The following is a 121,896-nucleotide window of genomic DNA, read 5'->3' as shown; positions in this document are numbered from 1 at the left end:
AACAGTGTGATTTATTTTTAGTTATGTAATGAAAAAAATAGTTGGGTGTAGATTTTTCAAAAATGATAACCTTGACATTATGAAATGGTCATTAAAATATTTCTAGATTTTGCTTTTTTATAAAAATCAATATTTAGAATTTCACAGTGAAGAGGTCCTAAATTCTTCATACAACATGAAATTATATAAAAATAGAAGACATAGACATCTTTAACTCTTTAATCCTTTGATTAAGCAGCAAGCATATCACTCTTCCAGGCCAAACACTGCTTAAACAAAAAAGAAAATTAATGACGTGCAAAATATTTACAAAATATGCAAAGCACACAATAAGACATCTCACTATATACATGTGTCATATTACTAATGAAGCTCAGATTTTTCTGTGTGCTCTGGTGTACGTAAATCAAATCACAGCACATCCCTCAGATACAGCATCTTGGCCCACGGCTGGGATAGAACAGATTTTTAAACGAATCGTAATATACTTAACAGCTGGACAGATGCTGGCACTGACCAACTTGACTGACATGTCCCACACACTGTATACTGAAGGTCTACTGACAAGAGACAAGACAATAAAAGCCGTATAGTATGCACATATGCAAGACAATCTAAGTACTTTAAAAAAATGCTTTAGATATTTTCTTTTAAGATATATAACTGCCTGCCCCCACCCCCTGTGGCTTTTAAAGTAAAAATAAGTATAAATTCTTGGATATTAAGAATTTTAAATCAGATTTTTATCTAGTTACAATCCAGGGGCAGGAACTATTTAAGATGATCCAATGAGAAAGACAAGACACGCCCTGGAAAAAGTTTGTGCCAGAACTTAAGGTCCTTATGAAGAGAAGTGGTCTAAACTTCCAAATTAAAACTAATCAATGAATTTAAATCTAATAGCTCCTTAAGGCTCTAGAGCCAGTGGTAGGGACTATTTTTCCAATATTGGGAATACAGGATTTCTCAAAACATAAATCAAGGGCCTTAGATGTTGACTATTTCGTGAAGTAGTTCCAGATATGATGAGAATATAAATGTGCAAACATTTAGCCTTAAGTTCCACTAGTATAGTTATCTAAGTGATCTGTCCCTTTGCACAAGTCATGATTCCAATATGAAATCACCGTATCAAAAATATTAGTAACACATTGTTGAAATACTATTACTTGTAAAATATTCTTTGTAGGTGCTTAATGATTTATGTGTTCAATTAAGACTTGAAATGTTTTTGCTTCTTTATAAAAAGGGGGTCTCAGCATTTTAAGTTAACAGCACAATTGTGACAATATACTGATACATCTTTAGGTAACACAGAACAAATTCTTAAATTTATTTTATGAAATAATGTTGATTTAACCCTAAACCAAACCCACAAGCACTGGTCAGCTGCAAGGAATACACAAATGTATCCAAATAGTACAATAGAGATTTATCAAGAAAACATCCTTTATATTAAATGCAGACCATATTAATAAGTGTGAGGGCAATTTTAAGTCAGAACCTAAACACATAAAGGGTATTGTAAATAAATGCTTCCATAACCACTATCTCCACATAACTGACAAAATATAATTCTCTTCTAAAGTCCCCAAATATAGGCAACTACTAGTTAAAAGCAGATAGCATTTAGAAACATTTTTTAAAAAAATCAAAATTAACTCTATTTTCAAGGAACTTAAAGACACTGTACTTCAACAAATTCTCATTTGTATGTAAAATTATTATTCCGATCCTCTTATTACTGGTAGATGACAGGTCAATGACCTTTAAGCAAGGACTTTGCATTAGGACCCTAAAGTGTATGTTAAAGGGTTAGTAGGTTCAGTACATTCTTTGTGGTTTCATATAATTGCTTTGCAATTGATTCAATTGCTTTCTTTTAAAGGAATATATTAAAATTCCTTTAGAAAAAAAAGCAAGATTTTTTGAAAAAAGGGATATGCACTATAATTCTTAAATATGCATTAAATGAACATATGTCAAAATCTGAAATGCAGGCTATTTATTCTTGCACTCCTAACATAGGAAAATGTTGTTAAGAATTAAATTAAGGAAGAAAGAAAAAAAGTCAAACATCCTTAAGAAACTTAAGGAGTTTTCAAAATTCCTAAGTCAGTATTTCTGTACTAAGAGCCTTGACTACGAAGAGGCAGAAATATAAAGAATCTCAATAAAATAAATACAGTAAAAACAAAACAAAAAAAAACATTGGTATATAGAATACTTAATCTTTTTTTTTTCCTTTTATGAGATGTCGCTGAACGTATACTCTAGAAAGGAGGCTAACTGTAGGCTTTTTGTCGTGTAACATTTAGTTCGGTTGCACGAACCAAAAAATCTCCTAGACATCCACTTATGCTAGCCCACTGCCACAGAACTAGTTCGCAGCCTCAGCATCTAGGAGGGACTGTTCTCTCCTCTTTTGCATCAGTCTGAGGAGCACTGGTATAATGATGGGGTGAAGAGTTACTGTAGCTCTGTCCAATTTAATTTTAGTGCAGTGAGGACTGTGAATCTGTCTGAATTCCGATAAGTGATGGTGGCTGTTGACCACCAACCGTGGACAACACTGGTCTTGGGTTTAGACGGGGCGGCATAGAATTAGCAGGGCGAATGAGAGGTGGTGGAGGCTGATTTAAAGTTGGCCGGGGCTGGATGAACCGAGCCTGCTGCTGGAGTGGAGGAGGCTGCCGGTGAAGAGCAGGGGCAGCAGGCAGTGTTGGACGAAGAAGTGGTGGAGGCTGGTTCAGAGTGGCAATGGGGGCTGTTGGTGTTGGAGTGGATGATGGGGCAGGAGGTGATGGACCCAGAGTCCGAGGAGCCTGTGGGGTCTGTGCCTAGAGGTGAGGAAACAAAAATACATGTATGAGATGAGAGTTCCTAATGAACTGAATACAATATAGTTTGGGATGTCACAGGAAAAACAAAACAAATCAAAACAAAACAAAAACGTAACACCAGTGTTTTTTGGAAGCACAAGCTTCTTTTATTTTAAACAAAACAAAACAAAAAACCAAAAACCGAAAAAGCAACGAAGCTACCAAACAGGCATCTTTATTAGTAAACAGCTTAACACTGGAAATAAAAATAAGACTATGAAAGAACAATACACTCTCCATTCTTCTAGGACAGAACTTAGCATGTCATTAGGACTTGAGAGTCACGAGAGAGGCACCACTGAGTAAGTGTATTGTCAACCTTTCATGCTCATTTAGCTAGTCCTCTGACAAATTAACCTTATAGAACACCACACAAAATGATGATTCCTCAACTCATATTAGCTCAAATTCCATACACAAACACACCTCCTCTTCTTCATCAGTGCTCTTCCCTGATGGCACATTAGAAGCACTTTTTGTCTCCTCCCCTAAAGTAGAAGCATCACCATTAGAAGCCTGGGTTCCTTGTTCTGCTTCCCACTCCTGCAATACCTCCTCTAAGTTAAACCGACGCCTGTAGTTTACAAAGAAGTTCTTCACTTGGCCAACAGTCTTGTTGCCAATTACATCTGCAATAGCTTGAAAATCTTTACCATATTTGCGGACACCTGGAAGGCAAAGTAAATAATACACCTGTGAAGGATCAATAAGGAGAGCTGTGTGTACTATACATCATGCACACACAAAAGATACCAGCAATGAAAATCCTTTCTCATAAACTCTGCTCATTTCTCAATTCTGAGATAGAGACTAAGATATCAGGGTCACAGATGAAAACTATTAATTATGTCATTTCAGTGAGCCAGCCACTTGCCTTCAACTGAACAATCAGAAACTTACCATTTTTTACATACTCAGTTATTTTCTCCAATCCTCTCTTGAACTCTCAAATATAGTCCATTTATTGTAAAGCATTGAATTCTTTGTTCCATCCTCAATTCCACATTCATTTATTTCCCTAGTAGCCAGTCACCTAAATTTGAGCAACACCGTTTGTAAACAAAACTGGATGGGAATGAGCCATCTCTTTTATCCCCTCAATGGACTGAGTGAGTAGTCTTAGAGTTCCCCCATTAAGAAAAGCATCATAATTTTGGTCTTAATACCAGCTTCAAGAGGATTACTTGCCTAATCTCACCAGGGTACCAATGAATAGAAATAAGAATTGAAACATAAAAAAGTGAATCATCACAATATGTGATGGGCAAAAAAAGGGAAGCTATATTTCAGAGTTAGTTGGATTTCAACTCATCTAATAGTTCCAAAGACTGTGTATGTGGAGGATTCCAACTATACTTTATAGCCTAAAGAATGAGGTTACAGTAGTGACTATGTGTAGAGTACTTGTGCTTATCATCACTACCTTAAATTTAAGAACATTCAGTTATTTGAGAACCTAACTTTTTGTAATGGAAATTTTATTATAATGAAAGATAGTATTTGATTTATGAACTTGAGATAGTCATTTATACTACAGAATTTGGAATGACTTTATATAATCAGAGGGATAATAAACTGCTCTTAAGGGAATTCTAAAAGGACGTTCACTGACTCATCATTTAACTCAAAATAAAAGGTGTCAAAAATTTTGATTTTATAATTTCGTAACTACTGTTTAAAATACCAGAAAACACTCATTAATTACAAAGACGAGAAAGGAGAAAAAAATGATACTTATGATATTAAAATCTATAATGTAACCTAAGCCATCAGAATCATGGGAATTTAAATAAATTCAACGTGTATATAATCATAGATGAGAGCATAATATAAGGATATGTTAACACCTCAGGAGAAATGCTAGATTCATTCTTACAGATACCTATTGGTATGATCTACCCAATTACCTTAAAGCACCACCACGATACGACAAAATTCTTGTTTTTAATTTCTGCCTTTATTTTATATGGAGAACTTGGGAATGAGTATCTCTTGCTTATATTCAACTAGCCAGGCTTGACTCTAGGGGGAGTGCCTTTATCTTAAAGAGTATTTTGGGCAGGAAGTTTGACATTATTAAGCTATAATGATTTTTAATACAAAGTTTGGGGTCTGTAAACTGTGCTAATTTGCTCTGTTCTCAAAGGGAAAGACATATGCATGACAATAAATTATGACACTTAACATTATTTACAGTATTTAGCAACATAAGTTCTCTTTAAATCCATGAGCTGATTTCCAGTTCAAACTCTGTAACTGAGTAAAAATTGTAAGGGTGACTAGGTTCCACTGAGGGTTTATTTGGCAATAAAAATCCAAGTTTATTTAATATTAGGAATTATTGCTACACACTCAAGTACTTCTCTACTACTTATACTTTGGAAAATAACGACTCATTTGAGATTGATGCACTGAAAAATAACTCCTAATTAGATATCAGACACAGAGTTCTAGCAATACAGTAATTTTTACAAGGGATATTTAATTTACATTCCAGAAATGACCAAATCTACTGAATACATGAGTTTGGAAATGAAAACTTTAAATAAATTTAAGATTAGCTCTTCTGTATCGTAGCAAGAAGTCACATTAAGACTATCTGACTCCAAGTATGAAGATATTACAATCCTCAGAACACCTATTTAGCAAAATATATTCCAAAACCTACCAGTAAGTTGTCCCCATGTCTGATTCCATTTTATAACTGTCCCCTCTTTTTTGATCTTCCATTTTATTTTCTCTCCTCCAGGGACTTAACCTTGTCACCAACATTGTTGCAGACAGAATTACAGACCCCCAAACCAAAACTACTTCTTATAGGAGCCTTAGTTTTCCCAGACACTCTGGATGTCAAGGACTTTTTCCAAGTTGCCTAGGTTCTGAGTCACCCAGGTATGTTTATCATTAACTCATGTATGCCATATAAACTACTTTGTAAAATCTTAAGGCTCAGACCATACTGCAGACTTTTGTAATCTGGCTGAGGATCCCACTCGTGTCCTGAGAACAAGTGGGCCTTCAGGGATGTTAATGCGCTCAGCCTGCAGGATGGCTGGGCAGGGTCTGGAACTGCTAGTGCTCCTTGGCAGTCCTTTCTGGACAACAGCAGTCTCATCCGTTTGCCCCAGTGTGTTGTGACAAATTTTGTAATTTTTTCTGTATGCCACAATGTGAGAAAAGTTGGGAAGTACTGTCCTATGAAATATAATGCTCAGTACACAGGAAGTGCTCAGGAAATAGAGATTTTTCTTCCTCAAACCACAAGAGTCACATATAGCTAACTTCTTTATCACCTTCACACTTCCCATGATGCTGGTTCAACAGCATATTTTGGTTAGAAGGTGGAATTCTTATGTCTTTACTGTGGCTGATAACTAGGTAAAATCTAGTGAAACACCAACTGCAGACTTACTGGAACAGCTCCTTCAGAGGAATCCCCAGCTAGGCTTCTGGAGGAAAATTTAGCAGGGGTAGCAATGCAGAGCAACTAACTTTAACAACCCAGGACATCAGAGCTACTTTACTTCCAATTTGTACGTGGAAGAAGGGTGGTCCATTCTTTTTTCACAATTTATAATAAATAAGGTCATCTGATTGCTTTATCAGCAAGGGAATCAAACACAGTGATTAAATCTCTGTATCTTCCTGAAGATGTAAAAGGGTTAGGTCCATCTGAACCATGGTTTTAAATTAAACTTCTCACCTTGGGGCAAAAGGTCAGTTTTTAAAGGTTAGTAGAATGAAACTTTAGAAAATCCTGGAAGAGGTAAATTGTAAATTTCCCAGGAAGAGGAAAAAAGTGTTTTCAAATTTTGAAAGTTACAAACAACTTGCCTTCCTATGCTGGTAGATGATACCTTATAATCTTTAACATACACTTTTGAAGTTTTGTTTGGGAATTAACATAAAAAAATAACTACCATCACATTTTATAAAAGCCCACATTTTCCAAACAGTATTCTTCATTCTGCCCAACAACAACAACAACAACAAAATACATTTGTATTTTTTAAAATTGGGCTATTCAGGAGCATTTGTAGTGTGGTGTTTTCCAACTCTAGACATGAAACTATAGACTTTTTTTTTTTTTCCTCCTCCCGAGACAGAAGGGATATCATGAGTCTGCTTTTGGTATATTTAAAAAGTTATTTTTAAAATCTGATTTTGGGCTACCCCCCCCCCAAAAAAAGTCAAAACATTACAGTGGCAAGCTGCTTCTAGGCAGTAAAATTTGGGGGGATATTGTTTCCTGCTTCTTATAACAATATTTCTTAAAGTGAGCATGTACTTAGTATAACCAGGAAATCTATTTTTGAATTAAGAACATAGTGACATCTAGAAACTCTAGGGATGTGGTTCTTTCCTATCAGTAAGAGATTAACTTTAAACTCAAACCATTTGGGAACATGCATTTCTTTCTGCCTCCTGTGAATCTCTTCAAGAATTCATATTAAAGTAAAAAAAAAAAAAAAAGATATCAACAGCAATGGGACAGTGAATGGTGCATCTAGGTGAGGGCTAGAAGTCAAAATCATATATTCTCTTTTTAATATCTAGCCTTTCTCTTCTGAGTCTTGTGTTCCCATCATCTTTGTTATAAGTTAAGTTCCATCACGAAGATGCTGGAAATTTTGAATCATGAATTATCTGAAGTGAGTGCATCAGAGGGCTGACAATTATGCTTTTGGGTGTCCATTCTTATGATAACTGTTTTAATAGCAGAAACTCTCTAAAGGAAATGAGTGTCTTTTAAATGGAAAAATATGAATCTCCTGATCTCCATTTACTTTTGATCATTCATGTACTGGGTTACAATCCCTATGTTTTAATCAAGTGCCGAATCTCTTTCTCCCTCCCTTAGGAACCATTCTAGCTTTTTCCTTAATGTATGAGATAAAATTTTAAGGCTTGCAACCTAAAAATGAATTTTTCTAGGCTTGCAACCTAAAAACGAATGAAATGTATAAACTACAGGAAGAGAAGGTAACATTTAACTGTGAAAGCATAACTGACTTGAACGTAGTTCTGTCATTTCCTGTTTTATAAGAGAAGGCAGACAATATGAAAAAAAAAAAAAGACAACTTAAACTAAAAATTAAAGCTGATATCTTGATAAAACTGGAAAAGTTTCTTGTTGTTTACCGTAAAATAGCACTAATATTTTAGTTGGGGAGTGTATTGTTTTTTAGCACTAATGATTTTGAAATAAATGCATTTAAGAGAAGGCCTAAAATAAATACTGTATACCAGGCTTCTGCCCCTCTACACTTTGAAGAGTCAATGTTTTGTACTATCATTTAAGTGTATTATTATTTTTTTAAAACAGCTAATAATTGTTCCATTTTACATGAAAAACAATACACCCAGGATCTAATTCTTGCTAAGTAAGAAATGTTTGTCACATATGAATATCAAGTTTGATTTTAGGATAATTTCTAAAAGCACTACAAATTAGAAAAAATATTTATACATGTAGGACACAAACTATAAACAGGGATATTTCCATTCACACAAATTGTGAAGACTATAATTAATCTCCTGTTAACTAATCTGTTACAATAGAAAACTCAGATACTTAAGGCTGGCACAGATTACTGAAAGTATAGAAATACCATTCTTAACAAGTACTTTTTAGAGAGAGGTTTAAATTAGCCACATTTATAACATCCTACCTGGGGACTCTTGAAGAATGTTAATGAAGTTATAACATAGCTAGAACTACAATTTAGAACTAAAATTAACATAATAAAGTGATAGATTACACAAGTATAAACATTCTTGTTTGGTCTGAACATGATTTCCCCCCTTCCAAATAAGGGAGAAAGAAGGAAAAATAGTTCATTATTTATTTAAATAGTTATTATTTAAGTGGTAGTAGTATTAAGTAGATGGGGAAAAAAAATGGGAAATATATATTTAAGCCCTAGGAAATGATCCTAATATACATATGTGGTTTTAAAGGAGTTATAATAAAAAAGTTTATTTAACAGTATAAGTCTCACTAATGACACTAGAGTTTATAGTTCTCTCTTCAGGTCACTCTAATAGTCAACTATGAGCAAGATTTAAAAAGGCATTTAACAAATGAGTGTTAAATCAGAATATATATACAAAATGTCTTAAAAAGAAAGTGCTTATAAACTAAAATGTTAATATCAAAACTTATATGATATACTGTTTTGTAAAACTGAAACAGTCATAATAATATCATATAAAGGTTTATCACAAATAAAGATTAAAGAGAAGAAAAACAAAACAACTGCCTGCTAAGACAGGTCTTTCTGGATAGCAAACTACATGTTCAAATAAAAACTGCAGTTATGTACCTTAACCACACTGAGATTCAGGTACATATGATATTACTATAAGATTATACTGTTTATAAGACACACTTCTGAGCATCATATAAACATGTGGGCTCATTAGCAAAAATGGCACTTTTTAGTTTTCCCTAAAATAACTATTTTGGACACAAATAGCTATACATTGTTTTATTTTAAGTAATGAACCCCCCTCCCAGAAGAAAAAAACAAAAAACCCTAAAAAACTCGAAGTGAAACAAAAATTCCACATACAGAGTTAAAGACATGAACATATCAAGAAAGCGGTTTCAAAGCCCTAAGAACATGCATATTTTTGTACAAACTGCTGCATTAGTATAATTAAGAATTACTTTTTAAATGTGTGTAAGAATACTGAATATATCTCAGCAGAGAGGAAATGTTTGATTATATCCATAAATATTGTTTTAGTATTTATAAACTGAGATAACGTCCATACATATAGCTCAAACTATACATGTAAATCTTGCCATTGTCCCCTCCTTTGAATGCAGCTCAGCGTAATATTCAACCCAGGCGTAAGATTCCCAGGTAGTGCTGCAGAACAATATCAAAACCTGAATGCTCTAGAAACATTAGCCCAGATTTTCCTAAGTGAGTCTCTCCAGAAAAATCCTTTCACTGGGATAATTTTCATATTAGAGTACAGGATTAATATACTAATCTTGAAACAACTGAAATACTGGAAATCAGGGTTAAATTCTACAAGCTACACACACACACACACACACACACTAGGATGGACAGAAACACAGGCTACACACACACCACACACACTAGGATGGACAGAAACACAAGCTTTACATCAATAAAAGCAATGCTTCCCCAAATAACTATGTTAGAGCTGTAAGTCACAGATCTAAATCAATATGAAACAGCCCCTGAAAATACTAGTTGTTTTTTTGTTTTTGTTTTGGTTTTAGTAATATGGAGCTTGAACTCATGACCCTAAGATCTAGTAGCATGCTCTACCAACTAGGCCAGCCAGGCGCCCCTACTCATTTTTTAATCTAAATTTTAAACAGTTTCTAATTTAAAAATAGCTATTACTGAACATTATAAACTCATTAAACTTTGTTCTGACTCATTCAGAAACTTGGTTCCACAATTACATATGTGCTCAATGCACATCCAGCACCCTGCCTCCATAGGATCAAGTATTTATTCTGTTTATGAAATGACTGTTTTGTGCTATATAGGCCAAAGAGAAGGCTGACATCATCCTGATGGCCCGTCCTGTGACATTTTCTAATCACACTGGCAGCGTAATTCTTACTCACTCTAGTCCAAACTGCAGAGTCATCTATTAATCAATCTTTAATTACATTATTCTCACATCCAAATGATACCTGCACATCCTTTTTGAGTTAAATATGTTCTCTGTGTTTGAATAATTAGAAATATTTTCCAAAGTATACTTATATGTTTTGCAGGGGTCCAACTCTCTTATAGTAACTAACTTAGATAAAAAAGCTATTAGTACTCAACACAAAGAGAGCTCAGCCAGGAAAAACCAAATTGTAGACCAAACTTATAATTACACAATCAGTCCTGCAGATAGTTTATCTTGAACAGAAAAGAAAAAAAAGAAAACTACACCACTGAATAAAAAAATATACAGTTTGCCCTTTCTTAAGTAATTCAAACATGAGAAAATCCAAGTTTATAACACTACCAATCTGCCCACAGGCATTCATAATACAAAAAGTAAGTGCTCTGCCATATAATTCAACAAAGCATTCTTATAAATAATGCATTTAAAATGCTATATGTATATTTTTCAATGTATCTCTTAACTTTCTCTTTTATTATTTACATATAATATATAAATACATATGTATTTTTAAAGTCAGGTTTCTAAGCATTCAGTGGCACATCTCTTAAGTTATAATACACTGAAAGTTAAATAATCATTAATATTTTCAGTAACTAACATTTGTCAAATAGAGAAACACTATTATACAGAGGAATTGGAAAAACCAGAAACATACAATAGTTTATGCTTTTAATGATGAGTTATCAATGACTAATATAGTAAGAATGAACCCAACTGCAGGAAAACTAAAGCAAAGGCACAGAGAGACCATATGACTTGTTCAAGCTTCTCATCACCATCACTGTTAAGGCTGAGAACGTGTTACGTGCTGTACGGGACCCAAAATGCATATAGGCTCAGTAAAGTCACATCCACAAGAACAAAACAATTCCTGGTTTTCAGGACTTTGTGGTAAACACAAGAGCCCTCTCTTGATCCATTTCTAAAGGAAGGGAAGGACTATGGTAGTCACCTTTCATGACAAATTAAATAATTAACAACAATAACTGCTTATCTTTAATATACCTTGCACTGCTAGAAGCTGCTCCTCTGTGGTCCAACGGGCATTAATTTTCTGATTTGACTACAAAATTAAAGAGAAGTTTCCTAATGAGGATATGAAGACAGACATTTTTCCAAAGTGCTTATTTTCGTTTTTCACCAAATCATAGACACGAGATTACTAAAACTCTGATTTATGAAGATTCTGCTTTTATAAGGATTAAAAAATATATTGAGTTACCTTTTACCCACACAAAAAGATAATGAAAGGGAAATGTACCAATCTGGGAGAATGAACAACATTCACATTTATACTCTAGTCAGAGGCATTAAAACTGAGAAAATCTATTAGTCATCCATTTTCCAACTACAATGTTCCTGTGACACATGGCAAGTGTTAATTTTAGCCTAGTTTTAAACATTTAAGAGACTTTATCTTCCTTAGAGAGGATCTGTGACTCGCTCTAAAATTCTTTCTCTTCACATTTCGATTAAACCTAACCTTACTCCACCAAAACCAGTGTTATAAATTAATACAGAACTGGAGATCAGGCCTAATTCCTAAAATATTTCTTTAAATTTCTGAAGCAGAAAGTGACCCACTATAAGAATAGATTTTTCCCCCTAAGGCCTCCCCACGTTTCTCCCAATATTTTTGTTCAAAAAAAATCCTAAATTTAGGACTTTCATTATGGCAAAACTACCATATTAAACACTAAATCAAATTTCATTCGTGTATACCCACTGATAGTGCAAGGACCATTGGCAGTAGAAGGACGGGCAGAGAAATAAGTACACCAGCCTACAGAGGTTTACAGAAGAAACTGCCCAGATAAATTGGCCTGGTGTAATACAGGATAAGCTGGGCAAAACAGAAAGAAAGGCTTCCTCTGAGAACAAGTGTTTAGGTTTTATCTCACTCATGGTCTTAGCAATAAAAATTTCTACAGTACACAGAGGTTCTGGGGAACATCTACTTTCTCACCACAAGTGAAGAGGTATAGAAAGTTAAGCATTCAGAAGAAAGAATAAAACAAAAATTCAAAATTAGAAAAAAATTATTAGAGAAGAAAGGAAAAAGTTTAAAAAAAAAGACTGAGTAAAGGAGGAAAAAACCTAGAGCAGAAAGCACTGAACACCAGATGATGAGATTAAGAAGAGAGCAAGGCAAGGCCAGGCAGAGTGTGGATAAGCCTCAAGGTGAGCATACTGGCAATGAAGCAAAAGAACATTAAAAAGGTAAAGAAAGGACGCCTGGGTGGCTCAGTCATTAAGCATCTGCCTTCGGCTCAGGTCATGATCCCAGGGTCCTAGGATCGAGTCCCACATCGGGCTCCTTGCTCAGTGAGGAGCCTGCTTCTCTCTCTCCCTCTGCTGCTCCCCCTGCTTGTGCTCTCTCTCTCTCTGACAAATAAAGAAAAATCTTTAAAAAAAAAAAAAAAAAGGTAAAGAAAAAGAGGGGGCTATCGGCTATAAAGAAGCAGTAACAAGAGAAGGGTGAACCAAGGTTTAAAAAGTGAAAAAAGGAAAGAAAAAGAAAAAGGAGATAACAGAAGAAAAACCTGAAATTCTAAACATATGTTCCCCCAAAAGAGGATGAACAAGAATGGAATAGGAGCTAATATTTGAGTTAATACCCAGGCAGTCTGATGCCACCTTCACTGTGAAAGGTAGATAAAAGAGGTCCTTGGTACCCAAGGATAATTGGTACTAGAACCTTATTAAAACAGGTCCAAATATTTCAGAATAAATGGTAAAAAATAAAGGGTTGAGTGCAACCTAACCTGAAATATGAAACTAAAACTTATGAAAATTATTTTAATAGTTAATGACTTTGCTTATATGCTTTAATTTTATTTTTGGCATATCTTTGCTGACCATACAATGGTGTAATATTCACTGGCTTTGAAATTTACAACACGAGCACAGAGTGGGTCATTTTTGTTTTGAAGACCTCAACAATTTTTTCAAGGGCCTCCCTTAATTCTTTGTTATTCAAATTCTTTTTTGAGGTTCGTCTGAGTCAATACGCTCTTTTCTTCAATTGTTAACTCTGCTAAATACCCATTTGTCAACAATTTTGCAAGAGATTAAAGCCATTCTCTTGTACTTTCATAGACTTCAGGAAGTTTTGCACCTTTTGCAAGGTTTAAAATTTCATTTTGGTTTATGCTGTATTTGCATTACAAGAAAGTAAGAGAAGGATATTGATATGATGGATGGGAAAGATAACAGCTAGAGTTAATTAGGGATAGCTCATGAGCAGAGCCTAATTTTATAAGTGCTTAGTTCATCTGTGAATATTCTCTTGTTTGGCAACTTCCGCTTCTCTATGAATCCTTTAGACTAATGAGCATTTGGATACTGAGGATCTCCTACAATACTACAGTGCAAGTTGTTCTGAGGATTAAATTTAGAATAAATGTTAAATATATATAAAGCTATGTTTAGGATATAGGTAAAAAACACCTGGCACAGTGCCTGAGCAAGCAGAAGTTGAAGTTGATCAACTGATGTTTGTTAAACCTGAAAGGCAGAAACTAGAAGAAAAGGTATCATTAATGGAAAGGGAACAAAAAATAAAGAGAAATACCATGCACTATGAAAGCTTATTTCGGCTTATAGACAAATCAGGAGATAGGATAAATTAAAAGTTCAGAGTATACTGTGGATTCAAAGATGAGAGGAAAGTGCTCGCTTCGGCAGCACATACACAAAGATGAGAGGAAAAAGTCACAATGACTAGAACAGGGAAGAAGGCCAGCTGGAGGGGCTAGACACCGAGGTGGGTTAAACAACAGGATAAGTTTCTGAAAGATAAAGATCAGCAGAAGACACACCATGTACAGGCAACAAAAGGAGCAACAATTAGGAAGAAGTGATAAATACACCTGGAAAGTTGGTGATATTTAACTAAACTAGAATATGGTAAGGACCACTTTTGCAAGGGCAGTAAATAATCAAGGTTAATGAGTTCACACCAAATTTAATAAGCAATAGATTTCTGGGGGGAGAGAACAGAGGGAGAGGAGCAGGATTCTAATCAGAATAAAACTTCAAGCCTGGAGAGCTGGGAGAAGGGTGGTGCTGTTAAGGACCTAAGAAGTTATGAAATGCTGATTGGGGAGGTGCAGGAAGGCAAGACTAAGATGACTGTAACTTGGGATTCACTGACAATGAGGTCACTCAGGTGGAGCTCAGGATCCACTTGAGGTTAAAATAGGTTCATCTATGCAAACACAGCTTTTAAGGGTCTGGAAAATTGTATGAGGGAAAACACTGGAGTCATATCTTACTCAGATGTAGGGTTCTAAAATCTGCCTATGAATTAAAAAAAAAAGATTTTTGTTTTAAATTCCAAATTACTGGGCGTCTGGGTGGCTCAGTTGGTTAAGCGACTGCCTTCGGCTCAGGTCATGATCCCGGAGTCCCGGGATCGAGTCCCACGTAGGACTCCCTGCTCGGCGGGAAGTCTGCTTCTCCCTCTAACCCTACCCCCTCTTGCGCTCTCTCTCTCACTCTCTCAAATACATAAATTAAAAAAATCTTTAAAAAAAAAATGTTTAAAAAAAAATAATAAATTCCAAATTACTATTGAAATGTTCTTACAAAGGTGGTCATGGAAACAGGCACACAATCTCTCAATAAGTCCACATGGCCAGATATTCCTCCAGCACTGAAATGGACCACTAGTTTTTCAGTTAATCCTAGATGAAGCTTTGGTTGAAATTTAGGGTAGTACTGAATGAAAAACATAAATACATTCTTAAATACTAGAATTTCAAGTCAAGGAGACTGCTCACACAGGAGGCCTGTGGAAGCTAAAGCCGCCTTCTTTTTTTTTTTTAGATTTTCATTTATTTATTTGACAGAGAGAGAGAGAGAGACAGAGAGGCAGGATGTGGGAGAGGGAGAAGCAGGCTCCCCGCTGAGCAGAAGGCCCGACGTGGGGCCTGATCCTGGGGCCTGGGATCATGACCCGAGCTGAAGGCAGATGCCCAACAGACCGAGCCACCCAGGTGCCCCAAGCTAAAGCCTTCTAAAGAAATAGTGGATTCACAGTTCTAGCCCCTAACTGCTTACTTTGTAGGAGACACTTGATAAATGGGAGTTTAGGCAGGGTTGCCAGCTCTCCTCTACTTGCTATTACTAAACATACTCCTTTTTACTTGGCTGAATATCTGTGGTTGAGTTTGTGTCATATGATGCAATTTTAGTATAGTGAAGTGATGAGCTTGTATGATGTTTCCAAAGAGAAGAGAAGTGAATTTTGAGGATAAAAACTTGGAGAATGCTTATATTTACATATAGAAAGGAAAATTACAGCTGAAAAGGGAACATAATAGTTACAAATGATATCACCTCTCAAAAATTAAAGGAAGAGAGAGAGGTTGTCATCTATGTCAAGGCTCAGGAAAAGGCAAGAAAAATGAGTTAGACTGAGGAATTTGATCAGCAGCAGCAGTGTTAGCCTTTAAACAGCAGCTTCAGTGGAAATATGCAGGGAGGAGGGTTGAAACTGCACTGAATTAAGAGTCTGTATGACAAAACAGAAGCAGTGGAAGAAAGGGAAGACTGAAGGAGAAACAGGGTCAAAATTTTTTAAATACATAAGATTCCTTCAAGTTATTGATTTTTTTATTCTCTTTTAAACCCAAGAAACTTTGGCAGAGATTTGTTTAACTTACAGAAAGGACAACTAGAATATATCTAGGAATCTAAAATTGTGTAGTAGTTATGGTTAGGTAGGTAGTACCACTGAGAACATTCTTCTACAGCAAACCCCAGTCGGAAATACTGCTGTTTTTAAAATAATAAAATATTAATCTAAACTAAAATAATCCAATATATAATAGTTATAAAACTAATAATATGAAAGGCCCCAAAGAGCCTTCTAGAACAATCTATGACATCCTTTGTTAATTCGGCATCTTTACTGCATTCTTTCCCTGCTAAATTAGTTCTTGCATCTTTCCCATTTTTGTCAGTAGTAGATTCATACTATCTTTGAGTTGAAAGAATTAGAAGAGGACACCAAGTTAAACCTTCCATCCAGTGCTGAAAATTCCATCCAACATCCATAATGAAGAATGTCACCCACCTATGCATGAAAACACCAATAGATGGGGAAATTTCTAGCTTCAAAAAGCACTCCTAGTTTCTTCCTTCCTGGTTTCATTAATCTCCTTGTCCCACCTTCCTACCTCCAACCGAAACAAATCAAAGCATAACCCCACAGACCACCACTCTCCCCAACACTCTTACATACCTTCAAATAGATATATTATTTTCTATTTTGCAATGTTCTTTGGATTTATCACTTGCTGTCCACTCCTACAACTAATACCTGACCATACCCAAAATCCCTTTTACCATTTACTTTATCACTCACATCGTTGGTATTTTAGCAGCTATAAAGTTTTCAATTTAGCCTGTGTAACCAGGATAACCTTCCTAAAATTAAAAATTCCCATTATATCCTTCTTATATTGAAGAAACTACAGGGTCTTCCCATTTGACCTAATTTAAAAGGCAAACTTCTCTTCCTAGCTCTCAAACTTTTATACTCTAGCCCTTGTCCACTGACCTCTATCATAAAGAAGTCCCTGTTGAACTCAATTCTGTTAACATCCCTCTCATACACCACGTTCACTTGTCCTCTGCATCCAACTTTGCCTTCCTACGTAGACAATATGCTTCATGAGAGAAAACTGTTTTACACTTTCACTAAATTCTCAATAGTAATCAGCACCACAATGAGGACATAAGTGCTCAGGGAATGCCTGTTGACTGTTTTTTTCCCCTCACAGGATTTATACTTTTTTTTTTTTTTTAAAGATTTTATGTATTTATTTGACAGAGACACAGCGAGAGAGGAATCACAAGCAGGGGGAGAGGGAGAGGGAGAAGCAGGCTTCCCGCCGAGCAGGGAGCCCGATGCGGGGCTCGATGCGGGGCTCGATCCCAGGACCCTGGGACCATGACCTGAGCCGAAGGCAGACGCTTAACGACTGAGCCACCCAGGCGCCCCATACGTAAGTATTTTGAATGTACTGTTCCATACCAAGCCACTGTTTATCCTGCCCTTTTTTGTATGTGCAAAACTCCTACTCATCCTTCAAACCTCAGCTGAAACATCCCTCATTAAGAAGACTTCCCTGATTATCCTAGCAAGAATGAGTAATTACCACTTGTTTTCTTGTAGCTTTTTACTTATAAATCACACAACTTTAATCAGTTTGTCTTATAACATCTAGACTGTGTTTTTTTTTTTTTTAAGGCAGATGGAAAAATCCATCACACATTTCCCACAGTGCCTAAAACAGTGCCTTCCATGAAATAAGTGATCAATAAATACTTATGGGAGTGAATAAACTTTCTTCACCAAATTTTTTCCTAAGTGAAAATAACAAATACAATCAAATGAGTAAGTAAAGCATCTTAGTAACTGTTTACTTCCAGTTGAGTTACATCACTTAGTAGCCTATTGTTCTAATGGTTAATGAAATTCTTTTATTACGTATTAGATAGAAATTCTTTTTTTTTTTAAAGGGACTTTTTTTTTTTTTTTAAGATTTTATTTATTTATTTGAGAGAGAGAGAATGAGAGAGAGCACATGAGAGGGGGGAGGGTCAGAGGGAGAAGCAGACTCCCTGCCGAGCAGGGAGCCCGATGCGGGACTCGATCCAGGGACTCCAGGATCATGACCTGAGCCGAGGCAGTCGCTTAACCAACTGAGCCACCCAGGCACCCCTAGATAGAAATTCTATTATCTAAAGAAAAGGTGATAGATTACATGATTTTTCAAGGTCTTTACGAAGACTGTTAATCTAGTATTTTGAAATAGATCTATTCAGGCTGTTCTTCCCTACAAAGGAACAGAAATAATACGATAAATATAAATATATCCTGAGTATTTTCTAGATAATAAACCCTACATACATTTTTAAGTCAGAGGAGTTCAATAAATCAACCTCAAAGTAATATTCAAACTTCACTGTATGATTGGTAGAGTGTTAAGATTTTGGTTGTTTCATTTTGATCATTATTTTTACAAAAATCCAAAAGATGTAATAAATGTCTGATAACTTCTAACCCCCGAACTGCATTTAAATGTGAGAATCAATATATAATTTTGTTATTAAATGAAAACTTTCAAAAGTAAGGGGGAGCAGGATATCAATCTAGGACTCCAACTGGATTCTAAGATTGTGAAATATAGCCAAAATTTCACTATTTACTAGCTGTGACGTTTATCAAGCCAGTTAACCTCACTGAGGCCCAGATTTGTCATGTAAAATAGTATTAGCTTCATCTACTTCTTGGGATTTATGTGAGCATCAAATGAGATAGCATAAAGTTACAAATGCTATTGCACTTTCATGTCTTACTTTATGTAATGTTAATGAGTGAAGCTATTCTTCCATTTTCTGGAAAATTTGAGGTTAGAATCATTGTTTCCTTGAAAATTTGGTAGACGTTTTCTGTAAAACTGTCTGGGCTTGGTATTTTCTTATGAAAAAAATGTTAACTGTTCCTTCATTTTACTTAATGACTATAAATTTATCAGGTTTTCCTTCTTCTTAAGACAAGTTTGGTAAGATATATTTTCCTATAAATTTCTAAGTTTTATTTAAATTTTTGAATTTATTGACATAAAGTTCTTTATGGTATTCCCCTATTTTTAATATCTGCTATAATTTTTTTAATTTTTTAAGTTATGAAATTATAGGCATTTAAAGCTTTTGGCTTTTATGCATTTTAATGTATAATTAAATATGAAATTAAAATAATTTTAATATAAGATTTGAAATAATTTTTTTAAATATTTTATTTATTTATTTGAGACAGAGAGAATGAGAGAGACAGAGAGCACATGAGAGGGGGGAGGGTCAGAGAGAGAAGCAGGCTCCCTGCCGAGCAGGGAGCCCGATGCGGGACTCGATCCCGGGACTCCAGGATCATGACCCGAGCCGAAGGCAGTCGCCCAACCAACTGAGCCACCCAGGCGCCCTTGAAATAATTTTTTTCAAAGTAATATAAAGCAGTATGCTTTGTATTACTATCTTTAAATAAACAGAAATGTCACTCAAATGTTTGTCAGTTTACCTGTGGGTTTGGAATGAGATGTTATATTGGTCTATGTAGATTTCATTTTTTCCCATTATCTACCTTTCTTGAAAGAGACTATTCAAAACAAACAAACAAACAAAACCAAGAACACTTTTATTCCTAATGATTCTTCCTTTCTGAAAGATTCTAATGAGTCAGACAGAATATGGTGCATTTGGTCTGAAGCGCTCCCCCCAACTCTTCTGCCCTCCCCCCCAGACCCTCATGCATATTTCATTTGTAGATATTTCAGGCATCTTGTGATGGGGGGGCATCCCTTTAGGACCAAATAAGGATTATCTGATTATTAAATACATAGAAAGGCAAGTCCAGGGTATGAAGCACAGCATAGGAGTCTTAAAAAAGAGAGAGAGACAAGAGAAAAGATTTATAATAGAAGCTTCTGTGAAAAGACTTGATTGGACTTTATGGGCATTTAAGTACTCCTATAATTATCATAAATATTAAATATATATTAGGTTTCAGAGGAAATAGAAGGAAGACTTGAGAAAATGGTTAATCTACATCTTGCTTTTAGATTTCACATTTTCAGGGATAGGAGTACAAGAATGTTCATTAAGTCTACACACTAAAATCCTAATTAAAAATCTGAGCCAAAAGACAAATACCTTAAAATAAAAAATTGCTAAAATTGCTAAAAGAGCTCCTTTTCTTATTCTTTTTCTTGTTGTGTTACCAATTCACACAGGCAGGAAAAGGCTTTGAACAAACACTGCTGCAGACCCAGAAATGTACTGGCTTGCTCATCAATTACCTTCTATTTTCACATGCACTGGGCCTATCTGTATAGTTGTGTTTCCCTACTTACTTTGCTTGATATGAACTGCTAACGGCAGGAAAGAACTGACTTCACTTAAATCGTTAGCCAAGTCTCAAAAGACTATCTAAATGACAAAATAGAGACATGACAAATTACCCACGCTATGACATCTTCAAAGTACTAACAACACATGCAACCAAAATAGTAAATACTGGATAGATAATTCACAGAATAAGGTTTCACCATACTTAGTCATATATATTCTTCAATAACATACCTCAGGAGGTTTGAATTCTTCAATTCCACCTTCCATTTTCTGTTTAAGTGCACTGTTCACTTGCTTAGCATTCTGAACCTTCAACAAAATAGCCCAAAGTATGAATCAGATCACATACTTAGGTAAATGTATGAGTACTCAACAAATGAAAAGGATATATACCAAAACCTTCATAAATTTTATTTCAGGAGGACAGACACTTAATTACATTTTATCACACTTGGGGCCATTCAACTAATATCCACATCAATTACTATATATATCCACTAATCAACTAATTATATATATAACTAATATATCTCTAGTAGGCTAATAAACAGTTTACAAATCATAGTATCTGAGTATCTTTTAACAATGTCTAAGACATATGGTATATAGAGGAAAATTCCATCAATATTGCTTATTACCATAATGTTTTAATAAAAATAAGTTATTCCAATAAGAATAATAATGATGAGATTGGATGATATTAGGTTTTTATTAGGTTAAGCATCATTGTTGGTGCTTCACGTGTAATAAATCACTTAATTCTCACAACTACTTTGTTAAGAGTTCTGCTATAAGCTGACATATGCATTCTCAAAAATCACCCTACTAGGCAAAATCGCACAACAAAAAACCACAGGACTTATGGGGAAACAGAGCTAGGGATCCAACACTGAAACACTTCATCAATGACACACAAAAAAAATAAAAACCTCATAAAAATGACAGCAGATTTATGCATTTTAAATAATAAAGAAATTTAGAAATGCTACAATAAAGATGGTACTTAACCTTGGAAAAGACCTGAGGTTGCTTACAGAAGTGTCAAATAGTTGCAGCTTGTGAGTTACTGGGAAGTGGTAGAAGTAGAAGGAGGGTTATTTGAAAATCAGATGAAAAATTTTAACACCAGATACGATATGTGTGGTTCATAACATACAGTGAATTGAGGAAGCTGGTACACATCTGAAGTGTTTGTATATGTACTTAACTAGGTCAGTTTTCCACTGATAAAAATCAAACATAAGCAAATGCAAAATTCACATTATACTCAAATTGTTCCCCAGTATACCAATCGTGTTGGAACAAATTCATGTTATCAAAATAAGCATTATAGCAGAACTGACTCTACTTTTACTATAATCATTTTATAGATGAGGAAGGCTGGGCACAGAGAAGTCAAGAAACTTTCCCTACGCTATAGATAGAAGCGGCAGAACCTGAATCTGAACCATGCCAAGTTTTTAACTACTACTCTACTAGCAATATTATTAATCTTTACCTAGAATATTAAGGGTTAGGATTTTTGTTTGTTCATTTGTTTACGTTTTTTTCTCGGTTTGCTTTTTTTTTTCCAGTATGGACAATCAAATATTTATAAAGTGATTTGTGAAATTTTTTCCTCAGAGATCTTTTTTTTTTTTTTTAAAGATTTTATTTATTTATTTATTTGACAGAGAGACAGTGAGAGAGGGAACACAAGCAGGGGGGGTGGGAGAGGGAGAAGCAGGCTTCCCGCTGAGCAGGGAGCCCAATGCCGGGTTCGATCCCACATAACCTGAGCCGAAGGCAGACGCTTAACGACTGAGCCACCCAGGCGCCCCGCCTCAGAGATCTTTTTTTTTTTTTTTTAAAGATTTTATTTATTTATTTGACACAGAGAGAGACAGCGAGAGAGGGAACACAAGCAGGGGGAGTGGGAGAGGGAGAAGCAGGCTCCCCACCGAGCAGGGAGCCCGATGCAGGGCTCGATCCCAGAACCCTGGGATCATGACCCGAGCCAAAGGCAGACGCTTAACGACTGAGCCACCCAGCGCCCCCTCCTCAGAGATCTTAACACAGCTAAAATGTAAAAATTTAGGTTGATTCAAATGTAGTTAGTTGGTCAACCATGTTAGACACACAAAGATAAAATGTAAAAATGTAAATTCTCAGTCTTTAAAGATTTCATAGATTAGTGGGGAGATAAATAAATATAAAAGTATGGTAAACACTAAAACACCTAACCTAGACTTGGAGAAAGAGAGAAAAGAGAGCAAGTATTTTGTATTCATGTTAACAGGCATGGGTAATGGGGAAAACAGGGTAAGTTTTCCAAAGGAGATGATACCTAAATTTTAGTTTCAAAGGATTAATGAGAATTAAGCAGGTAGGCAAGGTTGGGCAGGAAATGCCTTCCAGGCAGAACAGCATGTAGGAAGACAGGAAAGCAGTTAGGCTGGGACTGAACAGAGAATTTGAATTCTGCCTAAAGACTGAGAAAAAGATTTTATTTATTTGTTTATTTGAGAGAGAGCGTGCGTGCGTGCGTGCATGCATGCAGGGAGGAGCAGAGGGAGAGAGACAAGCAGATTCAGTGCTGAGTGTGGAACTGACGTGGGCCTTAATCTCACGACCCTGAGATCATGATCTGAGCTGAAATCAAGAGCCAGACGCTTAACCGACTGAGCCACCCAGGCACCTCGACCTAAAGAATTTTTAAGCAAGGGAGCAAAGTAGTCATATTTGCCTTTTAGAACAATAATTCCAGTAATCATCTGGAGAATGGAATGGAATGAAGAAGATGAAAATGAATTTAACAATCCAGATGAGAAACATTGAGGACTTTATTTAAAACAGTAGGGGGAATGAAGTAATCATGGTGGTGGCACACAGACAGATAAAAGCAACAACGTGGAAACAAAAATTAAGTTGTGTTTGTAAACACTTGATGGGGAGAATTAGGGAGAAGGAAGAATCAAGGATAACTCTGGCCACTGGCTTAAGTAACCCGAGTATATGTGGTGCTAATCACTATGACAGGGAATGCAAAGGAGGAACAGCTAACTAGGGTGGGGTGTGGGGGAAGTCAATTTGGACTTCTTCATATGAGACTGTGTTCATATGAGATGTGTCTGGGATATAAAAAGAGCAGAATCTGTAAACCCAAGAGTGCAAACCATTACTATGTCACACATCAAATGACAAACCAAGAAAGGAGTTTAAAGCTTTAAAAAAGATCCTTTATAGTAAAAATAGGCTATAAGTGAAGTAATAGCGTTAAGGATAGAGTATGAATACAGGTAACTGAGTACATTTTATTCCCTCGTTATTTAAAAAAATTTTGAGCAATTTAAAAAATTTTAACCCTATGTTTACCAAAAAAAAAAAAAAAGTCATTCATACATCAAACTGGGTTTTCCTTGGTTTTAATAGATTAAAATGACATCATCCAATCTAACTCATGTATTACTTTTAGAGACAATGCAAATGGAAATATTTTTGCCATTCCAGTGGATATTTCTAAAAAAGCAAATGCCTATGGATGTTCCTGCATTTTCAAAAGAAAAAGGAAAGAAACAGACACCACAGTTCTCCAAGGCTGGCTGTATTTCCCACACTGCAGAAAAACCATTAAAAATCGCCTTCAAATGTGGTATATATATACAATGGAATATTATGCAGCCATCAAAAGGAATGAGATCTTGCCATTTGCAACGACGTGGATGGAACTGGAGGGTATTATGTTGAGCGAAATAAGTCAAACAGAGAAAGACATGTATCATATGATCTCACTGATATGAGGAATTCTTAATCACAGGAAACAAACTGAGGGTTGCTGGAGTGGGGGGTGGGGTGGGAGGGATGGGGTGACTGGGTGATAGACACTGGGGAGGGTATGTGCTCTCGTAAGCGCTGTGAATTGTGCAAGACTGTTGAATCTCAGATCTGTACCTCTGAAACAAATAATGCAATATATGTTAAGAAAAAAAAAGAAGAGGAAGAAGGTAGCGGGAGGGGAAGAATGAAGCGGGGGAAATTGGAGGGGTAGACGAACCATGAGAGACGATGGACTCTGAAAAACAAACAGGGTTCTAGAGGGGAGGGGGGTGGGAGGATGGGTTGGCCTGGTGGTGTGTATTGAGGAGGGCACATTCTGCATGGAGCACTGGGTGTTATGCACAAACAATGAATCATGGAACACTTCATCTGAAATTAATGATGTAATGTATGGGGATTAAGATAAGAATAAAAAAAAATCGCCTTCAAGAGTTTCAGTATGTATTGTAATACAGATTTCACTCCTTCAGTCTGCTCGCTGACTTCTTGAGACCACTTGGTTAGAAGACCGTTCTCACTGCTGGTTAACTGCTATTGGTACTTGGTAGGCTCTACATTTTAAACTTCTGTAAAGAACCTATATTTCATGTAATTTAATTTTGTGCTGAATATTCTTCAAAGGACTTTATAAATAATATAATATTTTAAATGAGTCTCCAATTCACTTGTCTTTCTACCATATTGTTGCTTTCTCCAACTTTATCTACAAATTCCAGGTAGATTCAAGAGGAACCCAAAGACTGGCAATCTTCCTATAAAGCCAATGACCATAAGAAAGAAGCCCTTGAACATGAGAAAGAATCCATAAATTTCAGAGATCATGCCTATCAAAGGCCAACCAACAAGGACTACAAATACACCACCCAGGAAAAACCCTATAGCTTTCATTTTAGGTTTTTGGAAGAAGAATCTGAATGTTCTTTGTAAACCAATTACAAAAGCCAAGCCAGCTACAAAGAAAACATTACCAACAGCCAATAGTGCTTTGTCAAATAAAAGAATCATTCCAAAGGACAAGAAAAACACTCCATATCCTGTTAATCCCATTTCAATTTTCTGGGTGTCCATTAAGAAGATCATGGCTGCAGTGGTGAGGGCAGTGGTGACAGAACCTCAGGGCACCCAGGGCATGAAGCAAAGTCAGGAGAAAAGAAGCTGGGAAGCAGACCAGGCAAGAGCAGCCACATCTTCTGGAAAGATGCAGTCACCCCTACCCCAGCTTCAAGACCACTTGAAACCTTTTAAAGATATTACAGGCAAAGTGTTTTACAAGTTCTCTAAAAAGAAAGAGTGCTGTGATTTGGAAGATGGGAGTCGTGCACACATTCATTGTTCAACTAAAGGCCAAGCATCCAGTCAAAAATATACTACATACATTAGAGAGCCTGGTGTCATAAAAGCCAAAGGAAAGGAATTCCAAGAAGGAAGAAGTGGTTGTCAGTGTCAGATACTACTGAGCACTAATAGATTCAAGAGTGCATGAAACCTGGCCATTGGTTAATAAATAAACTTAAGATAACTTTTTCCACTGGTAGAACTGGGATGGTGTATGGAGCAGAAATTACACTGGGAAGCATCAGAGAATATGTTAAGAAAGCAGAGGAAGCTAATATGGTAGATATTTATGCAAGAAGTTTGTTGGAGAAGAAATGAGAAATATAAGAGCAGCTTGGGTGAATATCCAGGGTCAAGAGATAGAGAAATCTGAATGCTTCAGATACAGAAAAACTATCTTGATCCCACATTATACCGTTGCAAGATTCTTACATTTTATATAAAGTGGCACAATATTAACTCTAAGGATAATATTGTAATACCTAAGCAAGGATGATATGGTAGGCTGAGGATGCATACTATAATCCCTAGAGCAACTAGTAAAATAAAAAATGCAAAGAGATATAGTTGAAAAATATAAATAAGACGATGTTACACCTCTCTTTAAAATCCTTCAGTGGTTTCTTAACTCACAATGAATTTTAAATTTCTTAACATGACCTTCTGATCAATTCCTGTCTACCTCTGCTGTAACGTGCTAAGGGCAAGTAGAAATTAACGAAGAGCTTTAAAGTGAATGATTTTGATCATACCATTATTTTAAGAAGATAACATGGACATGGACAACAATATGTAGCATGAGCTGCAGCGAAAGTGGACAGCAAGGAGAATCCACAGGACAGTTACTGTCAGATAAGAGGTTATAAGGACCTGAACAAAGGTAGTAGTGATGGGATTAAAAAGGAGGGGACTAATTTAAAGAAAATTTCTCAGATAAACTTACACCACTAGGTTACCACTTGGATTTGTATGTGATAATGGCAAGGGATAAATCGAAGAGGATTCTCATGTTTCAACAGACAGGGAACAGAGAAAAACCATCTTTCAGGGGTTAGATGAAGATGCCTAGCAGGTAGCTAGAGATATAGCAATACAGAGCTTGGGAGAAAAGTCAAAGCCTGAGAAGTAGATTCAGAAGTCACTGGCATATAGTGTAAGAGTGCTTGATACAGACTTAGCTGAGTTATTAGGTCTAAGGGATAGGGAAAACAACAGAAACCAAGAGAGAGGGTAAGAGATGACCAAGAAAGGCCAGAGACCTAAGAACAACCATTAACTGAGTACTTACTATGTGCTAGGCACTGTTGTAAGCACTTCTCATATATTATCCTGTTTAATTCCTCCCAAGCATCATATTATTATCCACATTTCAAGATGAGGAAGCTGAGTTAAGAAGAGTTAACCAGCTACCCCGAGGTTACACAGGAACTAGAGGATGTAGCTAAGGTTAAAATTTACGTTCACTGACCCTAGATCCTGACTCTTAACCATGATTAACCTGATTATGATGATGATATATTTATAATACCATGGCAGCTACTACTGGTAATAATGATGAGGATGAAGAGAGCAGCCATCATTCACTGAGCACTCAAAAAGTGCCAGACACAAGGGGGTGGGAGGGATGGGGTGGCTGGGTGATAGGCATTGGGGAGGGTATGTGCTATGGTGAGTGCTGTACCCCTGAAACAAATAATACATTATATGCTAATTAAAAAAAGAAAGAAAAAAAAAAGTGCCAGACACAGCTCAACAATCTGCAATTAACATCTCAACCAATTCCTAACAACCTGCAAGAGAAGTATGATTATTTTATCCTTAATTTCATAGATATAAAGTTGAAGCTCAGAGAAATTCTATTATTTCCCACTATCACAGAGCTAACCAGTAACGATGCTGGGATTCAAATTTAGAATAGACTGAGGCATCTTTGAATTTGGAAACAAGGTAAATTTTAAAGAGTAGAGCTTATATAAGTGGGTAGCTGAGAAAATCTGTAAAAAACTTAGTTTACTGAGGTTTTAAAAGTGGATAAACTGAATAGATAGAATCATTAACAATATGATTTTTATTTTTACTACCTGACGCTTTAAAGAGATCAGCTCCATGTCCAGCTGCCGCAGGATGGTGTTGGCTGCATTGGGACTACAGGAAACAGCTACCACATCTTCCTGGGTTAAATACATGCCCTTAGGTGGACGGCACTTAGAACGCTGAGAATGATGGCGGTGTTGTAAACTCTGATACTCTCTCCTTCCAAGTCCAATCTTGCTAGTTTGGACAGGTTGCTCAGTATTACCCTGGAAGAATAAAGATAGAATAATAAGTCATTTGGTTTACATGCATGTATAAGCCAAAGAAAGTCTATTACTGGAAGTATCTGCTACATTAAGTACACCTAAAAAATACTTCTAGCCAATTACATTATGTACAAGTACACACACACACACACAGACACACATGTAGCACTCATCAACTGGGGGAAAATAAGCACACAACATAATGTATCCTTGATTAATCCACTCAATAAAATGTTTGGTTTCTAGCCCAGATGACTATGAATAAATAAAAAAGTAAGTTGGATTCTAAACTATTCTTGTTTGCTTCAAAATGGAATATTTTTTTCCCTCAGCAATACAGGGCCTGGAAAAAAAAAAGTTGTAACTTATTAAGTGCAAAGTTTTTTAGGAAAATTAAAAAGGGGCAAATCAGGAATTATGACAAGTGGCAGATAATACTTCATTCTCACTTCAGAGTTGTTGAAAGAGAACCATACCTCTAAAGATTAAAAAGGACACAGAATTATCTTAATCTTAACATTTCTAAACTCTAAATCTATTTATCTGTGAATAAAATAAAATGTGAATTTGTATTTTGAAAGAGGTTAGGATAGTTCAAATAATAAGGACCATGAACTCGTAAGTAGGATTTCATTATTACTTGCAATATTCTTAAAGTGTGATATAAAAATACAGTGTTATTCTGTGCTTCTGAGACAGGAATTCATTTGAAACAGTGCCCATTAGGTTGAAGGGCAACCTAATTTCAACTGATTAGATTTAATGCTCCAATTCCTTAGAAAAGGAACTCTGAGTAAAAGTCGTAAAACAATCGTATAATGAAGCATAATCCACTTCACTGCTTAACACCTAACGCAAAGCAACCCATGGCAAATTTGATGGTCAAGGAAATCCCTCCCAGTGTAGTAGTCCTAAAATTGCTGGACCAAGTATTTTTTTAAAACACCTTTAAAAATTTAACTCTGAGGTGGCAGGGAAGTAAAAAAATTCCTCAGAGACCAGAAATAATGAGAAAGCAGAAACCTAAGGGTCTAAGTGAGTCTGCTGGAGCTGGCATACGCCTAAGGCCCAGGCTCAGTGGGCAATAGCTGTAGGTCACAGCAGACAATGCCAGACCCCTGGGAGGGGACACATCATTGTGCGAAGCAGAAAAAAATGCTCCTGTCCTGTGGAGGAAGAGGATAATTAAAGAGAGACATGCTATCTCATCCTTAGCTGAATGAAAAGGGAAGATATTCAAAAAGTCTTCCCCGAGAATCCCCAATCACAGGCCTACATTAAAGCTGATTTGGGGACTAAATTTATATGAACTGTCTGACCTGAAAAATCCCAAATCGGAAATTTAAAGTGTCTCAGGTTGGTAGGGCCTTCAGACACTTAGCAAAAACAAATGCAAAGTGTCTCTAGAAAAATGCATTTTAAACCCAGGTCTCAAAAATTTTCCACAAGTATGTTCCAAGGAAAATGAGTTCCCAACCACAAACTGCTAAACAAGCCCCATGAGTGAGAGACAGCAGAAGCAAACAATAGAATTAGATCTGCAAAGACTGCAGATATTAGAATTACTGGATAGGGGCGCCTGGGTGGCTCAGTCGTTAAGCATCTGCCTTTGGCTCAGGTCATGATCCCGGGGTTCTGGGATCGAGCCCCGCATCGGGCTCCCTGCTCCGCGGGAAGCCTGATTCTCCCTCTCCCACTCACCCTGCTTGTGTTCCCTCTCTTGCTGTCTCTCTCTGTGTCTAATAAATAAATAAACTCTTAAAAAAAAAAAAGAATTACTGGATAAAGAGAATACAACAAATGTGTTACATGTGCATAAAGAGATAAATGACAGAATTGAAAATATGGAATATTCTTTTAGGAGTCTATCAAAACTGACTAAGCAGATATGCAAAAGAACCAGACAGAACATCTAGAAATTAAAAAATAGTATAAATAAGATTAGAAACTCAGTGTATGGGTTACTTAGCAGATTAGACAGAGCTCAAAAGAACAGTAGTGACTTAGAATGTACATATGATAAAAATTACCACAATGCAGTACAGAAATATGGAAAGACAAAAAGACGGAAAATGAGTGGTTAAGAGACATGTGAAACTCCATTAGATTTCTAAAAGGATTCCCAAAAGAAAGAATAGAGAGAATGAGGAAGACAATATTCAAAGAGGCAACAAATGAGAATTTCACAGAACTTAAGACATAGGACTCAAGAAGTACGATGAATCCAAAACAAATTAAAAAAAAAAATCCACAGTCAGATACATTAAAGTGAAACACCACTAAAGACAAAGAAGAGACCATAAAAGCAGAGAAAGAGAAAAGACAAATTACCTCCAAAGGAATGATAATTAGCCTGGCAGCAGACTTTTCTGCAGGAATGACAGAAATCAGAAGCAGTAGAATATTATCTTCAAATAGTAACAGTAAACCTAGGAATCTAACCCCAGCAAAACCAGGGTTTCAAGAACAAGGGAGAAACAGACATTTTGGACACACCAAAACTGACTATTTATAAGTAACAGACTCACTAAATTAACTTGTACAAGATATATTTCAGGAAAAGGGGAAACGATTTTGGAAGAAAGATCTAAGATTCAAGAAAGAATGATGAGTAAATTTTAAACATGTACATAGATACAAATAAACAATGACTATATGTTTGAGAGATTTTAAAAAACAAGATGTAACTAAAATTGAATAAAAATAGCATATAAATCAGGAGGGTAGTGACTGAAGTCAAAGCAGTCTAAGGGCCAATATTAATCAGAAAGTCATTTTTAAAAAACCCAATTATTAGACTTTAAGTTAAATACGCAGGAAAAATTTCCAGGGTACACAATAAGAATAGAAGTATAGAAACATCCCAAATTGGCAGAGAATAAAAAAGTGGAACTGGAGATGATGGAGTCTTAATGAAAAAAAAAAAAAGAAAGAAAGAAGGAAAGAAAGAAAAGAAAAAAGCAAGCCATGAAGGAGGAGAAAACTAGAAAAAGCAAGTCAAATAAAAGGTAAAAATAAGAAAGAACAAAAATATACATAGATCAGTGATCATGACTGATATAAAGGGACTAAACTCTCTAGATAAATTATAAAATCCTACCAATATGCTCCTCATAAGGACACACACTTAAATTGGGAGGACACAGAAATGTTGAAAGAAAATAAAGACATACCAGGCAAATACTTAATAAAAGATGGCAGAGTTATATCCATCAAAATAATTTTTATAGCAGAAGACATACAAAATATATAAAAATTTTTGAGACCTGGGTTTGAAGTGCATTCATTTTTTTTTTTTTTGAAGATTTTATTTATTTATTTGACAGAGAGAGGGGGAGAGACAGCGAGAGAGGGAACACAAGCAGGGGGAGTGGGAGGGGGAGAAGCAGGCTCCCCGCTGAGCAGGGAGCCCGATGCGGGGCTCGATCCCAGAACCCTGGGATCATGACCTGAGCCGATGGCAGACGCTTAACGACTGAGCCACCCAGGAGCCCCTGAAGTGCATTCTTCTAGAGATACATATTGATAAAAAGCAGCAAAATAAAACAATTCTAGACCTCTACTCTATGCACCTAATAACAATAGCTTTGAAATATAATGAGTGTCACTTCTCAATTAATTGATCAGATAAGCAGATAACAAAAACTACACTAGCAAGGCAAGCAGTAAGAGAACATAGATTTCAAGCAAAAAACTGACAAGCTACAATTAATAGACACAGAATCCTATAACTAAATGAGTATTATTTTCTTCTCAAACACACATGGAAAAACATTTATGAAAATTCTGTATTCTAGGCTTGGAGGTTTCAAAACATGTCATCAAAATCCTCAACATTCCAGCCATTGAGAAGTGGGATCTATATCCCCTCCCCTTGATTCTGGACCAACTTCAGTAACTCACTTAAAACCCACAGAATGCAACAGAAGTGATGTTGAATAACTTCCAAGGCTAGGCCAGAAGAAGCTGGGTAGTTTCCACTTAGTGCTTTCGAAATAAATGCTTTGGAGAAAACCAGCCCATGGTAAGAAGCCAGATTACTCACAGGCCACCAGGCTAGAGAGGAATGCCAGTTGGCAGCTAGCATATCAACTACCAGTCATGTAAGCGAGTTGAAAACTCGCTTCAATTATATTTTGGTTGATACTGAAACATAAAAACCATTCTAAAATTAGGAATAATTGAGAAAATATTTGTTATGATAACTTCTCTTCAACATTTATAGAGGTGAAAAGAAATAAAACTATTATTTTCAGATGACATAAATCTCTTCATAGGAAGTGCAAATGTATCTACAAATAAATTACACAAAGGTTGCTCTTCTCCCTATATGTACATCTCCACTTCTCTTCTACAATGTAGATTCAATGGAATATCTATTAGGGCTTTTCTAGGAATGGATAAGCTTTAAGAGCAAAGGTCCAAGAATAGCCAACTACTTACTCCTTAAAAACACCCCCAAGCAGTGGGAATTACCCTAGCAGCTATCAAGACTTATCATAAAGCTATAGCAATTAAGACATTGTGGGACTGACAAGAGGAGAACAGTCATACATATATAGAAACCTCATTTATGATAAAGCTGACATTGCAGACCAGTTGAAAGAGATGAACTCACTTCCGTATTAGAAAACAAAAATAAAAATGGATTTCTACCTCACAACATGAACAAACCTTAATTACTGACAGAATAAGGACTTAAGTGTAAAAAGGAAAACTTGAAAGCTTAAATTTGAAAACACAAAAGAACACTGAAATTTCAATCTGTACATGCTTCTGATGTAATAGTTGTTCATCAAAAGCATGTGAAGAGAGTAAAAAAATAAACCACAAACTGCTAAAAGCTGTTGGCAGGCAACACATTTAACTAAGGGATTAGTATCCAGAATGCATAAGGAATTCAGTAAGAAAAAAACTTTTATACATTCTGTCTTTAAGAAAAAAACAACCCCATAGGAAAGGAGGTAAAAAAAAATAAGCAAACAAACAAAAAATTTTTTTTTAAAAAGACACAATAATAGACAATAAACAGATGGAAAAATATTCAGCTCATTAGTAATCTGATGAAATTGAGAACACAATGATACCATTTCATATTACCAGATTTATAACATTTTAAAAGTCTGATTATATCAAGTGTTGGCAAGGAAGTAGATAATAAGCACTCTCACGGCCCAACAGAAGTACAACTGACCCTTGAACAATGCAGGGGATGGGGACACTGACCTTGCCTGCAATCAAAACTCTGTGTGTAACTTGTGACTCCTCAAAAACTTAACTACTAACAGCCTACTGTTGATCAGAAGCCTTCCTGACAACACAATTGATCAACACATCTTTTGTATGTTGTATGTATTATATACCATATTCTTACAATAAACTTAGCTAGAAAAAAGAAAATATTATGAAGAAAATCTTAAAGAAAAGAAATCTATAGTACTGTGCTTATTGAACACATCTGCATGAAAGCAGACCCACGCAGTTCAAACCTGTGTTGTTCAAGAGTCAGCTTTACTAGGTAACGGCAAAGATGAACATGGTTAAAACCCTAGAGTAATTCCATTCCAAACACTCCTAGGGTCCTAGGGTATTATTTACTCAATAAGTCACTGGTGGCATTTTGGTGGAACAAATCTGTGCTGTGCATTTCAGGAGAGTTGGCATGGCTTTCCCACCATATGCCACTGTAATAATGAAAAACCCCTCCATAACTTCTAAATGCCCCCCTAAAGGCAATACTAAACCTACTAAACCTGAGAAGCACTATTCCAAAAGAATTCTTATATATGTGTATTCAGGAAATATTGTTATCAGTATTGTGTCCATTGATAAGAAATGGATGTCCACTGATGTCCATTGATAAGAAATGGATAAGTTGTGGCATATGCATACAATGGAACACTGTAATACCGTGATGAAAATGAACTGCAAAAACATGTTGGATAACAACAACAAAATGCGAGTAGCTGAAAGACGTATATGATTCCATTTAAATAGAAGTCTGAAGTGGACAAAACTCAATGATGGTTGGTCAGAGATACATACGTATGTGATAAAACTATTAAAAAAAGGAAGTGAATAACTGATACAGTTCAGGATAGGGTTCCCTTTTCAGGATAGAGGTTCTCTGGAGAGAAGGGAGAGGGGTACAATTAAGGAAACATACACACAGGACTTTCGTTTCTTAAGCTCAGTGATGGGAGATGCTGGTTGTTTGTTTTACTCTTCTTTAAACTCTATATACTGTATGATAATATATAGTTCACGATTTTTAAAAGTTTGTAAAAAAAACCTTCTACATAGTGTGTCAATAACATGCAGAAGCAGGTATGCAGATCTGTGTTAAAGGCAGTAATACAGTATCATTCCTGCCTGTGTCCCTATCATTTGTGAAAGAGCAGAGGAATAAATGAAGCCCTGAACCACAACCTGGAAAATTCCTTTTAACATTTTTTTTTCAAGATTTTATTTATTTATTTGGGGGGGGGGGCGCAGAGGGAGAAGCAGACTCCCCGCTGAGCAGGGAGCCTGCCTCAGCGGCTTGATCCCAGGACCCTGGGATCATAACCTGAGCTGAAGGCAGATGCTTAACCGACTGAGCCACCCAGGCGCCCTCCTTTTAACATTTTTTAACTTATATTTTCCTTATGCTAATAGTATGAGATCACAGGCAAACAAAAGGCCAAATGCATATGTATCATCTCACATTGTTGGATAGAACAGTATTACACATACATAAGTTCTCTAGATAACTCAAATCCCTAATCTCTTATATTTGTACAGTAAATAAGTTTATAATGTGTATTTGCATTCCTTATAATAAATTTGACTGAATGCTTACTTTGTTTCAGGCCCTGTAGATAGATTCTTGCTCTTAAAGAGCTTACCATGAAGTGATAGGCAGGCAAAACAGGGGACCCCCAATGAGTATTTTAATAGATTTAAAGAAAAATAAGAAGGTGGTCAATTCAAGATAAAGCACAGGAGAGATTTCATAAAGAAATTACATATTACAAAGTTATGAGGAATTTCCTAGGCAGATTTGGGAAGAAAGACAATTCCAGAAAAAAAGAACCGACATAACCACAGGAAAAAAGCCAGGGAACTAAGACTTTTCAAAAACACTGTTAGTAATTTGAAATATGTGGGGTGGGTTGGGGTGGGGAATGCCTCACTAGAGAGCTCTGTGTTTTATCCTAATCCTACAGACAAAGCCATGGAGGGTTGCAAGCAGTAAATTTGGTCTCATGTGCTCTCTCTCTCTCTCTCTCTCAAATAAATAAAATCTTTAGGAAAAAAAAAGACTGCTTTGGCAACAGGGTTAAAGAACAGACTGGAAGGGGTAGTGTGGAGAGTCAAGAGGCCAGGAGGGAAGACAGAAAATTCCAATAATTCAGAGAAAAGATGAAAACCTAAAAGTAAGGCAGTTGCATAGAACATAAAGGACAAAATTTACAGTTACTTGAGAGAAAAAATTAGGGTGATAGACATAGAGGAGGGTATGTGCTATGGTGAGCCCTGTGAATTGTGGAAGACTGATGAAGCACAGACGTGTACCCCTAAAACAAATAATACATTATATGTTAATAAAAAAACTAAAAAAAAAATGATAAAATGAACAGAATTGAGAAAGTATAGAATAGTATAGTATAAAATAATAATAGAGAAAGAAAAAAGTCACTAAAATTGAGACACAAGAGTTAAAAAAGTAGACAAAGGCCACCTGGGTGGCTCAGTCAGTTAAGTGTCTGCCTTTAGCTCAGGTCATGATTCTGGAGTCCTGGGATCACCCCCCAGATCCCCAAATCGGGTTCCCTGCTCAGTGGGGAGTCTGCTTCTCCCACTGCCACTAACCCTGTTCATGTTCTCTCTCTCAAATAAATAAAATCTTTAAAAAAATTTTTAAAAATTAAAAAGTAGACAAGAATCACAGAATCGCCTGAAACCAATATTGTATTGTATGCTAACTAAAATTTATCTAAAATCTGAGAAATAAAAATAAAATAGGCCACTGGGGCGGGGTGGCAGAGAATCAAAGAATCGGTAAGTCAAAGAAGAGACTTTCAGGAAGAAGGGAGGGGTAACTTGAAATGATATAGAAAGCATAAGCAGAATACAATGAACAATCAGTCACTGGATGTGGCAGTTAGGTAGACCTCCGTCAGCTGTTTCAGTGACGTGAAAAGACAGAAGCCTGACTGAAGCAAAGTCAAAAGAGAAGTAGTAGGAAGGAGCAGAGTTTTTTCTAGACTAGTAGAGAGATAGTTACGCTTTTACACAGAAGACATGAGCATAATTTGGGCTGCAATGAAAAGGTTGAAAATATGGCATTAGAGGGAAAACTGATGAGAAAAGTCATAGTCATGACATGAAGGGACAGATAGGATCAAACAAGGGAAGGGACCTTTGTTACGTTAGAGAGAGGCATTCAGGCAGACTTCATTCAGTAAATGTTCCAGAGTATCATTTCATATTAATAGATCTATAAGATTTCATATTAATAGATCTATAAGATGTTTGAAATTTTACTGTTCTCAGTATTAACACGCTCAGATGAAAAGGGTAGTAGAGTAGCACAGAGGTCAGAGAGGAGGGTTGGAATTTAAGGGAGTTCCTGCTTCATATTTTTTCTGTGAAGTTATCAGCCAAGTTTTTGGGGGGAGTGGAGAGATGGTAGGTGATGTGTAGAAAGGGATGCATGTTCAAAATACTTGCTCAAATAATGAATAAAACAATAGCACCTTTTATTCAAGATTTACTATGTACTGCGTGCCATAAGAAGTGCTTCTGTACATATCATCTCTTTGATTCCCAAACAATCCTATTGTTTTCATTTTACCAAGGGAAAACACTGAGGCTTAGAGGTTAAACACTGAGAGGCATAAGGACTGCACTGAGATCTGAAACCATTTTTTCTAAGTGGCAACAATTTACATGATTGTGTCATTATCTCCTGCTGTGCCTCTCAGACCAAGAATAGCAACAGACCCAGCATTGTGGGTTCATAGGGTTAGGGAAGGTATGGCAGAGGATAGGGAAATGGGGAGTTAAAGATACTGGGAAAAGAGCAATTTAAGTAGTTGATCACTGGGTCTATGGCTGAGGGAAACTAGGCAGACTTGGGAAAAAATGAAGGAATCAAGTAATTTGAGAACATTTAGCAGTAGTAAGAAAATTAGTAAAATAACAAATTGAGGTAAGAGTAGGATCCTTAAAATGTCACTGATCGAGTTTAAGATGATGACAAGGGCCAGAATGGGCCAATGGCACTGAGGAATGGAGGTCATTAAATAGGATGAAGTTACGTTGTCTCCCAATTTTGATCTTCACTAATCCACAGCTGTCTATACCTCACAAGCCTTTACCCGTCAATATTTGGTCTATTTTTTACAATTATGTGATTCCTTGTCTGTGTCTGTGTAAATGAGTATGGATATCAATTTAGCCTTTTCCTAGTGATCTGAAGTCATCATTATTATCATCATTTTGAGGAACAGGAGTGCTTTTCTAGTTGGGGATTCTTCCATCTCTTCCTTTGAGGCAGCTTTTATTTTCACTGCTGTCAGTACCTGGCTACTACAGATCATCCCCAACTTATGATGGTTCCAGTTACAATCTTTCAACTTTACGATGGTGTGAAAGCCACAGGCATTCAACAGAAACTGTACTCTGAATTTTCTTCTTTTTCCAAGCTAGCGATATGCAGTAAAACGCTCTCTCACGATGCTGGGCGGTGGCAGTGAGCCGCAGCTCCCAGTCGGCCACACAAACACGAGAACAACCGATACCCTGACAACCATTGTGTGTATTTACAACCATTCCGTGTTTCACTCTCAGTACAGTGTTCAATTACATGAAATATTCAACACTGTATTATAAAATAGGCTCTGTGTTAGATGATTTTGCCCAACTACAGGCTAATGTATGTTCGGAGCACGTTTAAGGTAAGCTAGGCTAAGTGATGATGTTTGCTAAATTAGGTATATTAAATGCATTTCTGACTTACAATATTTTCAGTTTATGATGAGTTTATTGGGATGTAACCCCAACGTAAGTTGAGAAAGATCTAATTTCTAATTTGCTACAATATGGAACAAACAAGTGTTTTTAAGAAAAATTGGGTAATAAAACCAGAAAGCTTAATTTTATACTATATTATACTCATACTATATCATCTGAGGGTGGTTTTCTTTCTTTGGATTGAAGACTAGTGATTGTGGCAGGGCTTTTATACTTCTGAGTGGATGAGATAACCTAACAATTATTTAAACTACTGGCTAACTGGGAGTTCTAGATATTACTTTTTTTCCCAAAAAACCTCTAACATTGAAATTTACTACTTCCTACACCATGATATAAAAATGTTTTCCTGGGCGCCTGGGTGGCTCAGTTGGTTAAGCAACTGCCTTCGGCTCAGGTCATGATCCTGGAGTCCCGGGATCGAGTCCCGCATCGGGCTCCCTGCTGGGCAGGGAGTCTGCTTCTCCCTCTGATCCTCCCCCTCTCATGCTCTCTGTCTCCCATTCTCTCTCTCAGATAAATAAAAAATAAATAAATAAATAAAATAAAAATGTTTTCCTTTTTTTTTTTTTTTTAAAGATTTTATTTATTTATTCATGAGAGACAGAGAGAGAGACAGAGACAGAGGCAGAGGGAGAAGCAGGCTCCCTGTGGAGCAGGGAGCCTGATGCGGGACTCGATCCCAGGACCCTGGGATCATGACCTGAGCTGAAGGCAGACGCTTAACTGACTGAGCCACCCAGGCGTCCCATAAAAATGTTTTTCTTAACATGAAGGACAATTCATTCTTTTTTGCAAGGATTTGTAAAACAATTACAAGTACTCTAATGATAATCATTACCTCTTTCTTGGCTTCTTTTTTTGGATCATAATCACTATCATTTCCATCCATTGGGTGTGTTTCTTCCACATCATCATCACTGAGAAGAAACAAAGATTAGTAAACTTAATTCCCTTTTTATTCTATTCCAGGGCTCTTATCAAATTGCAATATACCTTGCTAATAATTTCACTAGACATTCCCCAACAAAACAAGAGGTGTCCTTGGGAAGATGACCTTCTGTAATTTACATTTTTGTAGTGTTTAGAAACATTTATCTTTTTGGGTATACAGAATCAAGTTAGAAAACATGTCTACCTAAAAAACAGAGATGCAATAGGAAAGAAATTTAGAAAGAATATCATTTGGGAAAGAGAACACATATATTAGTTTGATATAATACTTATTATTTCATTTCTCCACTTGGAGGTTAAAGACAAACACCAATAAGCAAAATGATTTTATACCACCAGAAAGATATAGCTACAATAATGTGGACTTCAGTTACTCAGGTAATTGTATTCAGGCAATTATGGAAAGAGCATCTTCTAGAGAATGTATTTCTTCATGTATTCTAAGGATATATATTGAATATATCAATACTAAAAGGAAGCACTTGCAAGTACAGCTAAACACAGCTCAAATAAACTCAGTTGTAGTGTTTGCTGGCTATGATTAACAGTTAAAGAGTTAAAGAAAGTCCTTACTATTAAGATTTCTGATCACTCAACTCTTCCTGCCAGAGACGAAACATGAATGTAAGGTTAAGAAGTAGTTACAGTGTGCTGTGATAATTTTTCTACCTTAGGAAATGTAAGCAATCCAATACAGTGTCCCTAACAGTATAACCATATAAAGGCATCCAACCTACCTGTCACCCTGATTATGTCTATTAGCTAGTTTACGAGCCTGGCGATCCATCAAGCTTGTCCTGGATCGAGTTTTTTTCCAGGAATAGTAATATTTTACAAGGCTAGCAATTGTCTTATCTGGAAGCTTGGAAAAAAAAAAAATCATGTTAATATCAGCAAGTTTAATTCATCAACTCTGATTAACAGAAATGAATAATATTTCTGATATTATTCTTTGCTACTTAAAGGCATAGATGAAAAATATTTTCATGGGTACATTTATGAATTACAGAACTAGAAAGTACGGTTACAGTCATAGTAACCCACCACACCTATATCACTGACATTTCTGAATGAATATTCCTATTTGTTCTAAGAGGGAAGGGGAGACAAGAAACTCACAAACATGGTAACAATGCACCCAGATGTCCCCAGCACAATGTTAGCATTCAGTGTTTGTTTTTCTTAAAGAGTTACTCTTTTCTTCCCACCTCTGTAAGTTGAAATTTTAAAACTGATACATAATTAACATACCTGAAAATTCACCAGTTTAAAATGTACAATTCAGTGGTTTCTAGCATATTCACTAAGTTATGCAACCATCACTATTTAATTCCAGACATTTTCATAACTTCAAAAAGAAACATTAGTAGTCATCCCCTGGTCTTCCCTTACCCAGTCTCTGACAACAAGTAATCTACTTTCCATCTCTATGGATTTGTCTATTCTGGACATTTCATATAAATGAGATCATACACTATGTGACCTTTCATGCCTGGCTTTTGTCACTTAGCATCATGTTTTCAAGAAAAGCTATTCAATTTTCGACCATGAATTTTTTGAATCATTTGTCTTAAATCCAGGTTTTAAGATGATAAATAATATAATCAGACTTTAGCTACCAAATAAAGTCTCTAGGTATTAAAATGACTAATCATCATGCACTGATTTGTCATACTGGCAAACAAGGACACATACTCCCAATCAAAAAGGCTCTCTTCAATTATGGAACACACTTAGATATATTTGCAAATATTATCTAATTTTCATCCGTTCAGGTTAAAAGATTCTAATGTAGCAACTTCTCAGGTTTATATTCTTTTGACACAACGCTAAAAATTTAAAAACTAGAAATAGTTTTTCTCCTTAAAAACAACAGTGCCTGTGCAATATTGAAATACAGAATTTTTAAAAATTGATTTTCATATCCAAAGGAATATAAAGTAGAAAATACAATCCTAATGTTAAAAAAATGAATCATTTAAAAATAAAATTGAAATTATGATTTTTTTCCTAGAACAAGCACATTTAATATACATATATAAGTCCTAACAAAACAGAATTACAACGAAATAGCACATAACTGTCATGCAGTAGAGTGGTTATTGAAAATAGGGTACATACAAATGTATAGGTATTTTAAGTATCAAATATTTTTTAAATATTAAAATTAGACTGAAAACTTTTTTGTATTTAATAATCAGGAAGTGTTTAATAACTGTATATCTTTCAGGTATGAATTACAGTAAAACCAAAATTACCATACCATTTGCTGAATCCTGTGAAAGCTCTTCCCATGAAAACTAAAGGCTTGTTCAAACAGGACTTTATCTTCCACTGTCCACTCATCCGGAAAGGGAGTGAAATTAGGGAGATCAGCAAGGGACTTCTCAATGTTATGTTTATGCCAGAACAACATGCCAAGTGCCTTTGAAGAGAAATCATTCCCCTTTCGTTTTAATGGACTTATGTTCCATCACACTTAAGAGAGTTAAACACAAATTAGGTTAAAATCTTAAGCCCATTACTTCAACTGAAAATACACTCACAGTTTAGAGCTTTTAATCAGGGATGCCCAGGTAGTAGACCTCATTTATTTATTTCTTTTAAATCAGGGCCTCAGAACAGTGAATGTTCTTACATACCACATTTGCTGCATAATCTAGGAAAAACAGTGAGCTGAGGAGAGTGACTATAATTACTAAAGCAGGTGTGTAGACTCGTATCAAGACTGGCCCACATTTACTCATTTGTCAATGTGTAGAGAAAAACATGCTAAAAGGAAAAATATCCAGTAAATACTTGAATAAAACTATCAATCATAACTATACCAAACTAGAAGTGCTCAGTTGAAACATAGTAGAAAAATATTTAGGTTTTAACATTTTAGGAGTATATACCATGGGCTGAACAGTTCCAAGGAGTACCTCAATTGCAACCTTAATAATATTTACCACATATATATTTTTAAAGTTCTTTATTATCATAATGCAAAGATTTATTATGATGCATATTAATAACTTCAATGACTTTATTACCAAATCAGAGGAAAGCCCAAAATGGGTAATTTCTAACCTTCCACACTTTCCCTTATATAGTTAAGTAAGTCATAGGTCTTTATCTTTTTTTTTTTTCCATAGGTCTTTATCTTTACTATAAGGTACTGAGTATCAAATTTCACTTTTTAAGAAGAGATATAGCAACTTTTTAAATAGTAAGTTTTAAAATTAATTTCTGTACTTTAGTAATACTCCTTTAAAATGAACATAAAAATGAAAATATGTGCAGTCACATTTTAAAGGAGTAACGTCTCAAACAAATATTAAACAAAGTCAAGAATTAAAAACAAAAGAAAGTCTTCAAAAATCACAAAAAAAGTTAACTATGTTTAGATAAACATCTCAATTTCTAGAAATGACTTTGTATTATTTAACCATGGTACTGACTATAAAGTCAGCTCTTAATAATCCAGATTACAGATAATTCACTTATTTTACTATTAATTTTGATGAAGGTTGATTTAATAATTAGTTGAAAATAGATTTAAGAATCTCTATTTCATTTTTATTTTTTCATGTTCTTCATTCCCTCATTACAAGGGATAATGAATCGTATGTCCCATGCAGATCTCCTTTTAAAGTTATCTAATAAAAAAAGCCCCCCCCAAAAATAAATTAAAAAATTAAAAATTAAATTTAAAAAAACAGCCCTTCATAAATTATTTCCTTCAAAACTGAAAAGTCTTAAATATTTCTTTAAATAAAAAGTTTAACTTCTAGGTCTTTCAGATTAAAAGATCACAGAGAATTACCTGTACTCAAAAAAAAAAAAAAATTCCCTTTTTTGGTAAGCATTTGCCAGAATAATATAAATGCTTTCAGATACTTTTAGAACTCAAAGCAGAGTAAGAAACAGAGGTGTTGAGAGAAAATGTTCAAGCCCTTGAGATGAACAATGTTTATAAAAGCAAAATCCATAATTTTGAAAGGTCAGAGTTTGCTAGGACTTTTGTGGTATCTGTAAAATTGGTTGAACTGCACTTCCTTAGGATAGAAACAACAAGGAGATGTTTTTTGGATTTGGTAAATGCTGAGGCAAGCTTTAATATTAAAATGTTTCTCTACATACCTGTTCCACATTGTATCCATGTTTCTCCTTTGCAATTGCAATATATTCATCCACTGCAATGAAACAATGTTATATAATTAATTATTCTTATTTACTTCATGTGCTCAGATCTACTTTTTTTTTTTTTAACAAAGCAAAATAAAAATATTATATTTCAGGGAAAAGTCCTTTTCTATGAAATGTTACAAAAAAAGACTTTTACTTCTATGAACAGGATCAGAAGCTTCCTTGATCTAAAATTTTGCTTAGTATGATTTATCTCTAAGATTATACAGCATATACTTATTAAATTCAATGATGTTATATAATTATTTTTGTATATAAAAAGACCAATCTGTATATAGCCAACAGAACCTAATTACAGTGTAAAATATTAGACAATTTCTTCATTTTTCTGTGGCAGTCTTTATTTGAAGGGACTTAGCTGTTTCAGACCCCATCTCATAGTAAGAGTTGGCCCAAAGCCTTTACCTTCCCACTTCTGACTGCTGTGCAAAGGATGGTTTACCTATGGTTTTGCCAGCTATACGTAATAACGACATGTTTAAATATGCTTTGGTAGCCCTAAATTTTCTTCAGCTCTTCCTGCAAGCTATACAGAAGGTGTCTGAATATTCCATTTTCATTCATCCTCCATATGTAATCAAGCCAACAGAATTACTTAGATAAGCATAGCTTCAATGATGAGGTACTAGCTATTTTAAGGCCTCACTGCTGAGATGTCTGCCATTTCAGACAGCAGGACTGTTTTATGTGAAATCCATATAGTCACTCCTGTTTGATCCTTTTTTAAGTATATATATGAAGTGTGTGTGTGTGTATGATTTATAAAATTCTCTTTAAGCATATTTGGAGAAGCAGAGGTTAACAATTCTCATCCCAGAACAGCTAGTCTACCAGGGTTTGATTCTCATCCTTGTTGCTAATTTTTTGACTAGAGGCAATTAACTCTTCCTTTCTGTACCTTACTTTCCTCACTTTAAAACAGTACCTTCTTCCTAGGATTAAATGAGCTAATATATATCAAGTGTTTAGAATAACACTTGGCACATTTTAGGTACTTTATATGAGTTTGCTATTATTACTAGTCAATATAAGATAATTTAATATATAAAAATGATATTATAACAATAATGCTATTAGAATAACAGCTATTTTTTATGGATGTTATTATAGTTCCCTAAGACTGTAAACTTTTGCAGAAAATCCAAATATTATAGTTTGTTTAGAACTTAAATACATAGCACTTAAACACAAGACAGGTCTAAATATATGCTTTTTAACTTTAACAAAAATGTCCTACAGTCCTATAAATAGAAGGCTAAACAACATCAGTCAATCTGTGGTTTCCAACCTTGGCTATGCATTAGAATCAGTGGGGGAACCTTTAAAAAGTAAGTTCAGGAGCACCTGGATGGCTCCGTCAGAAGAGTGAACAACTCTTGATCTCGGGGTCATGAGTTCAAGCCCCATGTGGGGTACAGAGATTACTTAAAAATAAAATCTTTAAAAATAAATAAATAAAATAAAAAATAAAAAGTCCAGACTCCATCCCTAAAGATTCTGATTTAATTGGTTTGAGATAAAGACCAGACATCAGTACTGTCTTATTTAATAAGCTCCCCCAAGTGATCCCAATGCACAGCCAGGGTTGAAAACCACTGCCCGAGATCTTCAGTCTAGGATATTCTACGTGGACACCACACAATCAGGAGATGTTGGCTTTCTGAATTTTGTTTTCCACCTTGTTAAGAAATGCACCATTGTACAAAACAGTGCTAGGACAGCAAAAGCCAGTGATACCCTGATGCTTAGTTTATGAATGAAAACCTTTGCTGTAATGAGAACTGAACCAGAGAAACCTGATAATCTCCTTCAGGTTTCTCAGTATACAGTCCCAGGCCAAATGTGCAATTTTGTGTTTTCTGTTAAGAATGCCTCAAGGGCATGTAATTCCTAGATTACCAGCGAGACCTTTTGCTGGTATTCCAAAACTGTCAAATAGGAAGAATTATCAGGTATGCAGCAAAATACTCAATTTTCAATTTTTAGTTCTCTTATTGCATCAATAAGTATGCTTAGACTTACTATGCACATGATATATAGGACATCATTAATTTTGATGGGACTAAATAAAACATTATGGGACATCTTTAAGATTTAGTAAATATTTTTAATTATTTTACAGCTGCAAGAATAGCTGTGCAGTGATTTTTTTGTTTGTCTGCTTTAACAAATTCAATGATAACTGAATGGAGGGGTGGGGATCTTAGTTTTGTTACCTGCACGTTTCCTATATCTGATGTGCCGCAAAGGATCAGGTCCGCTACATCACATTGAAGTCTAAAGCCACACCATGATTCAAGAAGTGCATGGTCAATGATCCAGAAGGTCTCCGTCCAGAAATGGAGAGCTCAAAGATGACCTGATTGATGGCTGCTGAAGTCAGTTCTTTCCCCTTTCCTCTTTAAAATGGTAATGATAGTGGGCTCTTTGAAGTTTGAAGGCATTTCTTTACAGCTCCATATACTGAGGAAAAGCCTGTGCAGATGTCTACATAGTAACTCCCTCCCCTGCTTGAGGATTTAAGCAGCAATGCCATCAGATCCTAGGTATTTTCAGTCTTCCTGGGCCTGACACAAATTGGAATGATCAACCCACTATCTTTCAAAAGGAAAAACATTCTAATATAACAACCTCCATCAAAACAAAACAAAACCAAACAAAGACAAACTGTTTTCTTATGAGACTCTAAGAGACCCCAAAAATATGTAAGTTGCATTTTGAATTGGCTGACAGATCTCTATTGACATAAACGTTCAATTTCAGAAAACTTACATTTGGCATCTGGGATACTGTGATATGGAGACCACACAAGCATTCCTCCATTGTCTTTATCTGTATACTTTGTAGCACCTGGAGAAAAAATTCATTACTTTAAATATGATGGATTTTATGTACATTTAAAGTAAGTATAAACAAGGTAAGCTTTATTTCTATTTTAGTACAGTACCTGCAAGAGAACAAAGGAACAAAGTACGAGGAAACAGAGAAGGAAAACAGATTTACATTAAAATACTAAATATTTCATTTATGAAATTGAAGAAAATTTCACAAAGACTGAAGTTAACCCCCTTTAAATTAAAAAGAAAGACTTTCTTAAGGACACTATATAGCTCTATTTCTTGACAGGAAATAAACCTGATTTAACCTTCTAACATTATTTGGGAGTCATTAAAAATTCTGACTTAAAACTAGAGAATACCTCAGGTGGTAAGTTATTTCTGTTTTGCCTCATCTCTGAATGGGCCAAGATTACCATCATTTAAAAATACTTGTATCTGTTTTTTATGGTTTTTATTTAATCTTATTCCTTGTGAGTCTGCCAACTATTCCTTTTTAGCGTTAATTTCATTAGTTTATATTTATAAAATTATGTGCTCTGTGTAAGAGGAAAACAAAGTCAAAAAATATAAAAGTTAATAATGCTGTTTCTTGAAGTAATCAGAGTCTACCTCTATTGTAGAAGCACACCATTACTGTTGCTTATTTCTAATCTGTTATGATCTGAAAAGTCAGAAAAATCAAGCTCTATTAAAACTGCATTAGGGATAGAATGAATGAAAGCCTGACACAGCTGTCCCAGTGCCAAGTACATGCCCGTGGGTTCTGTCTTTTAATTACTCAGTGGTCTTTTCTGGTTTCTTTCTAATTCCTAGGTGCATTCAAGTTAATTAAAACTATCAAGAAATGAAGCATTGTTGCCACCTACTTACTTTAAGACTTGTCTATGAATATATCATAATTGACTTTTATGAGGTATTGATAGCTACCACCAACAAATGGCAAGAATTCCAAAATTATTCACATAAAACGTTAACAGAATTCTGAGGTTAAGCTGTAATCACTCATAAGATTGTAAGATATTTGGAATAAAGAACATTCACTTCCAGGGGTAAAGGAACTACCAGTATAATCTCAATCTAGAGAAGTTATCTATCCAGGAATAATCTAATATAGTTCAGTAGTTTTTAATTTTGGAGAATCATTACACATCACTACTGCATATTCAATCAACAAATTACAGAAAATGATATATTGTTAGTGAAAATATGAAGCTAAGATTGCTTTAAAATTTTTATGTTTTACTATAAGGAAAAATTAAGGATGGAGAAAAGAGAAATGAGAGAACAGTACCAAAGTATTAGAAAAATCATATTTACAAAATGAATCTAAAAGCAAAACCTACTGCGTTTTGTCGTTTTCTTTAATAAAGAGGACAAAAAACAGAGAATTTAAGAAAATGCAAAGTAGAAGTACATTATCTAAAATTTATATTCAATGAAAACAAATTCCAAGTTTTTTAAAAACTTCAAAAACGAGATACATATTAAATTTCTAACCACATAAAATACAAACACAAAAGCAAAATTGGCAGCCACTCAAAGGAAATAAAACAGACATATCCAAGTTGGTCAGAAATCTTTATCTACTGCTATTTCTAGTGCATATTCTAAACTTCAATTCTTCAACATGGACTGATTCTTTTTCACAATAGATTATAACAATAAGATAATTTAAATCCTACTTAACAGAATAAGGAATGCAACAAAGAAAGGTTTCCATTAAGTCTCAAGTCTTAAGAGCATATCAGGCTTAATATTTAAACATATTTCCTGCATCTGATTCTTGCATTATAGAAAATCTTAATTAAAATACCTTCACAAAATGTCTCTTCTTACACAGATATGAACTATTTTTTTGTATTTTTCCCCATGAGGCATAACAGTTAAGTTTCCCAAAAAATTCTTAGGACTACAATTAAGGGCTTGATCTGACAAAAACTGACATCCAAGCTGTGGGGACTAACAGCTCTTCTAATATGGGGGTGGGGGGGGCTAATTGGGAGAGTAATTGTGTCTGGTAGCAGAGAATGCCTAATTAGGCATTTCACAATGTTCCTTTTTTTTTTTTTAAGATTTTATTTATTTGAGACAGAGAGAGATAGCAAGAGAGAACATGAGTGGGAGGCAGGGAGAGGGATAAGCAGACTCCCCAATGAGCAGGGAGCCCCAAGTGGGGCTCAATCCCAGGACCCCACAATCATGACCTGAGCTGAAGGCAGATGCTTAACTGAGCCACCCAGGCAACCCCACAATGTTCTTTTCCTAACCTTGAACTAAACTCCACCATTTTTAATCATGTATGTGTCAACTAGGCCCAGGAGATGACTGATGTTCACAGGAAATGAGGTATTTTAATATAATGGTTAAGAGTGTAACCATTATAGAGCCAGACTCTAATTTGAATTCAAGCTCTGCCATTTCTCAGCTTTGTCATCTTAGGGAAATTTACTTATGTTGCCCATGCCTCAGTTTAATTCTTTAAAAACACGGATGATGAGGGGTACCTGGGTGGCTCACTCGGTTAAGCAGCTGACTATGGATTTCAGCTCAGGTCATGATCTCAGGGTCCTGGGATCCAGGCCCCACACTGAGCCCCCATGCCAGGCTTCCTACTCAGTGGGAAGTCTGCTTGAGGATTCTCTCTCCCCCTCTCCCTCTTCTTCTCCCCACCCTGGCATACAGTATGTATTACCTGAACATTATTATTACTAATATATGCTCATTGAAAGCAGTTTTTTCTTGTTCCCTTCTATCTCTACTCTGAAAAGACTTCCTGTCAGCTTATCAAATAACACAAATGAATAAAAACTCATGGGGCTCTAACACAAACAGTTGATGCCTTCTCTCACCAAACCCTTGAAAATGAGACTGGATGGGGCCCCTGGGCGGCTCAGTCGTTAAGTGTTTGCCTTTGGCTCATGATCCCTGGGTCCTGGGATCGAGCCCCGCACGGAGCTCCCTGATCCGCGGGAAGCCTGCTTCTCCCTCTCCCACTCCCCCTGCTTGTGTTCCCTCTCTCGGTCTCTCTCTGTCAAATAAATAAATAAAATCTTAAAAAAAAAAAAAAAAGAAAATGAGATTGAATAGCTGAAATGACTTTTTTGTTTTTCTAACAACTCAGACCTGACTTCTCCCCTATAAAAGGAGAAAGTAACTTGTATTATTAAAAACAATGTACCCCTCAGGATGCTTTGCATCCAATGAAGTTTTATCCTTTCCATTATAAAAGCTGAAGAAAGGGGCGCCTGGGTGGCTCAGTTGGTTTAGCGACTGCCCTCGGCTCAGGTCATGATCCTGGAGTCCCTGGATTGAGTCCCCCATTGGGCTCCCTGCTTGGCAGGGAGTCTGCTTCTCCCTCTGGCCCTCCCCCCTCTCATGTGCTCTCTCTCATTCTCTCTCTCTCAAATAAATAAAATCTTTAAAAAAATAAAATAAAATAAAATAAAATAAATAAAAGCTGAAGAAAAATATCCAAAGGACATAAACTCAATATTTATTTTGCTTTTATATGTAACAATATTTAGCATTATATCTCAAAACTGTCTGATACTCAGAATAATACTGAAGGGATGCCTGGGTGGCTCAGTCAGTTAAGCATCTGCCTCTGGATCAGGTCATGATGCCAGGGTCCTGGGATCGAGTCCCACATCCAGCTCCTTGCTTAGCAGGGAGCCTGCTTCTCCCTCTGCCTGCCACTCTCCCTGCTTGTGCACACTCTCTCTCTCTGACAAATAAATAAATAAAATCTTTGAAAAAAGGAAAGAAATAATACTGAAAATCAAGCTTGCGTCACCAACAAAATAATCCAGCCTTAGAAATATCCTATCTTCCAAATAGATTAAAAAACAAACCAAAACCTAGATAAGCAAGCTACTCTCGGGGAGCCTGGGTGGCTCAGTTGGTTAAGCGGCTGCCTTTGGCTCAGGTCATGATCCTGGGGTCCTGGGATGGAGCCCCACATCCAGCTTCCTGCTCAGCGGAGAGCCTGCTTCTCCCTCTCCCTCTGCCTGCCACTCTGCCTACTTGTGCTCTCTATCTCTCTGTCAAATAAATAAATAAAATCTTTAAAAAAAAAAAAAAAGCAAGCTACTCTCATTTTAAAAGACTGTATAGTAGCATGACAGTTCTGAAAACAAAATCATTAAACAATTTTTAAAAGTATGAAACAAAGTTTAAACCTTTTGAAATCTTTTAGATATCTTAACTGCAGTTGGTAAAGTACATTTATAAGACCATTGGGGAAAACCAACAACTAAAAAAACAAAAGTATAATTTTGATAAACTAGGATTTTTACACCAATAGCAAATTTCAAAATAAGTACAAAAATAAAAATCCACTTCTTCTTAGATTTAAGACATTTAGAATAAGGATTCTGATGGAAATCATGGGACAAATGTTCTATATAAAGAACTTAAGTACTGAGAATATTAAGACACACATAAAATTCTCCTATTTATGAACTGGGCTCTCACTTACATATTTAATTCACTACCTTCAAACTGGGATAAATAACGACTTTCCAAGAGGTACATAAGTAAGTTTTATGGGAATCAATTTTCAGAACTTTAGCTTCCCTGTGTGCTCTTTCCCAAGACAATCTGCCTGAGAACTCACCTGCAGTCTAAGCTATATGCTCTTTCTACTTATGACCTCCTTCACAAATGCCCTTCTCTCACTTAAAAAAAAAAAGGGGGGGGGTAGCTCTCTCATCCCATCCTATTTCTGACAAGAGTATATCGCTCAAAATTTTGAGACATCTACAGTGCCAAACAAAGGGTTTTGGCAAGGCTCTCCTTTACTCAAGGCATCATAGCTATTACAATTTCAATCAATTACACATTAATTGTAATAACTCAAACCAGAAGAGACTTAACACTTAGAACCTTATGTTCACAAGAATACATATTACAGTGGTAGAGAAACTGGATAGGTGATCAATAAAACACATTCAAGCACAAAAATATAAAATTCCGTGGGGGAAAATGCATGGAAATGATTTCAAAGATAAAAAGGAAAAATGTAAACTTTCAGACTGTTTACCTATTCATACTTTTTATAAAATAGATACGATCATATTACTCTAGTATTTATATTTAACTGGATGCATTTAAAATAAGGGTATAATGGCTTTATTTCAAAGTGCTAATATTTTCAATACACTGGAGATATGTTTTTCAACTATTTAAACACAGCAGTAAGTGACAGATGTTAAAAATATGCGAGAAAGTATTTTTTTGAAAATTCTTTTATGAATATACAAGCAAAACATTTTGAAGACCATTGCTTTATAGACAATAATTTTCACCTAATATTATGATATAGTTAACATTATCTCCCTTTCACAAATGAGAAAATAAAGGTATGGATACATCAGGTAGTTCGTCAAGGTCACTACGCCATATTAGCTAAAAGGCATATGGGAAGAGGTGAGACTCTTAATCACCACACGAAACTGCTCCTCCTTGATATACAAATAGTCAGGAGGCACTAAATAAAAGTTGGTAATTGAAAAATCTGAAGAAAAAAAGGCACCTAAGAAAATAATCAAATCCAGTTAGCAAATTTTTATAAAGGCATTCTTAGCAATGGTGTTAACATAAACTGTTCCTAAACTTATATTCAGTAGTTCCAATTTAAATCACAATTCTCATATTTTCTAAAATATTCATTTTAGTAAGTCATTCTGTTTGATTTCTATCATCACTATTAACTCCTCCAATAAAAATATCCTACACACACACACAAACTCTTTAATTTTCCTATATTCTGATCATAATCTTGGAACCTAAGGAATTTTTCCTCCAAATAATTTGGTTATGGGTGAATAATCTTCATGAAGGTAGACTCAGTGGTTTATGAGACTAAAGACAAAGGTGTGAAAAAGAGAAAAGGAGAGACAGGAATTGACCGTTTCTCAATTTCTATCATTAATACATATCTCTTTTCCTTTTACCTTCTCCAAGGAAATATGTGTCTTTTTTTTTTTTTAAGATTTTATTTATTTGACAGAGAGAGACACAGCGAGAGAAGGATCACAAGCAGGGGGAGTGGGAGAGAGAGAAGCAGGCCTGTGGCTGAGCAGAGAGCCCGATGCAGGACTCGATCCCAGGACACTGGGATCATGACCTGAGCCGAAGGCAGACGCTTAACGACTGAGCCACCCAGGTGCCCCCAAGGAAATATGTTTCTTACCAAATTATATTGAATTGATGTGAAGTAGAAACTTGACACAACACTTAGAATAAAACAGAACAATGGCACTATATTGAAAGGCACAGAGGTTCAATATTTACTTTTAAAAAAGTGTCTAACAACTGATAATCTGCATTTGCTTGACAAGATTTGCTTATGATTATAGGAAAGCCTATCCAGGTTTAAGTGATAACTGGTTTTAATTGTGCCCTTGGGTTCAGTATTCTCCTGCAGATTATTAAGGAGAAAATTCACAGATGAATTTTTAAAATGTGACATATATTCTTACCCTAATAAAGAATATCAATTATAATCTGAGTAACTTGAAAATGACTTTTAAAAAAATGTAATAATTCAGTGATTTTTTTTCCACAAATATTCTGCTTAGGTTCAAAATAATAATAAAAAAAATGGGGTCATGTGGGTGGTTTAGTGGGTTAAGCATCTGTCTTCGGCTCAGGTATAGATCCCAGGGTCATGGGATTGAGCCAAGCTCCCTGCTCAGTGGAGAGTCAGCTTCCCCCTCTCCCTCTGCTCCTCCTCCCTACTCATGCTTTGTCTCTCAAATAAAATCTTTTTTTTTTTTAAAGATTTTATTTATTTATTTGACAGAGAGAGACACAGTGAGAGAGGGAACACAAGCAGGGGGAGTGGGAGAGGGAGAAGCAGGCTTCCCGCGGAGTAGGGAGCCCAATGCGGGGCTCCATCCCAGGACCCCGGGATCACGACCTGAGCTGAAGGCAGACGCTTAACGACTGAGCCACCCAGGCACCCCTCAAATAAAATCTTTAAAAATAATAATAATAATAAAAATGATGATCAAGTAAACTGGATAATTCAAATAGTGGCCATGTGAAACTACTGGAAGTGTTCTGCACTTTTAGTGAATTATTTTCCAAATTTGGAATTTATTCCAGTATTTATCATGAAATGAAAACCAAAAAAACAAACAAACAAACAAAACAAAAAAACCTTTATAGTGATCTAGACCATGGCATATATAAATTTGTTCCAGCAAGAAGTCTGGTTTTTAGACACAAGACCTCCTACTCAACCCGTGTACAGTTGTCTATGAAATATAAACCTACCTAATGAAGCAAAAAAAAGATATGTTTATTAACTTATGAAATAGTTCTGGCTGTTGAATTCTAATTTGTAAATCAGTTTATTATTTCCCAAAAAAGCAGAGTACCAATGAATGCCCCAAATCATAAAGATACAAATGTTTGCAGAATCATTCTTCTTAATTATTAAATTTGATCTTTACTGAGTAACTGCCATATGCCCAATCATGTATTCCGGATAAGAATTCCATGAAGCGGGGCGCCTGGGTGGCTCAGTTGTTGGGCATCTGCCTTCAGCTCAGGTGACGATCCCAGTGTCCTGGGATCGAGCCCCACACTGGGCTCCCTGCTCGGAGGGAAGCCTGTTTCTCCCTCTCCCACTCCCCCTGCTTGTGTTCCCTCTCTCGCTGTGTCTGTCAAATAAATAAATAAAATCTTAAAAAAAAAAAAAAAAAATTCCGGGTGCCTGGGTGGCTCAGTCCGTTAAGCGTCTGCCTTCGGCTGGGGTCATGATCCCAGGGTCCTGGGATCGAGTCCCGCATCGGGCTCCCTGCTTGGTGGGAGGTCTGCTTCTTTCTCTCCCTCTCCCTGCTGCTCCCCCTGCTTGTGCGTTCTCTCTTTCTCTCTCTCTGTCAAATAAATAAATAAAATCTTTAAAAAAAAATTAAAAAATAAATTCCATGAAGCATTTTTTATGTCCATTTTACAGCTAGGGAAACTAAGGATCAGAGAAGGACACTGACTTGCTCAGAGCACAAAATTAAAACAGCTGGGAACTGAATTCAGTCTATCTTAAGCCAAAGCATGCTTTTTCCAAATATCAAGTTAATACCTGAAGCAGCATAGTAATGTGAAAATGTTATTCACCTACCAGCTACATCAATAAAATTAATTTCACAGAACATTTAAAATTATTTGAAGACCACCAGTACACACACTCAATAGCTTTTGAATAAAATGTATTAACAGCTATGTCATTTAGAAGGCAACCCACATCTAGTGAGCACTTCTATCATTGCTTTTACCTACTGAAAAACAGACTGCACTGACAATCCTTGTAACACTCATTATTTTACTCTCCCCCTCGGACAGGAGGAGATGCCACCTAAAACTCTTTATTTTGCATTGCTGAAATGGGCAGGGGATGAATGATAATACCCACCTATACCCTATAACGAAGTAAAGAAGCTATCCCTCCCTCCCCCCCTCCAAAAAAGTAAGCCCTATTAATATCTAATACAGAATTCAAAAGTCCGACACAATGTTATTAGGAGTGGGCAATGGGCAAAAAACTGACCAACTGTAAGGGAGAAAGGGGGGTAAAAAAGAGCTCCTTCAAAGTCTGTCCAAAGCCTGAACTGTAGAGGGTCTGGGGTGGGGAGAAGGAAACACGCTCCACTTCGGGAGGCTCCAGCAAGGGCGCCTCCATATGCGGAACTCTCGCCCAATCCCCGTCCAGGCTGAAATCCCGTGACCGCCAGAGAGCCTGTTTGGAGAAAAGTAGACAGGGAGCCCGCAAGCTGGGTTGGCAGAGGACGCTGGAACCTGGCTGCTCGGGGAGAAAATGTCTCCTTGGCAGCTGCAGCCACTGTCCTGTGGTCTGACTTCCTAGGGCTGGCTGGAGGGCGAGGTGTGCCTCTGGCTTCTCCCCACCCCCTTCCCCCATCCCTTTCTCTCCGCGGCTCCTACACTCCGCAGAGCTGTCGCGACCAATGCTACACCACCTAGCTAAAAAGAAAGAAAAAAGAAAATCCCGTGTGCGCGCGGGTCGGCCAGGGCTCGCCCTCGGCTTCGGCCGATGACAGCAGCCCCGGCATCCGCCGCCCTTGCGGAGCGCGGCCCTCCGCTCCCGGGGGCCGGCGGTATGGCAATTGACATTTGCACGGTTCTTCCACACGCAGCCCGCACACCCTCTCCTCCAGCCCTCGGCCCAGCAGCCGCCCCTTCCCCAGCCTCGGACCCCCGAATCCGCCGAGGGCCGCCTCCCTCTGCTCTCCCCGACCTCGCCCCGGGCTCATGGGGACAGAAAGGCGATGCCACCACCGGGCAAGTGGCCTCCGAAGGAACCATGTTAACCTTGCAATGCACACATCTGCCCACACGCCCTGTGTCACAGCCCTGCCAAGCCTGACAGCCTCCCCTCCAGATGCCTGCCCATCCCAGCCCCGCATCCCCTCCCAACCGCACACCCGGACCCCTACCTCGGCCGCCCCTCTACCCCTTCCACCCTAAACCATTCCCAGAAAAGGGGAGACAGGATTTGCTTAAGCAAATATATCTACCTGGATCAAATTCAGGGATCCGAGCTTGGTATTCAGCTCCGACTCTCATCCCAACATCTGCAAAGCAATGCCAAAAAGAAAAAGAAAAAAAAAAAAAAAGAAAGAAAGAAAAGAGGAAAAAAAGAAAAAGAAAAGAAAGAGAAGAAAAAAAGAAAAAGGAAGAGACACTTAATAAAATATAAAAATTGCTGGAGGGAGGAAAGAAGCGGCGGGTGGATGGGAAGATATTAACTCCGGGCACTCCGGGAGATGGCAGCGGATGGGGGCGGGGAGCGAGGGGGGGGCGAGGGCGGAGGATTGGTCGAGGGCGGAGGGACGAGGGTCGCGGGGGGTGCTGCTGCACTGCACCGGGAGTTCGAGGCTACCGCAGCGCCCGGGCTCCGAGGGGAGGGAGGGCGGGAGCGCGGCGAGGGGAGGGGGCTGGGGGAGGGGAGGAGGGAGGGGGGCAGGCGGGCTGGCGGGGAGGAGTTCGAGGCTACCACCGTGCTCGTCGTCGCTGCTGCAGCCGCTCTCGGGCTCGGAGTAGTGCAGCCCGCCGTTGGTGGACGAGGCGCCGCCGCCGCCGCCGCCGCCGCCCGCCGGGTTCTTGGCGCTGCCGTTGGCCGATCGGTTCTTCCCCAGTAACTCGGGCCCTTTCTCCATCATGCCGGGCATGGTATAAGAGGGGAGGGGGAAAGGTGAGGGGAAGCGGTAGGCGTCAGGGTGAAGGGGGAGATGGCTTACGAGTGCGGGCGGGAGGGAGAGGAGGAGGAGGAGGAGACGGCGGCGGCAGAGGAGGAGGAGGAGGGTGTTAATATGGAGCCGCCATAACCGCCCCGGTCCGGCAGTAGCGCAGTCGCCTCACAACTACCCGCCCCGGCCCCGCCTCTCTCCCCTCCTCCCGCCGCCCGCCCCGCGCAGTCCCGGGCGCCCCTGTCGGCCGCGCCGCGCTCTTCGCCGCCGCCGGTATCACTCCGCCCCGCAGGGAGGTTCCGGCCGCGGGGCGGGGAGGGGCGGGGGGGGAGGAGGAGGGGTAGAGGGGGAGGGGCGGGGAAGCCCCGCTTGCTGGCAGCCCGGGCAACCCCAACCAAGCTAATAAAATCGCCGCAGAGGCGCGGCCGCCTCTCCGGCTTCCTTCCTAGGGGGCGCTCCGGCGCCCGGGCGGAGGCGAACACGAGGGCGTGGGACTCTTTGCCCTCTCAGGGCGGAAGGAACGCGCCCAGCCTGAGAAAGGGCCGGCGCGATCCGAGGGGCCGCGTCAGGGCAGCGGCCCCCCTCTCTCGGAGGGTTGCGGGTCGGGACGGCCGGGCAGGTCTCGGCGGGAGCGCGGCCCCCTTGAGATCCTGCGGCGGCTCGACTGCTCGCTTTCGCGGCTCCTCCGCCGGCGTCGAGCTGGTGTCGCGCCCTTGCCCGCCGCGGAGTCGGACTGTGTGACCGGGCACCCTCCGAGTTCCAGGCCCCGAGTAGCAGACGCGGTCCTGATTATCTGGACGCTGCGTTTTGTTAAAAACCTTCTCTCCGGTTTCTCTTCTCACCTTTGCTTTATTTTCATCCATTTTTCGCCTTTACTGTTTCATTAGTTAGAAAGTGGGTGTTGTCAGTGGTGAAACAAAATTACGACCGGGGCCCTGCCCAGTGGTGCTTCCTCAGTCCGCGCTGCCCCGTGGTCAGGGCTTGGAGCCGAGCTGTAGGGAGGGCGGAGCCCCCGGTAGAGGTGGAGGCAAGAGCTGCATTCTGGCAGGGTTTCCAGCCTGGCAGGCTATGTGCTCTGTAATGCTTTTCGGAATTGCATTAGGCAGAAGGGGGAAGGAATAGGGAACTGTTTATTTCGTTCACCAGATTTGAGGAAGTCTGCTCTGTGCCAGCCTGCCTGGCATTGGGAGCTATTTATGATATTCTTTTTCTTTATTACTTACTGTTTTTGCTCAGCAGTAAGAATTGAGGACTTCCGGTGAACAGCTAGTATGCAAATGAATGCAAAGCAGTATTTATGGTCCATAGGTAAGGTATTCTCCCAAACACTTAAAAATTGTCCTGTATGAATTCTATTATAGGTCAATGCGGAGTGGATCAAAGCAGAAATCACTGAAAGCAGAAACATGCCTAAAGCAGGAGTGTCTCAATCAGGAATTGAACCAAAAAAAAAAAAAAAAGCCTGGGAAGTAAATATTTGGCAGGATCCCTGTCTAAAGGGGAAAGTCTCCTGAGCAGGTACAAAACCTATCTTGTTCTGAGAGTGGAAGTAGTTTGATCTATCGAAGCTTGATATGATTCCCTTAGCTCATACAACTAAACCTTTTATTCATTTCTCTCTCTCAACAAATACAGTTCTGAATATTATTTTAATTCCTGTATAGTTTTTCTACACTGAGAGAATATCCTGGGCAAATGAAATGAATACCATTTCCTATGACAGATACATTTTTTATTGTAAATTAATACGTTGGTATTTTCATTTTTATACACAAGCCTCTGTTGAACGTTATTCAGTATCTCTGGTCCTGTAATGCAAAGGCCAGACCCAGAACTAAGTGAATTCACAAAAAGTAGATGTCACTTTGAGGCCTTTTGGCCAGCATGCTAACTTCCCAACTTTGCAACATTTTCCAGCCTCTTTTCTACTGAAAGGAATTTCTGCATATAGATCAAGGATAAAAAAACATTGTGAAGATTTGGGGACTTTTGTAACTTATTTCTAATTATTAGTAAAACTCTTAAGATTCCACACTTTTCTTGAGTACAACAAAGAGGACAGAACAAGGAAGAATGCATTCCACTCTTGGGAGAAGAACCTCAGGGATGGGGGCTTTTCTTTCTGTTTTGTCCCTGAAGAGAAGGAAAACACCTGAAGCTGGCCTGGTTCTGAAGAATAATAAGCCTTAAAATGATTTCCTAAGAGTTAATAAGAACAGTATAAAAAAAGGAAAAAACCTAAGAAGAAAATCCTGGGGATGTCTATAAGGGGTTAGAGGAAAAGAATCCGGTCAAGGAAGAAGAAAGCTTTAAGAAAGGGTTAATAAATAATGTCCAGTGGTGCAGAATCATGAGAAGGGTTTAAGAAAAGGCCTCTGGATTTGTTAACTAGAACAATATTTGTTATCTTGTTTGTTTGACTGCTTTTTGACTGTATTAAAATTTTTTTTTACTATTTTCATTATAGTTTAAATTTGGAATCGATGATACATCTCATAGTTCTAAAATCAAAAGATATAAGAGGAAAAACTTCACTATTGTACTGGACATTCCAGCAACAAAAAGGCAAGGAAAAAATGTATAAGGATTGTTTTTGTTTTGTTTTTAATTTATTTGAGAGAGAGAGAGCGTGCGCATGAGTTGGGGAGGGGCAGAGGGAGATAGAGAAGCAGACTACTCGCTGAGCAGGGAACCTGACTCTGGGCTTAACCCCAAGATCATGACCTGAGCTGAAGGCAGACACTTACCTGGCTGAGCCACCCAGGTGCCCCCAAAAGTATAAGGATTGGAAAGAAATACATAAATTTGTTATTTGGAGAAAGCATGGTAGTCTGTATATAAGATAATCTGTAAACCTTCAGTATTAATAATGAATTTAGCAAGTTGCTGGATACAGTCAGTATATAAAGGTCAATTATGTTTTAAAATACTAGCACTAAATAATTAGAAAATGAATTATTTATTTATTTTTTTTTTAGATTTTATTTATTCATTTGAGACACAGAGATACAGAGAGAGAGAGCATGAGCAGGGAGAGAGGCAGAGGGAGAAGGAGAAGCAGGCTCCCTGCTGAGCCAGGAGTCCGATGCGGGGCTTGATCCCAGGACCCTGGGATCATGACCTGAGCCGAAGGCAGATGCTTAACCACCTGAGCCACCCAGGCGCCCCGAAAATGAATTTTTTAAAGTGGTAACATATGAATGCATCAAAAATATCAAATATCTAGTGTATTAGCTTTCTATGACAGCTGTAACAAATTATCTCAAACTCAGTGGCTTAAAACAAACTCCTGTCATACTTCTGGAGGCAGAAGTGTGAAATCAAGGTGTGAGCAGGGCTGCACTCCCTCCAGAGGCTTTAGGGAGAATTTGTTCCCTGCCTTTTCCAGTTTCTGGTGTCTGCTAGCATTCCTTGGTTTGAAGCAGCATCACCCCAATCTCTGCCTCCATCTCTGCCTTCTCTTCTATGTGTGATGAATTTTCCTCTTCCTCTATTATATAAAGACACTGATCGCATTAGGATCCATCTGGATGATCTAGGATTATCTCCTTGTCTCCAAAGCCTTAATCACATCTGCAAAGACCCTTCTTCCAAATAGGGTAACATTTATAGGTTCCAGAGATTAGGACCTGATATATTAGGGGCACCACCTAACATACAGCACATAGGAATAAATCTTAGTGAAAGGTGTATAAGACCTCTATACTGAAAATTATATTCAAAGAAATTAGAGAAGACCCAAATAACTGGTCAGATACAGTATGCTCATGGATTGGAAGATTCAATATTGTAAAAATGTTAGTCTTCCCCAGTTGATCGGTAGATTTAGTCTGATCCCTATTAGAATCCCAGCAGAGGGGCGCCTGGGTGGCTCAGTCCTTAAGCGTCTGCCTTCGGCTCAGGTCATGATCCCAGGGTCCTGGGTTCGAGCCCCGCATCTGGCTCCCTGCTCTGCGGGAAGCCTGCTTCTCCCTCTCCCTCTGCCTGCTTGTGTTCCCTCTCTCGCTGTGTCTTGCAAAAAAAAAAAAAAAGAATCCCAGCAGATTGTGTGTGTGTCATTTGACAAGCTGAAACTTAAATGGAAATTCAGAAGATCAAGAACAGCCAAGACAGGGTTGCCTGGGTGGCTCAGTCGGTTAAGCGTCTGCCTTCGGCTCAGGTCATGATCCCAGGGTCCAGGGATCGAGCTGCAGGTCGGGCTGGCTCCTGCTCCACGGAAAGCCTGCTTCTCCCTCTCCCACTACCACTGCTTGTGTTCCCTCTCTGGCTGTGTCTCTCTGTCAAATAAATAAATAAATAAAACCTTTAAAAAAAAAAGAACAGTCAATATAATCTGGAGGAAGAACAAAGTTGGAGGATTTATACTACCAGGTGTTAGAAAGGAGACCAATGGAACTGAATAGAACTCATGTGAACATTTTTTTTATGCGAAGGTGACACTGTACTAATGTGGAGAAAACAATGGTTGCTTTAATAAATGTTCCTGGGTCAATTGAATGTCTATGTGGAAAATAAAAAACCTTGATGCCTACTCATACTAAAAACAAAAGCAAAACAAAACTCAATAGATTATGGACTTAAAAGTAAAAGATAAAACAATAGTGCTTTTAGAAAATACCATGGTTTATTGTCTTTATAACTTTGGGTAGTCAAATTTCTCAAATAGGACATAAAAAGTATGAGGAAAATATTGAGCATTCCAGGTACAGAAAATAGTATGGGGGGTGCTTGGCTGGCTCAGTCAGTAGAGCATGCAACTCTTGATCTCAGGGTTGTGAGTTCAAGCCCCCCATGTTGGGTGTGGAGGTAGCTTAAAAATAAAAAAATCTTAAAAAAAAAAAAAAGAAAGGAAGGAAACAGTATGGGAAATGCAAAGAATCTTGAATTGTGTTATGTCAAGGAGCTACAAGTAATTTTTTTTTCAAACTTTTTTTTAAAAGATTTTATTTATTTATTTGAGACAGAGAGAATGAGAGAGACAGAGCACATGAGAGGGGGGAGGGTCAGAGGGAGAAGCAGGCTCCCTGCTGAGCAGGGAGCCCGATGCGGGACTTGATCCCTGGACTCCGGGATCATGACCTGAGCTGAAGGCAGTCGCTTAACCAACTGAGCCACCCAGGCGCCCAAGGAGCTACAAGTAATTTTGTATTCCTGGAGCATGAAGTGAACTCAGAATGGGCCTAGAGAGTTAGGCAAGGACTGAACCACATAAAGGCTTTGATAGTGTTCAAAGGGTTAAGCAATTTATAAATAATGGAAAAGGATCAGGGATCTAAGCAAGAGAGTGATTTAGTTCAATTGGTATTTTAGATAAAAATTGAATGTGGCAAATCAATTAGACTGTTAAATTAGTTAAGAAATTATGAGGTTTAAGTTATGGCAGTGGTAGCAAGAATAGAATTGGGGACAGATACAAATAATTAGGTAAAATGAGCAAATTTGGGGGATTGGTTGAATATGCAAAGGAAGAGGGAATGGAGGAGTCTAAGCTGATACCAGGATTTTGGCTTGAATGTCTGGGTGGATTGTGTCAACAACAGAGTTGGTGAATGCTGAAGACTTACCAATTTGAGGGACAAGGAGAATGAATTCATTTCCAGATATGTCCAGATATCAATAGGGAGATACCAGCATGCAGTTGGGTATATAATTAAGATCAAGAGTGCAGAGAGGGATTTGTTACCAGTTGCTTGTAGCTAACTAAGGTCATGAGACCTAAGTAGATCATGCAAGAAGAGGATGTAAAATGAGAAATATAATGAGCTGAGAATGAAAAGCAGATGGACACAAAAATTGAAAGGCCATACAGAGGACAAGAAATGCATAAAAGAGGCTGAGCATAGAGTGAGAAATAAGAGAACTAAGGAGAGTGTAACTTCCTGAAACCAGAGGTATAGAGAGATCTAAAGAGAAAGGATCACCAGGACAGCAGAGAAGTCAGTAATTAAAGACAAGGCTCCAGTACGTACAATGCTTCGGCAAGTAAGAGAACACGAATGATCTTGGAAAGACCACTTTTACTGGGATCATGGGCCAAAGAACCAAACTGCAGTGGACGAGAAGTGAAGAAGTCCTTTAAGGAAATGGGAACAACTAATATGAACCTACTCCAGAAAAGTACTCATACGGATAATAAAAGGAAAAAAATGGAACTAAGTGTCTTAGAGCAATGTAGCTCTAGAGTTATAGGCAAAAGTAGCATGTAATATTTCAAAAGTTGAAGTACCGAGTGCAATTATTTCTTCCCTATTATCAGATGGATATATACAGCTGGAACTTTATGTTAAGGAAAAGAGAGAACAAAGGTTATCTACGTCTGTGTATATAGTAGGTGTTTAATAAATGTTTGCTGAATTGAACAAAACCAACATCCAGACCATAGCAGTATGTATATATCTCCTTTTTAACATACACACATAAATAACTATAGCTGCCTGTACATGCTGAGAGTGTTTCTGAAAGAGTATATAAGAAACTGTTTACTGCTGGGGAGGGGAGGTCACTGTCTGAGATGGAAGGGGGATTTTATCTCATGTATTCCATTCACAGTTGGTATCTTTTGCCATGTGTATGTATTCCTATTTCAAGGAAATAAATGTTTAAAGAATCAATAGACAAAACACAGATAAGTATAATTTTAAAAATAATGTAAAATTCCACCTACTAGAAGTTGAGAAGTAGAATGGAAGAGGAAAGGTGGAAAGAGGATAGGGGTATTATCCGTTATACAAAAGAAAGAAAAAATTTAAGCAGGGCAGTAACTGTGGACTACACCTTAATTCACCAACTACACTAGGCACACAGGAAGGAATTCAACAGATGTCCTATTTTATTCATATCATCCAGGCTCATAATGATTTTCTTTATGACAACAATTTTGCTGAAAAGTTTATTGATTTGCTTTTTGGTTGTTCTTCATTATTATAGTAGAAGTGCTCTTTAACTCCAAAACAGTCAGGTGATGCTGTGCAACATTGAGCCCAGTCTGGTGGGGAGGGCCCAAACATTCACAACAAGGGGGAGCTCCATGTTTTTGTTTCGTTTGTTTTGTGTTTTTAGAGCCACTGATCCTCAAGGTGGAGTGGGGTTGGGATCATATAATTTTAGAGGTCTGGCAATGCCCTCCCCTCCCCCCATAGCTACCATTTCTGAAAATGGTCTTACAACCTCCATTTAAACAGATATAGAGATAGGAAACTACAACACAAAGATCATTTCATTTTTTAAGATGTTTAAGTCCTAGAAAACCTTTCTTTTTCCTTTTTCTCTTTTTCTTTCCTTTTTTTTGTTTTTTTTGTTTTTCTGTACCCAAAGTTCAACTACATCTAAGAGAAACCCCAAATAACTGTCTTAAACAAAATGAAAATTTACTTTTCATGTAAAAGATATACAGAAGTAGGCAGTCCTGGGCTGAAACGACAACTGCAATGAAAGTGTCATTGATCCAGGCTGCTTTTATCTCAGCTCTCCACCTTCCTAGAGTGTCACTTTTGCCCTTGTAATCCAAGATGGCGGTTAGAATGCCAGTCATCATGACCACACTCCAACTTAGAGGAAAAAAGGCAGAAGGCCACAGCCCTTCTCTTTAAGGAGATTTTCTGGAAGTATAGCATGCCATTTGTGTTGATATATCAATGTTCAGAACTTAGTCACATGGCCCATGAACTTGAAAGGAGACTGGGAAAGGTCATAAAAACCAAGGTTCCATTGCTAAGGATGAAGGAGGAAATGAGTATTGAAAGGTAGCTAACAAGCTCTGTCACACTGGTCATTTAAATGTTTGAAAAGACCAGGGGCGCCTGAGTGGCTCAGTCAGTTAAGCATCTGCCTTTGGCTCAGGTCATGATCCCAGGATCCTGGGATCCAACCCAGCGTTGAACCCCACCCATCGAGCACCCCATGGAGCCCCAGGTCGGGCTCCCTGCTCAGCAGAGTCTGCTTTTCCCTCTCCCTCTGCCTGTTGCTCCCCCAGCTTGTGCTCTCACTCTCTCTCTCTCTCAAATAAAAATATAAAATCTTAAAAAAATAATAAGATAAGCTTTCTTGGCAACAACTGCCCATGTTACTAAATCTGGAGTCATCTCTATTCGGGTCTTTTATTTTATTAACATATATTATTTGTTTCAGGGATTATTCTCTGAGTCTTTGACATTTGTTATTGTTTAGCCTGTGTCTCCACTTAGACTCCAGTAGGTTTTTTATTTTCTTTTTTTAACCCCTCCCCTCCTAAGCAAATGAATATAAATGGATTGTCATTTAATTTCACCTGGTTTGTTTTAGCTTATCTGTACTTTTTTTTTTTTTTTAAGATTTTATTTATTTATTTGACAGAGAGAGCAAGAGAGCACAAGCTGGGGGAACAGTAGAGGGTGAGGGAGAAGCAGGCTCCCTGCCAAGCAGGATGCCTGATGAGGGGCTCGATCCCAGGACCCTGGGATCATGACCTGAGCTGAAGGCAGACGCTTAACGACTGAGCCACCCAGGTGCCCCGCTTATCTGAACCTTTTGAGAACTTTTTGCATTCCAGCTTTCCTACTTAGCATATAACTTAGCTGTGGGCATTTGCACCTCTGATAAAAAAGAATTTTGCTTCAAGAACGGAAACAGTGTCTTAATTTATATTCTCAGCACTTGGTACAATCCCTGTGCATATGAGAGTCTCAGTATTTGTTTAGTGAATGAATTCTGCAGTTAGAAGTAAAGGACATTTTCTTGAAGAGTTGGGTTGTTTTTTTTTTTAAATTCTGGAATTGTTTATGAAAGGAGACTGAAATCTCCCTGTCTTTTTTTTTTTTTTAAGATTTTATTTATTTTATGACAGCACAAACAGGGGGAGCAGCAGAGGCAGAGGTCGAAGCAAGCTCCCCGTTGAGCAGGGAGCCCAATGCGGGGCTCCATCCCAGGACCGTGGGATCCTGACCTGAGCCGAAGGCAGACACTCAACCAACTGAGCCACCCAGGCACCCTGGGAGAATTATATTTGAACACATATCCTGACTTTTAAAAGGGGGAAGGTGGGGCGCCTGGGTGGCTCAGATGGTTAAGTGTCTGCCTTCAGCTCAGGTCATAATCTCAGGGTTTTGGGATTGAGCCCTGCGTCAGGCTCCCTACTCAGCAGGAAGCCTGCTTCTCTCTCTCCCTCTACTACTCCTCCCTGCTTGTACTCTCTCACTCTCTCTGTCAAATAAATAAATAAAATCTTTAAATAAATAATAAAAGTGGGAAGGTGATTTAAACAGTTTTGCTAAATTTCTAGATCATACAAATGTGATTTTGTGATGATTTAGTTGGCTAAATTTAAAAAAAGGAAAAGGCTAGACAGTGACAAGTTTAAAGTTTACATCTTAACTCTGCCCTGATACATAGTATCCTTTCCTAACTCACTTCTTTCCCTCAGTTTTATAAATTACAAAATAGAATTCATAGATCAATTTTTTTAAAGTTGAAAAGGCATTTAAAGAACATATTCATTAAAATCAGTCTAGGATCCAAATTCTGATGTAATCTGAAGATTTGGGAATAAGATTAGATATGCCAACCTCTGAAATGGAAACAAACTAACACTAAATCCATTTGTGGAAATAATCCTAGAAAGTAACTTAAAAATGTATTAGAAAAAATGCTGCTCATGAAATTAAGGGTTCCTAATATATATTCTTGTAGACTAGAGATAGTAATCAAAATATAATGTGTAGAATGATCTATAAATTTGGTATTTAGACATTAATGACACACACACACACACCCCAGTCACTGGCATATAATAAATATTCAGGTGTTAATTATTATTATTAAATGTATAGATTAGAAATAAAGTCAAAGAAAGAGAAAGAGACCAAAGAGATAGCACCTGAAATCTATACAATGGTCCTTTACTTAGAATAAAATATTCCTAGAGATAACAATACAAAGAAACAGGTTTCCTGAAGAATCTCAATTTACTGGATATATACAGGATTTTTAAAAAATTAACTGGGGCGCCTGGGTGGCTCAGTTGGTTAAGCGACTGCCTTCGGCTCAGGTCATGATCCTGGAGTCCCTGGATTGAGTCCCGCATCGGGCTCCCTGCTCAGTGGGGAGTCTGCTTCTCCCTCTGACCCTCCCCCCTCTCATGTACTCCCTCGCTCTCATTCTCTCTCTCTCAAATAAAAATAAATAAAATCTTTAAAAAATTAACTGTTACCAATGGTGCTATGTTTTGTCCCCCTTCCCTTTTGGCTACAGGGTCTCTTAGCTACATCTTGATCTAATTTCATTACTTTGGTTATCAGAATAATGTGATTCTCTTTAGCATGGGCCAAATTTGTGGCTCATGGGGCTTGCAGTTGGTACAGGACCCTTATTGCTATTAAGTCTCTCTGTCTCTCACTGTCTCTGACTATCTCTTGCATACACTCATGCACACCTCTCATTTCTCATCTCTCTGCTATATTTTCTCAGGGTTTACCTTCATTCTCCAATACTGCAAGAAGCCACTCCTAGACGTGAACTTCCTTTAAGCCTCATTAAATAACAAGGAATGAAGGAGAAACATAGTGCTTTACTAGACTGGTGGCTTTTTAAACCTTTTGTAACCCAGTGCAATACACATATAATGTCAACCCAATACAGACATACATAAATGTGTATTAGTCAGCTATTTCTGTGTAATAACAACCAGAACATCTCAGGGGCATACAATACTAAGCATTTATTTTCACTTACTGGTGTGTGTTGCTTAGGGTCAGCGGATCTATGCCTACTTCAGCTGGGTTTCATGGCTGATCTTGGCAGGGCTGGCTCGTGTCTGAATCGGTTGGTGGTTAGCTGACCAATAGACTTTCTTACTCAAGGGAGGGTCAGCCTTTTTGTTCTACTAGATTTTCAACTGACTGGACAGGGCCCACCCACATTAGAGAGAGCAATCTGCTTAATTCATCTAAGGATTTAAATGTTAATGTCATCCAAAAATACCTTCAAAGACACACTCAAAATAATATTTAACCAGGGGCGCCTGGGTGGCTCAGTCATCAAGCGTCTGCCTTTGGCTCAGGTCATGATCCCAGGGTCCTGGGATCGAGCCCCGCATCGGGCTCCTTGCTCAGCGGGAAGCCTGCTTCTCCCTCTCCCACTCCCCCTGCTTTTGTTCCCTCTCTAGCTGTCTCTCTCTCTGTGTCAAATAAATAAATAAAATCTTTTAAAAAAAATAGTAATATTTGACCAAATATCTAAACACCCTATGGATCTGTCAAGTTGATACATAAAATTAATGGTCACAGTCTCTTTATGCTTTGCTTTCCTAGAATAGTGATCATCCCCAATCTACCTCTCCAATTACTCCTTCCCCACATCCCCCAACCCCTGGAAAAATGCATCGTAACATTCTTGTTTCTGGAAGATAGACCATATTTATCTTGTAGTTTTGTGAACTCCCAGTCCACCACTGAATACCCTCTTTGGGGTTTAATACCTCACTGTAAATAATACTGTTTTACAGAAAAATCTTAGAGTAATTGTACTTTTTTTCTACAAACACACAAAGTTATGTCAAATCCCTATGGAAAAGAATGGAATATAAATATACATACATTGTTTTTATCAACCAAATGTTTTACATATTTAACTACTTTTTAAAGTGAAGGCTGTCTTTTAAGGTCTTAAGTTGTTGGGTTTTCAGACTAACTCAGTCTTATCTTTTTCTTTTTCTTCCCATTTTATTAATAAACCAAAAAAGTCTTCCCTAATTCTTAAGTTTTTTCTATTTTTCACAATTTCTTAGTTTGAAGGAGCAAAGAAGTCGCAGACTATAGCTGATGAATCCAGAGGCTTTAAAATTCATTCCATCATTATTCCACAAACATTTACCCATCATAATTTTGAGATATTTGAAACACAAAGATGCATAATGCATAGTCCATAGCTTTAAGGGGCTCATAACCATATGAGAGAGAAAGAGACTTATCAAACACAATCCTGGAGTGCAGAGGCTCTCTTGGTCTAGTAACAGGCCCCTTATTTCTCCATTTTATAGGTGGAGAAAATAGATGCAAAAATCTATAACCAGTTGAGCAAATTGTAGTGAGTTGGTAACCCAGTAAGAGAGAAAACACTGAGGTGACACCAACTCTTATAAATCTGTACCTGGGTCTGAGCCTGGCTCAAGAGAATCAAGCCACTGGGCAAACTGCCATCCTAGCAACTGACTGGCACCAGCTCAGTATGACTCGCCATACCTCCCAACAATCCTTTTTTTTTTTTTTTAAAGATTTTATTTATTTGAGAGAGTGAGAGAGAGCATGAGCAGCGGCCAGAGGGAGAGGGAAAAGCAGACCCCCCCCCCCCGAGCAGGGACCCAACCCTCCCCCTGCCCATGATGAGGCTCCATCCTAGGACCCTGGGATCATGACCTGAGCCAAAGACAGATGCTTAACTGACTGAGCCACCCAGGTGCCCCACAATCCTGTCTTTTGAAGTCAGCTCATTTTCTCATTCTCAAAAAGGGCTATTTCAGATATTCTTTGTTTTCATTTCTCTAACCCTACTAGTCACCTCTCTTTATTTTCATAGATGACCTTTCTTCTGTCTCCAACCCCCTCCCCCAACCATAAGCCATTAAAAACTCTGCCACCAAATTGTAGTCCAAGCCTCTACCTCCCCTTCCCTTCCAGAGGTCAGTGTAGAGATCATAGGGAAGTTCAGTCTCACATTTCCCTTAAGCTGCCCACTTAGTTCTCTTCTGGGCATCTAGTCAGCTTTATGGTGCTGTTCTTTGTACTGCTGGTCACTGAGAGGAAATCTGGGACATGGTATCCTTTAGGGAAGACGTGGACCTGGGGTAGACTACCACTCCAGGTTACCCAGGATCACCAGTTAAACTATGCAAATACACATAAATCTCTTCACTGGTGCTTTGGGCCAATTTTAAAAGTGGAATTACAGTGTGGGAGAGAAAAAGCTAAAACTCAGCACTGAATGGGCTTCTCTCTGAATCCAAAGGTGACTTGGTTCTCACAAATAAAATACAGCAAAAATGATGGGCTGTCATTTCCAAGATTAGGTTAGAAAGGACTGTGACTTCCATCTTGCTCACACTTTCTCTCTGGTTCTCACTTGTTCATTCTTTTTTTTTTTTTTTTGAAGATTTTATTTATTTATTTGAGAGAGAGAGAATGAGAGACAGAGAGCACGAGAGGGAAGAGGGTCAGAGGGAGAAGCAGACCCTTGCTGAGCAGAGAGCCCGATGCGGGACTCGATCCCGGGACTCCAGGATCATGACCTGAGCTGAAGGCAGTCGTTTAACCAACTGAGCCACCCAGGCGCCCCTCACTTGTTCATTCTGATGAAGGTAGCTGCCATGTTGTGAGAGATACCCTACAAAAAAGCCCACGTGGCAAGGAACTGAGGGAGGCCTTGAGGCAACAGTCTGCAAAGAACTGAGGCCTTCAGTGAAATAGACCACGAGAAGCTAACTCCTGTGGACAACCAGATGAGTGAGCTTGGAAACACATTCTTCCTTCAGCTGATCTTTGAGATAAATACAGACGGTCCCCAACTTATGATGGTTTTACTTACAATTTTTTCACTTTACAATGGTAAAGAAGCAATACACACACATTCAGTAGAAACTATACTTCAAATTTTTAATTTTAATATTTTCCAGGGCTAGCAATCTGCAGTACCATGCTTTTTCATGATACTGGGCAGTGGCAGTAAACCGAAGCTCCCAGTCAGTCAGGCGATCACAAGGGTAGACAACCAATACACTTATAACGATTCTTACCCACACAACCATGCTGTTTTTCACTTTCAGTACAGTACTTGATAAATTACATGATATGTTCAACACTTTATTATAAAATAGGCTTTGTGCTGGATGATGTTGCCCAACTCTAGGCTAATGTAAGCGTTTTGAACACATTTTAAGGTAGGCTAAGCTATGATGTTTCGTAGGTTGGTTGTATTAAATGCATGTTTGACATAATGGTATTTTTAATTTACAGTGGGTTTATTGGGATGTGATCCCACTATAGTCAAGGAAGATCTGTACAGCCCAGCATCTTGATGGTTGCCTTGTGAGAGACCCTGACCAAGAGGACTCAACTAAGCCATGCTGTGGTTCCTGACCCACGTGAAATGTGAGTATATTATATATAATATAATTATTATATATAAAAAATATATATTATATATAATATAATAATTATATCAATAATATATTTTCTAAAACAAACATTAATTCTCTGGGACAGTAAATCTAAAGCCATAAAGGAAAAGAGCATATTTTCTGATTACATTTCTGACTTGAAACGGCTGCCTTCCACAACCCACTACCTTTGGAATCAACTATTTTATTTTATTTTAAGATTTTATTTATTTATTTGTCAGAGAGAGTGAGAGAGAGAGAGTTAGAGAGAGAGCAAGAGAGAGAGCACACAAGCAGGGGGAGCTGCCGGCAGAGGGAGAAGCAGGCTCCCCTCTGAGCAAGAAGCTCCATGTGGGACTTGATCCTAGGACCTTGGGATTATGACCTGAGCTGAAGGCAGATGCTTAACCTACTGAGCCACCCAGGCATCCCTCAACTAGTATTTTAAATTATAGAGTATTTAGTTCCTTTTATACTTTCCCTTTCAGCCTTCAAATATAATAAAGGAGCTATAAGAATTCCTACCATAGTTAAGTCAAGACCACTGAAATGATGGTTTTAAGTGTTTTCCTTCAAGAAAAAGAAGATTCCATCCTGATTTTATGGTTGCATAACCATCTCTATCTTTAAAGCATTTATTCAGCAAACATTAATTGAGAACCTCCTACTATGTGCACCAAGTCCTCAGCCTCAGGTTGGGGCTGCAAGGATTAATCAGACTTGGTCTTTAGTGAGGGAGTCTAACAAATCCACAATGTCATTAAATACAGTAGGATAAGTTTCAGTCGCTTTGGAAATACAGAGTGGGGATTCTGTAAGATTTTTTTGCAGGACATGATTTCTGATTTGAAACCTGAACAAGTGGTAGACGGCCTGATGGAGTAAATGGAAGGGAGTCTGTGGTAAGAGAGGAACAGTAACGTGCAAAGCCTTGGAGTCTTAATCATTGGGTTATTCTATTTCACTTTTTCTGTATTTTTAATGTCTCCCTTTACATTTGGCATCTTCTTCGTGGCCTTCAAACATCTTAATATTTCTTAGATTCAAAAACAATGAAAAAGTGGGCGCCTGGGTGGCTCAGTTGGTTAAGCAACTGCCTTCGGCTCAGGTCATGATCCCAGGTCCTGGGATTGAATCCCACATCGGGCTCCCGGCTCAGCGGGGAGCCTGCTTCTCCCTCTGACCCTCTCCTCTCTCATGCTGTTTCTCTCTCGCTTGTTCTCTAATAAATAAATAAATAAAATCTTTAAAAAAAAAACCAAAACAATGAAAAAGAGTATAGCAGAGTAGGACCCTAAGTTCATCTTATTCCATAGGTAAAAACTAGATAGCACTCACACCAGCAAATAACCCAGAAAATAACCTGAAAACAGGCAGAATGAACTTGACAACTAAATATAGAGAAGCAGCCACACTGAAAGGGGAAAGAAGGACGGAGACACAGTTAAAAGCTAAATGGGCCTGCAGGACTGTCTGTGGGAGGGAGGGACACCATGGGCTTGGAGAGGGGAGAGAAGCAGACCCTTACACAGATGAGCCTGTATAGGAAGATGAATCCCCATAACATTTGGCTTTGAAAACCAGAGGGTCCTAATATTGTGAGTTCCTACAACCAGCAGGACTTAAAACCTGAAATTTTAAAAATCAATGGGATTGGCTTTGGGAGAACCAGAAGGTCAAAAGGAAACTGAGTCTCCATCCTTAAAGAGACAACACAATGGAGGGATGGGGTAACTGGGTGATGGCCATTGGGGAGGGTATGTGTTGTAATGAGCACTGGGTATTATATGAGACTGATGAATCACAGACCTGTACCCCTGAAACAAATAATACATTATATGTTAATTAATTGAATTTAAATAAAATAAAAAAGAGATAATACAAAAAAACAGCCAACAGAGATACAGCATAGAAGAAGCAGTTTGAAAACTGCCTGGGGCACACAGGAGGGAGAACAGTTTACTCATCTTAGAGCATGTCCCAAAGGGACAGAGTTCTTGGAAGACTTCTCCAGGAATAAAGGAGCTGGCAGGCACCATTTCCCTCCCTTGCCCCCCAGCATAAACACATGGCCACCTGCAGGAACCCTCCTGGTGCTGATACTACCTAACTTGCTAACACTGCCCCCTCATCCCCCGTTCCACTCTGTGCTGTTTTGGTGGATCCACTCTCTTCAGTCAAGACTGCCTCAGTCCCAGAGCTGCAGGGCCACTTCCGCAGAGGACCAGTGGCCCAAACCTTGCTAACACCACTTCCCTCCCCAACACTCCCCTTCCCCACATGTTGCATATCCACTCCCTCCAATATGCTTTTGGCTGGAGCCCATCCTGGGTGGTGCCACAGGCCTGGCAGTGTGCAAGCCGCCCCTTTAGTGCCCAGCACCACTCCAAAGTGACTCCTGCCCTGGAGAGAGGGGAAGATAACCACACATACCAGTCAGACTTAGACACCAGAAGTGGGCTGAAGGCAGACAACTGGTATGACAGCAGGCTTCGCACACCAGTGAAAGCTTTTCAGGGGACAACATGGGGAAAGTGCCCTGCAGTTTGGTGCTACTGCATCTTTGGCAAACACCTGGTCTGACTCAACTCAAACCTAAGGCAGCCCCAGACTGGCCCACTAACACCACAGGGACCAAACACTGCCTACAACAGGTAGAGAGCCACAGCAGATGATTGGATTGAAGGAAAAAGTGGCTCAGCCATAACAGTAGGGCACATGCAACACGCGGAGGAGACACCCCTGAAGCACTAGATTCCAGTGAACAGGGCACATTGCACTGCAGGGCACCACAGGACTTCTTCTTCATAAGACCACTGCTTTCAAGAGCAGGAGACCTAGCTGACTGTCTCAACACAGAGAAACAGACAGAGAGTTAGACACAATGAGGAGACAAGGAATATGTCCCAAATGAAAGAACAGGACAAAAATCACAGCAGAAGACCTAAGCAAAATGGACATAAGGAATATGCCTGATGCAGAATTTAAAATTATGATCATAAAGATACTCACTGGACTTGAGGGAAGAGTGGAGGACATCAGCAAGACTCTTAACAAAGAAAAAAAGAACCAATTAGAGATGAAGAACACAATAAATGAAATTTAAAAATACACTAGATGGAAGAAATTGTAGACTAGAGGAAGCAGAAGAGCAGATCAGAGACCTGGAGGGCAGAGTAATGGAAAGTAATCAAGATGAGCAGGTGAGAAAAAAAATTATGCAAATGGGAATAGACTTAAGGAATTCAGCAACACCATCAAGTGTAATAACATTCACATTACAGGGATCCCAGAAGGAGAAGAGAGAGAAAAGAGGACACAAAATTTATTTAAAGAAATAATAGCTGAAAACTTCCTGAATTTGGGGAAGGAAACAAATCCACACCCAGGAGGCACAGAGATTCCCCAACAAAATCAACTGAGCTACACAGTGTCCCTCTACCAAACATTTATGTTATTTTTTTTTAAGATTTTATTTATTTATTTGACAGAGAGACACAGCGAGAGAGGGAACACAAGCAGGGGGAGTAGGAGAGGGAGAAGCAGGCTTTTCGCTGAGCAGAGAGCCTGACGCAGGGTTTGATCCCAGGACCCTGGGATCATGACCTGAGCCGAAGACAGATGCCTAATGACTGAGCCACCCAGGCGCCCCCCTCTACCAAACATTTAAAAAAGAGTTAATACTTACTCTTGTCAAACTATTCCAAAAAATAGAAGAGGACTTCCAAATTCATTCTATGAGACCAGCATTACCCCGATATCCAAACCAGGTAAAGACATTACAAAAAAAAAGAGAGAGAGAGAATTACAGGCCAATATCTCTGATGAACATAGATGCAAAAATCCTCAACAAAATATTAGCAAAACAAATCCAACAATACATTTAAAAAATGATCCACCAAGATCAAGTGGGATTTATCTCTGGAATGTAAGTGTGGTTCAATAGTTGAAAACAATCAAAATGATACATCACATCAATAAGAGAAGGATAAAAACCATATGATCATTTCAGTAGATGCAGAAAAAGCATTTGACAAAGTACAACACCGATTCATGATAAAACCCCTCAACAATGTAGGTTTAAAGGGAATATACCTCAACAGAATAAAGGCCATATGTGAAAAACTGACAGCTAACATTATACCCAATGGTGAAAAACTGAGAGCTTTTCACCTGAAGTCAGGAAAAAGACAAGAATGTCCACTCTCACCACTTTTATTCAACATAGTACTGGAAGTTCTAGGCACAGCAATCAGACAAGAAAAGGTAATAAAAAGCATCCAAATTGATAAGGAAGAAGTAAAACTTTCATTATTTGCAGATGACCTGATATTATATATAGAAAATCCTAAAGACTCCACCAAAAACCTACTAGAACTGATAAATGAATTCAGTAAGGTCACAAGATACAAAATCTGTCCCATTTATATACACTAATAATGAAGCAGCAGGAAGAGAGATTAAGAAAACAATCCCAGGGGCGCCTGAGTGGCTCAGTCAGTTAAGCATCTGCCTTTGGCTCAGGTCATGATCCTAGGGTCCTGGGATCAAGCCCCACATCGGGCTTCCTGCTCAGTGGGGAGCCTGCTTCTCCCTCTCCCTCTGTCTGCCACTCTCTCTCTCTGTCAAATAAATAAATAAAATCTAAAAAAAAGAAAAGAAAAGAAAATAATCCCATTTACAATTGCACCAAAAATAATAAAATACCTAGGAATAAACTTAACCAAGAAGATGAAAGTGAAGATAATCCATGCTCATGGATTGGAAGAACAAATATTGTTAAAATGTTCATCCTACCCAAAGTAATCTGCACATTTAATGCAATCCCTATCAAAATACCAATAGCATTTTTCACAGAACTAGAAGAAACAATCCTAAAATTTGTATGGAACCACAAAAGACTCCAAATAGCCAAAGCAATCTTGAAAAAGAAAAGCAAAACTGGAGGTATCACAATTCCAGATTTCAAGTTATACTACAAAGGTGTAGTAACCAAAACAGTATGGTATTGGTACAAAAATAGACACATAGATCAATAGAATAGGATAGAAAGCCCAGAAACAAACCCACAATTAATATGGTCAATTAATCTTTGACAAAGGAGGCAAGAATATGCAATGGAAAAATACAGTCTCTTCGACAAATGGTGTTGGGAAAACTGGACAGCTACATGCAAAAGAATGAAACTGGACCACTTTTTTATAACATCCACAGGCAAAAAAAAACCAAACCCTCAAAATGGATTAAGGACCTAAATGCAAGAGCTAAAACTATAAAAATCCTAGAAAAGAGCACAGACAATAATTTCTCTGACATCAGCCGTAGTAACATTTTTCTAGATATATCTCCCGAGGCAAGGGAAACAAAAGCAAAAATAAACTATTGAGATTACATAAAAATAGAAACCTCTGCACAGCAAGGGAAACAATCAACAAAACTAAAAGACAACCTACTGAATGGGAAAAGGTATTTCCAAATGACATATCCAATAAAAGGTTAGTATTCAAAATATATGAAGAACTTATATAACTCAACACACCAAATCAAATAATCCAATTAAAAAATGGACAGAAGACATGAACAGACATTTCTCCAAAGAAGACATACAGATGGCCAACAGACACATGAAAAGATGCTCAGTATCACTCATCATCAGGGAAATGCAAATCAAAACTACAGTGAGATGCTAAGCAAAATAAGTCAATCAGAGAAAGATAATTATCATATGATCTCACTGATATGTGGAATTTAAGAAATAAGGCAGAGGATCATAGTGGAAGAGAGGAAAAAATGAAACAAGACAAAACCAGAGAGGGAGACAAACCATAAGAGACTCTAATCTTAGGAAACAAACTGAGGGTTGCTGGAGGGGAGGGGGATTGAGGGATGGGGTAACTAGGTGATGGACATTGGGGAGGGTATGTGTTGTAATGAGCACTAGGTGTTATATAAGACTGATGAATCACAAACCTGTACCCCTGAAACAAATAATACATTATATGTTAATTAATTGAATTTAAATTTAAAAAAAAGAATATACTTTGATGTATGTGGAGATTGGGGGAAAAAAACTACAATGAGATATTACCTCACACCTGTCAAAATGGCTAAAATCTAAAACTAAAATCTAAATCTAAATCTAATCTAAATCTAAAATCTATTTTCTAAAGAAATAACAAGTGTTTGTGAGGATGTGTAGAAAAAGGAAACCTCATGCGCTGTTAGTGGGAATGCAAACTGGTGCAGCCACTGTAGAAAATTGTACAGAGGTTCCTCAAAAAATTAAAGATAGAACTACCCTATGACCAGTAATCACACTACTGGGTATTTGCTCAAAGAATACGAAAACACTAATTCGAAAGGATATATGCACTCCTATGTTTATTGCAGCATTATTTACAAATTATGGAAGCAGCTCAAGTATCCATGGATAGATGAATAGATAAAGATGTGGCACGTATATACAATGGAATATTATTCATTCATAAAAAAAATGAAATCTTGCCATTTGCAACAACATGGGAACGAGAAAGTATAATGCTTAGGGAGCTAAGTCAGTCAGAGAAAGACAAATACTATATGATATCATTCATATGTAGAATTTAAGAAACAAAGAAAGGGGAAAAAAGAAGAGAGACAAATCAAGAAACAGGCTCTTAACTATAGAGAACAAACTGATGGTTACCAGAGGGGAGAGCAGTGGGGGGATGGGTGAAATAGGTGATGGGGATTAAGAAAAGCCCTTGCTGTGATGAGCATTGGATGATGAATGGAAATGTTGAATCACTATATTATACACCTGAAACTAATATAACATGGCATGTTAACTGGAATTAAAATAAAAATTTTAAAAATTAAAAAACTTATTTTTATTATGTTCTTCTTATCTAACCTGTTTGGTGAACAGCTTAGTCATGATCAAATTAGATAATGCATATGGAAGCAATATGGAAGCTGTCAAATGCTACACAGAAGAATCTGTCTAAGAGCTATAGTTAAAAACATGAAATTTCTTCTCTTCCCCAAAGGGATAATGTTACATCTTTAATGGGATTGCATTTCCAACCACACAAATTCTTGAGAATTTTTTTGGAAAATCTCCTAAATACAGTCAGAAATAGACCCCACACTGATCCTTTACATCTAATGTGTCCTTATACCAAGCCAGAACAGAGTTCCCAGGCCTGCGTCATGCTGCCCTAGGTTTGATTTGGATTTCTAGTTTTTAGAGAGGTGGAGTATTCTTTGCTGATTGGCATTTTCCTCACTGTAGCATTAAGCTCAATCATGCAAACTTTGTATGTAGCTTTTCTTTGAAAGCACCCAAAAAATAGCTTCAAAATTATTTTAAATAATAGAGAATATTTAGCCCTTCCCTCTCACCACCAAGAAAAATATGGCAAGTTTTAAGTTTAGGATAGGCTACATTTTCTCATTTATATCCAAATGTGAATGACTGCTTTACTACTCACCAGCAAAAATTCTTTCCAGTTCTCAAAAACCCACTATCCACAAACTTCTAAGTAGCTTATTCATAGTTGGAACCTAGAAAGGTTATGTTATACTTACTTAGTTTCTTCAAAATTCCTTCTCTATGCTATATAAGATGCTACTAAACTTTTAACAACAATAAATTTTATTTTTTCTTATAGGAAGCTAGGCAAAACTACCAACGGGGTATTAAAACCCACAAAATTGTTATTGTTGAGAACAATCTCTTGAAAGACATTAAGCCACATTCCACATTTGTACAAAGTCCCCCAAGTATGGCACAGTTCTATAATCAATGTTATATGAGTAAATTTATTTTAAAATCTTGGTGGATTTGAAGTATATATAATAATAATATATTTTAAATGAGGTCAGAAGAAGATTTTTGGAAGTTTTCCCCCCAATTTTTTTTTCTAAAGATTTTATTTATTTATTCATGAGAGACAGAGAGAGAGAGAGAGAGAGAGGCAGAGGGAGGAGCAGGCTCCCAAGGATCAGGGAGCCTGATGTGGGACTCGATCCCAGGACCCTGGGATCATGACCTGAGCCGAAGGCAGACGCTTAACCATCTGAGCCACCCAGGTGCCCCTCCCCCAAATTTTTTTAAGGATAACTTTCTTGGCCAATATCAGAATTTGTGAGGCTGATAATTTGTCTTAAAATAATATTTTATAAAAAAATTTAAGGCTCTTTAGAAAGAGAAATTGCTTTGAAATGCTAATTACCCCCACCCCTCCTTGGTTTCTATTGCATTTGTCATCTTATTATCTTAAGACATGTTGGTAAGAGGCTGATATGGAAGGGCTTTGAAACAAGAAGAAAGTCTTTCCAGCCTTGAATTAAGGTAATTTTAAGTATCAAATCTACAGACATCCAGGGGGTTGTTCAAGAACAAAGCTTCATCTGTTGCCTGTTCTTATGCATTTTAATGTACTGTACACTAAGACTCAAGAAAAAAAAGGTTTAATGAGCTTCTGACTTTTGATTGAAACTCTTTTGCAAAGTCTTTCACAAAAACATTTTATAACCCAGCGAGTTAAGTAAGGATTTTTAAATTTTATTATTATTATTATTTTTTTAGTTTTTTAGAAGAATGAGCCAGGCTTTGAAAATCATTCTTCTAGAAACCTAAAGCTTTGCTGATTGCTTCCAGGTTTTGATATATTTCTGTGGTTAACAGGATACCTCAGTAGGGGGCATCAAAGAGATGTTAAGTTTGCACCTAGAAAATAATTCTCTTTTTGTATTGAAATTGAATTTGCCTTTATAGATAGAATAAATTTACATTTCAAATAGCAAAGGAAATTCTGCAAAGGACTCCTACAACATTCAGACCCAAGTTATCTATAGTCTACCACCTTCAGTAACTTCTTTTCCAATTATCCTGGATCTGCAAAGAAATTCTTATAAGGGCATTTTAAGCACCATGAGGAATGCATGATTAACTTTTATAGAAAAGCAATCTAGAATATAAGAATTATAGGTTATATGTCCAAAATGCCTTTTTTCTGAAGAGCAGGGACTGTGGGGTTATCAAGATGAATAGAAACCTAGTAAACAGAAATGGGAGATACTGGGAGTGACAGGAATTCAAGCTGAGTGAGGTGTGCCCAAAGCCAAGGGTGCTACTTGGTGGCCTGGATGGGGGTGGGGAGATGCCCTTTCACCCCACCCAGGTGAGCCAGGTGCCTGTCATCCTCAAAGAGGCTGTCAGGATTAAATTCACCTTGTCACTCATCCCTGTTTTCATTAATCAACACTTAAGTTTCCTGTCCTTGACCCAGTCTTAAACTTCACTTCCTACCTCTTTCCAAATCATTTCACTGAATTTCTAGGAACTTCTAGTCCACAGATTAAACAAGCCCTCCAATTATCTGAAACTATGACTGAGAACTCACCTCCAAATCTTGCCTTAACTGAAACCTGACTCTCTGCTGGAGATACCCTCCTCCGTGGGCATTTCCAATAGTGGCTATTCTTACACCCAGCTATAGAGGAAGACATCTTATCAATGGGACCACCTCCTTCTAGCAAATATTTAAATGTCGCCTCTTCCCTTTCTGATTCTCTTAGCATGCATAGACTGACCCTGCTCAGCACTATCTTTGAGGTTCAGCTAGCCTACCAGAGGATGTGTTCCCTCCTTCCTCCTCTTCTCCCTCCCTCTCCTCCCCCTACCCTTCCTCCTCCTCTTTCTCCTCCTTCTTGTCTTGTCCTCCTCCTCCTCCTTCTTCTTCTTCTTTCTCTGTTTCTTCTTTTGGCTGCCAAGAGGCATGTAGTTCTTGGTGAATACATTTAATTGGTAAAGTTTTAGTAAGTTTAAATGATAAATTTAATAGGAAAAGTTCATATTTTGATCTTCACATCACCTTTCATTTTTGACAACATAAAAAAGTTTTTTATATTAAACTGTGAGTATATAGGAGAAAGGAACCATTTGTTAAAATGTTTCTTTTTGTATGCTAATCAACTACCTTATGGATTTTTCTTTTTTGGTTTATATATTATTTGCCTGCTGTTATTTAATTATTTTCTTAAGTACTATTCAGTGAAGCCATGTACAATTATTGGTGGATTTAGGCTGTCTTTTCCAAGTTTTGCTCCCTAAATCAGACTCTTTAACCCCTTTGAGTTGCCACACTACCATGCTGATGTGACAATTACTTAAAGAAGCATTCTCAGGTCCTTGGAGGGGTTCTGATCAATGCTTTCTCTGAAATCTGGTAAAGTATTTTATTTCCTTTTGCAACAAAGACATGTAATGTTGTTTATAATAAGTTTGGAAAGATTACTTGAATGGAGGCTGCCTATTCTCACAATTCCATAGGGAAAGGTCCTGGAGCAATCAACATTATTCTAGTGCCATGTTCTAGACTTTTTCTTTTTTTTTTAAAGATTATATTTATTATTTATTTAACAGAGAGAAAGAGAGATAGCAAGAAAGAACACAAGCAGGAGGAGCAGTGGGCAGAGGGAGAGGAAGAGGCAGGCTCCCTGCTGAGCAAGGAGCCTGACACGGGGCTCAATCTCAGGACTCTGGATCATGACCTGAGCCGAAGGCAGATGCTTAACCAACTGAGTCACCCAGGCAGTCCTCTAGACCTTTTCTTTTCCATCCTTATGTAACAATCCTACTCTCTTTGCAATTGATACTGACTATCCTCATTGCTGGTATCTTCACATCTTGAGGTTATTACCCTCCTTGAAGATTTTGGCTCCTGTCTTCTCTTCTTAACACTTGCTCTCATCCTAGATGCTCTATCCAACACAAAAGCCTCAAAGTTCTTTGGTAGCTTTGACCCCATTAACCCATCCCTCCAATTTATTTTGGCAAATTACTTGCCACTTGGAATGATTTCACATTTATCACAGTTGTGGGAAGGAAGGAAAGTGCAGTAGACTGAAATTTTGGTGGGCCCTAATGAACCATGCTAGTATTTATGACCTGTATACCTTCTTGTCTTGACTCTGAGCTGGCTGTATGCCCTGCATGGAACAGTTACATCAGTTCCAGTCCTGAAGCTTAAGAAGTTCTGAGAGCTCTCACTTTGCACTCTTGGAGAAGCCATCTGCCCTGCTATAAGTAGCTCAAACTAACCTTTTGGAGAGGCCTTATAGAGGGTAATTAAGGCCCTGGGAAACAGCCCCAGCTCAGCTAATACCCAGCATCATGTGAGCAGTGCTATTTTGGACCTTTTAGCACCCCAGCACCCCAGGAGATACCTGTGAAGTAAAATAACCACCTAGTCAATCCATACCTTGTGAGAAATAATAATTTGTTATGATTTTAAGCCTCTAAGTTTTGTGGGTAGTTTGTTATGAAGCAGTAGATAATGGAAACACAAAGTATTTTCTCTCCCCACATTCCCAACCTGGTCCATAGAGGAGGAACATATATGACCTCTCTTCTACTCCCTTAGGTGTAATTCCCAAGAGTAGCTAATATAATTGTGAAGAATTTGCCCATAGCTGGTTGAATAGTGTCCCTCCCCAAAATTTGTGTCCATCCAAAACCCTCAGAATTTAGACATAAGGTAATTAGTTAAGGATCTTGAGAAGAAATCATCTTGGATTTAGGGTAGGCTCTAAATCTAATGACTGATATTTTTATATGAGAAAGGAGAGGGAGATTTGGACGCACAGAGACACAAAGGAGACAATGTGAAGACAGAGACGGAGATTGGAATAATGGGTCTACAAGCCAAGGACTGCTAAGAGCCAACAGAAGTTGGAAGAAGCAAGGTAGTTTCCCACCTAGAAATGTTGGCATTTTGATTTTGGATTTCTATCTTTCAGTACTGTGAGAGAATAGATTTCTGTTGTTTTAAGCCACCCAGTTTGTGGTAATTGGTTACAGTAGCCCTACGAAATGAATATGTTGTCATTCACTGTTGAATGAAATCATTGCATTGAAAGGAAATGGGTGACCACAATTCTTGAATCCATCTGTACCTGGATGGGTGCAGCAGGCCTGAGTCCTTAATCCATGCATCTGATTAGAAAAGTGGACTTAGAGTCTCTTCTGCAAACCCTGTCATATCTCTGACTCTCAGAACTTTTTCATTCCCAATGCTACTTCATATGGAGAAGTGTACCTACATGTTCTTTGCCAATCCAGGATCCTCCTATCTCTTTTGATATAAGGTAGTTCAGTTCAACTGTAGTGTTTCCAATTAGCACCAAAGACAGTAACTGACTTTAAAAAAAAATGTTAGTGCTGCCAAGGGACATAATTATAGACAAGGGACATATGTTAAGGGACATAATTTAGGAGTTTGGAGGGCAGTTTGCACAGGATAAATCCAATATAATATTTGTATTCACCCCACACTATGCAACTTGCTTTGGAATGAACTATGAGCTGAAGTAACATGTATCCCTTCAGTAGTAGAAGCTTTGAGAACTACATGTGATTCTTCATAATATCTTTTTCCTGCTTTTGCATTCATAGAATCATGTGTCAGGATGACCTCCATCAGTATTGGTCCTTGAATGTCTATAATGAGTTAATTTCCCTTAGTGCTCTATAGTAAATATGTAGTGTGAATCAGAAGTAACGTTTATTTTTTTAAATTACTGAGATTTTCAGGTTGTTTGTTACCTCAGCATAACCTGGCCTATCCTGTCTATTTCAATACCAATATCAGTAAATTCAGTGAGCATCTAAAATTATACTCTTCCTTTTTTGTTCTAACACCTTCAGAATTCATTTTCACACTTACTCTCCAGATTTCTGCATAGCATAAGATAGCAAAATCTTATAATTATTAGGAACTGTTATCCTTCTCTTGTTTTAAAGTTGCAGTTAGCTCTCAGATAGAGATGCCAGATACTGCCTGATGCAAACTCAGCATCATCCCTCCCCTTCCAAACATTCCCCTGTATTACAGTGGCCAGAAGTCTGGAAACTACATTTCCTAGACTCCCTTGTCATGTGGGCTTTGGTTTTGATTCTTCCAATAAGAGTTATTCCTGCTAGATTTTGGAAGGTGGAAGACAGCAGAAATCATTATTGCTCAATCTTGGCAGGCAGGCATATGATCTTCAGCGACATCAGGTATGAGATTTTCCAGTGGTTTCTAGGCTTTCTACTGAGCACCATCTGTTTTGGTGGAACAGGCTGTTGAGATCATTGATGGCAGTTTCCTGTGATTCCCGAAACTTTCTGATTTCCAAAACTAACTGATGACGTTCCCTGTTCCTCGCCCTCTTCAGCACTTCCAAAGGTTTTATAAACTTCTAATCCTTTTTACTAAATATTTTCCTGCCTGAAAAGCAGTGGTTTCAGTTTTCCTGACCATAGACTTACAGACTATGGTCTGACTCTAGTTATTATTTAGGCATAGACACCGATCAATCAGAGCAGATCCTAATCAAAATAGATTCCAGTTACAAACAACCAGTACAGCTTACTGGTGGTACCAGCTGAGTATCAGCTCTGGTTAAGGAACTGGAGAGATGTGTATATGAGAGAGGCCTGAAGTACATTGCTCTCCCTTCGGACAAATCTTCCCAGTTTAAATTAACAGCTTCATCTGATAGGTAAGAGGTAGCTGCATTGCTAGTGTGGTATAATCAATATATATGATCTTTGTCCTGAGTTTCCAGCACAGAATTCCTAAAGAGCCTTGGAATTTCCTGAGTGATAGGATTGTCTTTTGTCATGCATCAGAAGTCCTTTTGAGCAAACTTGAGTTTATGCTAATGAGACAACTTAAGGTGGGGCCCCCAGATGGAGCTGGTCACCAGAAAGACCAAGTGACTAGAGTACTGGAACTTTCAGACCCACCCACTGACTTCCATTAAGGGGAGGGGAAGGGCAGCTACAGGTAAAGCTCTATAAAAACTCTTAACAGTAAGAATTGATGAACTTCTGGGTTAACAAACACGTGGAAATGGGGGAAAGTGGAGAGCCCAAACAGCAAGGAAGCTCTACACCCTTCCCACAAACCTTGCTCTATGCATCTCTTCCATCTGGCTGTTCCTGAGTTATATCCTTTTACAATAACTGGTAATTTAGTAAGTACAATGTTTCTCTGAGTTCTTTGAGCCACTCTAGTAAATTAATCAAACCCAAAGTGAGGGTTGTGGGAACTTCCAATCTACTGCTGGTTGGTCAGAACCTGGACTTCCACTTGGCATCTGAAATGGGGGCCATTCTTGTGGGACTCAGCCCTTAATCTGTGGGATCTGATGGTATCTCCAGGTAGACAGTGTCAGAATTGAGTTAAATTTGTGGGATACCAATTCATTAAGAATTAGAGATTGCTTGCTGTTAGAAGAAAAATACAAAACACATTTCAGCTGGTAAGAGATTCAATGGAAGTGGGAATTGAAGGTGTTCCAAATCATTTTATATACACCATTTCTAATTACTGGATCCCAGTCTTTCTTGATCAGTGTCCTTTCTTGCACACCAGACAGATAACAGCAAGACTGTAGGTTTAATGGCCCTATAATTCAGTAAGTTTGGAGGTCAGACTTTGAATTTATTTTCCAGCTATCTCAATGCTGTGGTGTTAGAAAAGCAGGTTATGTTAGTAAAATCTAGAAAGTCCACAGGTTTCAGACTGTGACATAAGTAAAAACATTAGGATTCTGAACGTTCTCTTACTTTAAGCTTTCTGGAGACATTAGAAAAGCTACCCCATGTCACAGTCCTTGAATTCCTCATAATTTTCGTGTGTTCTATGGCAATAGCCATTTAGTTGCCAATGCCTTCAAAACCACTTTATTTCATGGGGCGCCTGGGTGGCTCAGTCCTTAAGCGTCTGCCTTCGGCTCAGCTCATGATCCCAGGGTCCTGGGATCGAGCCCCGCAGCGGGCTCCCTGCTCCGCAGGAGGCCTGCTTCTCCCTCTCCTGCTTCCCCTGCTTGTGTTCCCTCTCTCGCTGTGTCTCTCTCTGTCAAATAAATAAAATCTTAAAAAAAAAAAGCACTTTATTTCAGATAGTCACCACAGATGGTAATTTAATTAGCTCTTTGGAGACTATGTTCCATGGACTATCAGGTCACATCATTTAATACTAACTGAATTTTCTACACCTTCAGCTTCAATCATACCTTATAACTAACCCATGTATCACCTCTTCTTTTCCCTGAAGGTCTATTGCCTACAACTGTGTCTTTTCAATATCTCTGTCATATCCTCAGTTGCAAGTTTCAGAAACTGGAAGTTCTAAGAAAAGGAATATATTGAAAATATGTCAGGTGGTTCACAACATCTCTATATGTGCTAAAGAACCAGGCTAAAGAGATTGGTGCAAGGCATCCCAGACAGCTGCATCCAGGACCACATCTGCCATCACTGACCACTGGGCACTTCAGCTTGTGCCACCACCAAACTTGCAACTTGTGGTCCAAGATGACCCTTCCAGCTCATTTCATCACATACACATTTAGATCAGCAGGAAGGAATACGAGGAAGTAGAGGGATACCCCTTTCCTTTAAGGCAAGTTCTGAAAATTGAACACGTTACTTCTGTTCATATCCCATTCATCAGAATGTCACATGACCATACCCAGCTATAAAAAAAGAACCTGGAAAACTGATTTCCTCTGGGAAACCATATGTCCAGCTAAAGTTTTGAGGTCTTATTACTCCAGAAAGAAGGGAAGAATAGGTAGCAAAGGACAGTTTTCTCGACCAAGGTAACTTTGTGGAAATAAAAGTACTCAAGGAAGTATTCTAGCCAAATGAAATTTGTAGCAGAATAAAATCTCAAGATCAAAAAGACATGAAACATAAGAAATGAAGTCTAGTGTTTAATTCAGTAAAGTATGTGTTTAAGTCAAAATGATGCTGGTTATATGGCTAAGAACTATAATGAAAATGTTAAGAAAGGACTCTATTTTATTTTTATTATTTTTTTTTTTTTGAGAGAGAGAGAGCAAGAGCACCTGTGCAAGCTCGAGTGGGGTGGGGGGAAGGGGAAGGACAGAGGGAGAGGAAGAGAGACAATCTTAAGCAGGCTCCATGCTCAACACAGAGCCGATGCAGGGCTCAGTCTCACAACCCTGAGATCATGACCTGAGCCAAAAATCAAGAGTTGGATGCTTAAAGAACCGAGCCACCCAGGACCCCCAAAAGGACTCTTTAAATAGAAAAGCCATATCCCTGATTATCTTTTACTTAGGTTTATGTCTTGTTAATATGAATTATATTATTTTTTTAACTTATAAAAATGAACTAAGGGTCTCTTCAGAGAACAGGTGAGAGACATAATTATTGTTGAATTTGGTATTAACAGAGAAATGTAAATACAAATGCTCATAAAAGTTTAAAAGAAACTATTAGAGAGTTCTTTGTTAAACTCAATATTGCCAGGAGGAGAAAAGAGAACAGTGAAAACAGGCAATTCATTAAAATAAAGGAAAGGGCAGGGAGGAAAACAATAAGAATACATAATAAACATAATGAGTTTATTAAGGAGTCTCAACTTGTTGGGACGGTAAAGTGAAATGATTAAGTTTGGGGGCACTGAGATCAGATTTAATGGTTTCACCACTTACCAGCTGTATGACTAAGGCAAATTGCTTACACTCTCTGGGCTTCAGCTTCTTTTCTTTATAAAGGGAACATTGCCTCATGGGGGTTGTTGTGAGGTTTAAACAGAGTTACTGTATGTGAAGTGCTTAATACAGTGCCTAGCATTTGGGAAGAGCTCAAAAAAAAAATGTTAGTTATTGTGGTAGACTGTGACCTTGGTAGCCTCTAGTTAACCACATTTCCTGGTATTTGAGTCTTTGTACGACCCCCTCCCACACTGACCCTGGGCTTGGCCATGTGACTTGCTTTGGCCAACGGGAAACTTGTAAGCATGATTCATGCAGAGGCTTCCCAGATGCTTTACATTTTGGGCTCCCTCACAGTTGTGATGCTATGATGAAGTTCAGGCTATCCTGCTGGAAAATAAGGTCACATGAACAGACCCTGCAGGATGAAATACCACACGGAGGAGAACTGAAGCACCAGGCCAAGCCCCTGCTGAATGCAACAATGTGTGCCCTCATTGGACATGAGGTGGAGTAGAACAGCCCAGTTGACCTATAGAGTCATAAGAAATAATTAAATATTATTATTTTAAACTACTGTCTTGGGGTGGTTTGTTATATAGCAATAGATAATGAAAATAGTTACTATTCTCAAGATGAAAACATTTTTCTTTTTTCCCTAATAATCCCCCAACTGTGTTATGTCAACTGCCCTCCTCCCCTGGGTGAAGAGGGGAGGACCCATGCTGGATGAGACTGCTGTCTTCTATTGCTGTCTTCTGTTGTCACTGCTTCTCTGGTGATGTGAACTGGCTGTGCTTCATGCCTTCTGTTCACAGGTGTCCAAAAGCTGCTTTCCATGGAACATGAGTGATTTCTTCAGGGTGCCCAAAGGAAGAGCCACACACCACACTCCATTGCATATTCCCTGAGAGCAAGAGCTGGCTCAGGTTTGACTTATTTTCCTTCCCTCATTTCTATGAAGTACCCCTTGGGCACCTTCTCCTGGGTTCCCCTAGCCCAGAGATGAGAAAATGTGCAGAACAGATAGCTCAAGCCTACCCATTTCTGGCTGCTTCCCAATGCTTTTATTTTATATTTATTCTCGAAAAATAGTGTGATTAACTCTATTTCTCCCTAACATCTATTTTTGTTATCAATACCATATATTTTAATTCTACATATATTTTAACCTCAACAAGGTATTTTCATTGTTTAACTAGTCAACATTCATTTAGCTGTAACCATATATCTACCCTTTCTTCTTTCTCTATACCTTGTGTTACTGAGCTTAAATGAGGAATCAGTTTCTTTGCCTGAGGAACTGTTTCAGTGTTGATTTTGGTGTAGGTCTACTGGCATTAAATTCCCCCAAGTTTTTGTATGTCTGAAATTGTTTTTATTTCACCTTCACTTTTGAAAGATATTTTAACTGGATAAAACTTTCTGGGTTGACTGTTACTCAAATTTGAAAATTTTCTTCCATTGTCTTCTGACTTCCATATTTTCTTTTGAGGAGTCAGCTATCAGTTTTTATTTTTACTCCTCTAAAATTATGCATCTCTCCCTTTTCCTCTGATTTAAGATTTATTCCTTTTTCTTTAATTTTTAACAATTTTACTCTAATGTGTCTAGATATTATTTTCCTTATATTTGTTCTACTTGAAGTTTTTCAAGCTTTTTGAATTGATAGCTTATTGTCTTTCAACAATTTTGGAAAATTCTCAGACAATATGTTTTCAAATACAATTTTGCCCATTCTCTTTCTCCTCTCTTTTGGGATTGCATATTTTTAGCGTTTTACCATGCCTTACAAGTCCATTTTATAATTCTCTTTATTTTCCATTCTTTTTATCTGCTTTAATCTGTGTAATTTCTTCTGACCTATTTTCCAGTTCACTAATTATCTCTTCTGTTGTGTCTAATTTGTTTTTAATCCTACATATTGAGTACTTTATTTCTGAAACTTTATTTTTAATTTCTAGGATTTCTACTTGATTTATTTTTACATGTCTTCAGGTCTCTAACAAAATTCTCCATATTTTCACCTATTTTCTGCATCATTCCCTTGATATTTTGAATATATTGTTATTTTAACTTATAAGATTGACAACTTCAAAAAAGGATTCATCCAGGGGTGCCTGGGTAGCTCAGTCGTTAAGCGTCTGCCTTCAGCTCGGGTCATGATCCCAGGGTCCTGGGATCGAGCCCCGCATCAGGCTCCCTGCTCAGCAGGAAGCTTGCTTCTCCCTCTCCCACTCCCCCTGCTTGTGTTCCCTCTCTCGCTGTCTCTCTCTCTGTCAAATAAATAAATAAAAATCTTTAAAAAAAAAAAAAGGATTCATCTGAGTATCTATTTCTACCATCTATTTTTATTTTGCTTTTTAATCATTTGGTCCAGTACATTTTTTATTTTATACTGGACATGGTATATGAAACTTTCAGAGGCACTGGATGATGTTATTTTCCTCCAAAGAGGATTAAATTTTCTTCTTGCCCGCATTTAAGTAGAGACAGAGTGATCATTGATCCCATCAGGCTTTGAGATGGTTGGAGGCAAAGCTTAAAGCTTTGTGAGGGATGATATATTACTTTGTAGCCTTTAAACTAGGGTATAGTCATTCAGAAATCTCTACTTGAAAACTGACATATTGTCCAGAATTCCTTGTCCATTTCAGGCTCTGAACTCGTATTTTTGTCTGTTTAGCTACATATGACTGCCTTAATTTCTGTATATCCTTTAAACACCTTAACAAATTTGAGGTGTGTGTGTGTTTGTTTTGTTTTGGGTTTGTTTGTTTGTTCTGTTTTTACTGTTACTGTTCTTCCTCCTTACCCCACTCCCTAAAGATTTAGTATTCAGAGAAATTCTTGGAGGCAAAATCCTTGTAGAATGTCATATTCATTTCTCTGTGATTCTCTTCTCTCTGAGATCCTGGCTGCTGTACTTGTCTTGAATCCTAATTTTTGTCTTCCTGTCCTCAGGAGGTTGTTAAAGCTGTTGACCACTGTTTTATGCTGTGCCCCTATCTCCTAGCTAGGAAATGGAAAATTCCCTGAGAGGAAAATTGGTGGAGAATGTCCATTTTATTCCAGTGTGTTTACCTCTCCTCTAGGATCTTGACTTTCCTGGCCTGGCTACGTGGCTGCTCTTCAGTATCTTCAGATGACTGATTCTTTGTTTTTGCATTTTATCTAGCTTTATAATGTTCTTGGTGTGTGTTAATTGGTAAGAGTTTCTCTTAAAAATCTTAATGTTAGACTTAAAAAGTAAAACTCTAAAGCCTCTACAGCCTTTTAAGTTTAAAAGAACCATGACATTTCCAGTTGCTACTTTTTAGACTCTTTAAGTTGTTAGCATCCTCTGGTTACACCAAATAAGAGATGGCTTTCAAAGTTTTTCTTAAAGCATCTCTTCTGTCCTCTTTACTTGTGACATACTCATGTAAGTGTCCATTATGTACCTATTTTTTCCACTGCATGCATCCCAACAGAAGAGTGTTTGAATAGCAGCAACAAAAGCTGCCAAATAGATTAGTTGAGAGGGAGAAATACAACACTTCCTTAAATAAATAATGTTGAAAGAAATTCTCACTTCGTGCTTATTGAGAATCAGGGTAGTAATATGCATCAGTGCATTTTTGCTTTTGAAGTAAATAACTCCCTCTGCTTCTACTTTCTACAGCCCTCAGGTAGTGGCTTATCATAATAGTGATTTTCCAAACTACAATTGATACATCTCTGCATTTGCCACTAGAAAAAAATTGTACTAATTTTAACACTTTTTTTGTGTGATTTGGCATCAATATGATTATCCATGATTCACTAACTGAATGCTTGTCTTGTTCTAGGCACTGAGCACGCAGTGGTAAGCAAACAGACACATGGTTATTCTAGTCTGTGATAAAAAATGACATGCCTCAGAGGGATGATGCAGGTAGAACTTAACCACTCTTTTTCCTGAATATTGCCAGGGTGCTGCACTGTCTTCATTCACAGTTGGGCTATCTTTTCCTTCACTGATGCTTCTGAAATTGTGTGGTTTATAGGGCTGAGTGCTTCCACACTACATGCTGTTATTCTGATTTTGGTGGTGATAATGTTGTCTTCCTTCTTGTTGCATCTACCTTCTCCATGGTAACTTCTTGAAGCTGCCAGAATGATGTAACTTTTTTCCTCTTCCTTTCTTTCAGCCACTCCTGCACAGTTGCCAAGGGAAACCAGATAAGTATTAAGTGTAATATTAATTCAAATATTCTCTGTTTGAATAGAGATCAAGTGCATGGCTTTAATGACATCTATTTCAAACTAGCTTCAGGCTTTTGTTGCATTTATTTTAGGTTTTTTATTAGACTCACAGGTGTTTCAGAGCTGAGGTTCCTGGAAGTCTAAGTACCAGATAAGGAAAAAGTTGAGACAGTGTTGTTGGGGAAATGGCAGGGGAGGGGGGGTAAGCTTTTTGACCTATTTGAGATGGTCCTAATTTTTAAAAAAGACTCTAATATGAATGAGTAAGGGATGGCCTATAGGTATTTTTAACTCCTTCTTAGCATCTCCTGCCCTTGGTTCCCAAGTGGTAACTGGTGGGAAAGAAAGGCCACTCCCTGGATAAAGCTGGCTAACTATCCTGCACATTTTTCCTCTTCAATAAGCTGGTCAATCTATGCTCAGCTTCTCAAATTCTTACTATCCTTATCTATATAGTTTTGATTGGCTCTGTCACATTGTGACCTTTATGACCTAGTTTATTCCCCAAACCAACCATTCTGTTCTCTGCTTTGTGTTGCTGGACGCTGCAAACCAGTTTTTGCTTTACCAGCTGCCCCCTGTAGGTTTTGACAATAGTGATTCTTTACATTGTCGATGACAAGTGATTGCACTGTTTGGTTTCTGTTTGCACTTTTCCAATAATACCAGTACCACCCTTACTGTAAACCCAGAGATATAACACCACCTGACCAGTGTCCTTCCTCAAAGGATTAATTATCAGCTCTGCGGTGCTCCTCCTCCAAGACTCTACATTTTGTTAATACCAATGTCTTCATTTTTTGTCTTCCCTCAGCTCTAAGACTTGTACTTGCTTCCTGAGGTTACTATCTTTGTGATACCTTAGCTTCCATGTTTGCCTTTTCAGTTCCCTATACATGACTAACAATTATTCAGATTCAATTCTCTCTCTCTCTTTTTTAAATATCCTTTTTTTTTTTTAAGATTTTATTTATTTATTTGTCAGAGAGAGAGAGAGTGCACAAGCGGGGGGAGTGGCAGGCAGAGGGAGAAGCAGGCTCCCCGCCGAGCAGGGAGCCTGATGTAGGACTCAATTCCAGGACCCTGGGATTATGACCTGAGCCGAAGGCAGACGCTTAACTGACTTAGCCACCCAGGCATCCCTACATTCTCTCTGTTGAAATAATTTATGTAGTTTTTCTTTTTTGAACTTGACCCTGACTATGCATAAGAAGTACCATAGGTTTATGACATACTAAAAGTATATGAGGATGGCCAACATTCATATCAATCAGCCCAAAGTTCCTGGATTCCAGGTGAGGAACATATGCTGTGGCAAAGGGGAAATCAGAGGGGGAGATGAACCATGAGAGACGATGGACTCTGAGAAACAAACTGAGGGTTCTAGAGGGGAGGGGGTGGGAGGATGGGTTAGCCTGGTGATGGGTATTAAAGAGGGCACGTTCTGCATGGAGCACTGGGTGTTATGCACAAACAATGAATCATGGAACACTACATCTAAAACTAATGATGTAATGTATGGTGATTAACATAACAATAAATTTTTTTTAAAAGCCCTTAAAAAAAAAAAAGGCTATTCAGATAGGAACAGGGTGGTGTCTAGTCACTGATTTCTAAAACACAGAAATTTCTAATAAAATCAGCACAATGCAGAAAGCTGATGAAAGCATGGGTAATGAGGTTTGTTACCACTCAATTAAGCTTTCTTTTTGGTTCTCCAAGATAATTGAGTGTTCCCAATGGATGAGGCTTAGGATCTCTGCTGAAGTAATCTGTAGCCTGACATGGTAATTTTTACTTAACACTTGTCATAAGGATTATTAAGTAATTATTTGAGTATTTTTTTTAATTTTAAAAAAGATTTTATTATTTATGTATTTGAGAGAGAGAGAGCACGAGCAGGGAGAGTGGCAGAGGGAGAGGGCGATCCAGGACCCTGAGATCATGACCTGAGACAAAGGCAGATGCTTAACCCACTGAGCCACCCAGGCACCCCTACTTATTTGAGTATTTTTTAAAAATGTTTATTTACCCATTTGGGCTGCTTCTTAAGGACAGGGACTATAACTGTTTTGTTTCTTTCTCTATTTCCAATTTATAACACAGTGCCTGGCAGAAAGGTGCTCAAAAAATTTGTCAAATGAGAAACAGGAGGAAAAAAGATAATTTAAATCTAAAGATCACATGCACAGAATGACAAGATGTCTCTTTTTGGAAGTCACCAACTAGTCCAGATGCCCAGGACATCATTTTCCTCTAAAATTCCTTTTATTTTATTGTTGAAGTCTGTCCATCAACCAGGGATAGAATTTAGTTGGTGCATATCAGCTGTTGTCATTCTACTTCCCCTTTCTTTCTTTTTTTTCTAAAGATTTATTTATTTATTTATTTATTAGAGAGAGCATGGGAGGGGGGAAGGGCAGAGGGAGAAGCAGACTCCTCACCGAGCAGGGAGCCTGATGTGGGACTCGATCCCGGGACTCCAGGATCATGACCTGAGCTGAAGGCAGTTGTTTAACCAACTGAGCCACCCAAGCGCCCTCTACTTCCCCTTTCTACTAAACTTGCAGTGAAAGAGGACATCAAGAGTTCTGGCTCAGAAAAAATAATAAGCCTGGAAACCTTTCTGCCAAAAACACCTAGAAATGCTGGATAAAAGTTAACAAGCATTATTTTAAATACATTTCTGAGTTGGGTCCTGCTTTTCCCCCCGATTATCTATTCTGATATTCCCTGCCACCCTTTTTTGATGTGTTTAGTCCATTAATATTTAATGTAATGAGAGACATGGTTTGACTTAAGTCTGATTTTTCTTTTTTTTTCCTGTTTGTCTTCTCTGTTTTTTTGTTTTGTTTTGCTCTTTCCTCACTTTCTACCTCCTTCAGAATTTTTTTATTTATTGGATTTTTAGTGCTAATTTCTAGTTGATTATTCCAGAGGTTATAATATACATCATTAACTTTTCATTATATTTGGATTTAACGTTTCAATTCTCATAATGTATAACTCTTCATTGTATAGGTCCATTTAACCCTCTATCTGCCATCCTTTATGCTTTAGTTATCATATGTATTACATCTACATTCATTATAATCTCCAAAAGTAATTCTATAATTTTTGCTTTAAACAATTATGTTTATTTTAAATAAAATAGGAGTAACAGTCATATATGTTTATCCAGTATTTACTGTTCCTGGTGTCTCTAATTCATTCCTGAAGATCTGAGTTTCTCTTTTGTGTTATATCCCTGTAGTTTGATGAATTCCCTTCAGCATTTCTTATAGTACACTTCTGGTAGTATGAAATCTCCTAGTTTACCTTTATTCAAAAACTTTTTTTAGTTTTCTTTTGTTCTCATAAGTTATATTTGCTAGATACAGCATGCTGAATTGATAGTTTTATTCTTTAAGGACTTGAAAAAAATCATTCACTCTTTTCTGGCCCCCATAGCTTTTGATGAAATGTCCAAAGCCATTGAATAATTTTTCCTTTTATACGTAACATTTCTTCTGGCTGCTTTCACAATTTTCTCTTTACTTTTGGTTCAACAGTATATTAGTTATCCATTGATGTGTAATAAATTATTCTAAAACTTAGCAGCTAAAACAATACACATTTATTCTCTTATAGTTTCTATGGGTCAGGAATTCAGAATCTGGACACAGCTTTCTCAGTGCTCTGGTATGGTCTCTTATGGGTTAATCACAGTTTTCTCAGGCTTGATTGTGAAGAATGTGCACATAGCTCATGTGCAAGATTATTGCCAACATTCAGTTTCTTATGGGCTGTTGGCCAGATGTTTCAGTTTTTCAAGAGCTATTGACCAGAGGTTTCTCTCAGTTCCTTGCCACGTGGTCCTCTCCATAGAGCATCTCACAGCATGGTAGTCTGTTTAATGAAAGTAAGCAAGCAAGTATGTCAGCAGGGAGAAAAAGAGAGAGTGTGTACTACCGAGAGGAAAGTCACAATTTTGTCATCTAATCATGGAAGTTACATCCCATAAATTTTCTGTATTGTACTCACCAAAAACAAGTCACAAGGTTCAGCCTACACTCAAGGAAAGGGATTACACAAGGGCATGACTACCATGGGTTTGGAGTTATTTGGAACCATTCCAGAAACTGTCTCCCAGTTTGATTCATATGTCCATAAATGGTTTTCTTTGTATTTATTCTTTTTTTTTTTTTTAAGATTTTATTTATTTATTTGAGAGAGAGAGAGAGAATGAGTGGTGTTGGAGCGGCAGAAGGAGGGCGAGAGAGAGAGAACCAGACTCCTTGTTGAGCAGGAAGCCCAATGTAGGGCTTGGTCCCAAGACCCAGAGATTGTGACCTGAGCCCAAGACAGACACTTAACCATCAGGTGCCCCTATTCTTTTTTTTTTTTTAAGTTGTCTCCATGCCCAAAATCGGGCTTGAACTCATGACCCTGAGATCAAGAGTCACATGCTCTACAGACTGAGCCAGCCAGGTGTCCCTGTATTTATTTTTATTGGGGTTTGCTAAGGTTCTGTAATATATATATATATATATTTCATCAAATTTGGGAAGTTTTGTTCCCACCATTTCCTTGCATATTTTTTCTCTCTTCTCTTTTTTTGGGATTCCAGTTGCCCATATGTCAGCACTTTTTTTTTTAATTTAATTTTATTATGTTATGTTAGTCACCATACAATACGTCACCAGTTTTCGATGTAGTGATCCACGATTCATTGTTTTCATACAACACCCAGTGCTCCATGCGTACATGCCCTCCTTAATACCCATCACCAGGCTAACCCATCACCCCACACCCATCCCCTCTAAAACCCTCAGTTTGTTTCTCAGAATCCATAGTCTCTCATGGTTCATCTCTCCTTCCGATTTCCCTCCCTTCATTTTTCCCTTCCTTCTAATGTCCTCCATGCTATTCCTTATGTTCCACAAACAAGTGAAAGCATATGATAATTGACTTTCTCTGCTTGAATTATTTCACTTAGCATAATCTCCTCCAGTCCCAACCATGTTGATGTAAAAGTTGGGTATTCAACCTTTCTGATGGCTGAGTAATATTCCATTATATATATAGACCACATCTTCTTTATCCATTCGTCTGTTGAAGGGCATCTCGGCTCTTTCCAGAGTTTGGCTATTGCGGACATTGCTGCTATGAACATTGGGGTGCATATGGCTCTTCTTTTCACTACATCTGTGTTTTGGGGGTAAATACCCAGTAGTGCAATTGCTGGGTCATAGGATAGCTCTATTTTTAATTTTTTGAGGAACCTCCACACTGTTTTCCGAAGTGGCTGTACCAACTTGCATTCCCACGAACAGTGCAAGAGGGTTCCCCTTTCTCCACAACCTCTCCAACATTTGTTGTTTCTTGCCTTGCCAATTTGTGCCATTCTAACTGGTGTAAGGTGGTATCTCAATGTGGTTTTGATTTGAATTTTCCTGATGGCTAATGATGGTGAACATTTTTTCATGTGTCTGTTAGCTATATGTCTTCTTTGGAGAAGTGTCTTTTCATATCTTCTGCCCATTTTTTTACTTGATTATTTGTTTTTTGGGTGTTGAGTTTGAGAAGTTCTTTATAGATCTTGGATACCAGCCCTTTATCTGTAGTGTCATTTGCAAATATCTTCTCCCATTCTGTGGGTTGCCTCTTTGTTTTGTTGACTGTTTCCTTTGCTGTGCAGAAGCTTTTTATCTTGATGAAATCCCAAAAGTTCATTTTTGCTTTTGTTTCACTAGCTTTTGGAGATGTATCTTGAAAGAAGTTGCTGTGGGCAATGTCAAAGAGGTTACGCCTATGTTCTCCTTTAGGATTTTGATGGATTCCTGTCTCACATTGAGGTCTTTCATCCACTTTGAGTTTATCTTTGTGTATGGTGTTAGAGAATGGTCGAGTTTCATTCTTCTGCATGTGGCTGTCCAATTTTCCCAGCACCATTATTGAAGAGACTGTCTTTTCTCCATTGCATATTTTTTCTTGCTTTGTCAAAGATTATTTGACTGTAGAGTTGAGGGTCCATATCTGGGCTCTCTATTCTGTTCCATTGATCTATATGTCTGTTTTTGTGCCAGTACCATGCTGTCTTGGTGATCACAGCTTTGTAATATAGCTTGAAATCGGGCAACATGATGCCCCCAGATTTGTTTTTCTTTTTCAACATTTCCTTGGCAATTCGGGGTCTTTCTGATTCCATACAAATTTTGGGATTGTTTGTTCCAGCACCTTGAAAAATGTCCTTGGAATTTTGATTGGGATGGCACTGAACGTATAGATTACTCTGGGTAGCATAGACATTTTAACAATCTTTATTCTTCCGATCCATGAGCATGGAATGTTTTCCATCTTTTTGTGTCTTCTTCAATTTCTTTCATGAATATTTTGTAGTTCCTAGAGTATAGATCCTTTACCTCTTTGGTTAGGTTTATTCTGAGGTATCTTATGGTTTTTGGTGCTATTGTAAATGGAATCGTTTCTCTAATTTCTCTTTCTACAGTTGCGTTGTTAGTGTATAAGAAAGCAACTGATTTCTGTGCATTGATTTTGTATCCTGCCACATTACTGAATTGCTGGAGGAGTTCTAGTAATTTGGGGGTGGAGTCTTTTGGGTTTTCCACATAAAGTATCATGTCGTCTGCGAAAAGAGAGAGTTTGACTTCTTCTTTGCCAATTTGAATATCTTTTATTTCTTTTTGTTGTCTGACTGCTGTTGCTAGGACTTCTAGTACTATGTTGAACAACAGTGGCCAGAGTGGGCATCCTTGACATGTTCCTGATCTTAAGAGAAAGGCTCTCAGGTTTTCCCCATTGAGGATGATATTCGCTGTGGGTTTTTCATAGATGGATTTTATGAACTTGAGGAATGTTCCCTCTATCCCTATACTCTGAAGAGTTTTAATCAGGAAAGGATGTTGTATTTTGTCAAATGCTTTTTCTGCATCAATTGAGAGGACCATATGTTTCTTCTCCCTCCTCTTATTAATGTGTTCTATCACATTGATTGATTTGCAAATGTTGAACCACCTTGCATCCCGGGGATAAATCCCACTTGGTCGTGGTGGATGATCCTTTTAATGTATTGTTGGATCCTATTAGCTAGGATTTTGTTGAGGATTTTGGAATTCATAGTCATCAGGGATATCAGTCTGAAATTCTCCTTTTTGATGGGGTCTTTCCTGGTTTGGGGATTAAGGTAATGCTGGCCTCATAGAATGAGTCTGGAAGTTTTCCTTCTGTTTCTATTTTTTGAAACAGCTTCAGTAGAATAGGTATTATTTCTTCTTTGAATGTTTGGTAGAATTCCCCAGGGAATCCATCAGGTCCTGGACTCTTGTTTTTTGGGAGGTTTTTTATTTTATTTTATTTTTTTAAAGATTTTATTTATTTATTTGACAGAGAGAGAGAGAGACAGCGAGAGATGGAACACAAGCAGTGGGAGTGGGAGAGGGAGAAGCAGGCTTCCCACTGAGCAGGGAGCCCAATGTGGGGCTCAATCCCAGGACCCTGGGATCATGACCTGAGCTGAAGGCAGACATTTAACCACTGAGCCACCTAGGTGCCCCTTTGGGAGGTTTTTCATCACTGCTTCTATCTCGTTACTGGCTATTGGCCTATTCAGGTTTTCAATTTCTTCCTGTTTCAGTCTTGGAAGTTTATAGGTTTCCAGGAAGGCATCCATTTCATCCAGGTTACTCAGCTTATTGGCATATAGTTGTTGATAATAATTTCTAGTAATTGTTTCTATTTCCTTGGTGTTAGCCATGATCTCTCCCCTTTCATTCATAATTTTATTAATTTGGGTCCTTTCTCTTTTCTTTTGGGTAAGTCTGGCCAGTGGTTTATCGATCTTATTAATTCTTCCAAAGAACCAGCTTCTAGTTTCTAATCTACTGTGTTTCTGTTTTCTAATTCACTGATCTCTGCTCTAATATTAATTATTTCTCTTCTAATGCGTGGTTTAGGCATCTTTTGTTGCTTTTTCTCTAGTTCTTTAAGGTGTAGAGTTAGATGGTGAATTCGGGATTTTTCTATTTTTTTGAGTGAGGCTTGGATGGCTATGTATTTCCCCCTTAGGATCGCCTTTGCAGTATCCCATAGGTTTTGGACCAATGTGTTTTTGTTCTTATTGGTTTCCATGAATTGTTTAAGTTCTTCTTTGATTTCGTGGTTGACCCAAACATTCTTGAGCAGAGTGGTCTTTTAGCTTCCAAGTGTTTGAATTTCTGCCAAATTTTTTCTTGTGATTGAGTTCCAGTTTTAAAGCACTATGGTCGGAGAATATGCAGGGAATAATCTCAATCTTTTGGTATCGGTTGAGACCTGATTTGTGACCCAGTATGTGGTCTATTCTGGAGAAAGTTCCATGTGCGCTCGAGAAGAATGAGTATTCTGTTGTTTTAGGGTGGAATGTTCTGTATATATCTGTGGACCTCACTCTGGTCCAAAGTGTCATTCAAAGCTCTTGTTTCGTTGTTGATTTTCTGCTTAGATGATCTGTCTATTGCTGAGAGTGGAGTATTGAGGTCTCCTATAATTAACATATTATCAATATGACTCTTTATTTTGGTTAACAGTTGGCTTATGTAGATGGCTGCTCCCATGTTGGGGGCATAGATATTTACAATTGTTAGATCTTCTTGTTGGATAGACCCTTTAAGAATGATATAGTGTCCTTCTGTATCTCTAACTGCAGTCTTTAGAATCTAATCTTTAAAATCTAATTTGTCTGATATGAAAGTTGCTACCCCAGCTTTCTTTTGAGGTCTGCTGGCATGGAAGATGGATCTCCATCCCTTCGCTTTCAGCCTGGATGTATCTTTAGGTTCAGAATGAGTCTCTTATAGACAGCATATGGATGAGTCCTGTCTTTATCCAATCTGCAACCCTGTGCCATTTTATGGGAGCATTTAGGCCGTTCACGTTGAGAGTGATTATTGAAAGATATGAATTAATTGTCATCATGTTGCCTGTGAAGACCTTGTTTTTATAGATTGTCCCTGTAAATTTCTGTTGTAGATCACTCTTGGGGTCTTTCTCCTTTTATAGAACCCCCCCTTAATAATTCTTGCAGGGCCGGCTTAATGGTCACATATTCTTTCAGTTTCTGCTGGTCTTGTAAGCTCTGCATCTCTCCATCCATTCTAAATGAAAGCCTTGCTGGATAAAGTATTCTTAGCTTCATGTTCTTTTCGTTTAGTACCCTGAATATGTCTTGCCGGACCTTTCTGGCTTGCCAGGTCTCTGTGGATAGGTCTGACGTTATTTTGATGTTCTTCCCTCTGTACTTAAGGAATCTCTTCCCCCTAAGATTTGCGAGTTTTACTATTACATCCTGGGGCGTTGGCCTGTTTTCCTTGATCTTGGGAGGGGTCCTCTCGCCTCTAGGGCAATGAATGTTTGTTTCATTCCCCAGATTAGGGAAGTTCTCACCTACAATTTGCTCAAATACATCTTCTAGTCCTCTCTGTCTCTCCACTCCCTCCAGGATTCCAATTATTCTGACATTGGAACGCTTCATGGTGTCACTTATTTCTCTGATTCTATTTTCATAGATTCTGTGTTGTTTTTCCCTGGCCTCCTCTTTTCCCTTTTTATCTATTAAATTGTCTTCCAGGTCATTTATTTGTTCTTCTGCCTCACTTATCCTAGCTGTTAGATTATCTAGATTAGATTGGATCTCATTAATAGCATTTTTAAGTTCTGCCAATTCAGCTTTCATTTCTGCCCTTAGAGACTCTATGTTACCATTAATCGATTTCTCCATTCTAGCTATTGTCTTCACAATTGCTAGCCTGAATTCCATCTCCGACATCTTGGTCATATCTGAATCCATTTGTACATCTGCAGCATAAGTCATAATCTCTGAGTCTTTCCTATTTTGAGGGTTCCTTCTCCTAGTCATTCTGTTTAGGGGTGGTTGAGGGAATGTATAGAGTCCAAATTATTGACCAGAACCCAAGCAAGATGCACCTGTTTTCTAGGGACCTTAGGGTTGCTGGCCTCTTGTTTTCCCAGCCTGTCTTCTGGGGGAGGGGCCTGCCACACTGTTACTCAGGCAACCCTGTTTGGGCAGAGTTGCCCTGCCCCCTGTGGTGGGGGATGGGCTCACTGGGAACCGGTTTTTTTGGGACTTTTGTTCTCTGGCGGCTTTCTGCATCTCTTCTGAGAGTCAGAGCAGAAGAGACTGTTTCCAACCCTCTGCCTCAGAGCAGAGAGATCGCAGTCTGTTGTTCAGTGCACTCTCCAGGCCACACCGTCTCTGTTTCTGTCTGTGCTGTTATAAACTGCAATCCTGGGTTGTGCGCCCCTCTGCAGTGCTCCCACAGGTTAGGGCATGTCTCTGCCGTTTGTGCTTCTAAAACCACCAGCCGCCCCCAGTTTGCACATGTGACCCCGCTCTCCGGGTTTCCGACCTGGGGGCTGCCCTAAAGTCCTTTCCCTGTCACTACCGGTCTGCAAGTCTGTGCCTCATCCCCAGCGCGCAAGGCTATCACTCACCTGCAGTGTAGGATCCCCAGGGCCAGGCTCCCTTCCGCTGCTTGTGGGATCACAGCTCCCCACTTCATACCTCGAAACCAACCAGCTGCGATATTCTGTTTGTAGAGATCCAGATCTATCTTACATATCAGGCTGATTTCATGGGTGTTCACAGTGGTCTGGGAGATATCCAGCTCAATTCCGGGGACCAGTTGGAATTGGGTCCTCTACTCCTCCACCATCTTTTCCCCCATCCTCTATGTCAGCCCTTTTGATATTGTCCCTCAGATTCCTAAGACTCTGTTAATTTTCTCAAAATTTTCTTTCTATTTTTTCAGATTGAACCATTTGTATTGATCTAACTTGCTCTACTCTCAACTTTGTTTCACTACTAAATCTGTCTAGGGAATTTTTTATTTCAGATACTGTATTTTTTAGTTCTAAAATTCCCATTTAAAATATTTAACAATGATGTAACCCTTATTAGAAATTCCTTCAAATTTTTAGTATAATAGTACCTCAAAAAATGGAAGTGGTCTGACCTCTCACAATCTCTGAGAAAATGATTACCTAGAAGATACTTAACAAATGTTTGCTGATTTGGGGGCATCTGGGTGGCTCAGTCAGTTAAGCATCTGCCTTCGGCTCAGGTCATGATCCTGGCGTCTTGAGATTGAGCTCCATGTCAGGCTCCCTGCTCAGCAAGGGGTCTGCTTCTCCCTCTCCCTCAGCTCCTGCCCCCGCCCCGACTCGTGTTCTCTCTCTCTCTCAAATAAATAAATAAAATCTTAAAAAAAACCACACCAAATGTTTGCTGATTTGAATTTAATCATAACAAAGCCAGTGAACTCAACATCAAGCCATAGAAAGTCCAGGAAAGGAGCAAGAAATACCAGGTATCTGACTGACTTGTTTTGGGAAGTCAGGCACACTGACTTCAGATAAGTCTGATTGGTAGAGTACCAAGAAAAGGAGTGTATGTCTTAACTCACAGACAAGGAAGATTTTAAATCTGTGTGGCAGACAGATTATAAGATGGCTGTCATGATTTCTGTCAATTGGTGTTCACATCTTTGTGTAATCCCCTCCCTTGAGTGTAGACAGGACTTGTGACTTGCTTCTAACCAATAGAATATGGCAAAGGTGACGGACTTCTGTGATTATGTTGTATAAGACTCTGTCTTGCTAGCAGACTCACTTTACAGGGTATTTGCTGGCCTGATGAAGGAAATGGCACAGTTGGGGAAACCTAACGACAAGGCACCACTGGGGGCCTCCAGCTTCCAGCCAGTAAGAAGCTGGTCTTACAACCACAAAGAACTGAATTCTACCAACAGCCAAAACTGACTTAGAAGCAGCATTTCCCCCAGTTGAGCCTGCACATGAGAACACAGCACCGGTAACACCTTGACTTCAGCCTTGCAGAGGACCCAGCCAAGCCATCCCTAGTCTACTGACCCACAGAAACTGTGAAATAATAAACGTGTTGCTTTAAGCCACCGAACTGGTGGTAATCTGTTATGCAGCCATAGAAAATGAATATAAACTACATTGTTACAGAGTTGTGCTACCTTTTATTTTGTTGACAGTGATTTTCATATTTAATATGCTGCTTGAGTTTTAGGAAATGAAATGTTTTGAGAGCAGCAATTTTATAGAGTAATTGCAGGAACAATAGGACTCTGGGGGGGCGCCTGGGTGGCTCAGATGGTTAAGTGTCTGCCTTCGGCTCAGGTCATGATCCCAGGGTTCTGGGATCGAGTCCCGCATCGGGCTCCCTGCTCCTTGGGAGCCTGCTTCTCCCTCTGCCTCTCTCTCTGTCTCTCATGAATAAATAAATAAAATCTTAAAAAAAAAAAAATAGGACTCTGGGGAACCCACAAGAAAAGCTTTTTTTTTTTTAATGATCCAGTGCCAGCATTTCCACTCTTGGGAATTTGTCCATAGAAATAAAGGCTTATTCAGTGAGAATAAATGCATGTATATATTTTTAATTGCATTGTTGTAGTGGCAAAAGAACCAGAAGCAAATTTTTAATAGCTAAATTGCTTTACAAAAAGGCTGTTAGAATTCACATTTCAAAAAAAAAAAGAAGAAGAAGAAGAAGAAGAAGAAGAAGAAGAATTCACATTTCCACCAGCAATGTATAAGTACCCTTTTTCCTATGCCTTTTAATGGATTTCTCCTATCCATCCATATTCGTTTGCTAAGGCTGCCATAACAAAGTACCAGGTGGCTTAAACACCTGAAATTTATTTTCTCACAGTTCTGGAGGCTAGAAGTCTGAAATTAAGATGTTGGCAGGGCTATTTTTTTTCTGGACCTCTCACTTGGGTTTGTGGATGGCTGTCTTCTACCTATGCCTTCTCATAGTCTTCCCTCTGTGTGTTTGTATCCAAATTTTCTCTTCTCGTATGGATACAATCATATTGCATTAAGGCCCACCTTGATGACTTCATTTTTATTCAATAAGGGCATATGTATGTGCCTGCACTTATCCTTCATGATACCTCATAGTTGTAATACTATCCTTTTTTTTTTTAAGATTTTTATTCATCCATTTGACAGAGAGAGAGACTGTGAGAGAGGGAACACAAACAGGTGGAGTGGAAGAGAGAGAAGCAGGCTTCCCGCTGAGCAGGGAGCCCAATGTGGGGCTTGATCCCAGGACCCTGGGATCATGACGACTGAGCCACCCAGGCACCCCACTATCCTATTTTTGTAAAACAAACAGTGACAATCCTCCTTTATGTATATGTTTATATATTTGTGTATAATTATACAGAAATGAAAAAAAGGTATAAAAGATACAATATAGATTGGTAACACTGGATACATGGGGGTTGGAGGAGAGGATATGGTAAGGAGAATGGCAGAGATATAGTAAGCAAGCAAACAAACCAAAATCAACAACAAAATCTGAAAAAATATGGTGTTCATGCATGTATGGGTAATAATGTACAATTAATTATTTAAAAAAATGTTTTTCACTGCCTATATATAGTTGTGTAACAAAGAGTTGCAAACTCTCAGGGCACCTGGGTGGCTCAGTCGGTTAAGCGTCTGCCTTTGGCTCAGGTCATGATCCTGGGAGTGCCAGGATAAAGCCCCACATCAGGCTCCCAGCTCAGCAGGGAGTCTGCTTCTCCCTGTGCCCCTTCCCCTGCTCATGCTCGCCCTCGCTCTCTCTCAAAAAAAAAAAAAAAAAAAGAGTTGGAAACTCTCATTGACATAGAGCAATAAGCATATCTTCTACAGCTGGACTTGACTGGACCAGGAGAGGTTTTGCACAAAGTGGGATCAGTGGGAGGGCTAGGGCAAGCTCTTTGTTCAGCATCCCATCTCTTACACAGATGATGAAAATGAAAAGAATTAAATTATGTGATTGTCTATGGGCCTTTCAGATGTCCTGACCATCCAGACTAGTTGTTTATATTGCTCCCACATCACTAGTACAAACAGCAGTTGCCATGCCCTCCATGTTGCTTAACTGTGTAGACTCATATTATAAGTAGCCATGAGATATGTGAACTTGATCCTAGGGTTAATTCATATATTTGCTGGGGAGGCTGATTTACTTTTTAAGTGAAATTTAACAGTTCAACAGAAATTCTTGGTTAGAATGACTTCCGTGCAGCTGGTTTTCTAATAGGGTTGAAAATCCTCCATATAACTAGAAGCACTCTTCCTTAACCTAAAAATGCAAGTTTTCCCTCAAACACCCAAGTACTGGGTCAGTGAACCTGAAGTACATGCCCTAGAAAGGGAATAGAATCATTTCCTGACATTTAATTTTTTAACACGATTTGGTTCCTTTTATGCTTTGTACTTAACAGCCAGGCTTTCAGGCTATTTTACCCCCCAAAGTGGGCAGAGCTCAGGCCCATTGGAACAAGAGGAGATAAGCCTATTCTCTGCACTCTGGCTAAGAAAACATAAAAACAAAAGCATACAAACAAATAAAAACCCCTGATGTCCAGAATCTGGGGGGCTAAGAGATAAAAAAGATTCAGAATGTTTGGGTATGCAAGAAGGGAACTCTTTGAGAAAGGAAGTAGAAGAAAATCAAGGAGGCTACAGGTTCTCTGACAAGCTTGTCAAGTTTATCTCAATGTGGAGAGCAAAATCAAACTGAGAGGCAATTAACAATCTGGACCGGTTTTCAAAATTTCTCTGCATTACAGCCAGAGGAATTTGGAATTTACAGAAATCCAAGGTAAAGTAATTTTCCCCTCATATTTCATGCGGATAAAATGTGCTGAGAAAAATAAATAAACCTAAACTAAATTCTTGTAAGAATACAGATTTCTTATTCTCTTGCCTATCTCAAGGCTGGAAAATTCCATCTCTCCCCATTGCATCTTAAACTTCTCACTTGCTTGATTTTGGATGGAGTCTTATACTCTAGGCTGTAAAAGGTAAACACAAGTCTTGTGAGGTACAAGGAATCCTGATTGTAGCCACAAATTTGACCAACTTGTCCCTGTGTCAATAGTTAGGACTGCCAAGAAGAAAATGCAGAACAACTAGAATTGTGATTAGAGTTATAAATGAAAACACAACTCACCAAATTCAGAATTTGGTTCTGTTGAAATGTGCCCACTCTGGTCTGGGGGAATGCCACTGTGGTTAAGTCCTAAGGAATTCCAACATGGCCCTTTCTCTCACTCAATTTTTCCATCCATTATTCTTCCCTCACAGCATGCCATTCACCACTATATTAAAGGTAGTGATGTCTGTAAAAAACCAAAACCAAAACCACAACCAAAACTTCCAGTTCTCCTAAAGATATTCCATACAATGCTCAAGGTAAAAACACTGCCTTCCCTTCTCAAGGGGTAGAACTTAACCAAACAGCTATTACTTTAGGTTGTTTTGGGCAATATTTTTGTGGACCAGATTTACTCAATAGTTTTATTTAAAAAAAAAACCAGCTACATATTTCCTTCAATTTGAACTGGTAACATGCTTTCAAAAACCTTAAAATTTACTTGAAGTATAGCTAAAATACAGTACTCAAATTCATTATGTGGGTATAATTTATTTTCAGACATAATTGTTTCAATTTTGTTCCAGTATCAGCCTAGGCTACCACTGTTAAATCAGTCCTGAAAATAAAAGGAGTCTACTTAAATAAATTTTTAATATTAATTTTGGCCTGTGATAAGAGAAGAATTTTTTTCTTCTAAATAAAGGAAAAGAAGATTGGGAAGTACCATGTCAAAGATTCTTAAAATATATTAATACAGCCTATCATCTGTGGATTTGAAGTAGGGGGCAGGGAGAAGCAGAATGTTTTGGGTTTTTTTTAATTTTTAAAAGATTTTATTTATTTATTTGACAGAGAGATAGAGCCAGAGAGCATAAGTGGGGAAGAGGGTGAATGGCAGAGGGAGAAGGAGAAGCAGCCTCCCCACTGAGCAGGGAGCCCAATGCAAGACTCCATCTTAGGACCCTAGGATCACGACCTGAGCCAAAAGCAGACACTTAACCCACTGAGCCATCCAGGCGCCCCAAGCAGAATGTTTTAGATGAAAACTTGCCCGCTCCTTCCATGATCATTCTAACATTATGTTTTTTTTTTTTTTAAATTTTATTATGTTATGTTAGTCAGCATACAATACATCATTGGTTTTTGATGTGGTGATCCATGATCCATTGTTTTTGTATAACACCCAGTGCTCCATGCAGTACGTGCCCTCCTTAATACCCACCACCAGGCTAACCAATCCCCCCTCCCCCCTCCCCGCTAAAACCCTGTTCATTTCTCAGAGTCCATAGTCTCTCATGGTTCATATCTCCCTCCAATTTCTGCCGCCCACCATTTTTCCCTTCCTTCTCCTAATGTCCTCCATGCTATTCCTTATGTTCCACAAATAAGTGAAACCATATGATAATTGACTTTCTCTGCTTGAATTATTTCACTTAGCATAATCTCCTCCAGTCCCATCCATGTTGATGTAAAAGTTGGATAATCATCCTTTCTGATGGCTGAGTAATATTCCATTGTATATATGGACCACATCTTCTTTATCCATTCATCTGTTGAAGGGCATCTCGGCTCTTTCCAGAGTTTGGCTATTGCGGACATTGCTGCTCTGAACATTGGGGTGCATATGGCCCTCCTTTTCACTACATCTGTGTCTTTGGGGTAAATACCTAGGAGTGCAATTGCTGGGTCATAGGGTAGCTCTATTTTTAATTTTTTGAGGAACCTCCACACTGTTTTCCAAAGTGGTTGTACCAACTTGCATTCCCACCAACAGTGTAAGAGGGTTCCCTTTTCTCCACAACCTCTCCAACATTTGTTGTTTCTTGCCTTGTCAATTTGTGCCATTCTAACTGGTGTAAGGTGGTATATCAATGTGGTTTTGATTTGGATTTCCCTGATGGCTAATGATGATGAACATTTTTTCATGTGTCTGTTAGCCATTTGTATGTCTTCTTCAGAGAAGTGTCTTTTCATATCTTCTGCCCACTTTTTGACTTGATTATTTGTTTTTGGGGGGTTGAGTTTGAGAAGTTCTTTATAGATCTTGGTTGCCAGCCCTTTATCTGTAGTGTCATTTGCAAATATTTTCTCCCATTCTGTGGGTTGCCCCTTTGTTTTGTTGACTGTTTCCTTTGCTGTGCAGAAGCTTTTTATCTTGATGAAGTCCCAAAAGTTCATTTTTGCTTTTGTTTCACTAGCTTTTGGAGATGTATCTTGAAAGAAGTTGCTGTGGGCAATGTCAAAGAGGTTACTGCCTATGTTCTCCTCTAGGATTTTGATGGATTCCTGTCTCACATTGAGGTCTTTCATCCACTTTGAGTTTATCTTTGTGAATGGTGTTAGAGAATGGTCGAGTTCCATTCTTTTGCATGTGGCTGTCCAATTTTCCCAGCACCATTTATTGAAGAGACTGTCTTTTCTCCATTGCATGTTTTTTCCTGCTTTGTCAAAGATTATTTGACCATAGAGTTGAGGGTCCATATCTGGGTTCTCTGTTCTGTTCCATCGGTCTATATGTCTGTTTTTGTGCCAGTACCATGCTGTCTTGGTGATCACAGCTTTGTAATATAGCTTGAAATCGGGCAACATGATGCCCCCAGCTTTGTTTTTCTTTTTCAACATTTACTTGGTGATTCAGGGTCTTTTCTGATTCCATACAAATTTTAGGATTGTTTGTTCCAGCACTTTGAAAAATGTCATTGGAATTTTGATTGGGATGGCATTGAAGGTATAGATTGCTCTGGGCAGCATAGACATTTTTTTTTTAAGACTTTTTTTTTTTAAGATTTTATTTATTTATTTGACAGAGAGAGACACAGCGAGAGAAGGAACACAAGCAGGGGGAGTGGGAGAGGGAGAAGCAGGCTTCCCGCCAAGCAGGGAGCCCGATGCAGGGCTCAATACCAGGACCCTGGGATCATGACCTGAGCCAAAGGCAAATGCCTAATGACTGAGCCACCCAGGCGCCCCAGCAGCATAGACATTTTAACAATGTTTATTCTTCTGATCCATGAGCATGGAATATTTTTCCATCTTTTTGTGTCTTCAATTTCTTTCATGAGTGTTTTGTAGTGCCTAGAGTATAGATCCTTTACCTCTTTGTTTAGGTTTATTCTGAGGTATCTTATGGTTTTTGGTGCTGTTGTAAATGGAATCGTTTCTCTAATTTCTCTTTCTACAGTTGCGTTGTTAGTGTATAAGAAAGCAACTGATTTCTGTGCATTGATTTTGTATCCTGCCACATTACTGAATTGCTGGAGGAGTTCTAGTAATTTGGGGGTGGAGTCTTTTGGGTTTTCCACATAAAGTATCATGTCGTCTGCGAAAAGAGAGAGTTTGACTTCTTCTTTGCCAATTTGAATACCTTTTATTTCTTTTTGTTGTCTGATTGCTGTTGCTAGGACTTCTAATACTATGTTGAACAATAGTGGCAAGAGTGGGCTTCCTTGACATGTTCCTGATCTTAAGGGAAAGGCTCTCAGCTTTTCCCCATTGAGGATGATATTCGCTGTGGGTTTTTCATAGATGGATTTTATGAACTTGAGGAATGTTCCCTCTATCCCTATACTCTGAAGAGTTTTAATCAGGAAAGGATGTTGTATTTTGTCAAATGCTTTTTCTGCATCAATTGAGAGGACCATATGTTTCTTCTCCCTCCTCTTATTAATGTGTTCTATCACATTGATTGATTTGCGAATGTTGATCCACCCTTGCATCCCGGGGATAAATCCCACTTGGTCATGGTGAATGATCCTTTTAATGTATTGTTGGATCCTATTAGCTAGGATTTTGTTGAGGATTTTGGAATCCATATTCATCAGGGATATCGGTCTGAAATTCTCCTTTTTTTTTTTTAAAGATTTTATTTATTTATTTGAGACAGAGAGAATGAGAGACAGAGAGCATGAGAGGGAGGAGGGTCAGAGGGAGAAGCAGACTCCCTGCCGAGCAGGGAGCCCAATGCGGGACTCGATCCCGGGACTCCAGGATCATGACCTGAGCCGAAGGCAGTCGCTTAACCAACTGAGCCACCCAGGCGCCCTGAAATTCTCCTTTTTGATGGGGTCTTTGCCTGGTTTGGGGATTAAGGTAATGCTGGCCTCATAGAATGAGTTTGGAAGTTTTCCTTCTGTTTCTATTTTTTTGAAACAGCTTCAGTAAAATAGGTATTATTTCTTCTTTGAATGTTTGGTAGAATTCCCCAGGGAATCCATCAGGCACTGGACTCTTGTTTTTGGGGAGGTTTTTGATCACTGCTTCAATCTCATTACTGGTTATTGGCCTATTCAGGTTGTCAATTTCTTCCTGTTTCAGTCTTGGCAGCTTATAGGTTTCCAAGAAGGTCTCCATTTCATCCAGATTGCTCAGTTTATTGGCATATAGTTATTGATAATAATTTATAATAATTGTTTCTATTTCTTTGGTGTTAGTCGTGATCTCTCCCCTTTATTCATAATTTTATTAATTTGGGTCCTTTCTCTTTTCTTTTCTTTTTTTTTATTTAAGATTTTATTTATTTATTTATTTGAGAGAAAGAGAGAGAGACCAAGAAACAGCATGAGAGGGGAGAGGGTCAGAGGGAGAAGCAGGCTCCCCGCTGAGCCGGGAGCCCGATGTGGGACTCGATCCCAGGACTCCGGGATCATGACCTGAGCTGAAGGCAGTTGCTTAACCAACTGAGCCACCCAGGCATCCTCCTTTCTCTTTTCTTTTGGATAAGTCTGGCCAGTCGTTTATTGATCTTATTAATTCTTTCAAAGAACCAACTTCTAGTTTCGTTGATCTGATCTACTGTGTTTCTGGTTTCTAATTCTTTTATTTCTGCTCTAATTTTAATTATTTATCTTCTAATGTGTGGCTTAGGCATCGTTTGTTGCTTTTTCTCTAGTTCTTTAAGGTGTAGAGTTAGTTGGTGAATTTGGGATTTTTCTATTTTTTTTAGTGAGGCTTGGATGGTTATGTATTTCCCCCTTAGGACCGCCTTTGCAGTATCCCATAGGTTTTGGACTGATGTGTTTTCATTCTCATTGATTTCCATGAATTGTCTAAGTTCTTCTTTGATTTCATGGTTGACCCAAACATTCTTGAGCAGAGTGGTCTTTAGCTTCCAAGTATTTGAATTTCTGCCAAATTTTTTCTTGTGATTGAGTTCCAGTTTTAAAGCATTATGGTCGGAGAATATGCAGGGAATAATCTCAATCTTTTGGTATCAGTTGAGACCTGATTTGTGACCCAGTATGTGGTCTATTCTGGAGAAAGTTCCATGTGCGCTCGAGAAGAATGAGTATTCTGTTGTGTTAGGGTGGAACGTTCTGTATATATCTGTGGACCTCACTCTGGTCCAAAGTGTCATTCAAAGCTCTTGTTTCGTTGTTGATTTTCTGCTTAGATGATCTGTCTATTGCTGAGAGTGGAGTATTGAGGTCTCCTATAATTAACATATTATCAATATGACTCTTTATTTTGGTTAACAGTTGGCTTATGTAGATGGCTGCTCCCATGTTGGGGGCATAGATATTTACAATTGTTAGATCTTCTTGTTGGATAGACCCTTTAAGAATGATATAGTGTCCTTCTGTGTCTCTAATTACAGACTTTAGTTTAAAATCTAATTTGTCTGATATAAGAATTGCTACCCCAGCTTTCTTTTGAGGTCCACTGGCATGGAAGATGGATCTCCATCCCTTCGCTTTCAGTCTGGATGTATCTTTAGGTTCAAAATGAGTCTCTTGTAGGCAGCATACGGATGGGTCCTGTCTTTTTATCCAATCTGCAACCCTGTGCCATTTTATGGGAGCATTTAGGCCATTCACGTTGAGAGTGATTATTGAAAGATATGAATTAATTGTCATCATGTTGCCTGTGAAGACCTTGTTTTTATAGATTGTCCCTGTAAATTTCTGTTGTAGATCACTCTTGGGGTCTTTCTCCTTTTATAGAACCCCCCTTAATAATTCTTGCAGGGCCGGCTTAGTGGTCACATATTCTTTCAGTTTCTGCTGGTCTTGTAAGCTCTGCATCTCTCCATCCATTCTAAATGAAAGCCTTGCTGGATAAAGTATTCTTAGCTGCATGTTCTTTTCGTTTAGTACCCTGAATATGTCTTGCCAGGCCTTTCTGGCTTGCCAGGTCTCTGTGGATAGGTCTGACATTATTCTGATGTTCCTCCCTATGTACGTAAGTAATCTCTTCCCCCTAACTGCCCTTAAGATGGTTTCCTTGGTTCTAAGATTTGCAAGTTTTACCATTACATGCTGAGGGTTGGCCTGTTTTCCTTGATCTTGGGAGGGGTCCTCTCTGCCTCTAGGACACGAATGTTTGTTTCATTCCCCAGATTAGGGAAGTTCTCACCTACGATTTGCTCAAATACATCTTCTAGTCCTCTCTGTCTCTCCACTCCTTCCAGGATTCCAATTATTCTGACATTGGAACGCTTCATGGTGTCACTTATTTCTCTGATTCTATTTTCATGGATTCTGAGTTGTTTTTCCCTGGCCCCCTCTTTTCCCTTTTTATCTATTAAATTGTCTTCCAGGTCGCTTATTCGCTCTTCTGCCTCAGTTACCCTAGCTGTTAGATTATCTAGATTGGATTGGATCTCACTGATAGCATTTTTATGTTCTGCCAATTCAGCTTTCATTTCTGCCCTTAGAGACCCTATGTTGCCATTAATTGATTTCTCCATTCTAGCCATTGTCTTACAATTGCTAGCCTGAATTCCATCTCCGACATCTTGGTTATATCTGCATCCATTTGTAAATCTGCAGCATAAGTCATAATCTCTGAGTCTTTTCTATTTTGGGGGCTCCTCCTCCTAGTCATTCTGTTGATGGGTGTTTGAGGGAATGTATAGAGTCCAAATTATTGACCAGAACCCAAGCAAGATGCATCTGTTATCTTGGGACCTTAGCGTTGCTGGCCTCTTGTTTTCCCAGCCTATCTTCTGGGGGAGGGGCCTGCCGCGCTGTTATTCAGGCAACCCTCTTTTGGCGGAGTTGCCCTGCACCCCTGTGGCAGGGCATGGGCTCAGCGGGAATCAGTTTTGGGGGCTTTTGTTCTCTGGCACCTTTCCCTGGTGGCTTTCCGCGTCTCTTCCACGAGTCAGAGCAGAAGAGACTGTTTCCAACCCTCTGCCTCAGAGCAGAGAGATCGCAGTCTGTTCTTCAGTGAGCTCTCCAGGCCACACCATCTCCATTTCTGTCTGTGCTGCTATAAACTGCAGCGTCCTGAGTTGTGCACCCCTCTGCAGTGCCCCCAGTCCTGCCTCCAGGTCGGGGCACATCTCTGCCCTTTGTGCTTCTAAAACCACCAGCCACTCCCAGTTCGCACGTGTGACCCCACCGCTCTGGGTTTCCGCCCCGGGGGCTGCCCTAAAGTCCTTTCCCCACTGCTACCGGTCTGTGAGTCTGTGCCCGTCCGCAGTGCGTGAGGCTGTTGCTCACCGGCAGTGTAGGATCCCCACGGTCAGGCACCCTCCCGTTGCCATTTATCCTCCAATATCTGCCCGCGGATTCATGGCTCCCCGCTTCCTACCTCAAAACCCACAGCCTGCGATATTCTGTTTGTAGAGATCCAGGTCTTCTTACATCTCAGGCTGGTTTCGTGTGTGCTCAGAGTGGTCTGGTAGATATCCAGCTCAATTCCGGGGACCAGTTGAAATAGGGTCCCCTACTCCTCCGCCATCTTTCCCCGTACCCATTCTAACATTATGTTAAACCATATTCTTATTCCAACTCCCAAGATAGTGATCCAGAAAAGGATAAAAGAAGGAAAAGAAAGCCAAAGAACCAATCTGGAATGTTTGACAACTGTCTAAAAGTCCTGTGTTAGATGTCAGCCTTCCTCCTACCACTGTTCCTAAATTCAAGTCTTCAAGTGCATCTTGTTTCTCAAATAAAAAAAGAAACAGATAAAATTTAGTAGTTTGCCTTAAGAGAAGTCCAAGGAGTTTATTTTTTAAATGCTGAAGACTTAACCAAAACTTCATCAAAAGTAGCAGAGCGATTAATTGTTTTGATTGCTTTAAGAGGACCAATGATAGTGTTAGGGCTTGAATGCTTGTGTCCCTCCAAAATACCCAATGTGGTGGTATTTGGAGGTGTGGTCTTTGGGCGGTAATTAGGTTTAGATAAGGTCATGAGAGCAGGCCCTTGTGATGGGATTAGTGTCTTTTTAAAAAGAGGCCGGGACACTAGAGTTCTTTTTCTCACCACCACATGAGGACACAGCAAGACAGGCATCTACAAGCCAGGAAGAGAGCTCTTGCTGGGAACTAAATCTGCTAGCACCTTGATCTTAGACTTCCCCACCTTCAGAACTGTGAGGAATAATGCACTGTTTAAGCCACCCAGTCTCTGGTATTTTGTTATAGCAACCTGAGCTGACTAACAGAGATAGGTTCAAAAGGAGTAGTAAGATGCCTGGGTGGCTTAGTCGTTTAAGTGTCTGAATCTTGATTTTGGCTCATGTTGTGGTCCCGTGGTCATGAGACTGAGCTCCCTGTCATTGGGCTCCCTCTCTCGGCATGGCGTCTGCTTGAGATTCTCTCCCTCTACACCTCCCCATGCTCTCTCCCTCTCTAAAATAAATTAATTAATTAAAAAAAAAAGGAGTAGTAGTCGTAGGATGTAGAGAGCAATCCTAAAATTAAGTAACAGGACATGTAAAGCATAACAGGAATAAAGGTAGAATGGGTACAAATTAATCATCTGGTCTTAGGAGAACCAGACTTAAAATGAATGTATAGGCTTCTCCTTTCCAACCATTACTGGAGTAATTGGTCTTGGATTTCCTCTCCTACTACCTACCTTAAGGACAGCAGATTAAATATATGTTTTTGAGATTTTTCTTTATTTTTGGTTTTCAGCAGCTTTAAACATTAATTAATTAATTAAATTCCAGTATAATTAGCATACAGTGTTAGTGATTTTTAGCAGTTTGACACTGGTGTGCTAACTAGCTGTGGTTTTCACTGCATTTATCCTGTTTTGGAGGTTTGTTGAGCTTATTGAATATGCAAATCAATATTTTCCACCAAGTTTGGGAAATTTTCAACCATCACTCATCAAATATTTTTCCTGTCCCGCACTCTCTTCTCTTATTTTGCAACTCCAATTACATTGTCCGACAGGTTTTTGAAAATGCTTCAACCTTTTTTCTCATTGTTCTTCGTATTGAATAATTTTTTTGATCTCTTTAAAGTTCACTGATTCTGCCTTCTACCAGATCAAATGTGAAGTTGAGTCCATGTAGTGAACTTTCCATTTCTATTATTCTACTTTTCACTCTAGATTTTGTATTTGTTCTTTATTAAAAAATATTTTCTTCATGTCTATTGAGATTCTTTATCTGTTTGAGCATTGAGACTACTGTTTCCTTTAGTTCTTTGAACACATTTTAATTTTTTATAATAGCTGATTTAAAATCTTTGACTTCTATATACAACATTAGGTCCACTTGGAATCACTATATATTAATTTCCTTTCTCCCTGAATGTGTCATGCTTTCTTGTTTTTTTGTATGGCTAGGAATTTTTGATTGAAAACAATATTATAGACAATGCATTTTATCAACACTGGATATTCTTTTCTTTTTTTTTAAAGATTTATTTATTTATTTTTGAGAGAGAGAGTGAGTGAGCACAAGTCGGGGAAGGGCAGAGGGAGAGAATCTCAAGCAGACTCCCCACTGAGTGCAAAGCCTGACATAGAGCTCCATCTTATGACCCATAAGATCATGACCTGAGCCGAAACCAAGAGTTGGATGCTCAGCCGACTGAGCCACCCAGGCACCCAACACTGGATATTCTTAAATTCTTCTAAGGATTGTTGGTTTTTTATTTTAATAAGCAGTTAACTTGACTGGACTAAAACTGTTTAAAACATTCCATTGGTATGTCCCATGTGATTATAAACTAGTGGTTGGCCAGGGATATAGGCAGATTTATACTCAGGATTTGACACTTTTGCCCTTTTAGGATTACATCTCTAAATTTTTAGCTGCTCCTTCAGTCTTGAACTCCGTCCCCTGTCACACTAAATGAGTAAGGCTTTAGTTTTCTGCCTCTGGATATATGGAGTTTGGGAGAATATTTTATGATAGAAACATCACAGACACAATTCTTACCTATTTCAGCTGTGGATTTTCTTTTTTTTTTTTTTTAATGGTTGTACCAATTTATTTATTTTTTAAAGATTTTATTTATTTGAGAGAGAGTGAGAGAGAGAGAACACGAGTAGGGTGAGGGGCAGGAAGAGAAGCAAACTCCCTGCTGAGCAGGGAGTCTGATGTGGGGCTGGATCCCAAGACTCCAAAATCATGACCTGAGCTGAAGGCAAACGCTTAACTGACTGAGCCACCCAGGCGCCCCTCAGTTGTGGATTTTCAAGTGGAAACTCTCTTGTGTTTTTTTTTTTTTTTTTTTTTAAGATTTTATTTATTTGACAGAGAGAGACACAGCAAGAGAGGGAACACAAGCAGGGGGAGTGGGGAGAGGGAGAAGCAGGCCTCCCGCGGAGCAGAGAGCCCGATGTGGGGCTCCATCCCAGGACCCTGGGACCATGACCTGAGCTGAAGGCAGACACTTAACGACTGAGCCACCCAGGTGCCCCTCTTGTGTTTTTTTTTTTTTTTTAAAGATTTTATTTATTTATTTGAGAGAGAGAGAATGAGAGAGAGCGAGTACATGAGAGGGGGAGGGTCAGAGGGAGAAGCAGACCCCCCGCCGAGCAGGGAGCCCGATGTGGGACTCGATCCCGGGACTCCAGGATCATGACCTGAGCCAAGGCAGTCGCTCAACCAACTGAGCCACCCAGGAGCCCTGGTTTTTTTTTTTTTTTTTTTTGAATGCCTTTAAATAGTTGTTTTTTTAAAAAAATTTTGTCCAGATTACATAATTGTTATCTGTGGATGGATTTGCTTGAATCCTTTACCCTGCAAATATGGGAAACTGAGCTTTCACTCTTATTTTTGAAAGATATTTTTGCTGCATTTAGAATTCTGTGCTAAAAGCTTTTTCTTTTTTTCTGTTCAGCTCTTTAAGAGATATTCATTGTATTCTGGCCTCCATTGTTTTTAATGAGAATTTAGCTGTCATTCTTACCATTGTTCCTTTGTATATAATGTATCTCTTTTTGTCCAGCTCGTGTGTGTGTGTGTGTGTGTGTGCTTGTCTTTGTCAAACTTGGGCTTCACTAAGCTTCTTGAATAAATACATGCCTAAGTATATGTTTTTCCCAAAGCTTGGAAAATTTTGAAATTTGAAATTTTTAGTTATTTCTTCAAGAAATGTATTTTCTGCTCTATTCACTCTCTTCTTTCCTTCTGTGATTCTAATTGTAAACATTAGACTGCTTAATTTCTTTTAAAAACATATTATTTAAAGCAAAAATAATAACATTTCATAGTGGGATTTACAACATAAGTAACAATGAAATATATCACAAAAAAAGGGATCCAAGCAATGGGGAGCATAGCTACCTTCCACAAAAAAAGGCACAAAATATGGAGGGCTAGGAATGGAATTGTACAGTATACTCTTTTAATTTTATGTGTTCAATATTAACCCTAATTAAACTGTAGTAAGTTAAAGGTACATATTGTAATTCCTAGAGCAACCACTAAAAATAATGCAAAGATTTGTTGCTAAAAAAACAATAGAAGAATTGAAATGTAATATTAAAAATAATTTGATTAAGCCAAAAGGAAAAAGAAAGGAGGGAGAGAAGAAATAATAGATGGGATATATAGAAAACTAAAAGCAAGATTGTAAACCCAGTCTCAATGATATCAATAATTATATTCACTGTAAATGGATTAAATACTGCAATTAAAAGAATAAGATGATCAGAATTGATTAAAAAGAAGAGAGGGAGAGATGCAGCTGTCTATGGAAGAATGCACTTTAAAAATAAACACTGTTCAAAGTAAAAGAAGGAGAAGAGATAGATCATGCAGGCAACAAACACAAGAAAGTAGTTGTTATTATATTAATATCGTGAAAAGTAGACTTCAAAGAACATCACCAGAGATAAAGGGGGAACATTTTATAACGATGAAAAGATTGACTCATCAAGAAGATATAAAATTCTTAAGTATCTATAAACCTAATAATAGAACTTCAAAATATGTGAAGCAAAACTGACAGAACAAAAGGGAGAAAGAGACAGATGCACAATTTTTAACATACCTCTCTCAGTAATTAATGTAACAAGTGGATAAAACAAGTAGACAAAATCAATAGGGATATAGAAGATAGGTTAATCAACTTGAGTTAATTGAAATTTATAGAATATTTCACCCAACAACTGCAGAATATGAATTCTTTCAAAGTGAATATGGAATGGTTGCCAAGACAGACCATATACTAGCTCATAAAATAATTCTGTATAAATTTCAAAAGACTGAAATCTTATAGACAATATCCTCAGAACATAATGAAATTAGGGATGCCTGGGTGGCTCAGTCTGTTAAGCGTCTGCCTTCGGCTCAGGTCATGGTCCCAGGGTCCTGGGATCGAGTCCCATATTGGTCTCCCTGCTCAGTGGGGAGCCTGCTTCTCCCTCTGCCTGCTGTTCCCCCTGCTTGTGCGCTCTCTCTCTGACAAATAAATAAATAAATAAATAAATATATATTTAGAAAAAAACATAATGAAATTAAATTAGAAATTAATAACAAATAAAATACCTAAAGAAACTCCCAATATTTGGAAATTAAACAACTCATTTCTCTATAAGCCGTGTGTCAGGAAACATCATAGGGGAAAGTAGAAAATATTCAAACTGAATGACAATAACAAATACATAAAAAGTTATGAGGAAATGTTTTACTTTTTAAAAATGCTTATCTCAGAAAATGGCAAATTCTCAAATCAATGACCTCAGTTTCTACCTTAAGAAGCTAGAAAAAGAGGAGCAAATTAAAGTAAAAAAAAGTACAAGGAAAAAAATAAAGAGCAGAAATCAATAAAACAGAAAATATATAAACAACAGAGAATAATGAATAAAGTTGGATTTTTGAAAGAAATAATAAAACCAACCAAGAAAAAAGGAGAAGAAATACAAATTACTAAAATCAGCGATTAAAGAGGGGCTATCACTATATAAGATCCTACAGATATTAGTGAACTATCTGGGGTGATGGAAATACTCTGTATCATAATTGCTATTTTGTTACACGAGTATGTACTTTTGCTAAAACCCATTGAATTGTATACTTAATATCTATGCATTTCACTGTACATAAATTTTACCTTAATTTTAAAAAGTTAAGTCAAATGTATCATGCTCTCAGTTGGCTTCTTTCTTTCCTTTTGTGTATGCTTTTGTGCAAACCAGCATTTTGGTAAGACTTGAATTGATTCAACCCATTCTCTAACTTGGAAATGCAGTCTTTGACCTATTCATTTTGTAGTTACTGTAATTGTATGTTCTTATTTCCTTTCTTCTTAGATTATACACTCTTGAAGAATACGACTGTCTCCTCTGTACACTATGTTCCAAGGACCTCATATGGTACCATGAACTTTGTGGGTGCTTGACAAATATCTGGATTATTTCTCAACTCCCCGCTTTTGATCATAATTAAAGCAAGCAGAGCTAACCAAGATAGGATCAAATATCAGGCATTTAAGAGGGTGAATTAGAGCATGCCTGCGAGTGTTTGTGTGAGGATTGTGTGTATGTAGCTCCATTCCACAACAGATGAAGAACAATTTGGGTTCATTCCACATTAGCTATTTCTCTTCTCATAGATACTGGGCATGATTAAGACTTCCCATTTTTAATGGGTCTGGAAAATCATCTCAAGGATGTTACTTTGTTGTAAAAACATCTCTAACAAAGTTAAGAATTACTGTGCCTCACTTCCTTGTCAGAACCTTCATCAACAGAAATGAAATCACATAGGATGCATAGGAAAAAAAATTCCCTGATGTCAGTTAAATTGTTAAATGTGTCTACTAGTACGTACAACACTCCCATGGTAAATATTAATTACAAGAAAGTCAAGTGGGAAGGGCAGTATCAAACATGCATTGGCATCTTAAATCTAGGAAAGTGCATAAGCTTAACTTCTAAGGTTATGCCTTTGAAGGGGTAAAGAAGAATTAAGAGGGCAGGTAGGAGAAAGAAAGAAGTGAAGGACAAATTGGGGGTGAGAAGAGCTATTTTTAAGGCAGTAGAAGCTTGAGTTAATCAATTCAGGGGCCATATGCTCCTTTCTTTCATCCTCGACATTTATTGTGCGTTGATTTTGTAGCTCCGTGGCTACTGAGACAGTCCCTGTCCTTGGGACAGTCTGGGACTTAGGGGGATTCAGTGGGTAATATGTACAAAGTGCCTCCTATTTCTTGACGTTTGGGCAACTTTCAGTCTTATTGTGTTTGTTCACTTTATGGATCCTAGTACTCCTCCCCCTCCACTGTTCACTCCCCATTTAGATTTCAAACTTATAAAGAGATAGGCCATGTCTTATAACTTCATCTGTTATTTTGTATAGTACTTAACACCTATAGGCAGCGTAGCGTTACTGTCCTTAGACTCCAGCAAAGTGGCCTTGGCTATGCCTCAGAGGGCTTCACTTATCACACACACAAATATAGATGTGTGGACTGCGTGTCACACAAGAGATGAGTTCAACTGTGACACGGCATGACCTGTAATCCTAAACAGCCCCTCTTGAGACTAACAGCATTCACCTCTTCATCCCTTGCTCCGTGTCCTCAAAATACAAAATGACTGTGTCTGAGTGGGAATGATTATAGATTGCGCCACTGCCCACATTAGAAACAAACACTTCTGAGGGAAGGATTTGAGCAGTAGAAGCGCTTAGGTAAGGAGAAAAAAGCAAATTAATTAACTTGCCAATTTCTACCTTTCTACCCTATTACGGGATAACATGAATACGATGGATTTTCACATAATGAATTATCATATTCCAATACTGCCTAGTATCCATTTTCTTACTTGCTTACAACAACTGAACATGACATCTGGGAATATTAAATTGCTTACAACAACTGAACATGACATCTGGGAATATTAAATTGCTTACAACAACTGAACATGACATCTGTGTAATATTAAATGATTCAAATTACTCTTACATTGATATATATGTAGGTCTAGATATAACATGTGTAATAACTGATACTTTATATTAAAGTTCAGATATAGATATTGATTTAAGAGATGATAAAAACTATTAAATGATAAAGATTTATATGGTGAAATTAAAATATTTTGTAATATTTTGCAATTATAATAAATTTTCATATATAGCTTTATTATAATGTTTGAGTATGATACAAAAAGCTCATGATTTGTTTTTGAATCTACATAATGCTTTAGAGATTTTACTTTAGTTGCTGTTGTTTCAGCAAAGTTTCTCCAAATTGAAATTAGTAACAATCAAACAAACAACTTATATAGGAACATCTCTGGTTCAAGAAAGTCCATCTAATTAGAAATGACTCAGAGTAGAAATAAACTATGTAAAAAATCTTGATTATAACCACATAATTAGTGATTTTGCTAGAATGGAAACTAGAAAAGTAAATTTCATGGAATAAATGTAATTAATGAATGTTTTGTCACTCATCAATTATCACTGACTCATCAATGGAACACCCAAGACGTGCAGCAGTAATTAAATTCAGTTGTTTTTGATATTTAGCTGACTTTTGCTCATATAAAAAACATAGTTTCATACATTTAAAAATGTTTGTTATGAAAGATAATTTGTCAAGGTAAGAGAATAGAACGTATTTTATTTAAAAGCTTATTAATGGGAGTTAGAGCTTTCCAGTATTTCTTCTGTTGTTATGTGAGTCTACATTTGTACTCTTGCACTGGGTCATGTATATGTTAGGGGAAGTTTCACAAAGTAGCGTAAGATGAATACATTTTTGCTTATTGGTTGATATAAGATCTTCA

The 121,896-nt window shown here is 38.2% G+C and overlaps 2 protein-coding genes, 1 long non-coding RNA gene and 1 pseudogene across 6 annotated transcripts; 2 read left to right on the top strand and 2 right to left on the bottom strand.

The window, feature by feature from the left end:
* Positions 1–205: 205 nt before the first annotated feature.
* Positions 206–56,307, bottom strand: RCOR3 (REST corepressor 3). 4 transcript variants are annotated; one of them, XM_035010481.1, is made up of 12 exons: positions 55,955–56,307; positions 55,476–55,532; positions 45,869–45,946; positions 43,031–43,083; positions 41,169–41,330; positions 39,643–39,767; positions 38,793–38,871; positions 27,713–27,931; positions 20,712–20,789; positions 11,565–11,622; positions 3,309–3,550; positions 206–2,840 (listed from the first exon to the last, which is right to left on the bottom strand). In XM_035010481.1, exons 1-12 carry the CDS (start codon positions 56,127–56,129, stop codon positions 2,496–2,498), a joined length of 1,671 nt encoding a protein of 556 aa, XP_034866372.1. In that variant the 5' UTR covers positions 56,130–56,307; the 3' UTR covers positions 206–2,495. The 4 variants fall into 4 exon arrangements, with proteins under 4 accessions (XP_034866372.1, XP_034866373.1, XP_034866374.1 ...); XM_035010482.1 differs by having other exon boundaries at positions 55,958–56,307; XM_035010483.1 differs by lacking the exon at positions 3,309–3,550 and having other exon boundaries at positions 55,958–56,307.
* LOC118014296 (vesicle transport protein GOT1B-like) lies at positions 24,672–27,695 on the bottom strand. The gene has a single exon (XM_035010485.1). It carries the CDS (start codon positions 25,374–25,376, stop codon positions 24,996–24,998), a length of 381 nt encoding a protein of 126 aa, XP_034866376.1. The 5' UTR covers positions 25,377–27,695; the 3' UTR covers positions 24,672–24,995.
* Positions 56,308–56,523: 216 nt separating the features above from the next.
* Positions 56,524–87,698, top strand: LOC118014297. The gene is made up of 3 exons (XR_004680252.1): positions 56,524–57,665; positions 70,127–70,261; positions 87,594–87,698. It is a non-coding gene; the product is annotated as an uncharacterized LOC118014297 (long non-coding RNA).
* Positions 87,699–121,392: 33,694 nt separating this feature from the next.
* The window catches only part of LOC118013701, a 3,810-nt pseudogene continuing 3,306 nt past the window's right edge, over positions 121,393–121,896 (top strand).

This window comes from Mirounga leonina, unplaced genomic scaffold (assembly GCF_011800145.1).
Source record: "Mirounga leonina isolate KUSES-001 unplaced genomic scaffold, KU_Mleo_1.0 Mir_154, whole genome shotgun sequence".
In the NCBI taxonomy this organism is placed as follows: Eukaryota; Metazoa; Chordata; class Mammalia; order Carnivora; family Phocidae; genus Mirounga; species Mirounga leonina.
This window is presented reverse-complemented; position numbering and strand designations above follow the sequence as displayed.

What these genes read in the sequence shown, in the direction of transcription:
- LOC118014296 (XM_035010485.1), bottom strand. Translation starts at nt 25,376, where the DNA reads ATGATCTTCTTAATGGACACCCAGAAAATTGAAATGGGATTAACAGGA.
- RCOR3 (XM_035010481.1), bottom strand. Translation starts at nt 56,129, where the DNA reads ATGCCCGGCATGATGGAGAAAGGGCCCGAGTTACTGGGGAAGAACCGA. An exon ending in GATCCCTGAATTTGATCCAG is followed by an intron (nt 45,947 to 55,475) that starts GTAGATATATTT and finishes TTTTTTCTCCAG; the next exon opens with GTGCTACAAAGTATACAGAT. An exon ending in GCACTGATGAAGAAGAGGAG is followed by an intron (nt 2,841 to 3,308) that starts GTGTGTTTGTGT and finishes CCTCACCTCTAG; the next exon opens with GCACAGACCCCACAGGCTCC.